This window comes from Peromyscus eremicus, chromosome 8b, assembly GCF_949786415.1.
Source record: "Peromyscus eremicus chromosome 8b, PerEre_H2_v1, whole genome shotgun sequence".
Classification (NCBI taxonomy): domain Eukaryota; kingdom Metazoa; phylum Chordata; class Mammalia; order Rodentia; family Cricetidae; genus Peromyscus; species Peromyscus eremicus.
This window is the reverse complement of record NC_081424.1, coordinates 43,825,160-43,969,338: the sequence shown is the minus strand read 5'-3', so window position 1 is coordinate 43,969,338 and position 144,179 is coordinate 43,825,160. Positions and strand designations below refer to the sequence as shown.

Below are 144,179 nucleotides of genomic sequence, written 5' to 3'. Positions count from 1 at the left end.
AAATCTGTGTTCCCCTCATTTTGTGCAATGTGTACAGAATTGTACACACAATTCTGGAAAGGATTTACTAAACAGAATTTATCATGTAGGGAGCAAAAAAAAAAAAAAAAAAAAAGCAGGGAGAGGGCTTGGGGACACAGGATACCTAACTCCAAATAAATAAAGATGTAATGTATTGTAATGATGCATTAACACATCAGCAGCTATGAGGGCATATTTCAGAGACAGAGGTGGGAATGCAAATGCCCTGCCTGTATCCTGTAGGTTGCTTTCAGACTGCTAGTGCTTACCATGTTCCCACTTCCAATCATTTTCCTTTGCATTGTATTATCACTCAGTTAGCAGAGTATGAAATGCTTCACAAAATTTGATCTTGTAGGTTTTAACCTCTTCAGTGTGATTTAAAACCTCTTTCCAGACAGCAGAACCTCTTATAACAAGTAATCAGGATCTCCACCAAGACAGAGCATGTTTATCCAAAATGTGAATGATAACCATTTTCCTCTGAAAGTTGATCTCAAATAACAAGGCACCCACATTTCCTCAAGAAATTGAAGGATATTAAATAGCAGATACAAAGTTAGATTAAATTAGGAAACTTATCAACATTGAGAATTTGATATTTTCTACAAATGACTGATGTTAGCAAGTTAAAAGCTCTGAAATAACAGATAACAATGAAACTTTTTTGTTTTTTTTTTTTGAAAGTATGCTTCTCTTTAGTTAGAATAAAAGTCTATGACACAAAAAAACTATATGTAAGATATACTTACATCATAAAAAATGTATTTTCTTTTTTGAGACAGGGTCTCACCATGTAGTCCTGGCTGTCTTGGAACTTGCTATATAGACCAGAATAGCCTCAAACTAACAGGGATCCAACTGCATCTTCCTTCTGAGTTCTGGGATTAAAGGTGTACACCACCATGTTCAATCAAATGTATGGATTTTCCATCATTCATTTAGAAATTTTAAATTTACAGAGGACTATATTGACTTGGTAGTCACTACAGAAATATTCCATCAAATCACCTTTACACTTGCATCATAAAAGAAAATAGGAGGAGAATGAAAAGTCCTAAAGAATAAAATGGTCTTTAAAGCAGAGACAATCAATCTGTGGTATTTCCTAAATGCACATCTGTATTCAAAGTGACTGAAAACATATTCATAAATATTCTGTTCCACACAAGGAGGTGTGTCTTTGTAATCAGAGTAATGATCACTGATACTTGGGTTTTAAGTAGTTGATTAAATATTTCATTTCTGCCAACATATCCATTATAAATAACCTCCTATAATGAGATAAATTTATGCTTTTTAGGTTAATTGCAATATATTTTATTCAAATGAAAAGAAACTGAATAACTATTATGCACAGGAGAGAATACACATCAAAGCAATAGAATTCCTTGATTATTTTTTTTCTTTTTTGAGAATAGGGAAATTATCACCTCATACACCCCCTTGTAAAGTATGGAAAACCTTATTTGTTCTAGATATTTGGGCTGAGAAACCATTCTGTTATATTATTTGGCTAAGTTTTTGTACATGAATAATTTCTCTTCAAAGAATCAAAGTATAGGTTAAGAATGTGGCTCCATTTATAGAGTGATTTCCTAGCTATACAGTACCCCAGGTTCAACCTCCACTACTACATATACCAAATATTGTGGTATATGTCTTTAAACCCAACAGATGGGAAATAGAGGCACAAAGGTCAGAAGTTCAAGTCCATTCTTAGGTACATCAAGAGTTTGAGGCCAGCCTGATCTACATGAGTCTTTGTCTTTAAAAACAGCAGGGGGGGGATCAACATATAATGAAATATATGATAGCTATTTTACTTCAAATAAGTAATTTTTAAGATTGAAAAAATTTAGTTACATATATGTGAGGGAGAGTATGTGCACCTATGAGTTCAAGGGCCTGCTTAGTCCAGAAGAAGGCATAGGCCTCCAGGAGCTGGAGTTACAGGTGGTTGTGAGCTACTCAGCCTGGATTCTAGGAACTAGACTCACATCCTCTGCAAGAGCAGTATATACTCTTAACCACTGAGCCATCTCTCCAGCCACTTTAGATCATTTTTTAAATGAGAGCTGTTGAAACTTCTCCAAATATCACTCTGCAGTTCTGGATTTCTTGGGCTATCTACCCATTGGAAATCAAGAGAAGTAAATTCACTTGAGGTGCAGAAGAAAATAATTCTGGAAAATAGATAATTGTCTTCCTTTCATCCCAAGGGTATCAGGCATGGTCCTTTATTATTTCTGTTTCTTGTGTACATTGTCTTTCAGGTGGTCTTGGTCAGATTCATATTGATTGCATAGTTCTTAGAGTGTGGTTCCCCAACTGTGATTCTCTTCTTGGTCCTCATGACTTTCTGTTTTACCAGTTGTCACTGAGGTTTGACATCATCTGAGAATTTCCTAGAATTGTGTATTTTTTGGAATTCATACTCAAGAGATTTTAGAAATAATAGGAAGGGGATACAGCCGCTGGTCTTTTAGGAGACACACCAGCTAATGATGTGTAGCCGACTAGATACATATTCATGTTTACATGTGTGAGTGCACAGGTATTCCCATTTATACTTCTCAATACCATTGAAATATCCCTGTGGGTGTCTCCACAGTTATTTCAAACTTAACATCATGTCAAGAAAACTCAGCTCTCTCTTCCAGATTTCGTTTTTAGCATATGACACTGCCATTGGCCAACTCACCCTAGTTAAAAACTTATGTCATTCTTGACTCCTCCTTCTAGGACAATATCCTGTCAACTTTGCTTCCCAAAAGTATTCTCAATCCTCCCACTTCTCTCCCACCATCTTCGAAATTTCTTTCTAGCTATTTTTCCTTCTTTTCTCCTCTGATTCATTTTTAAAATGACAGTCATAATGATTTTTTAATTCAAATAATATCATTCTCTGATATAAAACATTGTACTATCTTTGGGTTGTTCATGGAATAAAACTCAGTTGTCATTCCATTCCCATGTCAAGCCATGATCTGGCTTCTCCATACTCTTTTTTAATTTACAAGACTATCCCAATCACCACTGTTTTTCCAATATGCCCCAAACTTCTCTCATCTACAATTATTTCTCTTGCAATTTCCTATCTTTAAAATAGTCTGTCCTCTAGTCTTAGTGGTTGGTTTATTCTTATATCTCAATAATTCATTAAAATGATAATTCAAGAAAAACCATTCCCTAACACTCTTCTTAAAATTATTTCACTGCTATTAGAAAGATTCTTTACAAGACAGTTCAGCATGAGGATCATGCTCTGTAACTCCCCTTCCTTCTGTGTTTATGTGCTTGTTGTTATACACATTTAATATATTCTTAGAGATAATTTTTTTGCTTATGTTTATGTGTAGCATGTGTATGATATGCATGTTCACATGTGTATGGATACATGTGTATGTGCATGCATTTGGTTGCCATGGATTGTCATCAAATGTCTTCCCTGACCCCTCTCTATCTTACACAGTGAAATGGGTCTCTCAGTGAAACTGGAGCTTGCTTTTACAACTAGTCTGCCTCAGAGTTGCTTGCTTCAGGGGTTCCCTGTATCTATCTCTCGTGTACTAGGATTACAGTCAGGCTATCATGCCCTCCCAGCTTTTATTTATGTGGGTTCTAAGGATCCAAATTCCAGTCCTTTCGCTTACACTGCAAGCATTTTACTTAGTCAACTATCTTTAAAAGTAACTTTTAAATGAACTAGATGGCAAGAATTTTGGTTTTAGCTCTTCAGTGTAGCATTAAATATATAAATATATTATAATTGACTTGAAACTTTAGGATAAAAGAGATAAATCGTTTTATGTACAAATTTTGCCCAAACAGAGCCAATAAAATATGTGCATTTGTGCATGTATGTATGTGTGTGTGCATATGCATATTGTATATACATATATATGTGGGTCTACATTTATGAGCATAAGAACAACACTAAGTGAACTAGGAAGTTTTTTCCAAAGGAGAAGACCATTTCTCCCATTCCCAGCATTCCTTAGTTGCCTGTAGTTCTTCCCTAGAGAAAGGAAGAGCCTGCTCTATTGGTTGTCTAGTAACGAGCGGTCAGCCCTGAAATCATATACATACCAGTAACTTCATATGTACTGTACTTGTTGTTTTTCACTCTTTGGCTCCTTTGCTCTTTGGGGGCCTACCACCCAGCACCCAAATTATCCACACTCAGTCTTATTCTTTCTTATGAATGCCCAGCCTTAGTTGGCTTGTTTCTTGCCAGCTTTTTTTAACTTAAATTATCCCACCTATCTTTTGCCTCTGGGCTTTTGTCTTTCTCTATATATCTTTCTTTACTTCTTATTCCATGGCTTGCTGTGTAGCTGGGTGGCTGGCCCCTGATATCTTCCTCTCCTTCTCTTTTCACTTGTTCCTTGATTTCCCCTTTCCAGAGTTCTCCTGCTATTTATTACCTCTGCCTGTCAGCCCTATCTATCCTTTCTCCTGCTTTGCTATTGGCCATTCAGGGCTCTATTAGATCAATCAGGTGTTTTAGACAGGCAAAGTAACACAGCTTCATGGAGTTAAACAAATGCAATATAAAAGAATGCAACACACCTTTGTATCATTAAACAAATATTCCACAGCATAAACAAATATAACACATCTTTAACTAATATTCCACAACATTTCCCCCTTTTTGTCTAAATAAAAATGAAAGGTTTTAACTTTAACATAGTAAAACTGTATACAAAAACAGCAGTTATCAAGTAAGAATTACATTTACAATATTCAGTCTATTTGTATTTAGCAAATTCAGAGAAAATATTCCATTGTCTATCTTATCTTAAGGATTCCAAAGTTTTATACCTAATTTACTTTCTATCATAACTAAGGAAAAATTAACTCTAATTATTTAGTCTTTAACTCCATTGAAGACCCCACAGAAGGATGTAATATTACCTAACAACAGAGTCATCTTGCTGCCTAGACAGTCACTCAAAGTTCCCCTGCAACATTAGGGCATTCATCTTCAGCCTACAGGTCTAGAGTTTCTGGCAGACTTTTCAGTGAGGCAGAAAATTTGAAGGACTGTCTGGCCTTGTACTGGCAAAGTTCATCAGTTGCTTTCCTCTGTGTCCTGCAGAACAACTGGCAGACTCTTCTGTAAAGCAAGAATCTCAAAAAAATTGTCCTATCTTGTCTTGACAAAGTTCAACAGTCTTTTTCCTGTGTGTTCTGCATGTCCAGTTTGCACAGCATACTGTCAGGAAGTCCAGACAAGAGCAGTTTCTTGCCCAAATGGCTAGCTTTACCACACTGAAAGCAAACTCCATAAGGAGTTTCTTCAATGTCCATCATCGTCTCTGAAATAAATTGGTGCTGCCAGGAGCAGATGTGTCTCACTGTCCTGAAAAACTCTATGTTAACAAAACATTTTAAATGCCATATTCTATAGGTCTTTGAGGTGTTTGAAAACCATTTATCTATCTAAAATATATCTCTATATGATTTTGAAAACATAACTAACATATCTACAAATTTGATTGTTATAGATGACTTAACTACTAACCTATATTTCTTGTTTATCCTAAATAGTTTATAATAATAGCTTTCAAAAACTAGAATTTTACCCCACATTTTTAAATGAACTGCATAGCCGGGTGGTGGTGGCGCACGCCTTTAATCCCAGCACTCGGGAGGCAGAGGCAGGCGGATCTCTGTGAGTTCGAGGCCAGCCTGGTCTCCAAAGCGAGTTCCAGGAAAGGCGCAAAGCTACACAGAGAAACCCTGTCTCGAAAAACCAAAAAAAAATAAAATAAAATAAATAAAATAAAATAAAATAAATGAACTGCATAGGTATAATACCTTAAACAAGAGTAGAAACATATATACAGTGTAACAAAAAATAACTTTAAATTTTTATCAATACACTGTATTTCTCTAAATGATAACAAACATCTATAACCCGCTAAATAACCAAAGACCACCCACTCTTGGGAATGTGGGTATCGTGTTCTCCAGACTGCTTCCTGTTGTGTAGATGAATTTCTAAATGGCCTTATTAAATAAAAAGCACAGAGCCAAATATAGGGGTGAAAGCCTTAGAGAGATCAGGGAAATAGGGAAAGCTACCAGCCAACCTTACCTCACCAACTCTGCAGCTTCCAAAAAGAACAACGTCCTGTCTACCCAGGCTTATATGCCTTGCTATTCTGCCATCTGATTTGCTCTCTGTCTAGCTATATCACCTCTTCCTGGCCAGCTCTGTCACTTCCTGCCTGTATAGGCCTCCAGAACTCTATGGTTGGTACTGGATTTAAAGGCATGTGTCACCACACTTGGCTCTGTTTCCTAGTATGGCCTTGAACACACAGAGATCCTGCCTGCTAAGTGATAGGATTAAGGGTGCGTACTTAAAATGGCTTGCTATTTCCTCTATAGTTTATCTATGTCTAAAAGATAGAAGTAAAACAAGCAAAGGAAGAGTTTGCTTATTCTCCACATCTTTTTCACCCTCAGAGACATCTTCAGTCTTTCTGTGCCCTGTGCTTTCTCATAAGAGATTGATCATTGTCAATGGCATTTCCAGATGACCACCACCACAGGCCATAACATCAGCCAATAAGAGACAGCAGCCGAAAACAGGAAGTCAGATGATCTCTCAGCCATTCTTTCCCTGATCTTTCCTGCTTGATGCTCTATCACTGGGACATCAGCTGCCTTTGGATATCCAGTTCTTACTCTCTCTGATAATGCCATTTCCTTTCCCTTCTCCTTCAAGGTAGAATTATTCACAGCTTCCCTGGTACTGGTCTTCCAGTAGCTCACTCTCCTATATTAGCTCTCTCAACCCTGTGTATTCCTCTGTAGTGGAGTCTTCACCAAAATCAGTTGAGCCCTGTGAATGACATCCTATTTCACGTCTAAACCCTGATGTCTCTCTGTGTGTTTATATCTTATATAGAACACTAAAATAAATGGTTGAGTGAAAAATGCAAATTGCAGCATAATCATTATGACATGAGCCAATAAAAATTCCACAAGTATTCAAAAGTGCATATTTATATACATACATACGTGTGTGTGTATGTGTGTGTGTGTGTGTGTGTGTATGTGTGTTGGGTGAATAGAAGAAGATTTAGAAAGATATTTTTTCCAACATAGCAACAGGATTTGGAATGGCAAAACACCTCTCAGGAAATGGAATTGGGTTGGCATCCAAGGCAGATTTTATTTTTTGAAAATCTTTGAAAGTAAATACAATATGAACTACTTGCATAATATTTTAATTTTATTGTTTAAACACTACCATTGTGTCTCATGCCTATAAGCCTAGCACCAGAAAGGCTGAGGCAGGAGGATAGCTGTGAGTTCGACCAGCTAGACTTTAGTGTAAGACCTGTGTTTAAAAAAAAAATAGAAGTTAAAAACTATCAAAGAGTTAAAATCGTTTCCACTTATTTAATCCATTGTATTAGTCAAGGTTCTCTAGGGAAACAGAAACAATAAAATAAATGTATATTAAAGGGGGTTATCAGAGTTATCAGACTGGTTTGCACAATGCCCTTTGGGTGGTTCAACAATGTCTGTCTTCCCACTGGAGAAACTGAGGACCAGTAGCTTCTCAGTCCATGAGGCTTCATATCTCCACAGAACTGATCTGGTGCTGAAGGGTGGGAGGATTTCTGGAGAACCACTGGTCTTCAGTTCACATGAGAAGGATGAAGAAGATGGGTCCTGATGTCAGTGGAGGAAGCAGCAGCAGCAACAGCAGCAGCAGCAGTAGAAACGAGAGGGTAAATTAACTCACAAGAAGGGTCAGATGAGAAGTCATGTCGACAGAAAGCAAAAGCTTGTCCCTTGGACATCCTTATAACTGGACCAAGACTGCCAGAAGTTCCACCCATATTCTGGGTGGGTCTTCCCACTTCACTTTATATAATCAAGAAAATACTTCACAGGCATGTCCAGACATTAATCTAATGGAGATAACTCTTTTTCTTTACAGGTGTTCCCAGAGGCTTGTTTCCTGTGTGGTTCTAGTCCTGATCAATATTAGCCATCACACTCATTATTTGTCAGACATATTCAGTCTTCTATCCCTTTCCCCAAAACCACTATTAGTATTTCATATTGTCTAGGAAATGCTATACCAGGACATCTTGCCTTGGAATTTTCTGTTTGCATTTTGTTCCTTGAAATCTTATGGCTCTTTAACACCATTCACGTTTATTCCTTGACCTGTGTACATGTCTGAGGACATTAATTGAAATAGGAAGATCCTTTGACTAAAGGTAGCATTATGCCCTAGGCAAGGGGATCCTGAACTATACAAGAGTGGAGAAAGAGTGTAAGCCTATGTCCATTCATTCATTCCGCTCTGCTTCTTGACTATGGATGCAACTTGAGCTCCTGTTGCTGCTACCTGTAGTGATGGAGTATAATCTGGAAATATAAGGTGAAATAAATTCTCTCTAGCCTAAGTTGCTTTCTATTAATATATTATATCATAGTGATAGAGATGAAAGGAAGACAGAAGCCGATACCAAGAAGTGGCATCATTATGATCAATTTGACCACCTGGCTTTTAGGTCTTTGGAACTGTTTGTAGGAGGAATGTGCAAGGGTGTAAAACTCCGAGCTAGAGAAGCTGTTGAATTCTATTAGCAGAAGCTTAACTGGATACTCTAGCGAGTTACTTGGAGGATAAGAATACTGAGAAAAATAGATGTGGAGGCCTGGCTCATGAGGTTTCAGGGGTAGACAAGGACTGGATCAGAAACTGAGCCAAGGGTCAGTCACATGATGTTTGGGCCAAGAATACAGCTTCCATATCTTTGAGTATCTGAGTGAAATTGAATTTAAAGACAATGAACTGATTTATTTGGCAGAGGAAACTTCAAGGTGGTATGATATCAGGCTGTGCTGAAGAAGCACAATTAAGTAGAGACCAGCACAATTGTAGAGCCACCTTCTACACTACACCGGGGCAGAAGGAAAGGCTCTTGAGGGAAAAGCTCCAACTTTTGTAGGCTCCATATATGGAATCCCAATTAATTTAAAAGAAGAAAGCCTGAGAGTGTGTCTCCAAGATGAACACACAGAACCTGACTCAGCCATGATCAAAGGGGTCCCTGCTTACATCTCAAGCTGGCATCTGGGAATGTTGTGTTTCCTATGTTGCAATGATTTTGAAGACATGTAAGATGCAAGATTGAGGGAGTCATGGAGAGTAGCTAAGACCAAGCACTGAGTGGTAAGGTTGGAATTCCTGCTGAAAAGTTTTGAGATGCCATTGTACGGAACTTTGGAGGTGATGTCTCGGTTGCCGGGGAGATGCCAGCACAATGAGACATCAACCAAGGAAAACTGCACATATTGATGTGTATTCTGACCAAGGGAGAATCTGTGTGTGCTGCAGCTACCCAAGCTTGTCAAGGTCTAGTTGATGACAAGCTCTAGATGCTGGATACGGAGCGTCAGAATTTGATGTTTGCCCTGCTGAATTTTGGCTTTGGGCTTTTGGTTTGATAATTCCTTGCTGTGCCCTTACTCTTCCAGTTTGAAATAGGAGTGTATTCTTTGTATGTTGGAGATGCGTAACTTATTTTTTTGTTTTTGTTTTATAGGACCTCACAGGTAAGAGAATTTGTATGTTTTAAGTTTTGTAGGAATTTTAGTAGATTATGGGGACTATAAAAGTTGAGCTGTATTTTACTTTATAAAATAAGTAAGAGACTTGGGAGTCAAGGGGTATAAAATTATGTCTTAAAATGGTACATATGTCTGTCTAGTTGACAACGTATAGGGTTGTGATGAATAGGTTTTGGGTTTTGCTTTTTGTTTTCATTTTTCAAATTTAACTTTTTATCAATTCTTTGTGGATTTCACATCATGTACCCCGATCCCACTCATCTCCCTGCCCCTTCCCATCAGCCCTCTACCCTTGCAAGCCCTGCCCCAGGATAAAACAAGATAAAATTTAAAAGAAAAAAGAAAAAGAAAGAAAAGAAAAAAACCTCATTGTAGAAGCTACAGTGTGACACAGCAAGTCACATAATCCTTTAGTCTATATATTGTTACTTGCAAACGTTCATTGCCTTGAGTTGTTGGTCTGGTTTGAGGTCTCTAGTTTTTGCTACATCATCAATACTGGGTCCTCATTGAGACCTCTCTTGGTTATCCTGTTGTTGTCCTGTGTTATGGCGATCCTTATGGAGAAACCTTGGGTTTGCAAGACCAACTCCTTCATGTGCTTCAGCAGATCATAGATGTGACGGATGGTGGGATGGGCCAACTCATAGCTATGGTTCTGGGTCTGGGTGGTTGCTGGATTGGTCAGCTTGCCAGCTGTCCTTCATCCTCAACACCAGGATAAGCTCTCCTGTAACTGCATTGGCTAGTTCACCCTTATGTAGTAAGTAGCAAGGGGTGTGCCAATTTGCCTACTCTCATGTCCTCAAGGTCAGCTTGCGTACACCTATACCACCAGAACCAACTCTACTGTGTTGCCTAGTGGAAGTGTAGGGGCCACTCTGCCCAGTGCTGCAACTGGTAGGAGGCAAGGCCAGCTATCTCCCTCTAGTGACCTGAGGGACAACTCTCCTACCTACCACAGGCCTCAAAGGGCATGGGGGGATTGATTGCTTCTCTCCCTTGCCCACACCACCATACAGCAGATGAGGAGTGGGACTCAGTCTCTCACACTCACGTTCTCGGGCCAACTCACCCACATCCCTGTCAACAAAGTCAGCTCCATTGTGCTGCCTAGGCAGGATGCAGGGCCTGTTCTCCCTATTGCTGTAGTTGGTGAGGGGCTAGGTCAGCTTTCTAGCCTGTCACAGGTGGCAAGCAGCAAGGCAGGGGAGGCATCTTTCATTTGCCCTCATCAGTACATGGCAGATCAGGGGAGGAGGGGGACCAGCCTGCCAACACCTCCACCAACAGGGTCAGCTTTGTGATACTGCCCAGGTGATGTGCAGGACGCCCCCACCTCTCTCTCTCTCTCACTGCAGCCAGTGAGAGGTAGAGCCAGTTCTCCCTAGTATTGCAACTAGTAAGGGGTGAATCCCTATCCTCTCGGCCTTCAGTGGTAACAGGAGCCATGGGCACCAACACAGATCATGGCGGCAGCAGGGCCACAGGTGCAGATATGGCCCTTGGCACAACTCAGGCCTGAACACCACCATGGCCCCAAGTGGCAAGTAAGCCACCCGCATCAGCCTGCTTCTCACTGCCTTCACCTCATCTGATCTGCCTCTCTCTATTGGTGAAATTATTAAGGCCACTCCATGTAGTTAAAAGATTTATTTAATGGCATAACTTACAAATTAAGGGATAGGTAGGTCGCGGGGTCTGGGGAAGGTGTATTGCAGTCCAGCGGTGTTCTCTGGAGCTCTGCTTGGCCCACCTCCACCGTCCAGGGTCCCGGAACAAAGAGAGTGCTCGCTCATCCAGATTTCGGGTCTCCAGGTGCCTCCCTTGGCCCTGCCTTGTAGGCGTGACAGTTGCCAAAGTCTCAATGGGGGTTGGAACTTCCAGATCAAAGCTGGAATGGCTACCCACTACATCTCTCCACAGGACATGAATCATTCTATCTCTCTCCCATAGCACACCACATATTTGCTCATCAGAGAGTCCTGGACCAGCGTGTGGATCTTTGTTGCCCATTCAGTCTTACTGGTGCTGTGCAGGTTCCTGTCTTCTCTGTAGGACCACAGTATGCAGCTTCAAACAAAAGTCATTTACCCAGATATCTGTGCTGAGAGATGTCTTTCTGTACTCTGTGAATATGTTTTGCTATGATTGCTTGATAAATAAAGCTGTTTTGGCCTATGGCAAGGCAGCTTAGAGGCAGGTGGGAAATCCAAGGAGAGAGACAGGAAAGAGAAAGGCAGAGTCTGGAGATATGCCAGCCTGCCACCCAAGGAGCAACATGCCAGCAGACCGGTTAAGCCATGGAACACGTGGCAAAACATAGATTAATAGAAATGGGTTAATTTAAGATTTAAGAGCTAGATAACAAGAGGCCTGCCATAGGCCATACAGTTTGTAAATAATATTAAGCCTCTGAGTAATTATTTTATAAGTATTTGCAGGACCACAGAGCTAGGCGGGACCAGAGAAAACTTTTTACTACATATCTGGACTGGTGAGGTGATTCTGATGAAAGAGCATAATGATACCTGACAGCCCAGCCCCAAAGGCACCTGGCAGGCTCATGGGTGAATTCTTCCCATCCCAAGTCTAGGAACCTGGGGTGGAGCTGTGTTGGTCCTCTGGAGCCTGCCAGGCTTAGAAAACCCATGGATACGTTTTGTTTGTTCGTTTGTTTGGGGTATTTTGTTTTTGTTTTGTTTTGTTTTGTTTGAGACAGTGTTTCTCTGTGTAGCTTTGGAGCTTGTCCTGGAACTCACTCTGTAGACCAGGCTCGCCATGAACTCACAGAGATCTGTCTGCCTCTGCCTCCCAAATGCTGGGATCAAAGGTGTGCGGCACCACCGTCCACCTGATGGATAGGTGTTTTTAAAAGTATTTATGTTTAACTGTGTCTGCCTGAGTGCATATCTGTGCACTATGCAGGGGCCCTTGGAGGTGAGAAGCAGCACTGGATTCCCTATAACTGGAGTTACAGATGGTAGTGAGCCACTGTGCAGGTGCTGGGAACTGAACCCAGGCCTTCCACAGAGCAGCCTGTGCTTTTAACTGAAGAGCTGTCACTCCAGGCTCTCTCTGATGTTTAGCTTTCTCAACTCAACACAATCTAAATTGCCTAGAAGAGAGGCTAATCAAAGCACTGCCTAGATCAGGTTGGCTTGTGGCCATGCCTGCAGAGGACTGCCTTGATTACATTAACTGGAGGAGAATGACCCTCTAGTCCTGTAGATGTCACTATTCCCTGAACTCAGTAAAAGTAGAGAAATCAAGCTAAGCACAAGCATGTATGCATTCATTTGTTCTTCTGCTTTTTTGGTACGGATGCAACATGATCAGTGGTCTCAAGCTGCTGTTGCTGTGAGGGTTTATAACCTGGAACTACGTACTAAGGTAAACAACTTCTCTTCTGAGGAACTTTTACTGGGGTATTTTATCACAGCAACAGAAATGAATCTAAGACAGTTGGCTGTGTTAATTGAAATTAAGTGATGGGTAGTGTGGTGGTTTAAATGAGAATAGCTCTCATAGGCTCATGTGTTTGTCTGTTTGATCCTCCGTTAGTGGAACTGTTTGGGAAGAATTAGGAGGCCTGGCTTTGATGCAGGAGGCATATCACTGGGGAAGGAAGGGCTTTAATGTTTCAAAATCCCACACCTTTCTCAATTATCTCCCCCTGCCCCTGGTTTATGCTTGTGGATTAAGATGTAATTTCTTACCTACTGCTCCAGAGGCATGCCTGCTGCCATGCTCCCCACCATGACCATCATGGACTTTCATCCTCTGGAACCATGAGCACCAAATTAAACCCTTTCTTTATAAGTTGCCTTGGTCAATGTCTTTATCACAACAATGGAAAAGTAAGAAGAGCAGTACCTATTTCTTTTCCCCAAAGAGCCTACCATCTACTAAGGAAGGGAATAATAAGTAGCAGCCAATTCCAGCATAGTATTAAGATATCATGATAAGCATCTAGACCAAGTACTTAGACAAAAAGAGGCACATAGTGATTCACACTGAAAAAGTCATAGTATGCTATTCTGAAGCGGTACCTACTTTTTTTTTTTTTGAGTTTGGAAAAATAAATATATGTGAGCTAATTGGATCTGGGAACGCTGAGATGAGACATGTGCTGGTAACCTGAAAAGGAAGAAGTGGTGATGGAGGAGCTGCATGGAGCCCGGATGTTTTCAGTTTAGAATTCAGAAATTATAGTGAGTGTTAAGGAAGGATGGAGAAGAAAAGAGTATGTCAGAAGTCATATTTCGTTCTGTGTTGTTTTGTTATTGAGACAGAGTTTCTCTATGTAGTCCGGACTGACATCAAATTAGTGGTCCTCATCCTGCTTCAGAGTTTTGAGGGCTGCAATAACAAATGTGAGCCACCATGCCCTTCTTCTAAAAACATTTCTTATGCTAAAACTTAGACTTCATTTTGAAAAACATAGGAAGCTATTGTATAGCACCACAAATAACTTAATCAAATGTTATTCAGAAAGATGATATTAACACGTGAGGTGAACCTGGGGCAGTGTGACTATTATTAACCTTTAGCAGTACACTGCTGGGAATATGAACTAGAGCAATATGAGCTATAGTGTAGAAAGTAAGTAGGAAGTCTCATGGTCAGAATTCAGTGATCAATAGGATATCAGGATGAGGTGAATCAAGTGTGGAGAGTGAAACAATGCGAGAAATCAACGAATATTTACAGTGCTCCTTGAACATGTCAGCAAGTGAAGACCCCAGTAAACAAGCTGTTATCAATTTTCTAGGATTGAATCAAAAAATAAAGCAAGGACAAAATACTTGGCAGCTATTTCTGTAGGTTTAGACACCACTCCACATTGTATCAGATTTGTTACACAAATAAATTAATATTAACAATTAGTGACATTTTAATATTCTTCCTGTACTCAACAATTGTCAGTGTGTCCTTTTTAAGATCCAGGTTAACAAAATCTATTTCCAGTTCTTGGAACTGAATTACAATGTTCCAAGTTTTTTCAGTTCTGAATTTATTATGCTTTCCTCTGTCAATATGAAAATTAGCCTTAATAAAAACATCTATTAATGTAATCATCTGAGACTTTTAATAACCTGTCAGTTTTATAAAAACTTCAAGTTGACACACTAACTTATAAAAAAAGATCTACAAATAAGGTCATGTAACACAAGTGAAGCTACATAAAAATTTAACACACTCTACAGATTATTATTGGTATTGGCTGAGATACAGAGAATGATTCATCTCAGTATCTGTCATAAAATTTAGTCAATAAATATGAATCATAAAAATCACACAAAGAAGGCATAAAAAGATTAAATAAACTGATTTCATTTATCAAGTGCATTACCTGACTGAATTCCATCTATTTACTAAAAGTAAGTATGATTTGGATGAATTTTATTTAGGAGAGACATTGCACCAAAAGATCTGAATGTAATATTATACGCAAAGATGGGTGTCTGAAAGTCCATATGTCTTTTACTGGTATTTATGTGCCAAAAAATAAACAAATCTACATAGCTATAAATGCTTAAGATAAGTATGTACTAAATATCTAATGTCTTAAGGTAATTTGATAGATGCCAATGATTCACAGATAGAATACAGGGATGATGGTAATGATGTGTGTGTGTGTGTGTGTGTGTGTGTGTGTGTGTGTATGTGTGTGTGTGCAAATGCATACACCCATGTGGGGCATGTGGCAGCCAGAGGATGACATCTCGTGTCTACCTCTATCACTACCCACCTTATTTCTTTGAAACAGTATTTCTCCCTGAACCTGGAGCTTGCTAGTTTGGGGCTAGGCTATGGCTAGTAAGGCACAGAAATCCTCCTGTCTCTGCTCACTAATAACTCACACACCCACCCTCCCTACTACCCTTAGTGCTGGACTTATAAGAATACATGGCTGCTGCACTCAGTTTGCTTTTACACTGGTCATGAGGGATCTGAATTCAAGTCTTCACACTTAAGAAGGTGCTGCACTCTTACCCACCAAGTCATCACCCCCGCCTACTTTTCTAACAGAAATAAAATTTTGCCCCGGTATCTAGGAAGATTGATTATTGTAATTGTGAAGTCTAATTGGTCTTAATTGCTTGGATTTCCCACCTGGCTCTATCCTGCCCTGCCATAGGCCAAAGCAAGCTTCTTTTGGGAGCAACACATATTCACAGTGTACAGAAAGACATCCCACATTAGATTAGTGTCAAAATTGTGGTGTGAGGCTTGCTGCTGGTGTTACACGGGTAGCTAGTAGGGATGCTCCAAATTGTGTTGCAGTGCCCAGAACAGCTCCTTGCAACCAATTGTTTTACCTTAGATGTCAATAATACTAGGCTGAAAAGTACTGATCAATAGACATAGCATCTTTTTAATTTCTCAGTTGTGAAAAATGTTATGCTTTATGTTATATTGAATGTGTATGCAGTGCACAATACTTTTAGAGTAAGTGTGTATATTATTTTAAAACTGTGGTTAATATAGATGAAAGCATTGCCCAAGGACACACAGCTTGTGTGTGTTGGAAGTATTGGGTTGAAGATTTCAACTTCTGTAGTCTGATTCATTTCACTATCCATTTAAGAAATGTGCCCTTGGCTAGGAAATACCCATCAAGTATTATAGACAGATAACATTTATGTTTTCTCCAATTAAATTTCCAGGTGTTAGACAAGAGGCTGTTTCTATATCCCTTATCCAGGTGCAAGAAAAAAAGAGCCATAATGATGACACTACTGAGGAAATTGCTTTGACTTCTACTACTCCAACTCATTTTCACTTCTTTAGCTCGTTTCTAGCCCCTGCATTTACAGAAACCACAGAGAAAGCAGAGAGGGGAATACAGGAACACAATCTTTTTTTAAAGGTTATTTATTGTTATTGTTATTATTATTATTACTTGGGAAAACAGTGTCACTCTGCCTGACTCCTCCAGAAACCCAGATCCCATCAGTTGTACCAGGCTGCCTCTCTGTGACTGCACCACATGCCCAGTTCAACATAACTTACTGATACCCTTCCTTCTCTGCCACAGTTGAATTCACCAGGAAATGATACTTACTTTCTGGGTTTTTTTTCCTTGACTATGTTCTTTTTCTTTCCTCCAACAGAAATATTGCTTCAAAAATCAGTATTTCTTTCTCTGTTTGATGGATAAAGATGACTTTTAGGTAGTGAGAAACACGTTGACAAATTCATAATTGAAAGAATGATGCAGCTGAGGATGTTTCCTCTGTGGTTTGTTAATAGGTGACAGAGTGGAAAATTCCATAATAGCTCTATTTACAAAAGACCAAAGCTTTAAAGATAATTAATTCAGATGCTTTATGCACTATCATTTCCTAGTAATTTCCATATGAACTTCATCTTTTATGCATTTATGTCTGAACACATTAAAAATAATCTACCTTTGTAGTGAGGGTGGTGATATCATATGACTAGTACAGAATCTCTGTGATGTATTAAAAAGGATATTATTAACCTCGTTTCTGTGAAGAAAAAAGTAATTGTGAGTGTAAATGATTTGTACAAGGTCCTACAGTTAATGAAAACACAGAGCTGGAACTTAAGCTGAGTTCTTCTTGTTGGGGTAATAAAAGAAAGACACTGGGGTCACTGTCACTGTATATGAAGCTGCTGTTTTCCTGTTGTGTTGTTGTGCAAGCTTTGCCAATGTAGAACTCACCAGCACAGCCGCATGTGGAACTCTCTTGCTAACACCCGCTCCACCATCCTGGAAACTAAATCCGTGACTCTTTCACAGTTACAACCAATGGAGCCAGAGGCCACCAGTGTCCAGTAGAGATTCAGTAACCCCTATATTAATGCATTTGTCTTAGGAAATCATTGTGTTATGATACCAAGGATGAAGCCACTCTCTCGTTAGCACTTAACATTGGGCAATAGATGGTGACTGATATTCCTTAGATGTCACTACTACATCTTCTGGTAATTTATTTGAAGAGTTTTTTTTATTGTTTTAAAGAAGATTGTCATTTTTAGGGAAGTTATCAAAGCAGAAACACTTTTTTTTTTAACTTCTTTTAATCAGTCTAGATACTTTGGGCCTTTTAATCAATTCTGAATAATAGCTCAGAATACCAGTTATGGCATAACTTTCTGAGAGTTTGTTTACTATACTTAAAAATATATGCTTATAAAGCATTGTATATGAGCCCCCAGAGGATCATATAATTCAACACTTGGTCCCCAATTGGTGGCACTGTTTGAGGAGGTCATGGAATCTTTAGAAGGTAGAACCCTGCTGAAGGAAACACATCACTATGGATGGACTTTTAGGTTTTATAGCCCTACTTCCTGTTCACTCTCTACTTCATAAGTATGGATGAAATATGATCAGCCAGCTCCTGGACCTGGGCCATGCCTTCCCCACCACAATGGATTCTTGACATCCAGAACCAAACTCTCTGAAGCTGTTTTTGGTCATGTTGTTTCTCACAGCAACAGAAAATTAACTATAGCCTATTTTCTTTTCTATGTATTTTTGTACTGATTTTGGAATGTCAAGGGTATATATTAATTTTAAGGAATGGAGCTTTCATTTATGCCTTGTGGCTATTGGAAATAAAGATATGACTTATACAAGTGTGTTGGTAGGTTTCATAGGACTGTGGCAAAAATGCCTGAGATACATTAGAAAGAAGAATGGTATAGTTTTGACTCACAGTTCCAAAGCTTTTGGCCTGTAGTCTCTAGACCTTGTTGCTTTGGGTTTCTGACACACTACAACACAATAGGACATAGCAGAAGGGGCTGGTGGAAGTGACTTACTACATCACAGTCACCAGAAAGCAAACAGGAAGGAGCTGGGATTCCAAAACCCCTCTCAAGGGCATGTCTCCAATAACCTAACTTCCTTTCAGTAGATCTTACCTTCTGAAACTTCTACCACCTCCTAAGAGCAACAATTGAGGACCAAGCCTTTAACACGCAGGCCTTAGGGAAATATTTAAGATGCAAACCATAGCAACAAGCTTGCTTTTTCAGCCATTCCAGAATCAATTAGAATATAAATAGGTGATTATCTGCCCAAGTGATTCCCAGCATTTGTCTCTGAATTATTTTCAGTAGAGTTACCTTGGATAATTGGATGGTTGATTTATTTTTATTTCATCACTGTCAATCAATAAATAGCAAGGTGGGTATTCAGATGTGCTGGGAAGGAGCTACACTAGCTTCACTGTCTTTCGAGAGGCAGACATCTGCTGCGAAGAATCTATTGAAGTGTGAAGGTAAATCTGTACCCTGTCTGCAAACAGTTCTAGAATCATGATGTGACCACACATGAGTCCTTGTACACATGCATTCAGCTAGCAGTGGGGCACTTCTTCCAATCTTCAGAAATCCCTGATTGGTGCCTCAGATCACTATAATGATGAAGGCTACTACAACAAGGTGACTGTGAATTTTATAGACATTTTATTTTTTAAATGATACATACTTATGGGTGATATTTCCATATGAGCATACATTGTACAATGTTTAAATCAGGTGAACTATCTAGTTCCTCAAACATTTATTATTGCTTTATAGTAAGAACATTCAAACCCCTTTCTTCCAGATCCTTCACATACATAAAACAGTATCATCATCTGCAGATCTGCGGTTGCCTTTCCATGCAATAGCACACCAGAGATTTCTGCCCTTATCTAAAGATAACTTAGTATCCACCAATTCACTGCCTCTCAATCTCACTTTCTCCCATCCTCCCTGGACACGTAAGAAGTGCTGCTTTGCTCTTAGATTCCATGAGATCAACTTTTTATATTCTATTTGACAGGTAAGTGAGATCATGCAATGCTTATCATTCTGTGCCTGACTTAGTTCATTTAACGATGGTCTCTGGTTCTGTCCATGCTGTTACAGATGGCGAGGCCTTTCTTTTTATGCCTGAATATTATTTCAGTGTAATTCTGCTTTGTGTACTCATTGATTCACAGCACCCATGTTATTCCCAACTCTTGACTTCTTTGAATAATGCTTCAATGAACATAGGAGTACAGACGTCTTTTCAACATACTGACTTCATTTCCTTTCAGCACATGGTATATACTGCATAGTATATATACTGTATATATATATATATATATATATATATATATATATATATATATATATATATATACTGCTGGGTCACATGTCTATTAGGTTTTTTAATACTTTTTAAAATATTAACTGAGCTGATTTACATTCTCTTGAATAGGATACAAGTTATTCTTTTTTCGCCACATCCTCAAGAGTACTTACTAAATTTTAAATTTTTAAAAAGTAGTCATTTTGTTACTTATAACCAAATTATCTCACTGAGAGTTTGGTTTTCATTTACTGAAAGATTAGTGATGTTGACCAGTTATTGTTTTTAATTTTTAATTTTTTTTATATATGTGTGTCTGACTGTGGGTTTGTGCATGTGAGTGTCATGCCCACAGACCCCAGAAGCATCAGATCCCTTATGCTAAAGTTCTAGGCAGTTGTGAGCCACTCAGTGTGGGTGCTGGGAACAGAACCAGGGGTCTTCTACAAGAGAAGTTCATGTTTTTAACTGCTGAGTCAGCTCTCCTGCTCCTTGGATATTTTTGTTGTTGTTTTTAATATGATATATTTCATAATATACCGCCTAATCATACAGCTTCATTTGTAAAATGTATCTTTAGACTTAATGCATGTTTGAAAACTGGGTAAGAGTTTTTGCTGTTTTGGTGGTTTCTCTTTTGTCTTGTTTGGTTTTTGTAGGAGGGCCATGAGTTCTAGTCTAGTCTGAGTGCCATGGTGAGAGCATGTCTATTTCTTTTTTAAAGCATTTTTTTAAAGATTTGTTTATTGCACGTGTCTTCAGGTGTGCACGTCACGGCATTTGTGTGACAGTCTGTTAACAATGTGAGGATGTCAGCTCTCTCCTTCTACCATGTGTATTTCCAAGTCAGTTTGTCAGGCTTGGCAGCAAGTGCCTGTACCCACTGAGCCATCTCATCAGCCCTGAGAGCATGACCTAAAAAGAAAAAGGAAGGAAGGAAGGAGGGAGGGAGGGAGGGAGGGAGGGAAGGAGGGAGAGAGAGAGGGAGAAAGAGGGAAAGAGAGGGAGAGAGAGAGAGAAAGAGAAAGAAAAGAAAGGGGACAAACTATGATGAACCTCCTCTACATAGCCATCATCTGGTTTTAACAGTTAATACCACTGTTCAATTTTCCAGTTATCTCCTGAATTTGGGTGGAGTCTTTCAAAATAATTTTTTATGCTTTGAAATTATACCATTAACCCCTTTCATTTCCTCCATCCAACTCCTCCCATTTACCCCTCCTTTCTCCCTTTCAAACTGATGGCCTCTTTTTTCATTAATTGTTGTTACAAAATGTGTGTGTGTGTGTGTGTGTGTGTGTGTGTGTGTGTGTGTGTGTTCCTAAGTATAACCTGCTCAGTCTGTATAAAGCCATTTTATGAATTTTTTTAGGATTGATCATTTGGTATTAGATAAAGAACTGGTGTCCTCTTCCCTGGGGAAGATTCTTTGTCCTCCTCTTAACATTCCTTAGTTACCTATAGTTCTTTGTGTAGTTCGTGACCTTTCCCTCATCCATGTTAGCATGTCTATTCATGTTGTCCTTTTTTAGCTCATGTTTAGGCAGTCACATTGTTAAGACTTATAGATGTAGCGTCTAACATTTCTAGGAGACACAATCTCACAGAAAACTCTTTCTTCCTCTGGGTTTTACAATCTTTTGGCTCCCTCTTCTAAAACGGTTACCGAGCTTTCGGTGAAGGAAGGGGTTGTGTTATATCAGTAGGGACTGGGATCTACAACTCTGTATTTTTATTGGTTATGGTTTTCTCTTGGAATGAGAAGTTTCCTTAATGAGGGATAGAACTACACTTAGCTGTGAGTATAAGGACAAGTATCTATAATGTAGTTAGGGATTATACAGGTTTAGTAAAGTGGCAGTCGCAGGTTCTCCTTTAAGATTCATGACTTCGTTAGCCCTGGGCAGTTGACTAGGTTTCCAGAACCAGGCCTGATTTCCCTCTTGTTGTAGAAGCCGGAAGGGAGTGTCTTATGTCCAATTATAGAGCTATTGATTACCACCAAGGTATGTGTGCCACTATTGGACCCTTGGGATTACTGTGACATGCTGGTCTTTATTGTGGCTCACAGTTGCAGAGCTGGTAAGACTGTGAGTTGCTGCCCTCTTTTGGAATCTTGAATGGCACCTTCTAGCACCATGAAAGTTAGTTTTCGGGAAGGAGGTTTTGGGGTCAGTTTCAGCTCGGGAGCTTCTGGACCCTGTGTCTGAAGTGCATGGTGTCTTCAACAATAGGGACTTACATTCCACCTCTTGGGAGCAACCAAGAGTAACAGCAATAACCTATAAAGTTTTGGGAGTCTCCAGGACAACCTTGACCAACAATTCAAAAGAGGGCTTTTCATGCATGGTGTCAGGGTTTTGTTAGATGGTCTTTGGCTCTTGGAGGGAGTAATGTTAGCCCAGATGAGAAAATTTCATGTAAATTATATATGTATATTTATACAGATTTACATGTCTTCTAAGTATTCTTTAGGTAGATAATAGTATGATTCCTTATGACCTTTTTAGACACCCTTACTGTTATTTTACCCTCCTCTCTCCTTCTTCTCTATTTATCACCCTCGTACTTGATAATTACAGCTACCCCTTTCCCCATTTCCCCTTCCAGATCACATATACCCTGTTATTCCCTTCTCTATAGCTCCCCCTCCCCCAAACAGTCCACTTTTACCCTCCTGGTTTCTACAGTTACTCCAGTATATGTACTCACGTCTGCAGAGTTGGAGTTAGGAGCCACTGATGAGAGAGAACATGTAGCGTGTGTCTTTCCAGGTCCTAGTCACCTCACTCAACGTACGTTCTAGTTCCATTCAATCACCTGCAACATTCATCATTTCATTTTTCTTTACAGATGAATAGTATTCTATACTGTATATGTGCCACATTTTCATTTTCCATTCATCACTTGAAGGACATTTAGGTGGTTTCCATTTCTAGCTACTGTGACTAAAGCAGGAATGAACATGGCTGCACAAGTATCTGTGAAGTGGGATGTTGAGTCTTTTGGGTGTATGCCAAGGAGTGGTATAGCTGGGTCATGTGAGGGGTTCATTTGAAGCTTTTGGAGTGTTCTCTACCCTGATTTCCAAAGCGGCTGCACCATCTGCAATTCCACCAACAGAGAATGAGAGTTCCCTTCTCACCCACAACCTTGCTGACTTTGCCATTTTGACTTGGGTAAGAGGAAATCAAAAGTTGTTCTGATTTGCATTTCTTTAATTGCTAGTGATGGTAAACATTTTTTTTGAGATATTTCTTAGCTAAATCTTTGTTGTTTTATAAATTCTGTTGAGAACTCTCTGTTCAGGTCCCAGGCCCATTATTTTGAATGGGCCATTTTTTTTTGGGGGGGGGTGTCTTCTGGGGGGTTGTTTTGCTTTAACTCCATTTTTTAATTCTTCATATATTCTGGAAGTTAATTCTCTGTCAGATGTATAGTTGGCAAGGATTCTCACCCATGCTGTGGGCATCCTCTTCACTCAAATGGTTGTTTCCTTCGCTGTACAGAAGCTTTTTGTTTGATAAAGTTCCACTTGTTAATTGTTGGCCTTCATTCTTGGCAAATGGAGTTCTATTCAGAAAGTAGTTTCATATATATATGACAGGCCTGTTTTCATCTAGCAATGTCAGTGATTCAGGTTTCATATTTAGGTCTTTGATTAACTTGGCGTTAGTTTTCATGTAAGGTGATGGATCTCAGTCTAAGCTCATTCTTCTATGTGTGCATGTCTAGTTTTCCTGGCAGATGGTTGAAGATGCTTTGTTCATTGTTTGGTTTTTGTTGTTGTTTTTGTTATTTTTATTTCCTTACATATTCTGGGAATTAACCTATTGTCAGAGTCATAGTTGACAATTATTTTTTCCTAGGTTTCTTGCTCTATTGGTTGTTTCATTTTGTTGTGCAGAAATTTTCTAATCTAATGTAATCTCACTGGTCTATTTGTGCTTTTACTTCTTATGTTTTGGGGGTCTTGCTTAGAAAAAAACAACCTTGCCCATTTTAATGTATTGAAGTGCTTCCCCTGTGTTTTCTCCTGGTAGTTTCATAGTTTTTCAATTTTGTTTAAAATCAACCCTCAGGAGCTTAGATCTAAGATGGGGTGTTATGGTATGCAGATGAGCTTAGATCCAAGATGGGTGTTATGGTATGCAGATGAGCTTAGATCCAAGATGGGTGTTATGGTATGCAGATGAGCTTAGATCCAAGATGGGGTGTTATAGCATGCAGATATAATAGGTAATCAAACACTACTGTTGTGTACTCTTTCAGGCTGTTAGGTATTTAATCTGATTTAAGAACCTAGTGAGGAGACCAGAAACTTGGCAGAAGTAAAACAGAGCTAATACTTAATTTTGCTATTGCCTGAGGAACGGACTTAACAGCACACCAATGCTAAAGTCTGCACATACTGCTAGCCAACCAAACGGTAGCTTTGGAAAGGCTCTTCATTTGCTGGCAGGCACCAGTTTCTGATAATACAACCATTACAAAGCTTCTTTGAGGTTTTATATTCACTCTGAAAGTGTTATAACATTACTTTTATAATGATAAATGTCATGCTTGAGACCTTTAGATTAACAATATTTTACTTGTAGCTCTCAAATTGGCATAAGAAATATTATTCGTTCATAGGCATAAAACACTTATCTACAATATTCCTATTGCTTCAAGTTCTGAGATAGTTGGAAGAATATGACGACTTAGAGGGGAAAGTAATGGTTGGACATAGAGGATCAGAGAATTGTGAATGGCTTGGCAGTGCATAGTTCATTTACCTTTGCTGACAAGCACTGAATATAATCCCACTTTCATTACACTCTTTTCTTACATAACAAACTCCCCTTCAATCTTCTCTTTGCTTTTACCTAATCTAAAAGCATTGCTTTGTACACTCAAAACTAATGCAATAAATGATATATTATTCATGTGCCATGAACACGTCCAATGCAGCATTTTACATACAAATTACAAAAATTGCTTTAGAAGTAATGACAAGCCGGGCGGTGGTGGCGCACGCCTTTAATCCCAGCACTCGGGAGGCAGAGCCAGGCGGATCTCTGTGAGTTCGAGGCCAGCCTGGGCTACCAAGTGAGTTCCAGGAAAGGCGCAAAGCTACACAGAGAAACCCTGTCTCGAAAAACCGAAAAAAAAAAAAAAAAAAAAAGAAGTAATGACAAGCAGAAGGAACACACTACTCAAGTTTTAGTTTTCAGGCTCAACTTGCAACAGGAAAGATGGGGGAGGGGCACAGACTTTGAAATAAATGTGACCTACAGATCACCAAGAAAAAAACTAAACCCAAAAGTTAAAATTTAAACCTATGTAGGCTTATCCTGAGGAAAAAATATGTGAAGTTTTGAACATAAAGATTTTGTTCATATACCTCTTGACCCATATTAGAAGTATAGCTGACCCTTGATACCACTGTGATTATTTAATTGACCTACTACCAGTCTTTTTGACAGAGCTGACGACCCCCTGAAGGCACCAATTTTTTAAGAGCGTATTTCCTCATCACACTCTGTTAGTAATATCCACAGTTTTACAGGGGATTTGGGTATTGTGATTCACCCAGAAATAGTGACATTGACCCTAGAACTTTCATTTTATCTGGAGAACAAAAAGCAATTCTAAGACAAGTTGGTAGTGGAAAAATTGGCCACAAGGAGTCATCTTTGGCAACTGTCAATCATGTTGGGCAGCCACCTACTGCACTCCTAGAGAATAAGAAAAGGAAAGAGGGCTGGAGAGATGGCTCAGCGGTTAAGAGCACTGCTTGCTCTTCCAAAGGTCCTGAGTTCAATTCTCAGCAACCACATGGTGGCTCACAGCCATCTGTAATGAGATCTGGTGCCCTCTTCTGGCCTGCAGGGATATGTGCAGACAGAACACTGTATACATAATAAATAAATAAATCTTTAAAAAAAAACGGAAAGAATGTGGAATAAATTTTGCTAACATGTTTTTTCTGTTGAGAAGGAAGAAGAACTGCTCTAGTGTTACTCTTGCTGAAATACACGGCTCAGAGTCATCAAAGAATTACATATCTTGTGCTTGCATTTTGCCTGCACTAACTTACCAGGTTTAATGGATAATTGTTTAACAGTAGTAAACTACATGGTTCAGTAATAAGGCAACAGCTTATGCAGAGTTGTCAAGCATCACTCTAGATTAATGCTTCTCAGCTTGTGGGTTGTGACCCCTTTGGGGTCAAACACCCTTTCACAGGGGTCGCATATTAGCTATCCTGTGTGGGATATTTGTACACTGTGTGAAGATGTATTGTGATTGGTGTAATAAAAAGGTGAATGGCCAATAGCTAGGCAGAAGGTAGAGGCCGGACTTCCAGGCAAAGAGAGAACCCTGGGAAGAATAAAGGCAGAGTCACCAGCCAGACTCAGAGAGTAAACAGGAGGTGCAAGATGGAAGAGAGGTAATGCCATGTGGCAGAATTAATATAAATGGCTTAATTTAAGTTATAAGAGCTGGTTAAGACAAGCCTAAGCTAAAGGCCAAGGTTTCATAATTAACAAGAAGTCTCATGTCATTATTTGAGAGCTGGCTGGCGGAGCAGAGACTCATTACAATCCTGCATGTCAAATATTTACATTACTATTCATAACAGCAGTAAAATTACAGTTATGAAGTAGCAATAAAATACTTTTATGGTTGGGGGTCACCTGAACATAAGGAACTGTATTAAAGGGTCACAGCAGTAGGGAGGTTGAGAACCACTGGTCTAGATCTTCTTTCTCATAGAGCTAAATTATGGAAAATCAGCCAATTACTTTGAATCTCAGATGATTCTTCAGTGCAGTGAAAAGTGAACAATAGTTCATATTACTGGGAACTTCATAGAAAAACCAACATGAAAGATCTTTGCAGAATCAAAAGCCGTACATATATACTTAAGACTATTCTATTCCTGGCCCCAAAGGGAGATAAAATTGTATATACTTACATAACAGCCTTTTAAGGATTCTTACTTTCAAAGATCGAGTCTTTCTCTCTGAGAAGAACTTAAATCATTCATTTGCACAAAAGATGTCCAGAGTTAGGACTACCATGAGAAAAAAAAAACGCCTTAGTGTCCTCAAAAGGAAATGGACTTGTCATTACTTTAGCCACTGAGAAGAAATGAGGGAGCATGTGGTCTGACCGCCTTCACATTCACAGGCATACTTCATCTTACCCCACTATTGTATTTGTTTACAAATGGAAGACTTGTGGCAACCTTGTATTCAGCAAGTCTACTGATGCTGTTTTCCTAACAGTATATTGGCACTTGGTATTCATGTCGAACACAAATATTGGTTATTCTCATGCCATTTCAAACTTTTATGTTATGGTACTCTGTTTAGTAATCTTTTACATTAGTGTGGTAATTGTTTTGAGACACCACACACTATCTCTATACATAAAAGTGACTTTAATAAAAGTATGTGATCTGACTATATCACCAGCCAGACTGTTTCCCCATCTCTCTCCCTCTCCTGAGCCACTTCATTATTTGAAACAACACTCTTGAGATTAGGATGACTAGAAAGCATGTCACATGTCTCGCACTTTCAATTAAAAGCTCAAAATAATTAAGTTTAACTTGTGATAGGCTAAAAGCGAGGCCTCTTGCAACAAGTGATCCATGTAAAGGAAAAAGTCTTGAAGGAAATTAAACGGGTATTTGATGACAAAAATTGCAAAAAATAATTATTTCTGTAAACACAAGAACTCTAAGAAAGAGAAGAAACTTCGTTGCTGATACAGAAATCTGACAGATCAAACCAACCACATTTTCATAAGCCAAACCCTAATGCAGAGCAATGTCCTGACTCACTTCTCATCTATAAAGGCTGAGACATGGAGTTTGAAGTTTGCAGAGCGGTTTGTTCATGAAGCTGAAGGGAAAAAGAGAATCCTTATAACACAAAGGTGCAAATGGAAGTAGCAGATGATGGAGAAGAAACTGTAAAGATTTATCAAGGAAAAAATGTAACTAAGATTATTGATGGGGTGGGAATGCCAAGCAGTGTAGACTAAACAGACTTCTGGTGGAAAACATGCCATCTAGGACTTTCATAGCTAAAGAGAAAAAGTGAGTAGCTTCAAAGTTTAATTACAGGAGACTTTCTTTTCAGGACAATAATTCAGCTGGTGACTTTAGGTTGGAGTTAAATATTCATTCATTGCTCAGTCCTATGGCACTTAAGAATTGTATTAAAAGCCTGGATGGCAGATTATCTGCTTACTAAATATTTATACTGACTATTTTAAGCTTAATATTTTAAGTATATTGTTAAGATATACTGCTCAGAAATGTAAATAATATATATCTATAGATAGATGATCGATCGATTGATCAATAGACAGACAGATAGATAGATACAGTGTGCTGAGATTGATACACTTTTTATGCCTGCCAACACACCATCAGGCTTTCAGCCCACAGAGGAATCATTTTGACTTTTAAATCTTATTATTTAAGAAATACATTGGGGTGCTGGTGTATAATCTGCTCTTGCATAAGACCTGAGTTCAGTTATGAGCACCCATGTCGGGCAGCTCAGAGTTTTGCCTTGTTCTGATGGAGTGGCAGTCTCTTTCTTCGCCACCCTGAATTTATTCCTAATTTTGATAAATTTCTACGGCCACCTCAACCTCTACCAGCCACCAACTTGAGTCAGCAGCCATCAGCTTCAAAGAAAATCCTACATCAGGAAAAAGATGATGTGCTGAAAATTCAGATGGACACTAGCATTTTTCAGCACTAAAATATTTTTAAATTTTGATATTTATATCTCTTCAGACATATTATTGTATACTTACTGAAACCACAGTATAAAGTAAACATAACTTTTTATGTACATAGGGAAAGAAGAAAATTTATGAGACACTATTGCAATATTTACCTTATTGTGAAAGGCTGGATCTAAATGTAGATTAGACATGATACAATATACCTATATTGTTTTAAAACAAGTTAGTTGAGCTATAAGCAAATTAGGGATTCACTGGTAAGATCTGGGTGTGCCAGTAAGTTGATTCTCCTGTGTTTACTCTCATTAGATTACTTACCATCTACTAGGTGTTAGGACTCAGTATTTTCATGAACAGTTGTCCCTCAGCAGGGGACTTCCACAAAGCCAAATAACAAGAGAACCTTTTTTTCCCTCTCCCGGAATTAGCTTTGGTGATTACAAAATTGAAAGAAAAAACAAACAAACAACCTCCCCCCCAAAACAAAACATTACCTTACAGAGAAAATTTTCCAAGGATATACAAAGCACTTGTTAAACACACTACTGAAATATTCAGACGGAAGAATTTTGTGTCTGCTGAATGTAGAATTCTCCCCTCTGAAAAGAGACTGGGAAGGCAGCTTCAGCACGGCACGTATAATTTCTCTTACACTGTGTAAACGTTTAAAGCCTTAGCATTTTTCTTGGCCAGAATAAATTCCACTTGGACCTTATTATTAGCTTACTCTGAGATGCCTCTGGAGACATCTTCTCTGCATTCTGTTTTTGTTTTTTGTTAAATCAAATTCTTTTGATTTAATAGTTTTATCCCTAACTTGTAGATTTGTTCGGGTATTATAACTGCTCAACATGGTGAATTTAGTTTTACATAAGTGTCTGCCTTTTTATTAAAACCACAACTCACTTACACCGTCCCGCCCGCTCTGGGAAGGAGCCCCGCCCCCTCCTTTGGACCTAAACGTAGATTAGACATGATACAATATACCTGGGTTGTTTCAAAACAAGGTAGTTGAGCTATATGCAAACTGGGGATTCACTAGTACAGAGCTGGGCGTGCCAGCAAGTTGATTCTCCTGTGTTTACTCTCATTAGGTTACCCCGCCCATCCTACAATTGCTAAAGCTCCGGGCGGCCCGGGGAAAAGAGATGGGGCCAACCATCGCGAGACTTCAACGGTCTTCTAACGGGGGGGGCTTCAGGGGCGGCGCTTGCGCAGAAGCGCCTTTTGAAGCCAGCGTGGGAGAAAGGGGCGGGGCGTCCCGAGGCGTCCTGCGCATTCGCCGGGACCCGACGCCTGTCAGCTGTGGCGCTGTGGTTTCCGGCCTGGGCGCCCCGGCTCCGCCCAGCGCGGCGCGCGGCGCGTGCGCAGCTCCGTCAGGTGTGTGTGAGTGTGTGTATGTTTGTGTGTGTGTGTGTGTGTGTGGTGTATGTGTGTTCGGCGAATGTCGGCCTGGGGTGGTCCGCAGTGTGTGAGGAAGGCCCGGCCTGGTGACGGGCGCTTGGGTACCGGCTGAGGTAGGCCGTGGTGGCTGTGGAGTCAGAGGTTAGAGGCCGCGGAGGGGAAGTCGGCTCTGGGCCACCAGGAAATCGCCGAGGCTCCGGCGGAGCTCCGGGGTCGGCCCTGCCAGTTCCCCCCGCGGCGACTTAGCTCCCGCCCGGGCCGTGGGCCGCGCCCGGCCCGCGTGGGACCGGGGTGCTTGCCGCCCCCGCCCGCGCGCCGAGGCCCTGTCGCGCGCCGGCCCCGGGAGCTGGGGCAGGGGGATGACTTGAGGGGGGACCCTCCTGTGCCTGTAGGACGTGCCCCGGGGGCTCGTGGCGCCTGGGACTGCAGGTGGCTGAAAGGGAGGCCGAGACGTGGAAGTTAGGCTGGCCGGTCCTCGGTTGCCTTCGGCGACAGGCCGATGGCATTCGCTTTCCAAGCCACCCTGGCTTCGGGGGCGCGTTGTGCGTTTTGGCTCTGCCGTAGCCCTAGGTTTCATGAATGAAGATGTGGATTTATGGTTAAGGGACCCCGTCTGAGGTCCAGTATTGGACATTAAACACTGGCCGTTTAAACTTGGTGCCTTTTAATCCAAATGGCCTGTATTTATCATGCGAAGTCTTTTTTTTTAATCTGTTAATCCATAAAAACATTGTGTGTGTTAGGATTTTTCTCCCATTTTTTTTTCTCTTTAAGAAAGGCATTTCTAAGGGCTTTTAAACTATGTTAGGGTCGATCGAAGTTGAATGCTTTGGGATTGTAAAACACGTTGGAATTATTCAGCAGTGGCCTGAGTTTAAATCAACTGACACATGAGACAGGCTTTTGTTTCCAGCTTTGTGAGAGGTTTGTCTTACTAGTTTTCACCGGCCAAGTGTAGTTTTATAATTTGTTTCCTTTTGTACAATTGATTCTCTTAACTAAATGTTTTCCGCTGAAGATGAGTGAAACTGTTACAGGCTATTTGATACATGAGATCTTGGTTAATGTGTTCCTCGCCTGTTAGTTTTCTCCTTGAGGCAACCAAATACCAGAGAAGGAAAAAACTACGGGGTGTTGAGGGAGCAGTCCATCCTGATGGGGAAGACACAGCGAGGGTGAGAATGTTGCTTGGTGGCCGCAGGGTGGTGAGGTTGCTTCCTCACATCTGGGTAGGTAAGAAAACAGACAGGACAGGAAATGAGGCTGGTCCTCCAGGCTCAGCAACCAACATTGCACTCCCTAGCCTAGGCCCCATCTAAAGTTTCCAGAATCCCCCAAAACAGGGATCCACCAACCAGGGATCAGTTCTAAGTCTGTGGGAGCTTTTACAGCCAAACCATAGCAGCTATTACTTGACTTAAGTTTTTTTTTCAAAATTTACCCTTCCTTTTCTATATATCTTTCTGAAGATTTCACATTATATAACAGATTTCATATTGTGTTTAAGGGCTGCTAAGGAATGTGCTTAATGTCACAGATTATTGTTAAGATAAAGAATTGGATTAGGTCTCAGGAAATGATATTTTCACTGTGAATGGAAGTCATAGTCTTGTTTGTGAGATTCCTAGAAAATACCCAGGAGAGGAGCGAGGCCCTACCCAAGGTGCACATTCGGGCTGCAAGCATGAACATTGCAGTGTTACTGTTTTTGTTTGAAAATATTTCTTTGTAAAAGATACATTATCTCTATGTTGGTAACCTTCATAGCAAATGTATGTTGTTAATTGTGCTGGAATTTGGATTTGCAACAGGTCAGAGGCATTAACCAGACTCCAATGTGTTTGGTGTTCTTTTCCAGTCTTTCTGTCCTGCCTCATGTCCACTGTTCCATTTGTCATTTAGAATTCACATTCACTGACCAAGAAAGTGTAAAGATGAGCAGCCGAAGGAAACGTGCTCCCCCAGTGAAGGTGGATGAGGAAAGGCAGCAGCAGCTTCATTGGAACATGCATGAAGACCTGAGGAATGAACCGCTCCCCTTGACTGTTGAGGAGCAGCCCTGCTCGGGTGCAGACTCCTCTTCTGATTGCATCCTCATAGATGATGACCCTCCTGAAGATGCGGTTCACAGAGATAAGAAGAGGCGGTCAGAGGCTGTGGGCACCTCAGAATCCACTGAAAAAGAGACCCCTTTGTCTGTCAAGTTGAATGTTACCATTTCTCCCTATCATGGCGATCATTCTTGGAAAGCATTGCTGGGAGATTTTGCTCTTCAGCTTCTCCATGAAGAGAGTTCAGTTGAACATTTTTCTGAAAGGAGTTTTACATTGATGAGTTCAGAGTCAAGCAATCAGTTCCTGATCTATGTCCATTCAGAATATAAAGATGAAGAAAAACAAGAAAGTGTGCTTAAAGAATCGGCTGATATTTATGGCAAGGGTCTTAGAGTGGAATCGTCCTTCAGTACCAACATGTTACAGGATTTGGCCTGGCTGCAGAAGAAAAGAGGAATAAAACTTTATCAGAGACCTGAAGGAAATCATACGATCAAGGTACTCAGTTTCTGTAGTGTCTTGTAAGGTTCTACATTGAAGTTAACTTAGAAAATCTCAAGACCCAGCAATAAGCTTCTCATTATTGTCTCAAAGAATACTTTATATGGGGCTTTAAGTAACAGCAAGACTGTGTCTTCCTGCCAATCATTTCTAGCACTTTCCTGAGGGGATTCCCCTGAGTTTTACTTCCTGCCTCTGTGCTCAGTTACTTGCTTTGGTTCTCATACCTTGTATTTTCAAATCTTTGTCTACATTGTTTCAGAAATGGTGTGATAGGAGTTAGTTTCCTGATTGTAGAACTGAAGTGTAGCCTTCCTGCTCTGACATACACCTTTCTGTCGCATGTCCCTGACCCTTCTTACCCTTTGTCACTGTGCTTTTTCCTCTGGCTCCAGAAATTCCGAATTAATTTGTTTTCCACACAGATGCTGTCTTTCTGTCTGTGCTTTTCTCGCTTCCCTCTGCCTAGGTTATTTCTTTCCCCTCCTCTACTAACTATGTCGTTCTCTGGTAGTCTGTTCAGAAAGACTCTCATGCATGGAGAACTTCTCTTAAGCCCCAACCCAGAATACCTGATACATAGTTTGGTTTTGATTTGGTTTGGTTTTTGTTGTTTGTTTTCTTTCTTAATTTCTTTCTTTCTTTTTTTTTCCCTAATTGAATTGCATTTACATCTTAGATCCTTCTTGCTTGCTAAACTGTGAGGTCTTTATCTTTACTGCCTATTTAAAGTGCCTGGTACTTAACATTTGTAATTCATTTCAAGATGTGCATTCAGTAAGTTGTGTAAATATATGAGAATCACTCAAATGTTCTGATATCAACTTTTTTCTATATGAACTGTAAACCATACCCATTCTTTCATGATAGATTTTTCTGAAGTCAGGTGAGATAATGTAAGTAGGTGTACTCTGTAAAGAGATTATATGCCTTTTGCTAAAGGCTGAAAGAAAAATTTAAGATATTGCTTCATCTTTGTGTCACATTTCTTAAATTAAAAGCAATTGTATTGGTAGGTCTAATTATTATTTCTGGAGAGATCTGGTATGTTCAGGGTAGAATGGCCATAGACTTACTTAAAAATAACCTAAAGAATAGAGAACATTTGAAAGCATTATACAGAAGTTAACTTTCCCTGGACAGTGAAACTCATAACCATGTAGTTCCTTGTCTACTCATTTTGAGAACCAGTATTTTGCAGAGTGATAGCAGGAATGTAAGAATTCATGGCTGGTGTGTCTCTATTCTACCCTTAAAATCAAATCTTAATCTCTTCCACTTTCCATGACCTTGATTTTTATAAAAATGTAAATATTTATCTGTCACTACCATGGTAAGCCATCCCCAGGTGAACAAAAGGCAAACGCATGCAGTCCTGAAATGTAACTCACTTGTTACTCTGTGATGTTACTGGATTCTTATATTTCAGCAGAAGACATGAAGGAGTTCAGTTGTTAGGGAGTTTGGCCCCAGGATAGTTGGAGAAATGAAGAAAAAGAATTGTCTGCTGTTACAAACCTTAAAAATTAAACTATTTAGGCTGCTTCATATAGACTTTCCATTTTAAAAAAGGAGAACATTTGAATCTAAACAAAACTTATATTTCCTAAATGTCTTTTAGTCCTGAATATCATTGCCTGTACTCAGATCTGAGTATTTCAGCTCTTAAGATTCATGAGCTGCATTGTTTTACTTAACATTAGTCAAGGTCTGTTTTCTTCCACCTTTTATTTCATATTTGATCTGATGATAAGGATTCCCAAACTTAACCACAAAAGACTGATCACGTGTGTTTAGTTTTCTAGGAAATGCTTCTTTGTAATGAGCTTCACTGATTATTCAAGTGTTCATTAGGTTTAGAAATGGTGACATGGTCGGTTGAATTGAGGTTTTCATAACATTCTCCTGTGTTTTGTCCCTGTTAAGGAAGTCTTTTTGTTTTCGTTTTTCTAATAAATAATGCATCATAGACATTTACAGATTGAATTTATGAAATTAAATCTCGTGCCTATGGTGTAGACATTGTTAAAGCCTTTAAAAATAGTGAATCTAGCAGGGCGGTGGTGGCGCATGCCTTTAATCCCAGCACTTGGGAGGCAGAGGCAGGTGGATCTCTCTGAGTTCGAGGCCAGCCTGGACTACAGAGGGAGATCCAGGAAAGGTGCAAAGCTACACAGAGAAACCCTGTCTCGAAAAACCAAAATAATAATATTAATAACAATAATGAATCTGGGACTGGAGAAATGGTTCAATGGTTAAGAGCACTAGCTGCTCTTGCAGAGGACCCAGGTTTGGTTCCCAGCACCCACATGCCAGCTAACAGCCATCTGTAACTCCTGTCCCCAGGGATTCACTGTCCTCTCTTGGCCTCCAGGGGTACTGTACATGTGGTTCATAAACATACATGCAGACAAAACACCCATATACATTTTTTTAAAAATTTCAAAGTTCTGTTTTTTAGAAATAGTGACTCTAAAGGGTTTTCTTGTTTCCAAATGAAGAATAATATATTCTTAGTAAAACTTTAATTCTTTTTAGGTTGGAATTTATATCTTGGAAGCCGGCCTAGCAAGACTAGACTTTATGAGTGATGCAAGTTCAAGAATGAAAAAGTTCAATCAGCTCATGAAGAGAGTGATGGAAAAGTTACATAATTTTATTATTCCAGGTAATTATTAAAGTGAACTTTAAAATTGCATTTTGGGATTATCAATTTTTCCTCAGCTTGTACACATAACATGTTGTTTGTTCTTTGGTCTTTCTTATGGGGGCCCGCCACCCAGCTCCCTGATAAATTACACACAGAAGCTTATTATTACTTTTGAATGCCTGGCCTTAGCTTGGCTTAGTTTCTAACCAGCTTTCCTTAACTTATCCCATCTACCTTTTGCCTCTAGGCTTTTCCTTTTTCTATTCTTGTATACCTTTCTTTGTTTCTTACTCCATGGCTTGCTGTGTAGCTGAGTGGCTGGCCCCTGGAGACCTCCTCATTCTCTGGCTCCTAAATCTCCTCACTCCTCCCATCTTTTTCTTCCCCCCAATTTTCTCTTTCTATATATCCTCTCGGCCTGCCAGCCCCACCTATTCAGTTTTTTATTAGACCACCAGGTGTTTTAGACAGGCACAGTAATACAGCTTCAGAGTTAAATAAATGCAACATAAACAAAAGTATTACACCTTAAAATAATCTAATACATAACAACTTGAAAAATAGATAATAAATATGAAGGAACTTAAATGATCTTCATACACTACTGTATAACAAAATCTTATCTGGAATGCCTCACTAATACGATTTGTTTTTTCACTGTACTTGCTTAGCATTGTGCCCAGCATTCAAGAAATGTTTGCAAAATCAACATACAAAGTCAAAAGGCAGTCACATCTGAACTAGTTGGATCCCTCCTTTCCTTCCTTCCTTCTCTGCAAAATTCCATAGTAGCCAGAGATTGTTGCTGGCCTTTATCGATCTCACTTTTGCAGTCTGATAGAAAATCTCAGGAGGCAGGTTTCCATAGTAGATGATTCTGTTGTTTGTTGGTGGGACAGGGAATCCTTATTTAGAAGTGCAGCTAAGGACCTGTGAATATCACAGACTGTAGCTCAGTGATAGAGAGAAACAGACGCAGAAAGCACTGCTGGTCCAGTACTGTGCCACTGGTAGACACGGGACTGGCTGGGTGCACCCAGCTGTGCTGCTGGAGAAACAGCTTGGAGTCGCCAAGTTACGGTGGAGAACTTAGTGTGTCTGGTATTTCGGTGCAGTTTTTAGGATATTCTATCTCCCTGTTCCTTTCTTTTGATTTCTTTTTTTCCTTTATGTGCTAGGTGTCAAACCTACAACTGCACACATGCTAAGCAGGTGCTATATTTCTGAGCTGTAGCTCTGGCCCTATAGAACATTTTCATTTTAGACTGTTTTGGAAATCTGGTTTTGAACATAGTGGGTAAATTGAAGCCTTAACTCATTCTTTCAAAACTTCACAATACTAATAGTAGTAAGTTATTTTGCAAGTTAGAGAGTTACAGGGAAGAAAATACCTTGTTTCAGAATTAGAAATGCTATCAAATACATCTAGAATTTTTTTAGTTAAAAGAATTTTAGCCAGCTATGGTGGAATATACCTAAACTACCAGTGCTCGGGAAGGAAAACTTCAAGCTTAGATATCAGTACTTGATTACATTTATTATTTTGTGGTAATGATAGGAAACAAATGCATAACTAAACACTGTGGTTGTGAAAATCCTATATGATATTTTGTATTGAAAATAACTTGTAGATTATTCCATATACTCTTTGTAATTGATCATGTTAGATTATGTTCTATAAAACCATGTAGTTTTATCATGTGCTCTTTGAGAACAATTTGGAAATAAAAGTGGTTCATTTCTTCACATTGAAAGAATAATGCAAGTGTGTTTAGGGTTTTTATTTTGTTCAAGGTACAGTGTGAGTCTTCTTCTGGACAGTTGTGTTCGTCTGGTGAAATGTGACAGCTGGATACACATTAATGGTTTCAGCATATTTCTTCAGTAGCTGCTGCTGCTACCAAAGGCCCACTTTTTCATCTTAGCCTGAAAAATTAATGAGAACCCTTGCTTTAATAAGCATAAAAAATAAGGATTTTTTTATGTTAAGGTATAAAAGTGAAATAAGTTAATTTATAAATCACAGGTGAAAATACTTATAGTTACTAAATACTTATGAGAACAGAGCATGTCAGTTTCTCTGAGGAGCTGTGACAAGTACATATAGGAGATTGAGAAAGGAGATAGATTACAACACGTAGTTAAAGCCAAAGCATGAAATAGCACATGAACACCAAGGACAACACTGATACCATGTATCATTTGAACTATTTTAAAGAAAGTGTAGGTAGATATTTTGGGGGAGGGATTTCTAGTCACAGAACACACAGAGCAGGACTATAGAGATAATGGGTGCTTGGGAGTTTCCTGCAATAAGGACTAATGGTTAGAAGGCCTTGTAACACATGCACCTAAATTCACAGCCCTCAGAAGACTGAGACATGAGGATTTTGGATATGAGGCTAATCCAGAGAGTACTGTGAAATGTTGTCTAAAACAGAGTGGGAGGGGATGGTTTTAAATAGAAAAATATTGCTTGTGGCTTACAATGCAGATCCTGTTATGAGTACTTTTGTTGGATATACAGATGTGCCAGAAGAAGATGAGGATGATTCAGATAGTGAGCCAGAGGGCCAGGACATTGATGAGCTCTATCACTTTGTGAAGCAAACACACCAGCAAGAAACACAGTCAGTCCAAGTGGATGTCCAACATCCTGCACTGATCCCAGTACTGAGACCATACCAGAGGGAGGCAGTCAACTGGATGCTACAACAAGAGCATTTCAGAAGCGTTCCTGCTGGTGGCAAGTATAAGATGTTTAAAGAAGGGCTCGTTGATTGGAGGAAGATGTTGAAGATAGTCAATGGTGGGGCATGTGTTAGGGTAATGGCAAGTAATCATACTGAAAAGAGAATAGTTTTCTAAGAAGTCTTTCGAAATAGAAATCTAGAAAAATATGTGACTTTCCTTATTTGTATAAATTTAAAATGTTTTTTCCTTCAGCCTTAATGGCAATGTATGAAAAGTAGGAAATAAGTTTAAATCATGGTCCCTACATGTAATCTCAGTTTGGGAGGTAGTAGCAAGAAGATGAGAAATTCAAGTCATTCCAGGCCACAATGTGAATTTCAGGCCAGCCATTCTGGGCTGTGTGCCATGCTATCTCAAAAAAAAAAAAAAAAAAAAAAAAGAAGAAGAAGAGGAAAAAAGTCACAACTTGTCAACAAGGGTTACTTTTAGAACTTGACTAGTTATGAGTAAGAATCTTCCTAACTTGACAATAAATGTTAGTAACAGAGCAGATTTGCAAGTGTGACTAATTTTCCTAGTTTATATTTTTTTGGTTGCCCCACAAAAGAAATAAAACCAAGAGATTTATTGGAAGGGTGTGCTCTAGTAATATTTTTGTTTGTTTGCTTTAAGACAGGGTTTTTGTGTAGCCCCTGGCTGTCCTAGAACTCACTGTTTAGACCAGGCTAGCCTTAAACTCTAATGAGAATTCATGTTTCTGCCTCCTGAGCACTGGGCTTAAAAGTGCACACCACCATAGCAACACTGTTTTTAAGTGAGTAGACAGATTTTGAGATTTTTACACAATTCTTTAAAATGAGTTATTAACTAGTTCTACTTCTTCCTGTAGAGATTTACTCAGTTAGTAGCAGATGATATTACTTATTTATCCCAAGTATTCCAGCAACCTAATTTTTGTTTTATGTTTTCATTTTGGACAATATCAGTTGATAGGCAATATTATTTCTCCTTACTCCTGATCCTTTCAAATATCAGTAAATTTGTCTTCTTCCAAAATTACTTTCCTTGTCTCTATTTTCCTGTCTCCTACATTCTCATTCATTCATAGTCTTTAAATCTCCCGTCCTGCCCTGAAACAAACATTGAACTCTGGAGTTGGGTGCTCTTGGTCAAGTTTCATAATCTGTATGTTTCACTGCCCATCTCTCATTCAGTATTTTCCTCTCAGTTATTTGTTTGGGAAATTGTTAGTTCTTTAAAGTCCCACAAAGGTCGTATTTTCTCTAAAATGAAATAATTTTCTTTAGATACATAACTACAGAAAGGTATATTTTATTTATTTATTTTTATTTATTTTTTTTTTTTTGGTTTTTCGAGACAGGGTTTCTCTGTGTAGCTTTGCGCCTTTCCTGGAACTCACTCTGTAGTCCAGGCTGGCCTCGAACTCACAAAGATTCACCTGCCTCTGCCTCCCGAGTGCTGGGATTAAAGGCATGCGCCACCACCGCCCGGCTCAGAAAGGTATAATTTGCACACAACAAAATGCTTTGAAATTAAAGCTTAAATTTGATGCATTTAACAAATCTATATCCTTAGAGTCAACAAACAGTTTTTGTCAGGCCTCTACCACAGCGACAGAGTAGCTGAAAATCATCTCCAGGGTTGAGAGAATCACAGAGTGAGAGGTTTCAGTGCAAGAGTGACTGGCCTCATTGCTTTGGACCTGAGGAGAGATTAGATATTTACAGGGAAGAAAATACCTTGTTTCAGAATTAGAAGAATGCAGTCAAATACGTCTAGAATTTTTTTTAATTATAAGAATTTTAGCCAGTTTTGGTGAAGTATACCTGAGTGGCCAGTGCTTAGAAAGGAAAGCTTCAAGTTTACATACCAATACTTGATTATATAGTTATTGAGTTGTAATGGTACGAAGTAAGTGCACAATTACACACTGTGGTTGTGAAAATCCTGTATGATATTTTGTACTGAAAATATAAATTATTCAGTACAGTCTTAGCCATTGAGCATATTAGGTGTGTTCACAATGTTTGCATCATTACAGTGACATGTGGCTGAAGAGCTCTTCATCTCTTTGTAGCCTGGAAGCAAAGGACATGCTATGAAGGGACCAGGACTAGATACATTCCCCAAGGACAGTCCCTCCCAGTCAGGACCGACTGACTCCCTTTAACTGGGTCTTATCACTAAAGTTTCTGCTAGTTCCAAGTAAGCCCTCAAATTAATGAACCTACTAATAAACTAGTCCATTTATGAAGCTAGCGCTATGATATCCAGTCACTTCCCCTAGGCCCCCACCTCCAAGCATTGCTTCAGTGGCAACAATAAGAGTGTTCAACATAAGAGTCATAGGAGAACAAATCAGATCCAAACCATAACACCGTATAACAGAACTAGACCCATGCCAAAGTAAGTACTCGCTCCATCTGGTTCTTGAGAGTTGAAAAATTGAAATTTGCTGTGAGTTTACAATACACACTGGATTTCATGTAGTACTGTAAAAAGGAAACAATGTAAAACCCTTTAATTTTTATATTGGTTACATATTAAATAATATTTTAGTTATTAGGGTAAAGTAGACTGTTAAAATTATTTCACTTGTTTCTTATTTTATGATAAGAACTGCAAATTAAAGGTTATATATGGGACTCATTATATTTTGTACAGTAGTACTGATGTAGAAAATTCCACTACCTTAAGACATTTGCTTATGGCCCAGCCAGCTCTGGTTCTAACCCTTCAAGAGGCAGCCATTGCCACCATCACTTGGCCTGTTTGGGAAAAATGAGCCATTTACATATGCACACAATTTGAGCAAAGATTTCATTTCTTTTTATATGACATTTTTGAGGTGTGTCTATACTTTGCATATCAGGAACTCATTTTTTTAATCTATAGACAAGATTTTCTAAATTAAATCTCCATGTGACACGTAGCCATGTCTCTGCTCTGTGTGGTTTTCTCTGAATTGCATTTTTCCATTTATAAATACTGTATGTTTTCCTATGTCATCTTTACTTCCTGAGAATTTAGTTTCATTTCATTGATGGATAGAGACTGATTTCCTATTTGGTAAATTAAAAGATTAAAGAGAAAGACCAAAGAAGGTTGAGATAAATGCATTACTTAAATATTGCAGTTTGAGCTTTCTTTTTTCTAAGTGAAGTGAATTTTTCTTTTCACTCTCTGCTCCATATGGCAGGTTGGTTACAGTTAAGATAAATCTTGGAGCTAAGTAGCATAGGTCTGTTGAGTTATTTTAAAGTTGCCTGTGATCCTCCTGCTTCCACTTCCTGTAGCAAATCTGACTGGCATGAACCACCACAATCATGCTAAATGATGAGCCACCCAACATGGGACTTGAACCCCATGACCCTGAGATTAAGAGTCACGTGTTCTTCCAACTGAGCTAGCTGGGCTTCCCTAGCCCAGAATCTTTCTGAATTGTGCAAATGAAAAATTAGTTTTCTCCAGCAGTGTCTCACTAGGTATACAAACCATTCTTACTGGCAAGCCCCATGCCTAGCAGTAGGTGATAAATACAAAATGAACTCTGACATTTTTGGAGGTTCTTTGTGTCATCATGCTGCTGTCAAGCTTCCCTCCCCCCATTACAGGTCCTTTTCATATATATATTATGGTTTCTGGTTTTGTGCTTTTATGGAGTTTCTGTGTGTACAAGGTGCAAGCATGTGTATGTGTGTCTAAATGTGCTTATTGTACTTTTTCTTTGGCTCTTTTTCTTCTGTTTGTTTTTATCTAATTTTTGTTATTATTTTTTTTAGATGTTTGTATTATAATGAGAGAAAGAAAGGGTGTAGATCTGGGTAGGTGGGAAAGAGCTGGAAGGAGTTTGGGGAGGGGAAATCTAAATCAATATATTGTATGAGAAAAAAAATTTATTGTCAGCAAGAAAGAAAGAAAGAAGTTGCCCACTTCTTAGGTGCTTTGTTAAAGGTAACCAACCCTTGAGGTTGAGTTGGTGCTGTGTGCTAGTTTTCCTAGTGACCCTCAGCAGTTTGTTGTGCTTCCCTTTTCTGTGTTATTACTTGCTTATGTGGGTGTGTACCAAAGCAAAGAGTAGTAGAAGAATATTTTTTAAAAAGAACTGGAGAGAACCCTATGTGCTAAGTGAGAGGCAAATATGTAGCTTTTCCTGAGTGAGCTTTTCAAGGACATGGGTCTCCTGAGTCAGCATCCCATACCATTCTGTTTGTTTTATTTTAGTATCAGTATATGACAGAAAACAAAACAAAACAAAACCTCTTATGTGGTTATACTTTATTTTAGACAACTCCCTGCACTTCTTGTGGCGAGAAATTGTTACACCTGATGGTTTGAAACTCTACTATAATCCATATACAGGCTGGTAAGGCAAATCTTATATGCTGATTTTTAAAATATATGCAGTAAAATCTATGAGATATTTAACACATATTCACGGTCTTGAGGAATGCTAAATTACTGTGTATTTCTGTAGCTAGGATAGACTCAGAAATAAAAGCCCTTGTCATTTTTCATGATAGACAAAAGCTGCTGAGTTATCAAGACTGACAAAATCTTGTCATGGCTGGACATGGTGAGCCATGTGCTTTAATCCCAGCACCTGGGGAGGCATGGGCAGGCAAATCTTTGAGTTTAGAGGCCAGTTTGGTCTACATAGAGAGTTCCAGGCCAGCCAGGGCAATATAGTGAAACCCTATCTCCGAGAGGGAAAGAATAAAGGAGAGAGGAGATTTATATCTCAGGTACTAATGTTATTTTGTTTATAAAAGGCCAACTTTTACAATTTTCATTAAATTTATCAGTTTATAGATTAAAGAAATATAAGATTCTTTAATCGTAATAAATAAATCAATATTTATTGTCTTCTATATTTTTTAATCATGTGTCCATAAGGACCTAAAAGGAAAAAGTGCTTCCTTCTAAAATGTATAAAATGACATATATTTATTTGTTCTGTAGCCAGGGAAGGAGAGGTGCTATGGCGTACCTGTGAAGGAAGAGGACAGCTTGCAGGAGACTCTTCTCTCCTTTCATGTTTGTCGTGAGGCTTGGTGGCAAGCACCTTCTCCTGCTGAGCCATGTTGCCAGCCTGCATAACATTTCTCTTTAATTATAGAATAGACAAGATGTTCATTATGTACTACACCATTCTTATTTCTGCACTTAGTTGTCTGCTAGATTATTGTTATTATTTCACTCCTGTTACCCATGATTCGTAATTTGAATTGTTGTCTCCTAAATGAAGTTTCAATAAACTTTAAGTTTTATGCACTTCTTCTGTTCTCTTTGGGAATACTAATAAAGGACAGCATAACTTTTATTTAAATTCTTGGACTGTCTTTTCTCTTAGCATCATTCGTGATTTCCCACATGCTGGACCACAGTTGCTTGGTGGAATCTTAGCAGATGAGATGGGTCTCGGAAAGACAGTGGAAGTTCTGGCTCTGATTCTGACGCATACTCGACAAGACGTCAAACAAGATGGTCTCACTCTTCCTGAGGTACAAAGAAATACTGCAGTGCTTCAGAGGACGGGAACATGGGGTGTCAAGAGACCTTACAGTGAACATTGACGATTGACTTGGCCCTCAAGTCAACCCCTTCTGTGCATTGTATGGCAATGGCTTGTGTTCATGTTTGATTACCTTCACGTGACTACAGAGAATGGGACGTTGGCTTCCTAGCAGGTTTTTCTTGAGTGATGTAGACCAATTAACAATATGAAGAATTGAATATGAATATGAATATGAAGTAAGTTGCCAGTCTCGCAACTAGTTAGCAAAGAACTGTTTTATAATACATCCTACTGGTACTTCAGATATCTTGTCAACACTATAAGGTCCATATTGCCACTGAATATTTTAAGAACTGTCTATTTAATTACAAACCTCAGATTCTGATAAGTAGAAATTATTGGTTGACTGATGGAATAGATTTTATATAAATATATGAATTTTAGAGTTTACAAAAAATTACTTCCTATATCTCCCAGTAGTGAAACCTGAAGCCAGCACATTAAGCCCTGCTAACTTTAGCCCACTAATCAAAGGTAGAACCACTTAAGAACCTTCAGGAACCACAGGCTCACAATCTTAGTATGTATGTAATCTGTTGGAAAGTCCACATATACAAAATAAACCTTAGAGATTTCAATAGTAAATAGAAAAGAAAAATTTATATTTATAAATATATTTTTATAAATTTAAATATATATATATATATTTACATATATATGATGGGGGCAGGTCTGGAGAGATGACTCAGCAGTTAGGAACTCTGAGCTCTGGCTGTTCTTCTAGAGGACCTAGATTGGATTTCCAGCACCCACAACTGAGCAACTAAGCAACCATCTATAGCTCTAGCTCCAGGTGATGCCGCTCCCTCTTCTGGCCTTTGCGGACACTGCATGTGTGTCGTACACAGACATATATACAAGCAAAATACCATTACACATAAAACAAAAACAAGTCTTTAAAAAAGACACTGTGAAGTATTAATAACTTCTTTCTGAGATGTTAAGCTCATTACATATTTTATTTCCAAATTAATGTTTATTATTATAAATATGCCAATTCTATTTTAAAATGTATCTTTAAGTTTCTTTCAGAAATTCCCTATGTTTAGTTAATTTAAATAGTATACACAAATTTAAAAAAGGCTAGTTGCAAGCTCCAAAGTAAAAAAAAAAAAGTTTATATAATGAATGACATTTACTTATCTCCTTTTATAGTTGTATATGACTATTTTCCATTTCTTTAATAGAAGAAGAGTTAATTATAATACTCAAAATATTGAATACCAAATATTTCAACTACCAAATGTCATGTATTTCAGGGGAAAGTGGTGAATTATTTCATCCCATCTCACTGTCCCAAAGGAAAAGTAAAAAATAGAGAAATCCAAGATACAGAACATGAACCAAAAGAAAAAGTGCACTGCCCCCGTAAGTGTGGTTTCTTCAAGTAGCGTCTTTCAAATGATTTTTACTGCACTTTGTACTGTCCTCAGAAAGGTTTAATCATCATGACTGGTTTTTACTTAAATTGTTTGTATTTAACATAAAAGCATGGTTACAAGTTACATTAACAAAAATAAAGAGTTGCTCCCAGTACTACTAGTTCAGTCTATTATACTTAAGTTTCTTCAATTTTGTTTATTTTCAAGTGTAGCTACTACGATTTCTATTAACAGATTAATTTTTCTTAGCAATGGTAGCATAGACTATACTAGGACATTCAGGAGATTTTGCTTTGTAATTTGAATGATTGTTGTTTTGTCAAACAAATTAGCCTGAATAACTATTTGCTAAATTATTTCTATTACAGTAATTTTTTTCTTAATTCAAGGTCAATTTTTATTACATATTCTTTGGAATGGTACTAGAGTGTGTTACATCTTTTATTTATTTTCTTAACCTAGTCCCTAATGCAGATTGACATTTTATTTTAGTTATTTTGAGTAATTAGCATATCCTTTTGTTTATCCCCTTGTACATTTAGCTACACGTGTGATGATCCTAACAGCTGTGAAAGAAATGAATGGGAAAAAAGGAGTTTCTATTCTTTCTATCTATAAGTATGTCAGCTCCATATACAAATACGATGTTCAGCGGAACCGGAGTCTTTTGAAGCGGATGCTAAAATGTTTAATCTTTGAAGGTCTTGTGAAACAGATCAAAGGCCATGGTTTCTCTGGGACTTTTACACTGGGGAAGAATTACAAGGAAGAAGATATATGTGATAAAACAAAGAAGCAGGTAACAGCATTTATTAAGTAAATATACTTGTAAAAGAATTTTTCTTTGGGCCACCAGCTCACAAAAAATGACGTAGAGACTTATTATTAATTATGAAAGCTCAGCATATAGCTTAGGCTTTCCCCACTATTTCTTATAACTTAAATTAACCCATTTCTATTCATCTATTTGTTGCCACATGACTCGTGGCTTTTACCTCTCCTCCTGCATATCTGATCCCTCTGCATCTGGCTGGCGACTCCTTTCTTCTTCCCAGAGCTCTCTCTGTCCAGAAGCCCTGCCTATACCTCCTGCCTAGCTGTTGGCTTTTAAGCTTTATTTTAAAACCAATCACAGTGACACATCTTTAACACAGTGTAAAGGAATATTCCACAACATTTCTCCCTTTTTGTCTAAATAAAAAAGAAAGATTTTAACTCTAACACACTAAAACTATATACATTAACAATTAGCAGGTAAGAATTACATTTACAATGTTCGATCTGTTTGTATTTGGCAAATTTAGAGAAAATATTTCATTATCTATCCTCTCTTGATGAGTCCAAAGTGTTATACGTAAACCATTTTCTATCATAACTTGTATTACAATCTTAAAACTATCTTTTTAGACCTCAAAACATTTTTTACATAAACAGTTTAAGCTTTATGGGTCTCTCAAACTTACAAACTTTACATCTTTTATGTAAGTTTCTTTTCTGAATTTGGTAACAAGGAAAACTGTAAAACTATAACAATCTAGTCTTCAATCTCCATCAGAGACCCAAGAAGGATAAAATATTACCTGAGTAAACAGGAAGTGCAAAGTAAACAACTTCTAAAACTAAGAAATGATAGACATCAGGCTCTCTGGACAGTCACCCCAACGTTCCTCCGTAACATTGAAGCATCCATCTTCAGCCTGTGGGCCTAAAATATCTGACATTTTCTGTGAAGCAGGATCTTTGAAGGACTGTCCTACCATGTCTTGGCAAACCTTGGCAATCACTTTCTTTTGTGTCCTGCTTCTCCAATTTGGCCAACATACTGTCAGCAGTCAAGGCAAGAGCAGTTTCTTGCCCAAATGGCTGGCTTTTGCCACAAGAAAAGAAAGCAAACTCCATATGGAGGTTCTTTGCCCATCATCTCTTTTTTGAAGTAAATTGGTACTGCCAGCAGCAGACAGGTCTCACTGTCATGAAAAGCCTATGTTATTAAAACACTCTACCATATTTAGATCTTTGAAGTGTTTGAAGATCACCTCTCTATCTAAAATGTATCTCTGTATGTCTTGAAAACATACCTAACATGACTATAAGTTTGATAGTTTTAGATGACCAACCATTAACCTGTATTTCTTTATTATCCTAAATAGCTTTCATGGACTAAAACTTTATATTTTTAAATGAGTTGTGTAGGTATAATACCTTAAACAAAAATAGAAACATATATACAGTATAATAAAAATAGCTTTAAATTTGTATCAGTATACTAAAATCCATACCAATACAAAATATTTGAGACTAGTGGTTGTTTAAACGACTCAACAGTCCACCCTTTTATACCATCATTTCTATACTATATCCCCCTCTTTCTCTTCAGAAAGAGATCCCTAAATCTAACTTCCTTTGTTTAGTTTTATTGTTTTGACCATGACCAATAACAACTTGTAACCAACTCCCCTAAATGAAGTCAAACACCCATAACCCACCGAATAACCAAAAACCACCCACCCCACCTCTTACCATACAGAATAAATAGGTAGATCATACCTTGACACTAAAGCTTTCAAAGTTTGCAGACAAAAATCAAAAACAAGTAAGGAAAAAGATTATCCCAGTGACTTATGTTTTCTACTTTCTGAATGTAAATATCACAAAAGTAGTAACTATTTTAGTTACATTTGAATCCAGAGGAATGTGGTTTACTCATTAAAAATACTCAATGGGGTGAACTCTAAAATTAGTTGTTTTCATATGCCTTAGAGTTGAAGATAACTTGTCTATTGTTATGATACTGTCTGCAATTACAAACTTGGCTCCCAGCTTTAGCAATGTTAATGCCTCAAATTTATATATACCTATTTATATATATTTCAAGTCTCTTTATATAAAATTATAGTGTTCCCAATGCCATCATCCTATAAAACTTTTTATATTTTGTTATAAAACTGTTTTCATTGGGCCAGTAATTTCAATTTGCTTTTAGAAATATAATCACAATACATGTAAACATTATCAAGGAACGACTACTGACAACGAATCAAATTATGAAAGCCTTTTTTTTTGGAGACACACACACACTCCCTCTTCATCTTTTGGAACAGGTAATGTCCACCTTGTGCCCAAGCAACATGAAAGACTGCAGTGAGCTGTGCTTTTGTAATCCCTCTGCCACACGGGGAAATCTCCAACCAGTGCCATTTTTTCTGTGGTAATAGCCTGGCTCTTCTATTTGCTGTTAGGTCTGACACCTTTTTCCCAGAGCTGTTCCTATCACCTACCTGTTTGTCACACCCCATTTGTGTTCCGTGCCCTTTGTAGGCATTTCTATAGCTCACTTTTGCTTTGACTATTCAGAGAGCTGTTGAGACAGATACCAAATGTACTTCTTTTTTATACCCTAGTATCTAAAACAATGCCTGGCCCAGAACTGACATTCAAACCATGATGGTAGGAGGCACACATGGAAAGGGCAAAGACAGGAGTTTGTTTACTGATTGCAGTAAATAGTAGATTAACTTACACGGTTTTTGTACTTGATGACTTGGTATTGTATGTACTCTAAATTTCTGTTATTTGATTGATTTAAGCAGACTTTAAATCATAAATCATTAAGAACAATGGGGTAATCTCCCTTTATCTTTCTGATCTGTATCTCAAAACAAAACTCTACAGGGATGAAGTAGAGCCTTTGCTTTTCTGAGGATTACGGAGAGAGGTCTTTCAGAGAGTAAATTAGAGAACATTTGTCAGGAACAATTCTCTTTGGGTAAAGACTGTTGAATTTGTAAATATATAAAGTTTAGAGTTTAGTTTCCAAGTTACAACTTTATTGACACATGTTAATTAAACAATTCTTTTTCATAGGTGGTGGGGAGTCCAAGGAAAATTCAGAAGGAGTTAAGGAAATCAGTGAACAAGGACACAGACTCTGAATACCTGCCATCAAACACTTCTGATGATGATGATGATCCTTATTATTATTACTATAAGGCCAGAAAAAGCCGTAGTAAATTGAAGAAAAAACCTGTGTTACTCACTAAGAAGGAAAAGAGACAACCTATCAATCCAGATTCCCAGATTCACTCTCCAGCTGTTGGTGGCTCTGCAAGTGCTGATGCTAATGTCTCAGAAAGTGCACCTGCCTCTGAGGACAAGAGAGACCAAGGAGCAGAAGACCTTGCTGGCTCTCTAAAGCCCGCTGATGAGGAGTTGGCACATTCTAACACTGTGAGTCCCTGTGAGACCTCTGATTACCGCTTTGAGTGCATATGTGGTGAATTTGACCAGATTGGCCGAAAGCCGAGAGTTCAGTGTCTGAAGTGTCACCTGTGGCAACATGCGAAGTGTGTGAATTACGAGGAGAAGAATCTGAAGGTTAAGCCTTTTTACTGCCCCCACTGCCTGGTTGCAATGGAGCCAGTGTCAACAAGAGCAACGCTGATCATCTCTCCGAGTTCCATTTGCCATCAGTGGGTGGATGAAATCAACCGGCATGTGAGATCATCATCTCTTCGAGTTTTGGTAGGCACTGAGCTAAAGAGGGATAGAAACATGTAAATGTGTGCTTCTTCATCATAGTTTTCATTGTGCTTTTAATTTGTTTGCATTTATTTTTAATATTGTTTATTATTTTATTTATTTGGAGGGAGAGTTGGGGCAGTATTTCACATAGCCCAGGATAGCTTCAAGGATGACATTGAACTCTGATCCTCTACCTCTCAAGTGCTAGTATTACAGGCATGTGTACCTAATTTTGATTATGTATTATTTTACTTTTCTGTATGCTTTTATTTTCCAGAGTTCTTTGTCAGTGTTTTTATACTTTTTTCAATAAATTGAACCCAAGACCTTACACATGTTAGACAAGCACTCTAGCACTGAGCCACATCACCATCATGTTTGTATATTTCTAAAATTATTTGTTATGATACTAATACCAGCTGTACCAGAGCTTGAAGAGAATATTGAAAGAAGAAACAGAGCAGTAGACTATGTTCTTTTCTGACTTCTGAATTTTAGAAGTTGAGAATATGTTGATATGAAGGCGTTTTTAAAATTCTTGATTATCAAGATGAAAATGAGTTGTTACAATTTGTGATTTTAGAGAGAGAGTCAGTTCCCAGGATAGCATAGTGTAGTTGCAGATGCTCATTTCAACCTGTCACCTTGTAGATCCATAATCTCTCTGGAGCCTCAATTACCTCATTAGTAAAATTAAAAAAAAAAAAATACTCATTCAGCAGATATTTATTTGGTACATATCCTTTCCAGGAACTATACTGAATTCTGAAAACAGCCTCACACAGGCTTGCTGTGTAGATGAAATTAGTAAAGTACTGGCCCATAGTCATTGGGTGTTACTGTTGGCCACATTTCTTTTCTTCTTCCTCCCATGCAAATAGTGTAGATTTTCCATAGTCAGCCATTGTCATGGACATGGGGACTGTAACAAAAAATAAAGCATGATTTTTGCCACTAAGAAGTTCTATTCTGTGTGGATGGGACTTTCAGTCTTGGCTCCTTCAGTTTTAAGCAGGTCGTTGTTTCCTCTTTGGGGGAAAGGAGTAATACCTAACAGTATTGATGTTGAAGTTTGGAGACAATGTTTCACACAGTATCTAAAACAGGAACGATACTTCATGAATAATAGCTGTGATTGCTCTACTTTCCCAACCACTGTATTCTCATACCTGTATCAAATCTGTCGGCCTTGCCCACATTCTTTCCTCTTTTTCCACTATATGCTCACACCCCTATTGAGTCCATTTAACAACCTGCCTACATTCTTTCCTCTTTTTTTCTATTTGAAAGAAATATAAGCATTGCTTCAAAAAGTAACTGAAACATTAGCTCCTCTGAGTTCACTGTCAATTGCACAATTGGTCTTTTCACTAATGTTGCCACAGTTGCTTTGTGATATTTCCATTCAAGTTGTTTATGTCACTTGGCTCCCACATTAGAACATAACATTTCTCTAGACAGTTTACAATCTGTCTATAATGTGTGTGTCCAAATACAAATTTAGAAAGGGCTCAGTTTAGTAGGGATATAATAAGTGAATATTTCTATGGCCTTTGTCCAGGTTTTCTATAATAACTGTTGGTTCTGATTATTTCCCAGGTATATCAAGGAGTGAAGAAAGATGGCTTCTTACAGCCTCATTTTTTGGCAGAACAAGATATAGTTATCATTACCTATGATGTCCTTCGTTCAGAACTAAACTATGTTGATATCCCACATAGCAATAGCGAGGATGGGCGTCGCCTGAGGAACCAGAAGCGCTATATGGCTATTCCCAGCCCCCTGGTAGCGGTGGAGTGGTGGAGAATCTGTCTTGATGAAGCTCAGATGGTTGAATGTCCTACAGTAAAAGTAAGAATCTCCACAACATCCTTTGAGTGCTGATGAAGGAAGAACGTGAATAGTTCAGTAGTTGAAATTTAGTTAACCCACACTAGTGATATTGTTTCAACATTTTTTGCTAAACATTCTTATGTTAAGCACTACATAATCCTTTGAAATTAACTCTAATTCTCTGAATGATACTTCTGTATGGAATACTTGGAGACTTGGTTGTCAATGTGTGTATGACACAGTTCAAAGCAAACTATGTTTAGGGACTTCTAAATCATTTAAGCTAACCTGAAGGCTTATCGTATGTTCTTAGTAGCCTTAATCTAAGGTTGAATTTGGCAGATGGCTTCAGAAAATAAACTTTATGGTATAGAATTTTATTACATCTATCCCTGTGTGTATGTGTATCTTAGGTCTTCTTCTGTGACTCTCTACACTATTGTTTAAGATGGTCTCTCTAGACCTAGAACTTGCTGATTTAGCTAGACTGGCTGGCCTGCCAGCCCCAGGGATCCTCCTGCCCTTTTTCCTGATGCTCGGATTCAACCGCTATGCACATTGCTTCCTTCTTCAGTGCTGGGGATCCAACCTAAGGTCCTAGATTGTAGCAAGTACTTTACTGACTGAGCTATCTCCCCAGTGCCATATTATTTATCTTTATTCTGTCTCCAGTGACCTGTCTATAACCTGAACTGAATTGATGAATCATATCTCATCATACAGAAGCTTACCTCTATAGGAAGGAGTGGTGAAGGGGGTGTATTCATTCAGGATACCTTTTCCTTCTGTGCATTCTTGAACTATCCCTACATCTCGGTGGCTCGCAGTGAGCTCCTACTAATGAGAACCACTGTGTTGGGTACTGGCTTATTAAGTATGACATTCAGCAGTGAGTGTGATAACTATTAAATAAAAGCAGATGTATTTTAATGGAAATGCAGCTGTTAGTGGCTGTTTTCATGAGGAAATGTATGACTGATTTCTGTGTTTTATTCAATACTTTTCTTTTTTTAGGCTGCAGAAATGGCCCAGCGTTTGAGCGGGATTAATCGGTGGTGCATCAGTGGCACTCCAGTGCAGAGAGGATTGGAGGGTAATACAGACTTTCCACAGTCACCAGACTTAAAGAGCTTACTTGTTTGGGGGGCAAATACAGCAATGCTTAATTTTTGTCAAAATATTTATTTATTTAAGTATATGTGTACTTAAAGTTTGCTCCTAATAATTTAAAGCATTTGTCTTTGTAAGTGGAATTTGGGTGATATCTTCAGATACATGAGGACAAATACATAGTGAGCATTCCCATTGCTTTACATTGGCCAAATATTGTACCCCTTCCACAGTATAGCTACAGGTCTCAAGTCAACCTGAATTCCAAAGAAGAAGATTTAGAACCTGAGAAGAAAGGAAAGCATGAGACAGAAAATCAAACTTCATAGGAAGGGATGCTGAGGAGAATGATGGCCAAGTTGAGATTTGCAGTGCTGTGAAGTGACTAGGAGAGGAAAGGAGTCTCTGTAATAGAGGAACCAGGCAGTTGAAGGTGATGTGGCGGCAGGAGCCCTCAAAAGAGTGTCAGTATGACAGAAGTACAGAGAAACCATGTGCATGCCGGGACTGAATAGACAGGTATAGAGAAAGCCAAAAGGGACCTTTTAGACCACAGTACAGTATTTTTGTTATTCTCTTAGGAAAACTTGGGAGCTCTCAGAAGAATTTAGACAAAATGATTTATGCTCATCTTGTAGATTAATTTATATTTCAAAAGATGACTCATTGTAACATGGGAAGTGATTTAGCAGAGAACAGAGTATATACTAGGATATCAGCTGATTGGCTCCAAGGATTGATGGAGGCAAGCGATGTGAGCATTATGGATCTGGACTAGGGTTATCTTAGAAAAACAGAAAAGTGGATGAGGAAAGTTAACAAGATGTGTTGGGTTGATACGTTGCTAACTCATACATTTCTCTGTAAATAATACTAGAGGAAAAACATCTTTGGGTAAGAAGATTGTTAATTTGTCTTAGGCAGATATAAATTTGAGGTTTTTAAAACCTCAGTGAAGTAGAGCATAAACAGTTGGACTGATGTGATCTGAACTATAAATCGGTGATTCCTACAGATAAGCATATGTTACTAATGCCCATGTGCTATCAGAGTCACTTAATTCAGCTACATAGCAAGGCCCTGTCCAAAAAATAAGTAATTTCAACCTAAAATGTCAGTCATCTTCAAAGGATGTTCTAGATAGTTGTGGTTTTTACATTTTTATTAGTTCCTTTTAGTCTTATAACCATGTGTCTTGATCATATTCGAATACCCGCCTCCCCGAATTCTTCCCCAGTTCACTCACCAGACCAGTTTGTGCTGCCCAAATATTTTGGGATGTGTGGTCTTCCACTAGAGAGTGGCTGACTTACAAGTAGCTATACTCTTAAAGAAAACTCTCTCCTTTTCCCAGCACCTAACAGTTGCCAATATTAGGGTGGAACTTCCCTCTCCATGTTGGGAACTTCATCTGGCTTAGAATTATGGAATTTTAAAAATAATTCTTACTCCTTTTGAAGAGACGAGATACTGTATTTTTTTTTTCAACTAATGATACATAAAAGCATAAAGAAAGTTATACTCAGAGCTGAAGAAATGGCTCAGTGGTTAAGAGTAGTGATTCACTAAATAAGTTTTATGTCTAATTTCATTATTGTCTTAGGCTAGTTCCCTAGAAATTTAATTAGTAGATCATTAGGAATGTTAGGTCAGAGTATATTCTCTGCATCGCATGAGATTATATCATACTTTTTCTTCATATTTTTCTCAAAGTCTTGCTTTGATATATGCATCTTAGCAAATCTACTAAAGAAGTTTTCACTGCTAGGCTTTTGGGTTAAGTGTAAGCTTTGTGTGGTAGTGTTACATTTTAAGTATCTCAGGAATTAGAGCAGAGCCTGGAGCACAGTAGATTCTCAGTGTAAATTGATCTGGAATTAAATGTTCAGATTCAAGAGGCTACAAGATGCATTCTACTTTCTGACGAGTTCTGTGTGTGCTTTGTGGGTCTGTGGGTGATCTTATGCAGAAGAGCAATAAAGAAATCCAGAAACAATTGTCCCTGGTGTCCTGTGGCTTTCCCTTTGCAGATCTTTTTGGGCTGGTGGTCTTTCTTGGGATTGAACCTTACTGTGTCAAACACTGGTGGATTCGACTTCTCTATCGCCCATACTGCAAGAAGAATCCTCAGCATCTCTACAGTTTTATTGCCAAGATACTGTGGAGGTCTGCAAAGAAAGATGTCATTGACCAAGTCAGTGTGCCAACCTTTTGCTTACTAAGGATATTACAAGGAAACAAGCTGGGGTGAAAAGTTAAAATTTGTTCTGTTTCCAACTTCCCATTACAGATCCAGATTCCACCTCAGACTGAGGAAATGCACTGGCTCCACTTTTCCCCTGTGGAGAGACATTTCTATCACCGCCAACATGAGGTGTGCTGCCAGGATGCCGTGGTAAAGCTCAGGAAGATCTCCGACTGGGCCCTGAAACTGAGCAGCTTGGACAGAAGGACTGTCACCTCCATCCTGTATCCTCTGCTGCGGCTCAGACAGGCCTGCTGCCATCCACAGGCTGTTCGTGGGGAGTTCTTGCCACTCCAGAAGAGGTTTTACCCTCAGTTTCCTTCCCTCTGGGGTTTATATTTCAGTAGTATTTAAGCACTTTTGACTCCCAGTTTTTTTGTTTTTTGTTTTTTGTTTTTGTTTTTGTTTTTTCGAGACAGGGTTTCTCTGTGTAGCTTTGCGCCTTTCCTGGAACTCACTTGGTAGACCAGGCTGGCCTTGAACTCACAGAGATCCGCCTGGCTCTGCCTCCCGAGTGCTGGGATTAAAGGCGTGCGCCACCACCGCCCGGCCTTGACTCCCAGTTTTATTCAGGGACTTTGGCTAGGTATCAGAGAATTTTTTGTTTTGTTTTGTTTTTGGTTTCATGATTTTCTCTGTATTGAGCCTCATTTGTGAGTCATAACAAAAGGTTTTTTCATGGTTTTGAACATTTCTTTTAAAATTTGAATAATTATAACAGGTTTTTGTGGTTGCATTTTTGGTTTGGAGAGATTTTATTTGTCTGTACTTTTGTCTGTCCCACTACTCAATACCCAACTCCCACCCCCAACCCTTTGTGTGTGCTTTTCAAGACAAGGTTTCTCTCTGCAGCCCTAGCTGGCCTAGAACTCACTCTGTAGACCAGACTGGCCTGGAACTCAGGAATTTTCCCATCTCTGCCTCCTAAAAACTTGGATTAAAGGCATGCACCACCACACCTGGCTAAATTTTTTGTTCTTAATATACTTCTAGTTCCCTACATGAGGGAGCAGCTAGATTACCACGAAGTGTTTTCTTTATAATTGTGCTAGTTATGTCCTTCGATATGTTTTGTTTTTCCAGAATTCTTTTTGCAGATTGGACTGCATCTCAAAAACTGTTCTATTCTTAGTACCTGATATTATAATAAACTCTCTTAGCTGTCCAAGAGCTATAAAGAGGATTATATTTGGGGTTTACCTTTGAGTGGATTATAGGCAGCTAGAAATAGCAAAGATGATAAATTCATACAATATTAGCTGAACTGATAAGTTTTAAAAATTACAGATTGCTATGGAAACAGTTTCTATTTAAATAGCAGTTTATGACATCCTTCTAATGGAAATGACATTTGACCCTTGTAGCATCTCTTACTTTTTATTTTTTAAACTGAAAATTAAATTTACAGTAAAGCATAAGTTTAATTTGTAGTGATGGGATTGATTCAGACCCAGTCTTACATTGTGATCCCTGTACTATTTCAAATGGATTGTATTGTAGTTTGTACTTAGGAGAGATTTTTCTAGTTCCTTTGTCTTTTGAATGAAATGTGAAAACTTAAAGAAGGCAGACCAGGTACAATATTTGCTGGATTAGTAACAAGTAAAAGCAGAAACTGTAAAACTGAAGGTGAAGGGACCGGAAATAGTTCAGCAGTTCAAAGTTCTTGCAAATCCTCCAAAGGACTGAGTGTGGTTCTCATTACCCATGTCAGGCGGCTCACAACAGCCTGGAACTCCAGTTTCAGGTGGCCCCTCTTCTGGCCTCAGTGGGCACACACACACACACACACACACACACGTACACACGTACACACGTACACACGTACACACATACATCATACCCAGACAGACACACACGTATACTCAGAAGTAAAAAAAAAAAAATTGGTGAAAACTGCTGAAGATTTGTGCAGTTTTCTGTAAAACACTGTAAGAGTCCTGTACCCTTCACCACGCACAGTGTGACTTTCCTGCTGTGATAGTACTTGGAGGTTGCATTCTGGTTTTGAAAGATGTCTCTTCTTTTAGCACCATGACAATGGAAGAGCTGCTCACATCTTTGCAGAAGAAATGTGGAACTGAATGTGAAGAGGCCCATCGGCAACTAGTTTGTGCCCTCAACGGCTTAGCAGGCATCCATATCATTAAAGGTAGAAGGTGATTACTTTGTTATATCTGTAAAAAAGATTCTTACAGTTCTTTTTAAGGAAGGTTAATTACAGAGTGATGTTCTCGCACACTATTGATATGAGTTAAATAGGTTGGATTACACAGAGAACTCTTACACAGAACATGTCAAGAACAGTTAGTGTACATGGACCTTAAGCAAACACTTCAGGAAGCTTTAGAGATTAGAAAATTTTAAGAAATTACAATATGAAAAAAGATTTTATCATATTTATTTTAGTCTTTTATAGTGAAAAATCAGAACATTTAGAAATAGAAAAATGATTAAATTTTAACACATTCCTGGAAATATTGTTCAATGATTTTTTTTTAAATAATGGTACTATAAGTTCATTTTTTTTTTATATCATGGTATATGCCAGGATGATGTAGAAAGGAAGATACAAAATAAAATCTAGGATCTTGCATATACAACTAAAACCACTGTTTCCAAATAAATACAACAAAAATTGATAGACCTGTTATGAGAGTAGACAGATCTGTAATTGTAGTAGGAAGTGTCAGTACCCTCTCAGTTATAGAACAAGCAGATAACACTGTGTCAACACTTAGCCACTAGAACAGCCACTAGACTTGACCGAAGTGACCTGGTGGGCACTTACTGAACACTGTAGCCAGCCACAGAGGAATGTATACTCTGTTCAAGTACACATCTATGGTATAAAGCAAGTCAGTAAACACAAAAATTCAAGTCTTCCACAGTGGAATTGAATTTGCTATCAAGGGCTGATGAGGGGCCTCAGTGGGTAAAGGTACCTACTGCCAAGTTTGATGACCTGAGTTCAATTCCTGGGACCCACATTTTGAAAGAAAAGAACCCATAAGTTGTTCTCTACCTCCAAGTGTGCACTGTGGCGTGCATCCCCTCCTGACTCATAAATACATAATTAAAAAATAGATATCAATAAAAAATAACTAGAAATAATTAAGATATTTTAGGGGGAAGTAACACTAAGTATAAAGGAGATTCAAAAAAGAAGCTGGGAAGTGTTTATGAGAACAAAATACCAAGATGTGTGAGGTGCAGCACATCAATAATTACAGGGAAATTTGAGGCACAAAATATTCAAAAATGTATTTATAGTTGTTCTATTACATTAATCTCTTTTATACATTAAACTTTACCATAGGAATATGTGCCTAAGAAAAAACTGTATAAACAGGGCTCTGTACTGTACACTATCAAACATTTACTGGGGGTGTCTTGGTATATAGCCCCTGCTGATGAGGGGAGATCTGCTTCATAGTGTTAGAGGTAGGTAGGGAACCATCTCCTGATAAATAGCATTTCCTTCAGTCCTCCACGGTAACCCTCTTCTGCACCATCAAGTACCATGTTGGTTACTAGTATACTAATGCTCTGCATTGGTGCACGGTCATGAGGAGATTTTACAGCTGTTCTCATTTACTGGTAACAACTTAAAACATCACTTAAAAGGGGGCTTGAGTGGTAGCTAGGTGAAGCTCCTTGCCTTGCAAGCATGAAGATCTGAGTTTGATTCTCTAGAACACGTGTTTAAAAGAACCAGTCTGGCACACTCTTGTAATCCAGCACTGGAGAGACAGACAGGCCATCCAGCCTAGCCATGAAGAGACCTTGTCTCCAAAAGCAAAGTAGACAGTACCTGAGCAGGAGCAGCCACTCCATATTGTCTTTGGCCTCCACACACATTTGCACACACATGCATGTGCATCCCACACGCACATTTAGCTGCACACATACATACACCAAAAGAAAATTATTTATTTAGAGAAATAAGTACTTTCTGGAGAGTACAAAATAAGTGTTCTGAGCCTTGAATTAGGTTGCTTTATCTGTTCTTTGGCACTGCAGAGTCATACTAGGAAGTGTCTCTTCCTTTCCCATATAAGCTGGGTAGAAGTAGTTCACTCAGAACATCTGTGTCACAGTCCGTTAGATCACAGTACAGAGTAACCCTTGCTTGCCTCCCCAAGAAAGTGTCGTTCTTGTATGAGGCAGAGAAACACTGAAAACTTGGGAACCAGATCTTCCTTGTGTTACAGGTTATAGTATGAAATTAAACCAGATTCTTAGTAATTTCACCTTGTTTACAATGTAAATTTTATTGGCAATAATTAATAATAGGGCAAAAATTTTAGGTTATGTCTGATAAATTTTCCAAATATGGCACCTACAGCTTTGAGAAAAATCCTTATTTTGGAACATTGCTAGTCTTTTTTAGCTAGTAGTATTTATGAATTTATATTTCATCTATTTTTAAGCATCATAGCATCATTTTGCTAAGCATGTCCTGACTGTAGTAGTCCAGGAATCAGTCTAAACTCTAAAATACCTGGGCCTTACAGTCCATAAAGATAATACTAAATAGATGAACACTATATTGAACTTTGTTTTATACCAGCTTGGACAGAAAAGGGAGAATTGGGAAAATATATATCATCTAATAGCAGCTTTTTACAGTGCCAACTTAATTGAATAGAGTAATTGTGATTAGAGTTTGTAGATTACTTGACTATTATAAGTGAAAAATATTAATGCTTGACCTTGAAAATGTATGAATAATGAATGTAATATTTAAAATACTTTGGGGTCATTGAAATATAGCATCCTATCTGAGAAATGGTCATCCTCCAACCCGTAAAATAGGTTGCTGTATAATTAATTCAAGCAGGTGGCTGTGTGGCCTTGGCTTAGCTCAAACTTTGTATTCCTCTTTCCTCAGTCTCCTGAAGCAAGTTGGGGCTGCAGCTAGAAATGATCTTTTTTTCTTCTTTTTTTCCTTTTTTTGAGACAGGGTTTCTCTGTGTAGCAGCCCTGGCTACTTTGTATCAGTCCTAGAACTCACTTTGTAGACCAGGCTGGCCTGGAACTCACAGAGATCCACCTGGCTCTGCCTCCCGAGTGCTGAGATTAAATGCATTCAGCATCACACCTAGTTTGAAATGATCTTTTTCTAAATACGTTTTATATTATACATAATAGTTTCTTTTCTATATACTATTTTATTCACATAATTGCTTGGTGGTTGGGGTATTACCCATTTTGCTTAAGGAAACACATTCCTATGGGTTTAGTTGCTTTCTCAAGATCATGCTAATGCCTGACATGGTGCACATGCCTGTTACCCTACCTAGCACTTTGGAGTCAAAAGCAAGATATCTGCCACAAATTTGAGACTGGACTAGTTTACATGGTGTTTTCTAGTTCTGGGTTACAGACATGTACCATCCCACCTGGCTCTCTTCATTTTATGTTGTTATAACAAGTTTAGATGATGAGTCGATTTCCCTCTTTTAACTTTTATTCTGTGTCCCTCTCTGATTGTGTCCTTTCCCTGCCCTGATGTTAGGATTGGGGTAAAACATCTCATCCGCTCGTTCTCAAGCAGCCTTGCTTTGGCAGAGTGGATGTGTATAGGCTCCTATATGAGTCCAGTGCTGCTACCAGACAAGCTGCACACCTACTCTTTGCAGGTGGTTTTCACTGCATCCCTACTGTAGTTTCTTGTCTGTAGGCAGAATTACGGTAGCTAATGCTGTTTAGACTCTGATTATATAGAGATCAGTCAGTAAAGATTGAACTTTTAAAAGAAATCTACACTTTCAAATTCTAGAAATACTCGTTGATATTATGGAAATGTGTGATATGTAATAAATACTTTCAGATCCTTGGTGACTATGGTATTAAACACATAGTATTACGAATTTAAACAACATGCTTCCTACACATAGATACTCTTTGGAAAAAATGAGCTTGGAATCATTCAGTCCAGTACAGTAACTTAGAAATATTTTTGCCATCAAGTGGCTGAGAGTGTGTATTTCCAAGTTTGGCTTTGTCTTAAATTTGTAAAACTTGTTGAATATACATATTTTGTGTTTTCCTTAGATACGTATTTCTAATAAACATGAACCAGGTACTATAATGAAACATTTTTAATCAGCTGCTTAGATTATGTTCTAAGTCACGATACTTCCATAAATGGGAACTTATTAGATGATTTTCCCTTATAAATGGTAGTATAGATACTAATTGTGTCCATATACCAATTGAGTGGCATTTCAATCTCAGCACTAGGAAGGCTGAAGCAGGATAATTGGGAGTTCAAAGTCAATTGAGGCTATATAGGGAGATCCTACTTCAAAAAGAAAAAAACTTAAAGAATTCTCTGCATGAAGAAAATTGAATATTACTCCTCATTAAATCAGGTGATCGTGTTTTTATGAAAATAATCTCCTTTATACTGAATAGAAATTAGCTGAGTCCTCAGTATTATGAAAGAGTGTGTTTACAATGCTTTATATTATGTATATGTGTATGTATATGGGCATGTGTGTATATGCATGCATACATATACATGGACATATACATGAGTTTAAAAAGGGGGAAAGGAGGGAGAACAAAATCAAATTTAAGGAGTGTGCATAACTATATAGAAAATTTATTGTGGTTACAAATATAGCCCTAAGTTATTAATAAAACTACTTTAAAGTTTTTATTTTCAGGAAAGAGTAACATGCTTTCTTGGCAAAGAAACAGCAGCATCTTTACACTGCTTTTGTATTGTTTTCTGGCATTCAATTAAATTTAATTTGTAATTTACTAGTTTTGAGATTTTCCTCAGGCAACAAATAAAAGTAGATGCTATTATTTAAGCCACTAAACTTGACTCTTCTCGCCTTTGCTTCGGCGTCTTCACCCTGCTGTAATAAGCCAGAGAGGACCATGTAGGCTGTGTGAGACATCCACTCAGCCCTGCTTCTGTAGCACACAGGCAGCTGTGGACAGTGCAGGAGTGAGCAGAGCTGGGCTCCAATGAGACTGTGGCCATTGTAGCTTTCATGTCATGAAGCACTGTCTTGAAGGTCTTTCACTGTTCCAATGTAGAATTGGGCTCGGCATGGAGCTCAGTGGCACTTTGTTCACTTGCTTGACATACACAGAGCCTGACTTTGATCCCAGCACCACAGAAAATAAAAATATATAGCCATTCTTCACTGAGAAATTATAGAAAAATGCAGGTCAGACTTAACCCAGTCCATTGTTGGTCAAGCTGTGCTTCAGTAGATGCTTTCTGAAGTGCTTCCTGTGAAGAAGCTGCTAATTATAAACAGAGAAAACAGCATAAGCACAAACTGATGGTGATGTGTGTGACCAGAAGTGGAAGGATTGCTGAGACTGTCTTTGGCTTCTGCACATTTTCTCTTGTTTTGTCCTTGAGACAGGTTTTATTCTAGTCCAGGTGGCCTTGAGCTTGCTGTGAGGTGTAGTAGAACTTGCTGTGTGGTGTAGTAGAACTTGCTGTGAGGTGTAGTAGAACTTGCTGTGTGGTGTAGTAGAACTTGCTGTGAGGTGTAGTAGAACTTGCTGTGAGGTGTAGTACAGCTTGCTGTGAGGTGTAGTAGAGTTTGCTGTGTGGTGTAGTAGAACTTGCTGTGAAGTGTAGTAGGGTTTGTTGTGTGGTGTAGTACAGCTTGCTGTGAGGTGTAGTAGAGTTTGCTGTGTGGTATACAGCTTGCTGTGAGGTATAGTAGAACTTGCTGTGAGGTGTAGTAGAACTTGCTATGAGGTGTGGTACAGCTTGTTGTGAGGTGTAGTAGAACTTGCTGTGAGGTGTGGTACAGCTTGTTGTGAGGTGTAGTAGAACTTGCTGTGTGGTGTAGTACAGCTTGCTGTGAGGTGTAGTAGAAATTGCTGTGAGGTGTAGTACAGCTTGCTCTGTGGTGTAGTAGAGTTTGCTGTGTGGTGCAGACTGGCCTCAAAGGCCCCATCCTCTTCCCTCATAGTGCTAACATTACAGATAGCTCTTGGTTTTTGAAGTGTTGTTTTAATTATTTTTCTCATTTTTGAGATTATTACATAATTACACCATTTCCCCCTCCCTTTAAGCCCACCCATGTATATTCCTTCTAGCTTACTTTCAAAGTCATGGTCTCGTTGTTACATGCATATATATGTTTATATACAAATATATTCTTAAATATAACATAGTCTGTGTATAATGTTACTTGTATGTAATACATGTTTTCAGGGCTGACAATCTGGTACTGGGTAACCAATTGGTGTGTTCTTCCCTGGGGAGGACTTTCTCCCACTCTCAACATTATACTTAGTTGCCTGTAGTTCTTTGTGTAGGGATAAAGCCTCCTAGTCTTTCCTCCCCCCGTCTAATTTGGTATGTCTATTGTTATTGTTCCTGTTCAGCTCATGTTTTTAATTGAAAATTATGTATACTTTATACTAGGAATGAGTAGTAATATATATCAAGAAAACTTTGGTTTTTTTCTGAGAATTAGGTAGATTGGTCAGAATGTTATGAATACTTATTTATCACTACTGATGTCCCAAGTTTGTCTTTAATTTTAAACTATAGTGAACACTAATTGGCAACCTTTACCCCTAATAAGAGGAATTATTATTTTATATACTTAATCATTTTGCAGTATAATTTTAAGGCATTATAAATATATTTTATTTTAAATATATCTCAATACAATTTGAAACAATAAAATACCCTGTGGAGTAAAGGAATGATAATCACCTTAAAAAAAAAAGCTGGAATAATCCTAATTCAAGGTCAGATTCTTTAACCTACAAAAAGATGAGTTACAGGCTTGGGATGCTAGCTTGGTAGTAGGGCAGTTGTCCAGCATGTACAAAACCCCGAGTTCATCCACAACACTGGAAAATCAATAATAATAACCATAATAAGAGTTAGGATTGTTCTTTTTCTGGTACAGCTTTTTAGATTAAAGATAACTGGATAACACTGAGAGTGATGTGACTTGTGTCCTTTCAATGCATTTTAATTTCTCAGGTGAGTATGCCTTGGCAGCAGAGCTATACAGAGAAGTACTACGCTCCTCTGAGGAGCACAAAGGAAAACTCAAAACGGATTCACTTCAAGTAAGTGCAGTCTGAAAAGTGTCAAGTATGCATTCAAATTATTTCAAATAATGACTTTTTAAAATGTTAAAATAAAGGGTATCAGTAAACTAAGTCATAATAATTAGAGATAAAATCTGGGATTCCTTCTTTTTAATATGTACCTGGAATGATTTGTGTATATGATAAAGTTTGAGAATCACCATTGTTCTCTATGCAAGCCTACACTGAAAGATAGTTTTAATTATTTGTAATTCAGAGAGTTGGCTAATTTTATAATTTTCCCCTTGCACATCAACATGTTTATTCAAATAGTTTTCATCAAAAAGAAAATGAGCTAAACTAAGAGAGTGAAGCTGAGTAAAATAAACGTGACCCATGTCTTATACTTTCGACTTTTAGAGATCTTTTAGGAGGATTTGCATATTTGAATTATAACACTAACTGCTCTTTCCCAGCAAATCATAGATAAGATTCTAGCTAAGTGAGAAGTAAAGACGCATTTATTAATTTTAGCAAGCTTGGGTTTGATACCTAGGTAAGTTGACTTTGTCATTCACAATAAAGACTTTAGAACTTATGTATTCATGTGATACAGTGGACATTTGGAAAAGTGTATAAGAGGGGGCAGGGATGAGGCAAAGGTCAACCAAAGATGTACTTATATTCTGCAAAGAATAACAAGGCAGGACATGGACCTTAAACACGTGTGTACCTCTTGGGGAAAGATGTGTTTTTCTTCAAGAAAGGAAATAAAAATAGAAGAGGTGCAAGAAGACAGTTTGAGTTCCAAATTTCTGAATTCAAAATTAAAAGATAAGCGATCAGCTTGGTTCTTGTTTTTCCTTAGTTTATGTCTGCTGACGGGCGGTGTTGCTCCCTGAATCCTTACTCTGTCCAGTCAGGACACCAATGCTGTTGTGCTTGGACAAATGCTACACCTGTCTTCCCTTCTAACTCTTGCACAAAAACTAATAGGTCATTTTCCACAGCACACGCAGAGAAGATAAAACACGTATCTCTAGTTCATTTGCACCTGTTTGCTATTAAATCTGCTAGTACTACTCACTGTGTGGCTTAAGAAGCCATGTTGAAAAGACCTAAGTTATTTGAGGTAACGTAGGCTCCACAGAGACTTATGCTATAGCTGGTAACCTATGCCCAGATAAAGTGAAACCTGAAAATCTCATTTCACTGGCACCAAATCGTATTACCAGAACTCTATCCTAATCATCTTTTAGCCTAGCATCTGCCCAGGTAAAGTGGTAATTTAGCAGTTAACCACTGTGGTCTCACTTTAGTTCTGCTCATTGCCTCTAACCTCTAGCCAGTTGCTGACTCAGTATCAAGGTGGGAAGTAAATTATACATAATACCGAAATCCTTCCTCTAATTTCTTCAACCTCAATTTTTTCCCCCTTTTCATTCTTTACGCTCAGTGTGTTCAGATACCAACTGTTTTCATTATCTTTGTTTTTTGTCATAATACTGTTTGACTCATTCAGACTCATTTTCTAGAAAAATAATCAATACAGTCAACCTTTTTGCATTACTGTGTGGCTTTGAATTTCCTTCAATTACCTGAGTATACTATTGCATGTACAATAGAAATAGTATGGCCGGGCAGCAGTGGCTCACATCTTTGATCCCAGCACTTGGGAGGCAGAGCCAGGCGGATCTCTGAGATCGAGGCCAGCCTGGTCTACAGAGCAAGATCCATGACAGGCACCAAAACTACATAGAGAAACTCTGTCTCAAAAAAACAAAAACAAAAAGAAATAGGATACCTCTGTACTCTGCTGAGTACATAGCCATACTGCAGGAAAATGTATGTTATTAATTGAAGATTCAGGTCATTATGATTTAAGACCTTTGCCATTCACTTTCCTCTGGGGGACAAAAAAAGTTACTCCAACATTTTCAGAGGAAAAGTATTCAGCAATAGAAACTCGGAGTTCATGGTCCACGTGCCACACAGTAGATGATGTGGTGTCCACTGCATTGCATCATCGCTTCACCTTTTGTGTGTTTATAGAGACTTCATGCCACACATAACTTAATGGAGCTGTTGGCAGCCAAACATCCAGGGATCCCTCCCACCTTAAGAGATGGCAGACTTGAAGAAGAGGTAATTGTTATTCTTTTCATTCTATTTATAAAAGTTTACTTTTTAAACTTTATACTTTATTTAGTTGTTACTTATGGTGTATAACATTTAAGTAAATGTAACCAGTCATATTTTCCTGTTATTTTGATGTTCTAATCTTTGCACTGGTGACTTGGAGTGGCAGAGTATTGGATTCCATATTATTTTGATTGTCTGGTGATCTATTTACCAATATGTTACAAGGCTTGTATATACTGTGTTAATGATTAACCAATGAAAAGATTCTGATTTCATGATAGGACTATAAAGAGTGTAGTTCAGTAAACAGAAAAGTTACAGACATTCTCTTTCTATGTTTTAAGAGAGCACATGAACTCAAAATTTCAGCAGCGTTTCGCTCTAGAGCAGTGGTTCTCAAGTTTCCCAGTGCTGTGACTCTTTAATACAGTTCTTCATGTTGTGACTCCCACCATAAAATTATTTTCATTGATACCTCATAACTAAATTTGCAACTGTTATGAATTATAATGTAAATATTTGTTTTCTGGTGGACTTAGGCAACTCCTATGAAAGTGTCCTTTGGCTCCCCTCCATGGGTCATGACCTACAGGTTGAGAACTACAGCTCTAAAAGGTTCCTTTTATTGAAAGGAATGATACTGTAAGTTATTTTACTAGAAATTCTGAATAATTTGCTATACTAATTCTCCCAAGGACTTTTGCCTTTTTTAAGATCAAAGAGGAAGAACATGACTAAAATCAAGAGTAGAGATAGTTGAAATATATTGAACTTCAAAGTAGAGTTTTTTGTTTTTTGGGGTTTTTTTTTGTTTGTTTTTTTGTTTGTTTTTTTTGTTTTGTTTTTTTTTTTTTTCGAGGCAGGGTTTCTCTGTGTAGCTTTGCGCCTTTCCTGGGACTCACTTGGTAGCCCAGGCTGGCCTCGAACTCACAGAGATCCGCCTGCCTCTGCCTCCCGAGTGCTGGGATTAAAGGCGTGCGCCACCATCGCCTGGCCAAAGTAGAGTTTTTATAGGTATCAGCAAGATAGAAAATTGGAATTTTATAAGTACATTTATCCCTTTTATATTTGTTAAAAATGAGTATTTTTACTGACAAAATTGCATAGATTTATAGTATACAAAGTGGTGTCTTGATATATGCAGATATTGCAGAGTGTCTCATTCAACATAAATAATCTATCACCATTACTTCATATACTTAACTTTTATAGTGAAAATATTTAAAATCTACTCTCAATAGTATAGTGTGGCTATAGTCACTGCTGTATAGTCCTTTGACCAGTATTCCCTTCAATCTTCAGCCCCTAGCAACCACCATTCTCTCCATTTGTGAGAGTTTTACTTTTTAAATCCCACATCAAAGTGAAGTTATGCAGCATTTATCTTTCAATGCATTGGTTGTTTTATTTAGTGTAATGTTTGTGTTTATCTTTGTTGTTACAAATAACAGGAAATTTTCTTTTTGAAAGCTAAAGAATATAGCATTGTGTGTATGTGTTTATCACTTTTCTTTTCATCTGTATATGTGTGTGGTGTGCATGTATGTGTATGCATGCTCTCATTTGTGGGTACATGTGTGTGCATGAAGACCTAAGATTGAAGTTAGGAGTCATTCTTGACTGCTCTTCTGTCTGGTTCTTTGAGGCAGAGTCAGTCAGTCAAACACAGAGATCACTAGTAGAACTAGTAGTGCCAGCCATCTTGCCCAGGAGATCCCTCCTGTCCCCCTTCCAAGGCTGGAAGTAAAGGCAAGCTGCCATGCCCACCTGGCATGTGTGTGGGTTCTGGGGATCTGAGCTCTGGTCTTCTTGCTTGTGAGGCATGCACTGTAACCACTGAGCCATCTCTCTGGCTTCATATATCATATTTGTTTATTAATTCTTTGATCACTATTCTTTAAAAAGGTGGGAGAGTAGTAAGAATAATTTTATTCCTGGTAGTATTAGTCCACTAGGATTTTCATAACAGAAAGTTATGAAACACACTGGAGGCTTAAAGAGTAAATATTTCTTACAGTTCTAGAGTTTGAAGTCCAGAATCAAGGTGTATGTCCTCAAAGCTATGGGTTTAATTTCTCCTTCAGCTCCTCTCTTTGATTTAGATACTGCTGTCTTCTTATGTGGCCTTCGTTTCATGCTTGTACATCCCTGGTGTTTCTGTTCTCATAAGGACTCCACTAAGGCATTACCCATATGGCCTTTAACCTTAGTTACCTTCTTACAGGCCCCATCTCCAAGAGCGGTCACACTAAGGGTCAGGACTTCTACATACAGATTTTACAGGAACAGGTTCAGTTTCTAACATCTTGAGAGTTATTTTTAAACTACAGCAGTTCTTAAAGGCATTGCAACAACTAAATCAGAGAAGTAATTCTATTAGGTATCTCTTGCCTCACTTGTGAAATATTAATGTCTTTTTCTATCCTATAAGGGACAAATCTTGAGGATTTTAAAATTTTTGTGGCTTGGACATATTAATTTTGTTCTTTTCATTGTGTATCTTAGAAATTTCTAGAATGACTATATATTTTACACTATGGAATTTTATGTTTAAGTCAAGGAACTTTATATGTATGGAGTGACCACGTTGATACTAAAACATGATACTAAATTATGTTCAAACCCTCAAGTAAAAGTTTATATTGACTTTCTGTTTCAACATAGGCCAAGCAGCTTCGAGAGCACTATATGAGCAAGTGTAACACAGAAGTGGCTGAAGCCCAGCAAGCCTTGCAGCCTGTGCAGCAGTCCATACGTGAGCTCCAGAGGAAGGTACCTGATGTGTGAGCTTTCTTGTGCTTGTCCCCAGGTAACAGTTGGGATCGATTTTGCTTGGGGGAAATCTTGAACTTTTTTTTCCCTTTTGAATTCTTAGCACCTGTTGAGTGCCTATATCATAACACAGATGTCTTCATTACTTTTCTACAGTTTCTCAAAACACCATGACCAAGGCAACTTATGGGGAAAAAAAACTGTTTAATTGGGCTTATGGTTTCAGAGGTTAAGCAGTCCGTGATGGCAAAGCAAAGGCCAAAACAGCTGAGAGCTCATGTCTTGATCCACAAGCATAAGGTAGAGAGAGAGAGTATACTGGAAATGGAGCAAGTCCTTTGAAACTCAGAGTCTTCCCCTTGTGATGTACCTCCTCCAACAAAGCCACACCTCCTAGTCCTTAACAAACACTTCTACCAACTGGGAACAAGAATTCAAACATAATAGCCTGTGGGGGCATTCTCATTAAAACCACTACAATAAGTTTATTTACAATTAGTAGTGTCTGTTGTGGAGTGGACAGGTAGGTAGTTGAGTCAACTATGTTGAGGTTCAGTTTTATTTCTTTTAAACTGTAGTAGATTCCTTTTGATGTTGGGTAAATAATAGTTTGTCCTTTGGAGAAAGTATAAAGACTTCTATAATCACCTTTTGATATTCGCTATGTCTCTCCCCACATTTAGAAGCACAGGTTTTATCCTTACAGACTAGATGCCATTTGTCCTTTCTAAGTTTCTTTTTTATGACTCCAGAGCAAAATCTAAGACGAGGCAACACAAATACATTGTCTTTTACTTAGAATTTTTATTAGTTGTTCCATGTGTTACACTTCCTAATTCATTAATTGTTTAGTATCTATAAATTTTGTTTTTATTCAGTGGAATCCAGTTCGATATTCATTGATTAGATCTACTTTCTTGAGTGTTGCCCTTTACAGTTAGACAGAACTGAGTTTTCTTTTTGCTAAAATACATTTTAATGCAGCTTTCATACACAAGTTTTATATAAAGTCTCATTCATCCAGAGTATTCCAAAGAGCAACTCTCCTGTTGTGAATACAAAAGAGATATTTGCCCAATATATACAGAGGTTGTGTGTCTTTCTGTGTGATGTAGATAATGTAAATACAGTATACACACATTTATATGTTATTATCCTTTGAGAACAGAACTTATCAATATTTTTCAATTTTTCACATCACCTTTCTCAGTGAGTGCTAAATATATTTACTAATTGATTATATTTGGCCTTTTTCCCAGATTCATTCTAATTCTCCTTGGTGGCTGAATGTCATCCACAGAGCAATGGAGTTTTCTGTTGATGAGGAACTTGTTCAGCGGGTGCGAAATGAAATAAGCAGTAACTACAAGCAGCAAACTGACAAGCTTTCTATGTCAGAGAAGTAAGAAAATAGCACAGCACAGAATCACTGTGTAATTACCAATGTCTAGATCATTTGGTATCAGGAGGTGCAGGTCAGTGTCCCAACATATACTTAGGAACGTGTAGGTTTTCAAATTTTGTTGAGTATTTCTTTTTGGTTTTTCGAGACAGGGTTTCTCTGTGTAGCTTTGGAGCCTGTCCTGTAACTCACTCTGTAGACCAGGCTGGCCTCGAACTCACAGAGATCCGCCTGGCTCTGCCTCCTGAGTGCTGGGATTAAAGGTGTGCAACACCACCGCCCAGCTTTGTTGAGTATTTCAAACAAAAATATTAGATATTAAATCTAAAACAGAGACCTTTTTTTCCTTAGAGTAACCATTTGAAGCATTCTTTTCTGTTAGAGCCTTTAGGTCTGTTCTTGGTTGCTGTTGTTGTTTCATACTTATTCTTTTTGAAGGTTTGAGACAGAGCCTCTCTAAGTAGCCCTGCCCCGAACTCATTATATTAGTCTCTCCAACTCGAAGATCCACCTGCCTCTGCTTACCTGTGCTGGGATTAAAAGCTTGTACCACTACACCTGGCTTAATTACATTTTTATAAATATGCATCCATTTTTCTTCTCAATTTTGTTTTCTTCTCAGTTTTGTTTTAATCTGTAGTCTACATTCTCCTAATAGGAAAAGACTGTCAGAAGATAAAGTCTATAGTGATTCAGCCTTTAAAAGTTAGAATGCATTAGTCCTGATCCTTGAAAGATACTGTATGCTCTTTTTCAGTTCCCAAGAATAGAATTGTTAAACTCTTTGGCATCTTTTTGTAATAGGCAATACATTGTATTAAATCTTGAGTACTGGTAGGTACCATTGGGTACTCTGAAAGGAAGTCTCAGTGAGTGTATTAATTTGACAGTTTAACAATATAATTGACAAACATTTTCTTGTTACTTTCTTTGTCTGGTGTGCTGTGCTGGTGATGGGAATAAGGTTCCGTGACTGCAGAGGTCTCCAGTTCTTACTTACAACACAAATGGAAGAGCTCACTAAGGTCCAGAAGTTAGTGAGAGAGGCTGTGAAGAAGCTGGAGAGACCTCCGTCCCGTGATGTGATTGAGTCTGCAACAGTCTGCCACCTGCGACCAGCGAGACTCCCTCTGCACTGGTGGGTGGCAGGGAAGTCGGGCAGGGTACACTGTTTTCCAGGAAGACACGTTTGATCTGATCTGAGGCAAGAAATAGTTGTTCATAAGTTAACCATTTTCTCTTAATTCAGACAGATGTAGAAATGTATTTTTAAAATAAAGCAAATCAAGGATTATATGCTTGACAACCATGTTATTTTTATTTTTTTCTTAAGTTCTCATTTGTTAGAAAAATAAAAGACAATATGCTAAGCTTTTTTTTTTTAGAGATTATCTTATTGCTTCTTATTGCTGTTAATTTGTGAATATTTCTCTTTCAGCTGCGTCTTTTGTAAAGCTGATGAATTGTTCACAGAGTATGAATCAAAGCTGTTTTCCAACACGTAAGTTCACTGATTATTACCCATGAGAAAAAAAAACATTTCAAAGGATTGAATGATTATGTGACTCTATTTTCTGTTATGACCTTTGTTATATTTTTTCCTGTATTAAATCAATTTAATGACTGTTTGGCTTCTAACGTGCCCCATTTTTTCATTAGAAGTTACCCCTAAATGTTCATGAGGGACAGTCTGTAATTATGGTAATGAAGAGCAGTTGAGAGTGGTTGTAAGATCCCAGGCTCAATAGTCTGATGGATTTGAACTCAAATCCCTGTCCACTGACAAGGGCAAATCGCCTCTCTGACCCCATGAAGTGAAGGTGACAAGTTACCCTACATTTTCTTAAGTACTAAATAAGAAAGTACATATAAACTATTTAGCAAAGTGCTGAGTGCATAGTAAGTACCCAGTAAGAAAACAGCAGCACTTGTTATTGTCTTCATCAGAGACCTTATCTGTGTGTTGAGATTGCTGTACTTAGGGCATGTAGACATGGCTGTGTTTGGATTGTGGCCTATGTTCTGTGCCACTTTGTCTTTTCTTCTGTTTTTTTAATGACTGGTAATGGTTGTGGCTCAGCATTCTCAGAATGTGATTTAGAATGAGTTAAGAGATTTATTTATTTTTGTTGTTGGGTGTTTTTTTTTGTGTGTGTGTTTGTTTTGTTTTTGTTGTTGTTATCCTGAATTGTGCTCATGAAACACTAGGCAAAAGACATACACCTGTAATCTTAACCTTTGAAAGTTAAAGGAAGGGCATTCAGGAGTTCAAGGCCAGCCTCTGCTATGTAGTGAATGTGAGGCTCGTCTGAACTACAAGAGACCTGGTCTCGAAAATATAAAACAAAACAAAAAAGCACAAGACAATTTTCAGAATTGCTGTTGTTTTTTCAGAGACCTACAAGTATTACCTTATTGATGTGAAAATTGCCACAGAGCTACTGAACTTGCTTCTCTTTTGTCCTGATGGCATCCCTCTGCTAGTTACTGGCAGCAGTTCGAATTGCTTGGTTCTGGTATCTTTTCAGAGTCAAAGGCCAGACTGCAATCTTTGAAGAAATGATAGAAGATGAAGAAGGGCTTGTGGATGATAGAGTACCTACTACTACCCGGGGCCTGTGGGCAATAAGTGAGACAGAACGGTCTATGAAAGCAATATTGTCATTTGCAAGATCACATAGGTTCGATGTTGAATATGTAGATGAAGGAAGTGTTTCAATGGATCTCTTCGAGGCATGGAAGAAGGAGTATAAGGTACAGTTATTATAATAAAGGATAATGATACTTGGCAAATTCTTTTTATTAAATTAGTAAACAAAAATTATTGAACTGACACTTGGAGTTAATATTCATAAACCTTTGTTTAATTGTGTGTTTTATTCTATTATTAGCTGGATCTTAACAGCTGTTTTTTTTTTTTAATTTATATACATTTTCTTTCTTTTTTTTAATTTATTTTATATGCATTGATGTGAAGGTGTCAGATCTTATGGAACTGGAGTTACAGACAGTTGTGAGCTGCCATGTGGGTGCTGGGAATTGAACTCAGGTCTTCTGGAAGAGCAGCTAGTGCTCTTAACTCCTGAGACATCTCTCCAGCCCCCTTAACAGCTGTTTTATGAAGCAAACATGGCTTTATTTCATTTTTGCATGGGGAATAACAACCAAACATCAGTATTAACTTTGAATATTAGGGAAGAGAGTAGGTACTTTTCAAGATGGAAATATGGAAACCATTGCAATGGATACAGCGTAAGTTGGTCTTTAGTTTTATACTTTACTGATTCCATTGCTCTATAACTATATGAGATGTGCTTCTGGGATTTTTTGATTATTAAATAATTTTTCATATTAAATTGTTATCTTTGATCTTTGCATGTGAGATGGGTAAGGGGAGAGAAAGTATTTTTTAATTATATGTTATGTTTCCATGTTACTACTTTTGTAATATTTTAAGGCAAAATAAAAAATTTTGTGTCAAATAAGAGAAGATATATTGTCTAAAATGTCAGTTCATACATTTGATAAATTGAGGAATGATACTTTTATAAAGTTGAAATCATTAGTTCATCATATTTGCTATTATAAATGTAAAGCACATGAACACAAGCCATTACAGTATACCATGGAGGGAAACATTGTTCTTACAGTGACCTGTCATTCTTGTATTGTTTTCTGTAGCATAGTCTTGTCACCATGTGCTCTGTGTCTAGATGACTGCTTATCATGCCTCTCTCCATCTTTGTACATTTTTCCTTTATAAATGAAAAACGAATGAGCTACTGCTAGATCCATCAGCTAGTATCTACTTCAAAATGTTAGTAAAGAAAGCTTATCAAAATATTTATAATGCTTGATAACATTTTTATAAATTTTGGAGAAGTTGTATAAGTATAGTATTTTTCTAATGAAAGGTGGGATTAATACTAATTGCTGATAATTAATAAATAGTAATGAATAGTGATAAATAATAGTAATTAATAATAGAAATTGTTTCTTTGGCTTTGAAGGCGGAAATATAAGGAGATAATGATACTATTAAGACTTTCTAAGGAATTTGTCTGATTAACTCGAGTTTGATGGTGTAATGGTGTGTACTCAGTCATTTACTTCAGTAATCTCATTACCACATGTACAAATTTTTTTGAATATGTGAATATAATATAAAAATATTTTAAGACAAACAGTGGTGATCACATAAATCTAGTATCAGTTTATGTAGAGCTTTATCTCACCACAAAATCTTTAGGTATTCTGTTCCTGAAAAACTGCAGCAGCAGCATCCTACAGGGTTATTTTCTCTTATGTCCTCATCCTGAATTAGCCTAAGGAATTACATTTCCTTGAACATTTAGTGCAGAAATGTAGGCCTCATCAAAGCCTTTTGCTCAAGGTACATCTTGGTGATTTTGAACAATTTGAATTCTGTGCCACTGTCTTTCTCTTTCCCTTCAGTTACTTCATGAATACTGGATGACTCTGAGAAATCGTGTGTCAGCTGTTGACGAACTTGCCATGGCTACAGAGCGACTAAGAGTGCGCCATCCCAAGGAACCAAAGCCAAACCCACCTGTCCATCACATCATTGAACCACATGAGGTAGTTGAGAGTAGATCACAAGAAAGGCCACAGCAAAATCGAAGATGCACAGGAGACATAAAGTCAAAGCAGTGATGTCTTCTAGAAATAGTTACTGCTATAAGTATGAGCCATATGAAACAGTTTTTATAGGTCAGAAATGAGCAGTTTCGTTCATATGTGATACATGCTTAGTGTGTCCACTGTTGGGGTACGTTTTGTTTGCACATTCATCTGTTTTTTAACACTTTCTATGCCTCAAATCTAATATATTCTTGGCCACTTTTAAAAGTTTTTTTTTTATTTCTTTTGATTTTTGATTTGTGTAGCCCTGGCTGTCCTGGAACTCACTCTGAGACCAGGCTGGCCTCAAATGCAGAGATCCTCCAGCCTCTGCCTCCCAAGTGCTGGGATTAAAGGTGTATACCACCACTGCCTGGCTTAGAGATGGAGAGAAGTATTTTATACAGCTTCAGTTTTACCAGAATTGGAAAACATGTTTTTCAAAAGACACCAGAAGTTTTTATTCTGTAGATTCTTCCTCTTTCTAATAGAAGGTGTTTACAATGTGAACTCTGATAATCCCCATTTGTATCAGGATTCAGTCAGAACTCTACCACTCTTTCCTGTTCCATAACAAAAATTTTATTTTTATCCTCTAGGAGAGTTTAATACTTTACATGGATCTCTTTTTGTAAAGCATTTAGACTAATTTTGAAAAAGTTTAAGATAATTTATTATGTTTTATGCTGTTAAGTATGAATTCTCAGTGATGTTTTTCTTCTAATGTGTGTTTCAGGCTAAATTTACAGTACTACAAATGAAATAAACAATAAGGAAAATCCCTCTCATTTAATTCTCTTTTCTTTCTGGTGTTCTCCAGAAGGGGAAGAAGAAAAGTCAGGGATAGTCTTCCTGGATGTCATAAAACCACTTTCAACAAACAGTGTATCATGTCATTATTATCATTCCATACATGAATTATTGAGAAGTGGCACAGAAATAGAATTCAGATTGATTTTTATCCAATTTTCCTATACGTCATGATGCTTCCATTTAAAGAACTTTATGGAATTCTTTCGTCTGTAAAACAAAGAAGTCCTTTCAGTGTTTTCAGTAGTAATCTTGTAAAATTGAATTTTAATGTATAAATGGATTTTTATAAGAGAAGATGTGACTTTACATTCAGAATTATACATGTTTAATATAGTTGAGAGAGAGAATGAGCTTTTTGTTTGTTTGCTTCTAGGTTGAGCAGAACCGTATAAAACTTGTCAATGATAAAGCTGTTGCTACATCACAGCTTCAGAAAAAACTTGGACAGCTTCTTTACTTGACAAATTTGGAGAAGGTATTGTTTTTCTTAATGTCCTTTCCCCATATTATATTTCAAGAACCACTTTAGTGATAGTTTCCACTTAAAGTATCAGTCCTGTGGGGCTGGAGAGATGGCTCAGAGGTTAAGAGCACTGGCTGTTCTTCCAGAGGTCCTGAGTTAAATTCCCAGCACCCACATGGTGGCTCACAACCATCTATAATGAGATCTGATGCCTTCTGGCCTGCAGACATACATGCAGGCAGATCACTGTATACATAATGAATAAATAAATATTTCTAAAAAAAAAAAATTAAAAATTTTTTTTAAAAAAGTATCAGTCGCCGGGCGGTGGTGGCGCACGCCTTTAATCCCAGCACTCGGGAGGCAGAGCCAGGTGGATCTTTGTGAGTTCGAGGCCAACCTGGTCTACCAAGTGAGATCCAGGAAAGGCGCAAAGCTACACAGAGAAACCCTGTCTCAAAAAAAAAAAAAAAAAAAAAAAAAGTATCAGTCCTGTTATGAATAGTACAGACATTTTGCTTGTGTTATTCTGAGTCAAAAGTAGTTCTGTCTACAATGACTCTACAGACCCTCTGCCCCATCTTCTGCCTAGCTAGTCATGAACTGTTGTGTCTCCAGGAGCATCCTGTCCCTATCAGTCCAGCCCATCCCAGAAAATACCCAGGTGACCTGTAGAATTGTGAGAAATATATGGTGAATTACTTTAAGCCACCATGTTGTAGGTGATCTGTTTTATGTGATCAGAAACAGATCAATATTAAGATTAAATAATTTACTCAACTCTTTTAAATGCCTGTATAAACTAATTTTTGGGTCTTTACAGTTACTGAGTTTAAGTACAGTTCAGAGTTTTATTTTATTTTTCTATTACCACTTAGATGTTAAAGGTTTTTGTTTTGTTTTGCTTTTAATGTTTGAATATTTGGTTAGTGAAACCAGAAAGAAAATTTTTAGTGATCTTCTATTCACTTTACCATTATATTGTCTTAGCTTTAAAGCTTGTCCATCTGGCTTTCTGAAACTTGAAAATTTTATGAGAATTTTAAGGAGGTGTTTAAAATCTTTTACAGTTTGATAGGATTTTTAGGCACAGAGGTCTCAAGTCAAGTATTTACTGCTCTCCAGTTATTTGCTTAGTGAGACCAAGCAGAGATGCTTAGAAGCAACAATATTAATACAGAACTGTGCTAAATCACAGCCTCTTCCCACACCTGTCTTTGTATTATATATACATTATAGTATACACTTCTACATATGCATTATAGGTGCACACTTCTACATATACATTATAGTACACACTTCTACATGTGCATCATAGTGTACACTTCTACATGTGCATTATAAGTACACGCTTCTACATATACATTATAGCACACACACTTCTACATATGCATTATAACTGCATTCTACATGCATTATAGTGCACACTTCTACATGTGCATTATGAGTGTACACTTCTGTGACATTTAAGGAGCCTTTTATTTAAGATGAGAAATAGATGGTCTTATGTAACCAGAGCTCCATCACGATACCTTGAACACCTGATTCAATTGCTTCTGTTTCCCAAGTGCTAGGATTAAAGTTGTATGTCACCATAGCAGTTAATAATTCATATTTCTTTATGATAAAATGTAGTCTGAGAATAAAATTACAAAGATTTAGCTGTTTGTATTTTGATTTTAATTTTGCTTTCAATTGTAATCACAAATATAGTACCATAATACTTTAAGGTATGGTTAAAAAAAAAAATGGTTTCCTTTCTTTAATTGTGTCCTGAATAAATTATAGAAATAATAGTATTAAGCAATACATAAAATATTAGCTCATCTCACTAATTAGATAATTCAGATTGAAATTACCAACACATACTTGTACAAATGAATTTCAAAGCATGCATCAAGTTCTAAATATAACGACATGGCTAACATGTTTTGGGATTCTTCCTTTTTCCCATAGTCTCAAGACAAAACATCAGGAGGTATTAATCCAGAGCCTTGTCCAATCTGTGCTCGACAGCTGGGAAAACAGGTAAAATTATATTAAGTATCACATGTGGTCATAAAACACCCCACAGTTTATAAGGCTTCTACATCTAGTCAGCCTTTCTGTTTTCTCATGCACGTGCACATACACATGTGCTTTCTCATAATTGAAAGAGAAGTATTTAGTTCTCATCTCAGAGATAGGGCCAGGGCTTAGTTGACAAGCTTAAGGCTATGGATGCTTAAACCATCTTTTTCCTAATTGAAAACTTAACCCTAGAACAACCTTATCTTTTCCATTAAAGATTCATAGTTGGGAATGTATTTCCAGATAAGACATTGTTTCTAAGTAACTTAATTTTGCCACATTCGTGTATTTGGTAATTGAACAAAGTATAAATAATATAACACAAGTTTAGTGGGAAAGGTAGTACAGAGGCATAGTGGTATAGCTTTTAACAGTAGTCAAGTCTCAGGTCAATCCCAGCTTTAAAGGATGGAGATACCTTCTCCTAGCAGAATTTTCATGTGGGTTTCTTCTTTGTTGTTAAAGGATGGTTAGCTTCTCCTAGCAGAATTTACATGTGTGTTTTGTTGTTGTTTTGGTTTTTTGTTTATTTGTTTGTTTGGGTCTTTTAAGATGCTTTGGAGGAATTAAGCACAGTCACTTGTGCATGTTTGTGTAAAAATGCCTACAGACATGACAGCACCATTTTTGTTCTCCAAGAATTCATATTTCTGTCCTACTACTGACTTATTCCTGCTTTGTAAATCAGCATAAACAGTATCAGAATTTGAGTTACTTTGGAACATTTGAAAGATAAGCCTACTCTTAAACAATAGATTTTTCTCTGTGGAAATAATTGTAGTTAAATGTATCATTTCTATGTTCTGATCAACAATAAATTGAGAATAAAGAACCTTTTAATCCAACATTTACAGAGAAAATTTCTCAAAAGACACTTTGTAAATGAAAACAATATGTTCTTAAGTGAGGGGTCAGGCCTTGGAGGTTGTTTAATGATAGTAAGTGTGCCTACCATGCAGTTGGCTCTGGGTTCAAGTTTTCACACCAAAAGAAGCAGAAAGGTGGAGTTGGAGTGGGTCAGAATAGTGTCATTAAATTTTAGCTTTAGTGAAATTCAGTTGTCTCTGAAATTTTATTTTGTCTTCTGACAGTTTTTAAGTTTTTTCATATACATTATTTTATCCAATTCTAGTATTACCATGGTTTCCTGAACTTAAAATTGAATTACGAAAATAGTGATGAAACTCTAACCCCGTGCTGGAGGGACTCTGTGTCCCACATCTCTGCTGATACTGTTAGAGATGTTACCATTTGTTCTCAGATCCAATATAGTGACTGTCCTGTTATTCCTACTCTGCTCAGGTGACTCAGTGATTTCTTCCTGTTACGAAAGAAGGTGGACCTATCTTGCTCTGTACCTTATCAGTTGAATCTCTGTGAGTCACAAAAGTCCTATCTGTCTTATAAATATCCTAAATTTCCAGTGTCACTTGAGGTCCACAAGGTACTGAATAGTGCTGCAGTGGGAAGCAAGCCTGTATGAGACAGGTCTGAGGATTCTGGGTTAAGCCCTTGAGAGCATAGATGAAACTAGGGAGATAGAAATGTGTTACCCAACTGAAACAAAATGAACTTCTTTCTCAGGAACTACTTTAAAACCCTGCTATTTATCCCAATTTGTTCTTCCCCTGGCATGAATTGCTTTCCAAGGAGATTCCTGGACCCCTTTCAAAGTACTGTCTGGCCCTATCAGTACAAATACAGACATGTCCAAATCCTGGACAAACCAACACAGCTAACTGAGAGCCTAAGACCCCGTTGCCATACAGCAGTGAGTGTCCCACAAAAGTTCCAGTTCCTGTGTCATTCAAAACAAGTCTGAAGCATTAACCCATCTCATTTTTTATATAAATGTGTTAGCAACTCAATCTAAATAAATTGAGTGGCAGTGAGTGTATTATCTCCAAATCGATGTTGCTCTCAGTTCTTCATTATCTGCTGTTAGAGTGCTAACAGGGTAATCTGAAATGAGAAGGCTAGCTTCTTATAATGGTTGACTAGTTAAGGTAAGTGAAGCTGAGAATTATGAAAATGTATTTTCTTAGAGTAAAATTCATCTGAAAGCATATTTTACATGAAATACTGGGGAATTGTAGTTGTAAGCCATCTCCCCTGTTTATGTGTTTGTGGAGAGGAAGGCCTCATCGACCACCTTCTCACCAAGACTTGTCATGTGTGTTTTCTTCTCAGTGGGCAGTGCTGACCTGTGGACACTGCTTCTGTAATGAATGCACGTCTATTATAATTGAACAGTACAGTGTGGGGTCTCATCGAAGCTCCATCAAGTGTGCTATCTGCCGCCAGACCACATCTCACAAAGACGTCTCCTATGTCTTTACCTCAGAGAAAGCAAACCAAGAAGATGACATCCCTGTGAAGGTAAAGTAGGTCAGACACACACACAGTCAAAGCAGTGCCACAGCGGTTAGGATCTGATGAAGGAAAGCATTAAATAACCTTGACACAGTGAGTGTAGAAACCACTGTTCACTGTACACACTGCCGGGAGGCTGCAGCTTTATCACCAGCTTTCCCCATGTGGGAGAGCTCAGCACACACTAACCAACATGACTAACTGCAGTCATGCCCACTAAGAGCTAAAGAATGCACTTCCCTGTCATTTATGTGATTTCTCTTCATTATGAAGTTTTTTTTTTTAAAGCTTTCTTCTTATTTAGTCCAAACTAAAAGAAAGTGGATGGGCTCCTGGCATTAGTTGATTATTATAGGATGACACAGTATGCTATAAAACACTGTGGACTGATATTTCAGAATACAGCTGAACTTGAGTTTATATTCCTAACTTTCCCAGGTTTTATTAAGAATCTTAAAAAATTACTAATTCAGTGTACAAACAAGATCCACTGGACTTTCTACCTAAAGTGTGTTCATTTATTAAAAAACACTTATTAGGTGTTTCTGTTACTTATTTTTCTTACGTGTGCTTTTTGAATTTTTTTTCTAATAGACTTGGTCAAAAGGCAAATCAGTCTGTAAACGTGGTAGACATTGGGGGCCGGCTGAGCAGAGTAGACAGTAGTGGGGCTGATGCTTAAGCAGGAAGCTGCCGACTCCTCAGCAATTCCTTCTTCTGAGTTCTTGATGCTTATTTTTTAGGAATGTGTTTTTGAGTAGAATTGGAGGCAAGTTAAAGTTACTGACAGAATTAGGTGTTCCATAGAGTGTTCTGTTCCTCCCAGGAAACCTGCAGTTCAATTAAAGAATTGGTCCTTCCTTTTTCCCCTCTGATATTTGAGTAAAGTTTAAAGTGTCAATCTTATTGCTCTCTGGTGTGTTCAGTTGGAACAAATTTCCATTCATTCTTTCCATGCATATTTGTTAGATATATCCTGTGCCCCAGGCAGTATTCTAGACCTTGGAGGTGCAATACACAGTCAACATGTGGTTTCTATTCTCATGAGTTTTACAGTTTGGTGGTGGGAATGTGGAGAAGGAATTTGAGTTACAGCAAGAAGTACAGACATTAAACAAAAGATTTTTTTTATAATTATGATAAATACTACAAAATAAAAGCCAACCTGAGCTTTTCTGAAGGAATGACTATTAAGCAGTCAGGATCTAAATGATGAGGGGATTAACCAACATGGGAAAAGAATGGAACTGATCTGTGGAGAGGAGATTCCCAGACAGAAAAAGAACACCCAGTATGTGAAAAAACCAAGACAGAAATGACTCAGACGAAAGTGAGTGGCTGCAGAGCAGTGGGCGAAACTGAACATACAATAGAAGGGCTGGTGGGATGGGCCCTCAGGCTTTAAAGATTCACAATCTTTCTTGCTACAGTCTAGAAAAATCAGTTAGCAGGGATAGAAAAGAATAAAAGAAAAAATTTAGATGAGTTTAGGAGGCCACAGCAGTTGTCTACTTTAGAAACTTTAGGTTGATGGCAGCGGAGATGGGAAGAGGTGGGTATATTCCAATACAACAGAATGTTGGAGATACAGCAGTGGAGATCCCCCAGATTAGGTATCATTGCTGCTACAGAGGAGAGGTATGAAAGGGAGTACATTTCAATATTTATTTGGTATATTTAATGCAAAGTTAGAGATACGAAATTCAGTCACTATTATAAACGATCTTTGAAGCCACAGGCTGAATAGGACAACCTAAGGAAGAAATCAGAGGTTATGTTCAGGTCAAGCCTTATATCCATAACTTTTAAATGATGACTGAAGGGACGGTGAAGGCTGGAAGAGGAGACTGAGGAGGAACTAAAGACATGGCAGTCTGGGAGAACACACTGTCAGCCAAGGCCACTGGGACAATTCTTCAGCAAGGAATGCTTTCCCGGCTGTGGCTAGTGGAGATGGCTTCAGAAGGAACTCCTTCAGTGCAGTGAGTGCAAAGGAAATAGCAGAATAGGAAATCAAGGAGTGCATAGGAACTGAATAAACAAAGAGTAAAAATGACCAACTGTTGGTAAACTTAGAAATAGAAAACCAAGAATTGTAACCAGACACAAGTGTAGAAAGTCAATTCTTTGTGTTCAAAATAAGATTTTTAAGCATGTTTAAGATCCAGTAAAAGGATACACAGGAGTCAGTGAGACAGCTTCCAAATGTGACAACTCAGTTCTACGCTGAGACTCACAAGGTAGAAGGAAAGCAGATTCCCCAAGTTGTCCTCTGACCACATGTACACTGTGGCGTGCATGTGTGCATGTGAACACTCACAAAATAAAAAGGATAGACTGAAAATACAGAGAAGAAAGCTAATCTGTAGTATTAGACCCTTGAAAAGATAGAGTAATAGTTTATAAAAAGTAGAGATCTCATTGAATTCAAATAGCTACAGGTTGGGCTGTTGAGCAAACAAACTGTAAAAGTGTATGTCTTTATCTGGAGTGATATAAGTGAGGAAAAATAATGCTAAAAGAGGTAAGACTTGAATATTTACATATAATGTCTAAATCTGAGGTATATAGCAATTGTAAATTATATACCCGTGTTTAACAAATAAAAGATAGTGTTTAGTAAATGATAACAAAGAATAGAATTAGAGGGTAACTGAGTTTCCTGAGGATCATGAAAATGCAAATTTATTTGTATTAGGGACCAAAGAGAGGAATACTGATGCTCAAATGCAGAGCACAGAAAAATAAGCATTTTCTATTTAAAAGGGTCAAAAGACAAAAGAACAATGTTTCCACAAATCTAAAAATTTAATATATCTGTGTGTGTGTGTGTGTGTGTGTGTGTGTGTGTGTGTGTCTTTATGGTGGTGATGATGATGATGGTGATGGTCTTAAAGTACTTATTCTGCCAGTAAAACAACCAAGAGTATAAGCAGGTAACTGGAAGGGTGAATACACAGTGCAGTTTGAGAAGGATAAATGAGGAGAGAGTCATCGTGACCTAAGGATCCTCTAGTCTATCTCTGAATCCTTTGGATGAATGTGTTTTTAAAGCATGGGTCCAGAGGTTGTAAAATGAAGTAGGTAATTGGAGCATTCCAGTGGCCAGCCCTGAGGCTTTGGTGGCCACTGACCTACTCCTAAATTATTGTCTTTCCCTGTCCCTCCTACTCTCTCCATGCTCCTTTATTTCTCTCTCCTCCTCCTAAAGAGGGTACTGTTTTCGCTTCTTTTTCTTCTTTTAGCTGCAGGTATGCCAACAGCCACAAGTGGCATTGCTGGGTAAGAGGAGGCAGCTCATCTTTACACAGAGAAAACATTAATCACAGCACCAGGAACCAGCGTGAGGCAGAACTGCTATCCTGCTTTGTACAGGAGGTTTAGGAAGAGGTTGGTCTAGCGACCAGTAAACTGCACAGCTGTGGCACTGAGTCACTGAACCCATCAGACCCAACACCTGTTCATGGATGGCAGCTTTCCTACACCCAGGACAGTTACGTTTGTTGCCCTGTTAGGAAAGGGATGTCAGTGTTGAAATACTACTATGTACTCTTGCTGCTGCTTGTCTTTCATGGACATTGGTGAACACATGAGTTAAACTATCTTATTTAGAAAAGAAAAGACTAGAGACTTTAGTAAAGGCAGTTTCTTCCTGCCATTGACACAGATATGCTTACATTTCTTTTCTCACTAAACATGACTAAATATTTTACATATTACATAAACCAATCTCATCCCTCTTGCACTTTCTCACTTTACTTCTTACCACATTTGTGCTTGTTTCTCTCTGCTTTTTCTGTCACCATTTGTGTCTGCCACATCTGCCTTCTGTTACTTGTCACCTCTTTGACTCTGTCCCATTTATACCCTATTGTGTCTGTCACTTGCTCTTTCAAGCATCTGTGCCATGTGTTTTCAGAGTCTGCCTTCCTCTCTTACTTGGTTCATACGACTTCCAGACCCAGAAGTTCTTGTCTTTTATATTACTGTCAAGTTTTTGGTACTTAATAAACATCATAAATAGGTTAATTTCTATAACCTTAAGGTTTTTGTTTATTTCGATCTAAGTATTCATGATAAGACGTTTGTATAACAGCATACATAGTGCTTAATCATATAACTTGAGATCATATAAAAGATATTCAGAGAATGCAAAAATAGTAATATATAGTCTTTGGCATTTTGTTTCTAATGGTATCTTCGGAAATTGGAGATTTCAAAGTATAAGGTATCCTGTGGGTTAAACATAGAAATAAGATATTGAGATTACCAGTATCCCTTTGGTGTATGCACTTAAATAAAAACTGTATCATCCATAGCAACAGTGTGACAGTATTCCTAAGTAACCTTGGAACCTACTGGGCATTTCACAGAGTAAACAAAATTCCCCTTGCAAGTTCTGACAACTGCAAGGCATTTTGGATGTGATGAAGTAGGCCTCCTGGCAGAACATAGCCCCATGTGACTTGTTCCCCATGTCCTGTGTTTGGCTAGGTTTCATACAAAGCACTTTTGCTGGTATAAACCCAGTCCCTATACTGATTAGGATTCTTAGTTCATAAGTTTCTATTCACTGCAAAACATTATGCAAAGATATAACCACAGTAAAACGACTTCCGTCCCAGCTACACACTATTACTTCATCATCTTTGTTCAGCCAGAGTGCCTTTAGTAATAGGCTGTTCGGGCTCTGTCTCAATGAGTTTATATTTACTACAGACAGGATATGATCCAGGATCTTTGGTTTTAACAAGTACATCTACTAACTTTAGAGGTGTCTTATGGAACTTTATAGAGAAAATACTGCATTTACATTCTAATTCCAAGATAGTCAGTACAGCAATAAGATGCATTTATTAATAAGCAATAAGATGTATATAAATTCTAGTGTTTGTTTTGTTTTGTTTTGCTTTTCCAGTTATCAAAAGTTTGGCTTGACCATACTTTCCCAAATGTAATTAAATATCTGTGTAGAAAAGCTAATTATATAATTCTGAGTAAGTTTAAAATAAGCATACAATACTTGGTAAATAAAACCTACACATAACTGTATTTATGTATATTTCTCAAAATCCATATATGAGCTATCAAATATGTTATATATCAGTGTTAACTGATAAAATGAAAATGGTATGGATGTTTTTGTTAAAAATGAGCATAAGTAGATATAATTTTAATTGACAAAATAGAAAAGAGTTTCTATTCAGTGGCTCCATTAACAATTATAGTTCTGAATTGTTAATCATGCTGAAAGTCAGCCATGCCATATGATATATTGAACACACAACAGAGACTTTGAAGACATAAAGTGTAAATTATCTTTATCTCTGAAAAACAGTCCTTTTTGGCTATGTTTTTCATTAACTCCATTAGAATGAGTTGAGATATGTGATTCTCTACCTAATCATCTAGCATGATACCTGGCATGCAATAGGCACTCAATAAATGTCTAGATGGATTGTTGTAAAATATCCCTTTGATCCAAACATGATTTTTAACTTTTTTACAGTTAGTAATTTGGGTCTGGAATAATTCTGCAAATTATCTTAAAAAATGGAGAATAATTTTGAGGCCTAATGTATATATAAGATTGCCCACAGCCTAGAGAAAGTTTCTATTGTGCTTTGTACAGTAACACATGAATAGTGAAGAACCCAGCACTCATTCCTGGCACATGCTTGAGAAGCATTCCTGCTTCGTGAGGTCAGTCAGACAAGCTTCACAATTGGACTGTGCTGTGCGTGTCGCAGCAGCATGGGGTTCTACCTTGGTGAACGGGTGCGAATGGAAACAACATGACAACTTGGCACCAGGAAAGAGCTAGCCTTATTCCAAATGGAAAAGGACAGGATGAAAGTCAGAAAATACCAAAATAGTAACTGACTTTCTACTGGATAATCGCAGGAGCGTTTGAACATTCTTATATAATTACAAGCCTCCAAGGAAACCTGTAGAAAAATCTGTTACCACCCAGTACCATTCCAGTTGTTCATACTGCTCACTAGAGAACACCCCTTTCTTTATTAGAAGCAGAGTAAACTAAGCTGAGTGACTGTGTCATCTTTGAAATTACATTTCTCAGAGGAAATTTTCAAAAAGAAAATCACAGTCTTATGACATTCAATTCTCATAGTATGTGTACAAGTTTTAAAAAGTTACTCCAAGTAATGAATACAAGAATAAAGTGTTACTGTGCAGTTTCAGATGTGTCTGTCCCACATCTGGCGTGGATGAACTTATCTTCTGTGGCAGGTGCAGGTTGGGCATCCATGGGCAGTAGGTACAGTAGCCTGTAGCAGGGGATGGTGATACAATCCAGAGGCAGCTCATTTGGTAAATGAACACCTGATTATATCACTGGGGTAATGAATGAAAAGTCCTAGAATTATAGACCTCCCACTTCTTCCCTTAAGACTCAGTTTAGAGGTGATAAAAATAGGAGATAGAAAATGGTTCTTATAATATTTAGTAGAAGTAATTAATAAAATAAAGGAAAAATACGTAATTTCAAAATATCACACAGTGAAAACTGATGTTTACCTCCATTCTCTTTTTACTCTATTACTGTGAATGGTTTCAGATTTTAGTTCTATGGATAGCCTGTATGATTTCCAATACATATAAATTTTTCTTTAGTACTAGCAGTGGTCAAAATCCCCTGGCCATTCTTTGTAAAATATGAAGAAATTAGTGCAGCTATACCTCCTCCCTCCTTCCTCTTTAGTATGTTTGATTTTTATTGTATGACTATATCATAATATATATGGTAACCGTACTTTATTTTGCAATTATAAACACACCTATATCCAGAAGAAGAAAAAAGCCAGTAGCATGTGTAGTATTATAATGTAATTTTTTTAACCATAGAATCAAGTAGAATAATTAAAGTTATACAGCAAAGAGTATCTTCCTAATCATCTGTCACTGAGCTTTGTGCTTCAGATAAGTTCTTTTAGCTATTTGTTTGTTTGATTAATTGGTTTTAGTTTTGGTTTATTTTGTTTCTTGGTTTTTTGAAACAGGGTTTCTCAGTGTAGGCCTAATGGTTCTGGAACTCGCTCTGTAGACCAGGCTGACCTTGAACTCACAGAGATCGCCTGCCTCTGCCTCCTGAGTGCTGGGATTAAAGGCGTGCGCCACCACCACCCAGCCAGTTCAGTTAGATTTTATTAAGATGTATTAAGTGTATAATGAGATTCATCACAACATTTTTCATAGGAATATATAACACATTTTGATCACAATCAACCCCAATTCCCTCGTCTTACTCCTATTCATCCCCTTGCAATGAATTTTCTAAGCACCCAAAGCTGTTTTTTTCCTAATCATCTTCCTTTTTTTCTAAAGCAACTTGGTATTTATTTATCCCTAAAACCCTTATTAAGATCCTTCATTCTCTGTGTTAGACAGCTTCAAGAAATTTTGCTGAAAAATATGAATGACCAGTTTAGAGTTCCCAGTGCTTCTTACCATGAGTTCATTTTGTATTTACTCTTGAGTGATGAGTAGTATTTCCCCTACTATAGAACTTGACTGGATATATTTCATGTATACTACACTGTTAATTTCTTTCACATGCATAAAATATACATTAATGTATAATAGATATAAAAATCTCTGAAAATATGGCTTATTTATTTATGTAGGTAGTCTAAACATAAATGTCCTTTCTTCTGTTTGTTAGCAATTAGACCAGGTTGGCTTTCTCTGGTGTGCTATAGGACTTTAACCTATAATTCTGCAAGTGGAACCATTGGAATCCCCAGGGAAAAGAATGAACAGAACACACACACACACTCTCCCTGACTCTCCGTCTACTGGTGTTGTGAACAGAAATAGGCTGGATACAAAGGGACATAATAGGCAGTGTGCTCCCTGTTTAGCATCATGGATTGGTATACCTTGCTTCCATCTATGACCCCCCCACATTATTTACTTTTATTACAAGTTATTAAAAATACAAGGCAAGCTGGGTGGTGGTGGCGCACGCCTTTAATCCCAGCACTCGGGAGGCAGAGGCAGGTGGATCTTTGTGAGTTCAAGGCCAGTCTAGTCTACAGAGCGAGATCCAGGAAAAGGCGCAAAGCTACACAGAGAAACCCTGTCTCAAAAAACAAAAAAAAAAAAAAAAAAAAAAATACAAGGCAATGGTATTTTTCTGGTAGAGTAATTTTATTTATTCAAATGAAGTCAAGTAGTCTATTGCTACTGCAGCAGGGAGATCTTATATATCTCCTACTTGCTGTCTCTCTTTCAATAAGGGATCTCAGCAGATAGGAACAGATATGAAGGAAAGAGTTAAGCCAACTATGATGTGTCTGTCTGTCTCCTGCATAAAGATTTGTACTATCCTTGCACTCTCTTCTCCACAGACCACATTATCCCAGAATTGCATTAATATAGCAGTTTTATTCTAGATGGGCAAGGATAGCCAAATTTCTAAGTCAGATACTCCATGTTTGCTTTATTATAATAATTCTTTTAGTCCACTAAACATATGGCAAGAGACTCTGTTCTTTCCATCCTTTCAGCACAGTGAAAATGTTTAACTCAGAATTTAAATTTTGTAGTTTTTGCAGCAAGAGCACATCACCACTCTATCTTAATCTGATGAAAATAAATTAGTCACACCTATTAGAGTGAGAATCCACCTGGCATTTCTGATTTTGCTTTATGCTACTGCATGACATCTAGGCCAAATTTCATAAGAAATACCCTTTGTTGGCCTTTGTTGCTGATATATTTCTACTATTTTTTTAAGTGTTGACTTCCAAAAATCTAGTTTATTCTATATTGTACTCAAGAGAAAGGTTTGAGTTCATTTCTTTATTAACTGTTTTAGTAATTGCCTGCTGACTTCATCTCTTGGGTGGGAAAACAGTAGAAACAGTAGCTATGAGCAGTGTTAAAATTTTTGTCTCTTGTCCCAGTTCCTTGAAGCATTATTCATTCACAGTAGTCAAGACATAGAATTAACCCAAGTATCCACAAACTCACGACTGGATTAAGAAAATTTGGTATCCAGTCCTGGGGACTTGGCTCAGTGGTTCAGTGCATATCACATGAGGACCATGGCTAGAACCCTAGAACATACATATATGTCAGGTGGGCATGGCAGCTTGTCTCTAATTCCAGCTTTAGAAGGTGGAGAAAGGAATCCCCTGAGCAAGCTGGCTGGCAACACTAGCTTTATCAGTGAGCCTGAGTCTGACTGAGAGACTTGCATACACTCTTGCAGAGATCATGTGTTCCTACTTTTTCACTTCAGTAATTCTTTGTTGTCTAGAGCATTTTCTTTTCACTTAACAAATGATGGCTTTTTATCAAGATAGGTTCACAGAGGCAATGAATTTTTAACATAGCATCTTATAGTCTGAGGCAAAGGGCTTAGCAGTGTGGCTTATAAGTAGAGTGTGGTTAGCAAGCACATGCCCTTGGTTTAGTCCCCAGCAGTACTGTGAAAGCAGCAGTTGCTCTAGAGCCAAAGATTCCAGTCCTAGTTGTGTTGACTAAGACAATGGAAAGCATGTACCCATTAGAGTACCATTATAATTCATAAGTGAGCCCTATGTTTTGTTTTGAGAGCCACCAAAATTTGATACCAGGAAAATGTGCTGATCTTTCCTTCTGGACTTAGCACCCTATTTGGAATGTTACTTATAAAGGATTCTGTTTTCTCTTGAACTTTTAGTAAGAAACAGCTCAGTAGATTGAAGGGCTCATATTTATCCTGTACTTCACTGGAATATATTTCTTGTGTGTGTTGACATGAATGTGCATGTGGAGGTTAAGAGGACACTTGTAGGGTTTGGTTCTCTCCTTCTACCATGGAGGCTCGAAGAATAGAACTCAGGTTATCGGGCTTGGCAGCAGGGACTGAACCATTATCAAGTGAAATGGTTTCAAAAGTAGCACATTGCAGGGAATAGGAGTGGTTCTATCTAAAGGCCCAAATTACCACTTTGTGTTCATTTCCTGTTTTTATTTCTCTTTGTTATTTTAAATCGGTAGACTGAGATAGGATGGTTCTTTTACATTTTTTAACCTTGTATGTATAATTGAGAGTATATATCTAAAGAAGTAAATATAAGTTCCTTATTTTAGTGGGAAGATTTTTAAACTTTTTTTCATAATCTTGTCTTGACATTAAATTAGGGTAACTTCTTTGTTTATTTGGTTCCCTTTCTATCCTTTCATGTGCAAATAAATGAATTGAGAGCATCGAGGGGAGAGGACTAATGCTGCTGTGGAAATACTGTTGCATTTTGGTTTGTCAGGCCCCTTCCCCACACGTTAATTTAGGGCATTATGATGTTCATATTTAAGGTCTGAAAAAACCAGTTACTGATTGTTTATTTACCACACTGATTACGGGTTCATCATTTGTTTATTCTTCAGGTTTTAAACCACTTTTCCATTTCCATATTCCTTTGATAGAATAGTTCTGAAAGATGAAAAAAAAAAAAAAAACACTCTTGTAAAGTGAGTCTACCTGTGTGTTAGATGACATTATTTGTGTGTCTGTCATTGTCCATGGCCGTGCCATTACAAGAAGTCTTATTCATTGGTTGAATACATCATTTTGCAAAGTGCCTTGAGTTTTGGCTCTTTGTATTCTTGCATTTCTATATGAAAGAAATGAGAGTAATGAGGAAGGTTATTGAATACATATTCTGCTTCTTTGCTGTAACAAAATTTAATAACTAAAAAATCCAAGTAAAATATGTTTAGTATCATTACCTTATGACTTTCTAGTATGCCTTTCTGTTCTATTAACTATCTGTAAATTCTTTTAGGAAATGCTTTTTCTTACATTTGGAGGACAGGGAGCGTGTGAATGACATGGCACATTGTGTGCAGTCAGAGGACATGTAAATGTTGGCTTTCTCTACCATATGAGCTCTGGGAATCAAATTCAGATCATCAGGCTCATACCAAAGATGCTTACCCACTGAGCTGTCTCTTACACATCTTGGATATAAACTCATTTAGTTGTGCAATTAGAGACTAAAGAAAATTCTCAGCAAACACAAAATAAAAAGACTAAGCACATAAATACTTGTTAAGTGTCTCTGTTATATATATTTGAATGAGGTGTTTTATACTGATTTCTTTCCATTCTTAACCAGGTTTTATTTGATATTAATGCATTTTCCCCTTTGTGTTCAAAGGGTAGCCATTCTACAAAAGTGGAAGCTGTGGTCAGAACTCTGATGAAAATACAGCTTAGAGATCCAGGGGCCAAAGCACTCGTTTTCTCAACGGTATAATCAAGACTTTCTGCTTCATTCCAGCTGGTTTTCTGCCTCTACTTAGTATTTATCTGAGAACTATTTTTAAATGCTTGCTGAAATATAGTTAAGATTCATGATGCTTTCGGCTTTTTTTTTTCTGTGTCCTTATATTTATGGTTAGAGGAATGCGATGATACTTTATAAAAGCAGTTCCTGTAACATTTTATATTGATTTCAATAAGAGATTTTATTTCAGTACTTAAAAATTGCAATCTGTAACCTTGAAAGACTCATTCACAAATGAATTTGACTATTAAGGGAAAAGTTAATGAACTACAAAGTATTATTTATAATATAAATATAGTAAAAACCTTAGTTTTGCATTTAGAAAGATAAGAAACTATATCTATTAAATATGCCATTGTTTTTACATTATGGATTTTAAATATTTTCAGTGATGCTTATATTTTATTATGCTACCTTTCAGCCAGTATTTGATGGGGAAAAATGGTGTTTCCCAACAGAGCTAACTAGTGTTGTAGGTACTCTATCTGAGGGTTTGGATTTGATTTTGTTCATTTAACTGTTAGTGTGGTTTAGTTATTATTTCTTCCCTTCTCAAATCCTCTTTGGTCAAAAGCTGTTTGTAAACACTATATTTCTCACTTTTATGTTCTAGTGGCAAGATGTATTAGATATTATTTCAAAAGCTCTCACCGACAACAACATGGAATTTACACAAATCAGTCGCATTAAGACATTCCAGGTATGTCAAGTTTTCCTTGTGTTTTTAACAGATCAGTTGCTAACTGAAACTGCTGTTCACTAGCTGACTTGGTTTATCTTCTGTTCTGTACCCTGAAGGAGGGTTTGAGTTCTTGATTATCTATGAAATTAACATTTTAAAGCAAAGTAGAAAAATGTAGGTATTTTTGATCTATTCAATTATACCTAAAAAGAAAGTCTTAAAAAAAAATGTTTCTGACTTGAGATCCTTTTCCTTATCTAGAAAAAATAGCCTTGCAGTATCTCTTTTGAAGGGGTCCCTGTACCCTGGGATTGTATTCTACACACACACACACACACACACACACACACACACACACACACGCACACGCACACACATAATCAGGAAAAAGTACATATGGTTGAATTTTCCTTTATATCACATTCAGTACTGTGGAGTAATCCTCTTGTGCACTGTAAAGGTTTGTCACTTGAATTGGTTTAATAAAACACTGACTGGCCTGTAGCTGGGCAGGAAGTTAGGTGGGAAAGCCAAACTGAGAATGCTGGAAAGGAGGTGGAGTCAGCCAGACACAGAGGAAGCAAGATGAGAAAGCCGTGTTGAGAGAAGGTACCAAGCCACGTGGCTAAACATAAATAAGAATTATGGGTTAATTTAAGTGTAAGAGCTAGTTGGTAATAAGCCTGAGCCACCGGCTGAGCACTTATAAGTAATATTAAGCCTCGGAGTCAATTACGTAAGAAGTGGCTGCTGGGGATTTGGGAACAGGCAGGTAGGAGAGAAACTTCCAACTACAGTCACACCCTCATCATCTGAGACGCACTGCACATGAGAACAACTAAATGTAGTAGATTCCTGTCTTACCTCACGTTAACTCTGACATAGTTTTTCTTCCTCTCATTTTCCTCTACATTCATATAGTTCAGTTTTCATGTATCCCATATCTCTGATATGATTTTTACTATATGCTATAAAAGCAAAAGTGTTTGTATGATTCTCTTCTTCAGAATCAAGGAAAACAACATTCTAGTTTCAAAATTGGTGGATTAGCATTTAATTTCCACTACCATATTCAACTTGAACTGTAACAAACTGCTCTTATTTTAATCAATCCTGCTAATATTAAAATGTATCTTTCTTTTTTAGGAGAATCTTTCAGCTTTTAAACATGATCCTCAAGTCAATATTTTGCTGCTGCCCCTGCACACGGGCTCTAATGGACTAACTATCATCGAAGCCACTCACGTCCTCTTGGTGGAGCCTATACTGAACCCTGCCCATGAGCTTCAGGCCATTGGGAGGGTGCACCGGATCGGACAGACAAAGTAAGGACTAAAATTAGCATCAACCACATACTAACTCAGCACTTAAATTCTTTATTTATGTTCATCATGGCCTGTTTGTTTTTAAGTACAGGTTCTATCTCCCTCACCTGAAATGATTTAGATTAGAGTTTGTTTTGTTTTGCCTTCAGATTCTAGAGTATATACATATCTTTAATGAGATACCTTGAGGAAAAGGTCTTAGTCTAACTGTGAAATTGATTTATGTTTCACTTTATACATAGTCTAACCCCTCACATGAAGTCAGATGTGAAATTTCCACTTTGTCACATACCTGCATGGGCTCCCTGGCACTTGAATGCACGTGCACACATACAGTGAATGAACCAGTAAGTCAGTGTAAATAAAAGATAATTAGATTTAGTACAGTACCTGAACCAAACGTAATAGTGATTATTATGTGATAAGTACTTCCTTTATTCAAATGATAGATTATATGGGTATCTGTAACACAACTTCCTAGTTGTATTAACTCATGGATGTTAGAGACCTTGGATGTTTGAAGACATACACATACACTTACTAAGCACACACTAAGTACTCATTTAGTAAGTATTACTGAGCACCTAAAGAAGGTCAGGCATTATGCTACACACTGAAGAGTCTAATCATATAAGACATAATCCATTCCCATCTAGCAACATACATAGAAAGCTACTATGTAGCACAAGAAAAAGATGATTTAAAGTTATATGAACAAAAATGGTATGCTTTGTGCCTGAAGAATAAAGGAAGACAGTAGGCTGAAGGACTGATTATTTTAAAGTTGGACTAGAAAGCAGTCATGGAGAGTTGCATATGTAGAAATAAGTAGGAGATATACTGACATTTCTGAGGATTGTGAGGCGTTTGGAACTGCTGTCGTAAAGCATGAGAAAAGGAGTAGTAAATGAACTTGGCATGTGAGAATCAGAAATACAGATTGTTGCATAAGCTGCAGCTTTGAGAGCTTTGATACCTTTAATTTTAAGTGGGAAAGAGATAGGCTCTGTTTTTAATTGCTTTTCTCATTGCTGTGTCAAACACCAAACAAAAGCAGCTAAGGTAAGGAAGGATTTGTTTGGGCTCACAGTTTTGTTAGTAGAGTGGGAAATTCAAAGTAGCAGAAAAAGGACATGGCTGGTCACACTGCAACCACAGTTAGGGAATACTGGCAGATGAGTGCTGATTCTTAGCTTACTTTGTCCTCATTCAGTCTTGATCCCATGGGATGTTGCTGCCCTTATTCATGGTGGGTCTCTTTTCTTTACATAAGTCTTAAGCCTTTTTGGAAGTACCCATACAGATGCACTGAGAGTTGTGTTTCCATGGTAATTCTTTTTTGTTGTTGTTGGGTTTTTTTTGGTTTTTTTTTGTTTTTTTTGAGACAGGGTTTCTCTGTGTAGCTTTGCGCCTTTCCTGGAACTCACTTGGTAGCCCAGGCTGGCCTCGAACTCACAGAGATCCGCCTGGCTCTGCCTCCCGAGTGCTGGGATTAAAGGCGTGCGCCACCACCGCCCGGCCTCCATGGTAATTCTAAATCTCATCAAATGGATGATCAAGATAAGCCTTTGTTCTCTTAAAAAAAAAAAAAAAAACTTAACAAAATATAGCAAAGTAGTAGAACCATGATGCACAGTTGTTTCAAAGTACTTCCAAATGCCATTTAGAGTACAGTTAAATTTAGTGTATGTGAAAGTACAGGTGTCCACATACCATGTTGTGCATTTGGAGGTCAAAGGACAACTTCCAGAAGTCAATTCCTGCCTTCCATTTCGATTTTGTTGAGGTGATCTTACTTGCTTTTCTGCTGGTTCGCATACTTTCTAGGCTAACTGGCCTATGCACACAGCATCTAACTTTTTTAAGAAATGGGAGTTCTAGGGATCAAACTCAGGTTCTTCAGCTTACCAAGTACTTTTACTAAGTTAAAGCCATTTTGCCAGCCCTAAACACTGACTTCTTGTTATACCAGCATTTTTCTAAAACATCGATAGGACTTGTCTCTGATTTAAAAGCCTAAGTCCATTAAGGCCATTGCTTCCCATTAAATAGATTTTTCTCCTTCAAGAGACTACCTGAACCTTTGTATCCTCCTTCCCAGTGACAGTCTTGCCTCATAGAGTTTGAAGTTTTTATCTTTCTTTCTGTTATCTACGTAAGCAGTTGGTGTTCATCACTCTCCACACACTTCTTTCAGTAGACTTCTGCTGAGCACTTTCTATGTGCCATGCATAATTTTAGCATTTGAGATGTCCTCGTGCAACTTGTAAGCAGGTTGGTCTAGCAACAGTTATTATGCAACAGATGTAAGTAAAGGATATGTCATGTTAGGATCTGGAAATGTCGAATAGGGTGGGGAAGATAAAAGAACACAAATGACTTGGAATCCAACCTTACTGAGAGGTAACATCTGGGCAAAGCTTGAAAGAGATTGGGTAGTTAGTCATGCTGATATCTTAAGAATGAATGATTAGGCAGACAATAAAATCAGTGTGACATCTGTAAGTCAGGAGTGTTCCTGGTTTTGCAAAAAATAAAAATTAAAAAATAGCAAGGAACTACAGTTTCTCGACTGAAACAGGTAGGAAATGAAGTCAGGGATCATCTTGAGGATCATATTAGACCCTAATTGGGAAGCTGCAAGCAGAGGAAGGACTCAGTCTAACTTCAGCTTTGAAACAGTCATTCCGAGAACTGTGTTCAGTCCTGGGAGTAAGGGGAGCATAGGAGGCCATGTGGTCTTGATGACAGTGGAAGGTAGCTTGACTGCTGGTAGTTCGCCTGCAAGTAGTGGTCAGGTTCTGGATTGTTCTGGAAGTAGAACTGACAGTGTCTGTAGGCATAATGGAGATTGGGTATGGGCCATGGGCTTTAGCCTAGACAGCTAAGAGGATAAAAAATCTTTAACTGAGTAGAGGAAGACTATTAGAACAGATTGAGTAGGAAGAACAAAAATCTACTTTAGATATGTTTGAGATTTTATTAGCTATCTAAGATATGTAAGTTCAGAGACTGGGAGAGAAGCCAGGCCTAGAAGCACAAACTTAGATATCAGTAGCATGTGATGTGTTTTATAAACCATGGGCATGAATGGAATTATTAAAGCAGAGAAAGATAAGTGATGGGCCACAAACTAAACTCTGGCACACCTAAATTAAAAGGCTCTGGGAAAGGATAGGACACCTACATGGTTAACTGTCATTCGCTGCAAAATGTAAGGAAAGGAATCTTACTATTGGAGTTTTGACCATTAATTTTACTTAGCAGCATGTTCAAAAGCAGTTTAAATGGAGCAGTGTAAGCAACTGTTTTAAGATTTTCTTGCTCAGCTCTAGTCCAGCCATCCCAAACAGAAGGATTGTGTAGCTTGTATGGTGACACAGCAAGGAAAACAGTGCAGGTGCACCTGCTGCCTCCTTGGCCCAGGCTTTAACCACGGCTCACTCTGTTACTGTGCAGCTCATAGGAGGAGGGTTTGGAGAGATCTTGTGCAGAGTAAAAGAAGAGAATAGAATTAAAAATTATGTCCTTTTCCTTTCAATGAACAATGAAGTACAGAATGATTCATTAGAAATAGGAAAACAAGATGGATAGAACACTGGATGTTTTCCATGATTGGGCAAGATGGTATAGGACCTAATACTGATTGGTTTCAGGTGAGAGTGTGGCTCAGGTAATGATCAGGAAGGCATAGTGTTTGCCCCTTATTAAAGTGGAAGATGTGTCCTTTTTTCACCCCATTTGTCCTAAATCCTACCTCTTCTCCTATTCTCAGGAGCCTTCCTCTTGTAATACATCACATAAATATGTCTGAATGTCATCATTTTTAAACTGACACTCCTTTACAGTCTGCCTCTACCTCCTTGATCTCCCATTCTGTCAGCCTTTCTATTTTGGTAGCTGCCCCGTGGATAATACTACTGAAATGAGGCTTAGAGTGTAATTGGTGGCCTACTTCTTGCCAGTGGTCCAGTGGCCCTTTTTAATCTACTCTCTCTAATTCACCCAGTGCCATAGTATTAAGTAGAATGTATAGGTGGGTGAGCTTCACATGTATATCCCTCAACCCAGAAATAACTAGCTTTATAGATTTAGTCAATATCTGAACATGTATCTAGGAACTTCACAGCTCTCCCAGGATATAGACTAGGTAAAACAAACTGCATTCTTACTACTCTCAGCTAGCCCAAGCTTTCCTCATATTTTAATGTGACTCTTATTATCTATACTTGCTCAGACAAATCTAGGATTCTCCTGTATATCTCTTTTTAATGTCTTATATTCAAATTATTTCAGTCTTGACTCCTGTATCTCAAAGATATTCCTCATCTTCTGACTACTTCTTACCCACTGACACAAAGCACAATCCACCTCCTCTTGCCGAGAGGACTACAAATTTCATCTCTTCTCTGCCTCCACAATAGCCAGAGGCATTTCCAAAGTACAGTGTGAATCAAATTATACATAACCACTGGAACATATTCCTTTATAATAACTACAAAATCCAGTTCCTGATCGAGCCCTGCAAAACCACAATGTATGGTCTGAACCCTGCCCACCTCTAACCTTGTGTTCATCTGTTTCGCTAGTCAACACACTTGTGTTATTTTGTTGACCCCTGAAACATTTCTAGCTTTTCCCGTGTGTGCTCATCCCAGTAATGTTCATAAACATGCTTTGTCTTCTGTTTGCCTGCTCTTCCCGCTGCTTCTGTGCTTAGTAACTAGTTCCCATCTCTCATTTCAACTCCTTATGGCATTTTCTGTACATAGGCCTGGTTTTCCTGTGTGTTTACTCTCTGTCTCCCTCATGAGAGTATTAATTAGTTCATGAAAATCACATTGGCAGTATTCACTTCTGGTCTGTCTCTCAGCATTCTTATGTACCAGCCACAGGTGGGCACCCATGGACTAATGAATGCAGCATGTGTATGTAAAGTCAGTTTCTACTCATTTGTCTTAAGATGATTTTTAAGCTTAGAATTCTGATTTATCTTCTAGACCTACTATTGTCCATAGATTCTTAATTAAAGCAACCATAGAAGAGCGAATGCAGGCAATGCTGAAAACTGCTGAGAGGAGGTAGGTAACAGTCCCTATCATTGGAGTTTTAGATCGCCTTCACTTGGATGACAGCAAATGATATAAACACTAGTACTTTTTATAAAGCAGAAAATAGCCTTTCATCCAAAGCAGTTCCCAAATAATGCTTTGTACAGTCTATATTGGATTTAAGGTAATTTACTAGGTTGTAATATGCAAAATTAGCTGACTTTTCTTTGCCACATGACATTTATTTTTAAATGTGTTGCTCTCTCTTACTTAGGCCTTTGTCCAGTGTGTGTGAAACTAAACATGCACTGCTGTTAAGAGTTGACCCTTGCCCATCACAGATTGATCGGAATGTCTGAATTTGCAGTCTGGGCTGGGGAATTGTGTCAAATTCACAAGCATCAGAGGAGCAAAACGGTCAAAACAGTCTGACCTTTTAAACACGTCCTTGCAGTCATCAAACTTCCTAATATATGCACAGTAATTTTCCTTTATGGTCATCTTAAAATAAACTAGTACCTCTGGACCTGCCTGTGAGATGGGATGTGTTGGAAGTTGCCCATGGAAGACTTGATAGCTTTTTAGAAGGGGTTGCATCTCCAGGGGTACTTGGAGTAACACAGAAACCTTTTCAAATCTGAGATTCCCATACTTTGCTGATGTACAAGGAAAGATGCCAGCCATCCCACGGGCTTTACATCTGCAGACTTCAGTGATTCTTATTTCAGTTACTTAAAATACTAAAAGAGCCACTGACCCTCTCAGTAAGTGGAAAAAAGTAAATGGTGAATTTAGATCCTTCTTGGCAACAATGGTCAGATGTCTTTTGCTGGTTTTTGTTTGTTTTGAGTTTTTATTAATTGTTCATAGAAAACATTTTCTGACAAAGCCTCAGAAGTATTTCAGCATTTTCACTGATTTTCACGAGATGTAACATTCATTATCTACTTCCGAGGAGAAGTTCCCCGTGGCTCAGTTACAACAGTATAGGAGCAGATTTGTGTTCTCCGTGTGGTGTTGTATATGCAGTCACTAGCTCCTGGCCTTCCTTTCTCACTGTGTTTCTTGAAATCTTGCAGTCATACAAGCTCACCTGGGAAGCACTCTGAAGCCTCTGTGTTGACTGTGGCTGACCTAGCAGACCTGTTTACCAAAGAAACGGAGGAGCTTGAATGAAGTGTTTGAAATCATCCCACAGACTTTAATATAGGACTTAACTTTCAAAGTTGTAAAGAAAAAAGCTGTTAATTAAAAACAAAAGATCAGTAAATATTAGTAAATACTATTTCAAATTGGATGAATTTTTTTTGTTACACACTAGCCTAGTAATAATTGGCAGTTGGTTCCTTTTCAGTATACTAATTTCAAAACATGTACAATGAATTTTAATTTTACATTCCTACTGAAACACTTTTTGCTCCAATGAATATCTGTAACTAATAAGGCAGGGGAATTAAGAAAGATATTGAAGACTTTTCTTGTAATGGATAGATATTTGTAATAACAAGTCAAAATATATAAGAGAGAAAGTAAACTAGTCTAGTTTTGTATGAGTTAATATATCCAATCAATGTAGATCACATTTTTGAAAGGGCCTTCATCATCTTTAGCATATGATTCACCATTATCTTCTCAGTAATATTTTAAGAAAGTACTGAACTATAATAACTAGTTATTTGCATGAGTTTAAACTGTAGCACTGTCATTGGAACTTAAAAGTAAGTAGTTCAACTCCTAATGCTAAATCATTAGGCAGTTATTTTGCTTTTTATGTTTTGCTACTAAAAGTTAAAGTACAGAAAAATTCATTTTTCTATTATGTGTTAAAGTGGTATTGTTAGTGTGGTTTTACGTGTTATTAATATTTACAATGATCTGTTTAATTCTCTTAGTAAGTTTTTTAAATGTGTTTGAAGATGGATGCATCTGTAAATACTGAAATTTTATGATTTGGGGTCTTACTATAGCATAGGAACATGGCTTTTTTTTTTTTTTTAATCATCATTGTACTGATGTGTTAGATGGTATTCCCTTCCTATGTTCATATAACTAGTCATTTTAGCTACTGGTATCTAAATTTACAATAGAGTTTATTCATTTCAGTTACTCCGCCCTTAGCGACTAGTAAGTGTTTGACCTTACTGCAGGAGAGTGCTGTGTTCACACATGCATATAACTGTAAGTGATGAAACTGTCCCTTCTTCTGTGAAGAATTAATAGGTGACCTTGAAATCACAAAATAAGAAGTAGCTTGTTTCCCAGCCCTGTGATGGACTATAAATGTTCTTGTTTTCTTTCTTTTAAGCTTTCGGAATTTTGAGTGACCCTCAGGATTCATTAGCTCCTACCTAACTGCCCAGAAACCTGTCCCTGGGTCTCCTTCATCAGTGAGCCTTGGTGCTTGGCTAAGGTGCATTCCTACTCCAGGTTTACAGTGACAGTTCAACTGAAGAAGACATTGTGGGTGCTTAGTCTTCAGTTGAAGGGAGATATGCATTGATTCTTTTATATGAAATGAAACTATTTTTACAGCTCTTTTACATATCATGAAGAGCTTTTATGTGTATTCATGTACTTAATATTCCCAACAGTCCTGTGAAGTAGATATAACTAATGTCGTTCCTATTTTGAAGGTAAAGAACTAATGCTTAGAAATACTAAGAAACTTGCCTATGACATGGAGCAATTGGACAATGGAGCCCAGGCCCTCTGGCTTCACATCTGCTGTTCTTCCACCAAATCCTATGCCATGCTGAGATTCAGGAGACGTGTGGCTATAACCTAATAGTGAGATTGGTTAAGTACTTATTTTTGTTTCCAATATTACTTTATGTTCTAGGAAAAACAATTTGATGTGTTTCAATTAAAAAATGATATATTGATAACTATACTTACCAGTATTAGAGGAAAACTACTCTTATTTATTTCAGTAAGATACCTCAAATAAATATTTTAGTGGAAAATGAAATTGTATATTGTTTCTTTTTTCTTCTTTTTTTTTTTTTTTTTTTTTTTTTTGGCTTTTTGAGACAGGGTTTCTCTGTGTAGTTTTGGTACCTGTCCTGGAACTCGATCTATAGACCAGGCTGGCCTCGAACTCACAGAAATCCGCCTGGCTCTGTCTCCCAAGTGCTGGGATTAAAGGCATGCACCACCACCGCCTGGTGATTGTTTCATTTCTAAGCTATAGATCATATGAACTTTGGTTTTTAGTGACTTAACAAATAATATCAAATTGCCAATTATACAGTATTCCATATTTCATTTGTTTTTTTATTAAAAACTATTGTGGTAATCCTCTAAGTGGTTCAGAACTCACTAGTACACATATAATCCCCATATATTGGCTGCAAACCAAAGAAAGTTTAATTTCCCTTTTCAGTCATTTTATGTTTTCTGAAATACTTTCACTTTTTCCAGTATGGGCACTGTACTAGCAAACTGCTGATAAAAAGTGGAATTGCCCAATCCTTACATTTTAAATGCATTTATATCTAGGGAATTGTTTTTCAAGTAATTCCAGATAAATTTACTAGGACTGAAGATTTATCTATGTAAATTGTAAATATCATGTTATCTAATTCCACAGACTTGGCTTCAAACCCAAATAGCTTTACTGTGTTTATTACAACATCAACTTTCTCTTTGTATGTAATCTTAAGGTAATGAACTATGCATTTATTTTTAGAAATTGCTCCTTTTGGGAAGTATAACTCAGTCATGTTATATGTTGAATATGCACAAATCTCTGCATTTTGAGATACCTCCCCCCACAAAAAAAATCCCTTTAACATCATTAATAACATTAAAAATCTTAACAATAATTCACCATGGAACTACTAACATTTAATAAGCAATATTAGTGTATAACAAGAACAACTCCTTATCAAAATATTTAACAGGACTTGGCTTATCATTGGCTTAAGACCTCTTGAAGGGGACACAAGCCAAAATGCCTTTCAACTCTTCTGCTCTCAGTTGCTAACCCTCCCAAAATTAGTATGATTGAGTCGCACATGTTTATTAACATAGGATAACTTCTTGGAAATGCAGAAACTACCTGTGTTAACAGATGACCAAAATGCTATTTAATAGAAGACATTTTCAGTTTGTGTAGAATTTAGTCAAACAAAATCCCACAATAATATGCCATTTTGTATGTGTAATTACTGTGCTGTGTCTGGGCAGTTTTCTTATAGTAATCCACTGCCTCTGACTTTTTTTTTTTTTTTTTTTTTTGGTTTTTCGACTCTTACATTCTTTTCACCCCCACTTCCTGGATCCCTGAACATTAAGGGGGGCAGTGAAAAATGTCCTATTTAGGGCTGAGCATTCTGCAGTCTCTTGTTCTCTGGACCTTGACCAGTTGTGAGTCTTTGTGTTAATCATCCCCTGCTGTAAAAAGAAAGTTCTCTGATAAGAGTTGAGATGCATTAATCGATGAAGTCATTAGGTGTTGGTTTAATATCATGTTCATGTAGTAGAATAGTAGTAGTAGGTTCTTTTCCTAGGTGACAGTTCTGTGAGACACCACAGACTAACAACAAGCCCAATACCAGGAATTGGTTATCTCTCTTGGAGTTTTGGCCCTTAGAGAGCCTACATATACACCCTAACATTACAGGCCATTGCCAGTGCTCCTGGTTACCCTGTAGAACTTGACAGTGAGACACTATTGCTGAAGACACTGCATGCTTGAGTCATAAAATGTGGTGAGATCAAGCTGCCACTGACCTGGAAGCTTTACCCTACTGTGATGGAAGGGCAGTGCACGCCACCAAATGAGGGAAGTAATTGTCAATGTCCCAGCTGTGAACCTGTGATCGTCAACCTTTTTAATTTATTTATTAAAACCTAATTACATTATTTCCCCTCCTCTCCTCCATCCTACCCTTTATGTTCAAATCTCCTCCCAGATTGATGGCCTCCTCTTCTTTAACCATAAATGAATAAACATGAATATAACCTGCTGAATGCATTCATGTTCCCCTCCTGACTGCGTGGTTTGGTATAACCATTTAGGGGCTTGTCTCTCAGGAAGATTAATTCTTCCTCTTAGCAGTTCTTCATCGCTTGTAGCTCTTCATCTAAGGGTGAAACCCCATGAAATTTCCCCCATCTAAGGTGGGGTGTTAACTCTAGTTGGAATTGTTCAGGTTTTGTTTTCTATTACAATCTTACCATTTGCTCTCTTGGATCAAAGTTGTACAAGAAAAATGTAGACAAGTTGTGCTGAATAAAATATTTCTTCCCTGTATTATTAGATGATAAGTTCATTCCAAAAGTGCTTGAAGTAACTAATTTATTCCTAATGGATGATTTATTCCCTTATAGTTTTTCTGATAGGCTTCTCAAGATGACTCTTATAACACAAGGGGAGGGAATCTGACAAGAAATACTGCATTTTTAGAAACTCAGTTTTGTGCTCTCCCTTTCTGTTAAGCTAATTCTATCAGGAAGACAACTGCCTCCTCAGTGTGTCCTCTCAAGATGTCTCTGTGCTTACTCGCCTCTGGTGTTCTTTTATATGGACCAGTCATGTTGTATAGGGGCCCCTTAGGTTATAGGTTATCCTCTTTTTAACTTAATCATTTAACACCTTCTCTCTAGGGCTGGGATATAGCTCAATTGGTAAAGTGCTTGCCCAGATGCGCAAAGCCCTGGGTTAATCCCCAACACATAAACCTGCCATGGTTACCCATGTTTATAACCCAAGCACTCAGGAGGTGGAGGCAGAAGGATCAGAAGTTCAAGGTCATCCTCAGCCATGTAGTGAGTTAGAAACCACCCTGGCATATATAACACTCTGTCTCAAAACAAGGTCTCTCTAAATAAAAAGCTGTCTCTAAATTGGGAATTATAAACTCAACACATGTTCAGAGAATTGATAAAATACATTTCAGTTACAATAGTACTCAAGAAAAAAGAAAATACATACTTCCAGTAGAATATTTGAACATTAAGAACTAATACTGCAAAATGAAAAACCTTGAAAACATGCTTGGTGAAATTTCACAAGAGACTGTACTTCTATTTACATGAAATGACTAGGCAAATATTTAGCAATAGTAGTATGTCACTGTTGCTAGTTGCCTGAGTCTAGGAGAGGAACAGCATGACTGCTGATAGATGCAGGGTTTCATTATGGAGTGAGGAAGATGTTCCAAACTCAAGTTGCACTAGTAGTTACACATCTCTGAATATACTAAAAATCTTTAATTTATACACTTTAAATAGCTAGATTCTTATGTGTCAATTATAACTCAATAATTTTTTGAAATATTTCAATATTGTATAGGTTTGTTCGCTTCCTTGCTTGCTTTTTACAAAAATCATTAGGCATGTAAACATTTTGGCACAACTTGTTGGAGATGAAAATAAGACAAATGGTCATCAGAATTTGAGGCACCTGTTGTAGAGAATATTGTACCTGAGGACTCTCAGTTGATAACTGGCAGCCATGGTTATTTATGCTACTATGTCTAGAATTGCTAATGGTCATAGTCAGTTCGATTAAATAGCATGTCGTATAGCTAAAATGACCAGGCAATGCTCAAATGAAATTCTTAGACATGAGATAAATCAGACAATTAACTTTTAAGCACTCTCATTAACTCTCTAGATATGTGGCACTTGTCAGTTTCTAAAGAAAGAATTGAACAGCCTTCCAAATCCAGGAGTGGTGAACAACAAAGCGTACATCCTCAGAGGGACTTTGTCTTATCCCAGAAATTCAACCCTACAGTGCTGATCTTCCTTCAGCGTGCCAATATTGAGTTGATGGGCAAATTGTAAGGTTCCAGTGGAGAACATATTGTGGAATGTGCATTGGGTTAGATAATCCCTGTGCACTGTTGTACATGATTATAAAATGTTGAGCAGTACCCAGGGTCTCTTTCCACTAGATTTCACTTGTAATTACCATGCCCAGTTCACACCAAATAAAAATGTTCCCTGATATCTCTGAGCAAAAGCAGGCAGGATTGAGAGCCAGATTTTTCATCACTGATAATGAAATATTCAGAATACTATGTAAAAGCAGTTTAGTTGATCATAACAAGTTTAAGTGACTTATGGCTTGAATGTAAACTGCCCCCAACTCCCAGGCTCATGTGTTTGAACAGTTGGTTCTCAGATGGTAACAATAATTTGGGACATTGTAGACCATTAGAACCATGGCCCAGTATCACAAATGGACCACTGAGGGCAGGCTTTTGAAAGTGATATCTGCTTCTGGCCATGATGGACTGTTCACTCTGAACTGAGCCAGAACAAACACTTCCTCCTTAGGTTACTGCCATCTGGTATTTGGTCACAGCAGCAAGGAAAGGAACTAGTACAATGACCATTTGGAAGATTTTAAGTTTGGCTTTAAAGTTTGAACCCAATACTGAAATTACAGCTTGGAGCTGTAGACACAATGGTTGGTGTTCTATTTCAAACTTGCACTGTTCACTTGTAAATGAAAAACTTTCAAAGGATGAAAGCATGACTTTAGAACTAGTTTTGCCTGTGTAAAAGATTTGCTAAAACAAGCTATGAAGTGATGGATGTGTTGATTAGTTTGTGGAAATTATTTCATAATGTATATGTATGTATATCAAACCATTACCCTGAACTTTTTAGATATCATTTATCAGGTAGGGGTGTGTGTGTGTGTGTGTGTGTGTGTGTGTGTGTGTGTGTGTGTGTGTGAGAGAGAGAGAGAGAGAGAGAGAGAGAGAGAGAGAGAGAGAGAGAGAGAGAGATATTAATTTGCTTTCCATTGACAGAGTTAGCTAGGGAATCTTTATTGCCCAGACTGGTCACAAATGTTTATGTTCAGTTTTTATGCCCCAGCAGCTGCACAAGTAGCTGAGACTACACATCCATGGTACTGTACACTAACAGTTTTAAAGTTCAATTTTCAGTGACCTTCAGATTAAGGACACCAGCCAGCATAACAAAATCCTATTATTCTTTAGCATATCAGCCAAATCCTCCTAAGAATAAAAATGTCAGTGTTCTGTCCCTGTGTACTTCAAGGGCTCTACATGTGAATTTAATGCATTCTGAAACTGGAGATGACATCCACAAGCACAATAGGACATGTAGTAACACTAAAATATGCCTTTACAGAATTAATATTGTAGCACTGGAAGGTCTCCATCTTCATCAAGAGGACCAAGTAGTCCTTACATCTCTGTCTTCTAAGGCTAGCGTTAAGTGGTTGTAAACTTCTTTTTTCTTTCTCTCCCTTCTCTTCCTCTCCTTTCCTCCTTCATCCTTTAACAAGCATTGAGACAGTAAAGCTGACATCTTCCACACACATACCATTCACAACATGCTGCCAGAGAGCATGGCATGCTTCCCTCTCCTAGAATGAGGAACAAAAAGCTTTACCAAGCAATCTCTCCGGAGTTCATGTCTACATTATTCACTACAGATGCTATTAAAGTGGTATAAAATCATAAGCAATAAAGTTTTCCCTCTGAGCTTTTAGTAAATAAAATGGACTTGTTTATCAGTTGTATTAGTTACTAGTATTAGAATAAAATACCTGGCTGTATTATGTATCTTAGTAAATGTCACCACATTCTTCCCTTATTCAAGCCCATAACTCTGGAATTGTCCTGATAACTTTTTCTTCTCTCATCCTTCACACCCCTCTATCAGTCAAGTTAGCCTTCAAACTACAACTGTACCCCAAATAATTGTCATCATCTTCCCAACTACTATTGTCCTTGACACCATAATTGTTCAGTGGGTTGTGATACCCTCCTATAGTCTTTCCAGAACAGTCATCAGTGATCCTTTTAAGACACATGACAGATAATCAGATAATGTCATACCTCTGTACAAAATTCTCCCACTCACTAAAGAGAACCCTAAACTCTTGTAAGAGCTACAAGGCCCTACATGCTCCATCCCTCCATTGCCTGATTCTACTTGTCTTCTCCCACATATCCCCTTGTATGCTCCATCCTCGGAATGTATGTTACTGTGCCACACACATGCCCAGTGTACTTCCTCAGGGCCTTTTAACTGGATGTTCCCTCTGCCTGTAACTCTCCCCAGCACATGCTGTGCCTGTTGCCCACCTTCCTTCAGGTCTCTGTACATCATCAGCTTAGTAAGGCCATTTCAGTCATACTGCACAAAACTGAACTCGTGATCCTCCTACTGTCACCCTAAAGCCTCTTAGTAGTTTGTTTTAATTCTACTGCAGTCTGATACACTCTTTTTATAAATCCTTCCCATTTCTTACAGAAATTCTGAAAGCTAGAATCTTGGCCTCTGCTATAGTGCATCACAGAGTGCACCGTAGAGGCTCCACAGATAAATGTTGGGCAATATTATGGTTGGAGGGAGGATTACTAATGACCCAAAGACTTTCCATAGATACTTACTGCTCAAATATCCTTTATATTAAAACATAATATCTCATTTTTCTATATATTTTATGCACTTATTAAGTCAAGTTACTTATACAAGTTTCTAATTAAGGCTTTGTGTATAATCAAGACTTCAGCTTCTGCTATGACTTACAATGCAGCTCATTGTCATCTACCTCTTATTTTTCCTGCCCCAAACTTAGACCTTAATTTCTAATGCTTTTGAATATATCCAGCAACACCTGTTTACATTAAGAACACCTGAGCTCTGACTTTATTAGCAATCTAGGTCTTGTTGAACAGGTCACTTGTGTCTCTTGACCTCCTCATACGTAAATAAGAGGTTACATGAGCAACTCAACAAACTATTATCATGCTTAAATCATTGTTCAAATTAGACAAGAACTATGCTTAACCAAAGCCTATTCCGTACTCTCAACAGACTTCAGAAGAACTGAGGAAGGTAACGTGAGAAAGAAGGAAGATTTGAATTTAAATAATAATTTTTTAACAGACACTTATGGATACAATTAGAATTCATGTAAGGATGAGAAATAATGAGTTTCATAAAAAGCCTGAATTGTGGATGAAAGGGAAGGTCAGAAGACCCTGTCATTTTTCCCCCAACCTTGGGCATAACCAATAGCTACTCCATTTGCTTTTCCATGTATTGGGGGCAGGGACGGTGTTCTTATTGTTTGTTTACTTTTGACATTTTATGGTGCTGCACATTAAAACTGCATATATATATGTATATATATATATAAAGATATATATATATATATATACACATATACAGCTTTTTACCAGATCATTATTTTTACTACCCCAAGCAGAAGCCCTGAGTTTTGACATAGCAAATAATTCCATATAGTTCAGTAATTATTTATTATGGGTCCTAAATGTTTACTAATTTAATTCTGGCTTTTTAAGTCTTAGGTGTCTGATTATGTAAGTAATAGAATGTCATTATGTAGAAGGTAAAAAAATAATGCTTGTGCACACAGATAAGCACTGGAGAAGCCAGGAAAGTTAAACTCACAGGCGTCCTTCAAAGGAAAGAGTTTTTAAACCTCTCCTCCTCCTGGAATGCTGGGAATGGATATAGTTTACAACCTAGTGATATTTTGCTGTCTGATAAGCCAGGCTCTGCCCATATCCTCCAGAATTTATGTTTTATGTATCATAGACCTTTTTCCCCCTAAAACTTCGAGCATTACTTCTAGACTATAAAACTCATCCTTGTGAGAGATATCATTTGTACTTTACAAGACCCAAATGACTTCTGTGTTATCATAGGAGCAAGCCAATCCTGACTCCCACAGGGATTATGTTTACCTCAGTCATTCTCCCTAGACCCTTAATCTTGAGCGTTGTTTCTAAGTCAACAAAAAAACCCCATCTTCTGAATGAAACCATATTTACTTTCTAAAGAGCTTCAATATAAATATGTCAAGCTCATGGGGCTGAGGTAATTGTTACCTGAAACTTTTTTCCAAAATGGTACTATGCATAAATATGGCAAAAATATACAAGCTGATGTCAGACTGTAGAAGTCTTGGCCCAACACTCGTACCTAAAAAATTGGGCTGAACTGAGTTAGTCATTTCTAATAGTTGTACAGGTGTTACTGATGCTGCTAGTCCAGAGAACATTTGTGTGTGTGTGTGTGTGTGTGTGTGTGTGTGTGTGTGTGTGTGTACGTACCTGTCTGTTATGTGTGTTCATGCAAGTGGAGGCCAGAGACTGAGGTCAGAGTTTGATGTCTTCCTCTATCACTCTCAGCCTTAGTTTTTGGACAAGGACTTTTATTGAACCTGGAGCTCATCAACTTAGCAAGCCACTGGGATCCTCCTGTCTCTAGCTCCGCAGAACTCAATCTCTGATATGTACCATTTTGCCTGGCTATTTCTTGAGTTCTGGGGCTCTGACCTCAGGTTTTCGTGGTTGTGTGACAAGAAGTAAGTACTTTTACTAACTGAAACTTCCCAGCCCTCGGAGGACACACTGAGAATTCCTGTTCTGTAAATAAAACTCTATAATGGTTTGTTTACTCTTAGTTGTGAGTGCCCGAGGTAGGGCAGAAATGTGATATGTCCACATTGTAGTACTCAGCGAGGTTATATGACGTTGAAATAAACACGAAAGTTACATTTGCTTGCCAAGCATTTTAAAGGATCAGTACATTCGTTCATCTTTCATTGCCATCAAAATAAATACAACTTCAAAGTGTGCAAGTACTCAGCTTCAAACAGGGCATAATAGAGGACAGACAGTAAGATCAACAACAAAGGCAAACATGCTTTCAAGTCAAGCAAAAGTTTCCCTGAGAAATCTGGGTTAGTCTGCTTACAGAGCTTAATTCAAATTCCCTCACAGCCCAGTGTTTTAAAAATAGTTAAAAGAAGCAATTTAGTTATAACCTCCCATGGACAGACCCTGAACCAACAGGATGGCTGTGCTTATGAAAAGAGGTCAGGGCGCAGACAGGTACAGAGGGAAGACCATGCGAAGGCTCACAGAGAGGCTAGCCATCTACAAACTAGAGAGAAACCATAAACAAAACCAATGTGGCTGACCTTGATCTAGAGCTACTAGCCTCTGATATGTAAGTCAATTCTGTGGCTTAGCCACAGAGTTTGCAACACTCCATAATGGAGGCACAAGTAATCTTACACATTTGGCAAAGTTATCCTTTTATTTTTAGAAAGCAGAAGCAGCTTTTCTATGGAATGACCTATATTTGATTGTTGTGTCTGCTGTAACAAATGATCATGGAAGGAGTTGGCTTCAAGTAATAGCAGTTGACTGTATCATGTTCTCAAAGCCAGAATTCTGATGTTTCACTTGGGTCACAACAAGGTGCTAGCAGGCCTCCAGTTCTCCTATAAGTTCTGTAGGAAAGTCTCTTCCTTTGTCTCCCCCAGAGTCTTGTGCTACTGAAATTCTTAGCTTTGAGCCATATCACACCAACCAGTGTCTGTTTTCACAGTGCCTTTTCCTATTTATGTCTGATCTCCCTCCATTGCCCTGTAACAGTGGCATTTGTGCGTGCATTCAGGTCAGGGTCTCCCAAATTCATCCCAAGATACCTTTTCATCTCCATCTTTCACTTAATCTCTTTTATATGACCCTCTATATATAACAATCTATAGGTCCCAAGATTAAAACCTTATAATAGTTTATGTCTGCCATGTGTTAAAGGCTAAATTTCGGGCTTGGTTCATTTGGAAGGTAATAAAGCCTTTGACCTAGTAGGGGGTCTTGGGTCCCTAGGATCTTGCACTTGAAGGAGCTAGTAGAATATAGTTCCTCCTCTTCCCATACATTGCCTGACACCCATGAGTTGTACATTTTGCTCTACCATGGTCCTACCATGATCTAACTCTTTGCCACATGCCCAAAAGTAACAGGCCAGCCATGGACTGAAGGCTCCAAATCTGTGAACTAAATAAACCTTTCCCCCTTATAGATTGATTTATCTCAAATATTTGTTAGAATCATGGAAATCTAGTTGTATTACTTTTTTGTCACTATGGAAAAAAACTGAGAAGCAATTTATGAGAAGACACATTTAATTTGGCTCTCTGTCCAGAGAGAACATTCCACTATGGCAGAGAAGGCATGGCTGCTGGAGTGGGTGAGCACAGGACAGAAGGGTTCATAGCAGCAGCTTTGATATGGTACCAAATAACAGAGAGCCAGGGCCAAAGCAGGGCCAAGTTGAAACCCTCAAAGGCCCTTCTCCAGTAGCATACCTCAAGGCTAGCCATACCTTCAACCCCAAAGGTTCTGCTACCACCTAGAATTGTACCTCTGCCCCCAATCTGGAGACAAGTATTCATACACTTGGGCCTGAGGGATTACATTTCATATTCAAGTTATAACACAGCCTGATATCTCTGGGGTTATACATCCCACTACACTGTGATGAGTGATGATTTCAGATATGGTTGCTGAAACACTTTGATTTAGCAATGTTTTATGTTGAGTGTACCTGTTCATTTTAACAGTAGGGAAAGACAAAGAGTAGAAAAGTAAAGCTAAGCATGTGGCCCGAAAAGCCACCACAGAGTATTGTACAATGACCTCAATTTGGAATTTTAGCTTCCTGTTTTTTAAAGTTGGGTTTTATATTTGGGAACTGAAATAAGTGTTTTGACCCTAAAAAGTAGAATACAGGTTTGATTAATCAGAGTAGGTAGTTGAAGTGCTTTAACAAATGGTGATATTCTCTGTAAGATTTTACACCCTAGAAATGCTACTCTCTACCTGCCTCTTTCTATCTTCTTACCTTAGCCAGCACAAAGGCTAAGCCCAAGTGGCAAGTTGATTGTGTGTTAGACAAGCTAATGTTTGTGTGGAGAAAGCACCTTTGATCTCTAAATCCCTGGTGGCACAGGGCCTACAAAGAAAGAGGCAACTTCTGGAGTCTCCTTTAGCCTTTCTCTTCTACAAGAGGCCTCCTCCCTGGAATCAAAAACCAGGGCCCAGTGTTCATGTCCCCATTTGCCCAGCATGTGACTTCTGTACCTTTGGCTCTTCAAAAATGTTACCTAAAGTGAACCCTTTAGCCATTTTGAAGTGAGGTCAGAGGTTGTGGTCCTGTGTTATCAGTAAGGTTTGATAGTAATTAGAATAACTCCAAGTAGTCTAGTATTTTATAATAAAAGCACCATGATACATAATTCTCTCAATGTATTAAGAACACAAAAGTAAATAAGACAGTCCTTAAGTATGAGCCCTATTGACTATGGCTCATGTAATCTTTAAAGTATAGGGAGGAAATAAGATGAAGGAATTGTTGTTATCCCCATGTCTGATTGAGGAAGTTAAGTGTTAAAAGATAATATTCAGAAAAAGTGTAAAAACATGGCATTAAAAATGAACACATGACAAAGATTTTGTTTCTCGGGAAACATGCCAAGAAGTATAGATGCTCAAATATATATGGTGTAAAGGAATGTTGATGTTAATGGGAAGTGGAAGTAGTTCCCCACAGCTTAGAAGAAGTCAAAGAGCCTACAGCAGAGAAGACACAATCAATCGTCATCGGTGGATACAAGTCAGTGCAAGTCAGTGTAATACAGCTGTCGGGCAATCAGATAACCTGAGGAAGGATGTGTAAACAACACTGTAGTAGAATGTTATTTTAAGGTGTATTACTTTTGTTTATGTTGCATTTGTTTAGCTCTGTGAAGCTGTGTTACTGTGCCTGTCTAAAACACCTGATGGTTTAATAAAGAACTGAACGGCCAATGAAGAGGCAGGAGAAAGGATAGGCGGGGCTAGCAGAGAGAAGATATAGAAAGAAAAAAAAGAGATGGAGGAGTGAAGAAAGAAGTAGCCAGAGAGGGAGAAGGACTTCAGGTGCCAGCCACCCAGTTACACAGCAAGCCATGGAGTGAGAGTAAGATTTACAGAAGTAAGAGAATGGGAAAAACTCAGAGACAAAAGATAGATGAGATAATTTAAGAAAAGCTGGCAAGAAACTAAGTCAAGCTAAGGTTAGGCATTTATAAGTAATAATAAGCCTCCATGTGTGGATTTATTTAGGAGCTGGGTGGTGGGCCCCCCCAAAAAAGGCCAAAAGAGCAAAACCAAACAACTACACAGCACAATCTGGCACCCAATTGTCCAACTCCATCATATTCAATGACACAGCTTCTGAATAAAGCTTTCTTATCTCCTTGATCATATCAAATAGAGTTGAAAAAAAAAGAAAAGCATAAACAGAAAGCAGAAGTGTGCAGCTACCCACAGAAAGTTCTTTTTGCCTTGTCTTGAAATGCTTACTGAGGCTGATAGAAAATGCTTAAGCTAAGCCCAGCTCTGAAGTCACTCCTCAGACCTGTACTCACACTGAGGCCCAACTCCTGAAATGACCTAGCCTCAGATCTGGTTCGGATGCACCTGGCTTCTCGCTGCTTTTGGAATGGCAGTTTGGATTAGGGTAAACCTCTGATTTTACAGCGATTGCATTAGTAGGTAGCTAATCACAATGGCACTTAGCTCCAGCTGTCACAGCATGTACCACAGACTGGAAGGCTTTATTTATAGGAATGTATTTGTCATAGTTCTAGAGGCTGGAAGTTCAAGATCAGGGTCTAGCAGAGTTGAGTTCTAGAGAATACCAATACTGTTTCACCTCATGTGACCCCCCACTATGGGAAGGAGAAAATGAAAGTACTTTATATCTCTTCTGAGGCACTGAACCTGTCAGAAGGCTCTGCCTTCACCACCTGTTCAAAACCAGTTTGCCACCCAAAGAACCCTGTCTCAAAGACCTTGATACCATGAATGAAAGGCTTCAATGTGTGAGTTGTAAGGGCCCATAACTCATTCCACAGCACCGCCAATATATGAACCCAATCAAGAGAGAACACCAGGAGCCTGAGATGGCCACAGCTTTGGGGAAGAAAATAATCAAGCCAGAAAATTAATGTTGTAAACTATAGCAGTTTATAAACTTGTGACAGTTTGTGATCCTGGATGTTCTGCACTAGAAATAAAGATACTAGTCTCATATGATCTATGTTTTAAGTTTTATTTTATGGGTTAGATTTACTGGCTGAATAAAGGACATTAATAGTATGATAACATTAACAAATTTATCTACGGCTAGTGACCTACAAATGTGACAGCTCAAAATAAATAATTGTTTCAGTGTAGGGTGTCCCAAAAATCTAGGTCATCATCCAGTCTTGAGTCTCTTAGGCTTTTTACTTGGAAAGAATAATATGTGGGGGGGGGGGGGGTAAATCTTGACATTATTCTCAAAACAATTTCAAATCCTGCTAATGAGCTGTATCATTCTTAAACTGAGTGACTTACAAAACTACTCTCTTCTTTGCACTAGTCACCAAGAAGTGAAGTACACTTTTTATTCAGAATCTTTTTTCAATGGGCTTGACCCAAATATACCTGGGACTTATTAGATAACAAATGTCCCTAAAGAATAAATGTGAAGATCCCAAAATTAAGGCCTAAAGCAAATAAAGGGGAAAAAATGAGGTGAGACCACAGATGATAATCCGAAAGGGCTTATCTAGAGTTGTAGTACACAGGAAGGTAAAAAGAGATTGTCCCAGAGTACAAAATACTCTGACAAAAGCAACTTACAGGAGAAAGGCTATGTCTTAGCTCACGGTTTAAGGCACATCCTACCATGACCAGGAAATGAAGGCAAGAAGCTGGACACACTGTACTAGGCCAAAAAGCAGGTGCATGCAAACTGCTTAGTTTCCTTTCTCCTTTTATACAGTTCAAGACCACCTGCCCAGGGAAATGACCCACTTGCAATTAAGATGCATCTTCCCACAGCGAGTAACAAGAGAATTCTCCACAGGCATGCCCAGCAACCTATCTCTCTGGTGATTGTAGATCCTGTCATGTTTACAGTTAACACTGAACATCACAGAAGTGACCTAATTTGTCAACAAAATGAAAGAATGACTCATGCACATAAAGACACATAAATAAGTCTCAACATAAATAGCACCTTGTCTCTCTACCTGTTTTCTTACAGTCATTTATCCTTTGGTTACAGCACTTACAAAGGTCAAGTTCTTTCAAGCTGGATAAAGATTTGCATCTTAATAGCTCAGCACTAACATAAAGCATCATACATTGTTGTTGTCAATATCTAAACTGCAAGTCAATGAAACTCTACATTACGTGAGAGCTTGCTGTTTTTCATCCAATTATTCTTTCATCTAACATTATGTAAGCAACTTCTGTATGCCAGACTTCAGGAAAATAGACACCAAAACAGAACAGTGTCTGCCTAGTGATGAGATTTAGGAAAAGGGAACAATCTTATAACTTAGTTTTTCAGTCTTATACAGATAATGTCACTTCCCATTTAAAAAAAAAAAAGTTTAGAGAAAGAAGCACCTTCATATGTTTGGAGCACAGTTTGATGACTGAAACACAAAAGTTTGTGTTGTATTGATCATTATTGATCATTATCAATAGTACCAAGTAACTGGCAAAATACCTGCAAATAAGCACACATAATTTTTGTTGTTGTTTCTTTTTGGTTTTGGTTGTTTGAGACAGTGTCTCTATGTAGCCTTGGCTGTCCTAGAACTCCCTTTGTAGACCAGGCTAGTCTCAAACTCAGAGATCTGCCTGACTCAGCCTCCCAAGTCCTAGGATTAAAGGTGTGTGCCAACACCACCTGGCAAGTATACATATTTTTAGTGTGTGTGTGTGTGTGTGTGTGTGTGTGTATTGTGTACCCACTAAACCATCATCACATCATAAAATTATTAATTCCTCCAAAGTTTCTGTCTTTTTTTTTTTTTTTTTTTTTTTTTGGTTTTTCAAGACAGGGTTTCTCTGTGTAGCTTTGCGCCTTCCCTGGAACTCACTTGGTAGCCCAGGCTAGCCTCGAACTCACAGAGATCTGCCTAGCTCTGCCTCCCGAGTGCTGGGATTAAAGGCGTGTGCCACTACCGCCCAGCTAGTTCCTGTCTTTTTTAGTTTTTTTTTTTTTTGTTTTATTTCTCTCATTTTTGTTAGTCATTGAGAATTTCATGCAATGTAGTTTTCCTAAATCTATAAATACAACCTGCTTAGTCTGTATAATATTTTGTATGCCTGTTTTTTCAGGGATGACCATTTAATATTGGATAGCCACTGGTGTGCTCTTCCCCAGGGAAGACTACCCCTCCCACTCAGCATTTCTAGTTGCTTGTAGTTGGCTATAGTTAAGGCTCTGTGAGCTTTTCCCCTTGCAGGTTAGCATGTCTGCTGATGTCATCCTTGTTTGAGGACAATGTATTTTGACCATATTCACTTTTCCTTACCCAATTGTTCCCACACCCTACCCTACCCACCCAACATTATGCCTTCTGTATTTATTTTTAAGCCAATCAAGTCCAATTTGTATTTCTCATATATTCTGGGTTTTGTCGTCATCCACTGACACTCGGTCAACCTATCAGGGGTGACACTCTTAAAGGAAGACTGACTCCCTCTTCCAGCAGCTCTCATTAGCCAATACCCCCTCAGCTAGGAGTGGGACTTTGTGCCCACCACCCTCCTCCATGATGAAATTGTTTTTCTAGACTGAGTTTACATGGGTCTTCTGCATGCTGTCACAACTGTTGCGAGTTTATATGTGCAACTGCCCTGCTGTGTCCAGAAAACACTGTTTCATTATACTCATCCACCATCTCTGGCTCTTCGGGTCTTTCTGCCCCCTCTTCCCCCAATGAACCCTCAGATAGAGTATGATCAATTGTTGGCTTAGTAGCCTCCAGATTCTTCCATATTATTACAAATGGTAAGATTCATTGCATTCATATACTTGTATAATATTCTATTATATAAACAAGTTCCTTCACTCATCCAAGAAACACTTAAATTATTTTCATATCTACAATGAACCAAGGAGTACAGATCTCTCTTTAATACACTTGAGTCCCTCTGCCTTTATACCCAGATGTAGAACTGTTGGGCCAAAGAGTAATTTTACTTTTAATTTTTTGAGGAAACTTCGCATTGTTTGCCCTAGTGGCTTCACCAATTCATATTCCCACCATTGGAGCATATCCTCACTAAAACTCAGATTTTTTTTAGTGTCCCTGGTCATTTTTATGGTACTCATCCTATTTGGAATGAGGCAATAACTCATTATAATTTTGATTTGTCTTTCCCTAATAACTAGTAATGTGTTAACTACTTTTAAGTCTTTGGAGAAATACCTATCCCTGTCATGTGTCTATTTTTAATCAGGCTATTTGTTTTAAAGTTTTGTTACTTAATTGTATCTATCCTTATTTTTTATATTAATTCCTCAATACCAACCATTTTATGGGCTATCTTTTCATTTTGTTACAATTTATATGCAGCAAATTTAAATTGTACAGAATCCCACCCATCTATTGTCTTAATTTTTTTTCTTTTTAATGTTTATGTGGGAGAAAGGGATGTATATTTGTATGTATGTAGTTGAATGCACTTTTGTGTATGTGTGTGCATGCACGTGTGTGTGTGTGTGTGTGTGTGTGTGTGTGTGTGTGTGTGTGTGTGTAGGCCTGAGATTGCTTTCAGGAATCTTCCTCAATGGCTCATCCACCCTATTTTTTAAAGTAAGTTCTTCCCATCAAACCCAGAGCTCGCCAATACAGTTCATCTTTCTAGCCAGCTTGCTCCAGGAATCTCAGTCTCTTCACAGGCTGGAAGTGCAGTTGAGCAGTCATGCCTATCAAGCATTTACATGGGTTCTGGGGATCGAGTCTTCTCGCTTGCCTGACAAGCACTTGAACCACCCAGCCATCTCCCTGGTCCTATATTCTGGATTCCTTTCATTTTGCAGTGAGGGGAGGGGTTGTCCATACTTGCGATGTCATAGCTAAGAAATTATGGCCCAGACCAATGTTATGGAGCCCCTCTGCCATATTTTCCTCTAGCCATTTAACAGTTGCCCATACTTAAGTCTTTACTAGGTTTTGAATTTTGTACACCGTATAAAATAGTGACCTGGTTTCATTCTTTTGCATGTGGATATTCCATCTTCCTAGCATTATTTATTGAATAGATGATTTTTTTCCCCTCACAGTGTGCTCTGGGAACTCTTGCTGAAGATAAATTGACCATGTATATATGGATTTATTTTCAGACTTTCTATCCTTTATCATTGGTCTATATCAGTATTATGACAGTAGTGAATTGTTTTGATTACTATCTTGAAGTCATGAAGTTTACCCTCTCAATCATTTCTCTTTGCTCATAATTGCATTGGTATTTAGAATATTTTGCGAGTTCCCTCCAAATTTTAGATTTTTTTCTATATTTGAAAAATGTCATTGGGATTTTGACAGGTGTTATATTGAATCTGTAAGTCACATTGGGAAGTATGAATATTTGAATAATATTAATTCTTTTAATACATGAACATGGGAAGTCCTTTCATTTACTTTCATCTTCTAAAATTTCGTTCATAAGCACTTTATTTTTAAGTACTTTAGTCTTTTTGATACTATGATAAGTGGAATTTTCAAGCCAGACATGGTAGTGCACACCTTTAATCTCAGCACTTAGGAGATAAGTGCAAGGGATCTCTGAGTCTGAGGACAGTGAGGATTACACAGCAAGACCCTGTTTCAAAACAAAACAAAACAACAAACAAAATAGGTAAAAGTTTCTTAACTTCCTTTTGAGATAGGTCATTGCTAGTGTATAGAAATGCACCTAACTTTTAGATGTTAGGGTCATGTAAGGAGAGATGGGTTTACTTAATCGTTTTCAACTTGGATGTCACTTAGTTGTGTTTCTTTCCTAATCACTCCAGGTAAGACTTCTCCTACCAGGGGGCTGGAGAGATGGCTCAGAGGTTAAGAGCACTGACTGCTCTTCCAGAGGTCCTGAGTTCAATTCCCAGCAACCACATGGTGGCTCACAACCATCTGTAGTGAGATCTGGTGCCCTCTTCTGGCCTGCAGTCATACATGCAGACAGAACACTGTATACTTAATAAATAATCTTTAAAAAAAAAAAAAAAAAAAAAAAAAAAAAAAAGACTTCTCCTACCACGCTGAATAGAAGTGGTACATGTGGGCATCCTCACCCTTCTCATGTTTTTACCACCAAGTATAATGCTAATGTTGGGAAGTATACCTTTAGTATGCTAATCATAAATTCATGTTTCAGAGGTAATATCAGAAGAATAGATAGCTATAGTCACACAGAATTTAAATTTCATTTATAAAAGGATGGTTATTGTTTAAAGATTAACACTGGTTACACAAAAAGCTACTTAGCTGAGCTGATAACCACTAGCTCCTGTGGGAGGCCAGCTGGGAGACTGGCTCCCACATTTTACCCCAGGGTACTCTTGAGGAGTGAGGAATAAGAGATTAAGATAGAAGGATAAAAGAGAGAGAAACAGAAATACGGGATAACCTTGGGAGGGCCCAGATCCTTATCACAAGCCCTGTTTGTCTCTTCTAAAGAGCTATTTATAGGAATGCCAAGGGGTGGAGCAAAAGACCTCCCCTTAGCTTAACCAAGTACAGACCCTTTCCAATCACCTGGTAACCACACAAGCAATCCTCTAACGCAGCTCTGCTGGGTAAAGCAAACTCAGATCTCACTAGGAAACCTTTGTGGGCCTCCACAAGCTCCAAGGCCTTCAGAAGCCCTGATGACTCCCATCTGAAGCCTAGGCATGGCCTCCTAATGGTTATCTCTTCCTAATGCAGACCTGTTCTCTGATCAGTCTTTGTGCCAGATCCTCCTGGTTAGGCCAGTATTTCTCTACTTAGAGTCTCTGAGGCTGTTCCTACTTAATCCTTCTCCCTTGTCTGGTCTCCTTTCACAGGGAGAGACCTGAATCATAGTCTGTGCCTTTCTCCTTATTCTCATTCCCTTCCATTACTTTTTTTGGTTCTGTTTTGTTTTGTTTTTCTTTTCTTTCACTGACATTAGTCCCAATATACGTATTCTATTGTGGTGCCTTTTCCTTGGAGTACCTGAACTGAGGAAATTACACACATATTTAGAAACAGGAATCAGGCCCATGTAAGCATAGGACTTATCTCCACTCTGTCTCCATTCACCATTAGACAGAAACAATATACTAAATATAAATGTATTTTGTCTACTATTTTCCATTTATTTTTAGTAAAAGCATTTGTTTTACATGGAACTATTTTCTGGAAACAGAGGTAAACTCAGTTACTGCCAACTCTTCTCTCTGACCCCACTAACACCAAAAAGTAAGATACATGCTAGGTTATGCTCCATTATGATAACAAGCAAAGTAGGACTGTCTAGTTCCATGCTAATGAGAACAACCAGGGCTTTTGTTTTGCAAAAATGGAAAGAATAAAGGGAAACCCACATAAATATGAGAAATATTTGTGATTCTGTCTTGTAATATATGCTTTCACTTAACGAAACACAGATTTGGATGAGGAAAACTATTCTGGAATTGGTCTTTAAGAAGAAAGTTATATGAATTATTTATGCTTGGGTTCAACTTAAGAATAAATCTAATTTCATCTTCCAATGCAATTTTCTCTAAAATTCTTTTGCTAGTTATAGGCACAACACAAGAATTCTGGTATTTAAAGTTTGACTTCAGTTAGAGCTAATCAATCCATGGAAGCTTGAGTTTTACTTAGTATTAAACCATAACACTCTGAAGGCATTATAAGCTGTATAAGGCTAACTGAGATTCTTTCCATATGTTAAAATAAGTAAGACTTCACTAGCACTGGAGAATTAAGTTTCCAGTGCCAAGCACTGTTTCCCTCTTGTTGAATGGGTCTCAAGTTCAATTAGAGCGATGTTGATTACCAACAAGGTGTGCATGCCATTACTGCTCCCTTAGGGTTAATATGCCACGCTGGGCATTGGCGCGGCTCGTACCTTTCTTTGTTTCTTACTCCGTGGCTTGCTTTGTAGCTGGGTAGCTGACCCCTGGTCCTCCTCCTTCTCTGGCTACTCCTTTTTCCCTCCCAGATTTCTCCTTCTATTTATTCACTCTGCCTGCCAGCCCCACCTATCTCTCTCTCCTGCCTTGCTATTGGCCGTTCAGTTCTTTATTAGACTAAGTAACACAGCCTCACAAAGTTAAACAAATGCAACATAAACAAAATAACACACTGCTGTGGAATGTCTTTCTGTATACTGTGAATATATGTATTGCTCCCATTGGCTAATAAATAAAGCAGCTTTGGCCTATGGCAAGGTAGATTAGAGGCAGGCAGGAAATCCAAGCAGAGATAAAGAGAGAAGAAGGGCAGAGTGGGGGGAGATGCCAGCCTGCCATCCAAGGAGCAGCAAGGACACAGATAGAGCCACAGAACACGTGGTGATACATAGATTAATAAGACGGGTTGAGTTAAGTTATAAGAGTTAGCTAGCAAGAAGCTTGAGCCATAACCCATATAGTTTGTAATTAATATTAAGCCTCTGAATGATTATTTTATAAGTGGCTATGGGACTGCAGATAGAGATTCCTCTGGACTGTGGGGCTGGGAAGGACCAGAGAAACCTCTGGCTACAACACACCTTAAAATAATATTCTACAACATGTTAGACCTTCTCTTTTGTATATTTAGAGAGCGTTATTAAGCCACTATCAATACTGATTTCATTGTTTTAAACCTATTCCTACTAAGGAATTAATTGAGAGGGAAAAAACCCACTATCCAAATTGTGCACCAGTTAACTCTAAATTACACCATTTTTAGAAGTAATATTCCTGCTCTAAGAACAGGCATTAATCATGGTTATCTTTCTAATCACTGAAAAGTTATGGGTAAGTACTATCCAGCTGTAAGCCTTGTTGATGGTAAACTAAGCAAATGTAACTCAGAGACAGACAGGGAACACATAATGCATCACAGGTGACCCAAATCAAGAGATGAAAGATCAAAAGCAAAAAAGGGGGACTGGGGAAAGGCATCAGGAACCTGTGTGCTCAACCCACCTCTGCTACCTTGGAGGAGTTCCTTGTGTCTCTGGACCTCATTTTGTCTATGCCTGTTGTGAGAGGAAAATCCTTGAGGGTGTCCACAACCCTTTCCTGAACTAACAAAGCCTTCCCTGTGTCGTTAGAGCCAGAGATGGTGATAAATCCTTCAACGGTGCAAAGTGGCAGCATAAAGAGAAACCACATGGATGAGGCATGGAACTTGCCTTGTTGCTACACACTACAGTCCATGGTAGAGAGAAGCTGAACAAACACAGGATTTGTGCCCTTTAATTTGACCCTTAACGTACTGGCTTTAGGGCTTCCACCAAAGGGTCATCAAAGACTTGAAAGTTACAATAGCTTTTACTAAGAAGATTCTTAATTTTATCCATTATGCTTTTATACATGTTGGCCAAATACATTTAATGTATGTGACTTGTCAAAACTTTTGTTTTTGGAATTATTATTTTAAACACGTAAGATAGAAAATTTCAAATCCTAAAGTCATATAATCTAGTGTCCTCTTTTTAATCTGGAAAACATGTTACTTTTATGGTTGATATGGCATCTGCTCAGGTATGTTCCTAAACTTCAAGATAAATCTGTGTTCAAGTCATAACACACGAAGGAAGTGAAGATATAAAATTCTGAGGATATAGAATGTTATATCTTTTGAGAGAACCAAGACCAATTTTCCCTTGTAGTCCCATGTGATGCCTAGAATAACCCAATCTGACAAGTGTTGTGTCATCTCTCTCGTGATGCCAGGTTTAATGTGCTGTGTGAAGCCACGCCAGTGAGTGCGAGGTGGTAAGGCAACATGGCATGTGAAATTCTGTGACAAGAGGAAGTGTCACATCTAGGCGCATGTGATTAAGATAGCAGAATATGAGCTGGAACCCTGACAAGGAGCCAGAATTAGATGTCAGGAGACAAGGGACACTAGATCAGAGGGAAGAACCTTTGAAAAGCTCCCAGAGGCAAGAAAGATCAAATAATATGTAAGGTTAAGTGTAAAGTTTGGGGTGAATGAGAACAAATAATTGAGGAAGGCATAGTTTGCCAGGTGAGTGGAACCATATCATGAGGTAAAGACACATCCATTGAACCTTAATTTCCAAACACTTTCCACATATATTCCAAACCTTCCATTTTTATCTCCACAGATAATATCCTATCTAGTTATATGTCACCTTGACACAAGCTAGAGTCACCAGAAAGGTGGGAGGTTCAATTGAGAAAATGCTTCCAAAGGGTCAGGCTGTAGACAAACCTGTAGGGCATTTTATTAAAGTGATTGATGGAAGAGCAGCCCATTGTGGGTGGGGACATCCTTTGGCTAGTGGTCCTAGGTTCTATAAGAAAGCAGGCTGAGCAAGCCAGTAAGCAGCACTCCTCCATGGCCTTGGCATCAGCTCCTGCTTCCTAGTTCCTGCCCTGTTTTGAGTTCCTGTCTTGATTTACTTCAGTAATGAAAAGTAATATGGAAGCCTAGGCCAAATAAATGCTTTCTTCCCCAACTTGCTTTTGGTCATAGTATAGTAATCCTAACTAAGACAGATGTGTGCCCATAGGCAACTGATACTCTCAGCCTTAATTAGAGAAGCTGCTCTTTGCAATTAACTGTGGTGAATGCAGAGATTCACAGTTGTTTAAGGTGCTGAGAATAAATGACAGTTAAGTATTCGGTCCTAAACAGAATGTTACTATCAAGGAACTGAGGGAAAAGGAGTGAAGAGATAGAAAAGAGAGCTGCAAAATACCATTTTCTGGGCATGATACAATCATTGCAATAATGATCTCACAGCAGCGTGGTTATCTGCCTTGGGCCTGCACAAGATGACCTGAGAAGTCAATCACAGAAAATGGAGGGTATCACAGGCAGGCCACTATCCTTCACCTGAACAATGGCTATTGGTAGGTTCTGGAAGTAGGGAAATTGATGCTTTCTGTTGTTTGAGCTCACCAGGCTCTAATGAATAGTTCCAAACCCATGTTTACATAGATGGCCCTGGTTAAACTCAGTGGGTCACAAAAACAAAACCAAAAGACATGAGTGTATAAGGCCTTGTGGAGAGGAGGCAAAGGTGTGAGGTGTGAGAGAGGATGGGGAGGTGAGAGGAATCACAATGGATTGTATACATGTATGGCATCATCAAAGAACAAATTCAGTAAGTTATAAAAAAAAAACATGTTAGAAGCATATTGTCATTTTTGTGAAAAGGAAACAGAGGATTATGATAAAGGGATTTGCTAGTATTTTTTAATTGTGCTCTGTCTCTGTTCTTAAGACTGTCCCCTTAGGGCTAAAGTGCTTTGGTGGTTGGCAAGCAATGGGCAGCAAGACAACTCACAAGCTGCTCCTAAACCACAGATTTCCACGCCCTTCTGCATAACCCATTAGGAAATTCATCTGTGGCTCTTATAGGATTTAAGCCTTCGCCTTGTTCCCCAGGGGTCGCTGGCAAAAATAAGAAGTGACTCATTTGACAGAATTAGGATCCTGGGATTTTTGCTTCTATTTTTAAAGATATTAGATCCAGAGAATTTAAGTTATTAATGACAAACTTCTGGGTACGTTAACCAAGTAAGAATGCCAAACCACAGTTTCTCTGGAATAAATTGCACAAAGCTTGGCCAGGTTAGGAGCAAAGTGTATGTCACAGTTCAGTAAGGTTAGTGGCCTATCCAACCTCTCCACAGAGGAGACTGGGCATGCACTATGGCATGTGCTAAGTTAACTCTAAATTAAAAAAGCTTTTAAGTAACATAAATCAATGTTGTACTTTAATGCTTTGTCAAAGGAGCCTTGTTACAGATAGATGAAAGTGTGCTTTGGACCCTGTATGTGGTGACCTTGGGAGCCTACCCAAGTTTTGATCAGATAAAGTCAATGATAAATTCTTTCTTGCCACCTTTGTGTTGGGAAACATACCTGCTTCTGAAAATAATGAGGGAGAAGACAAATCTATAAAACAAAGCAGACACTCAGCCGTGTTGATCTCCTGTAGTGATCAAAACTCCATGGTATGGTTCAAACGTATCACTGTTCTGCTACTGACAAACTGGTAAGCTTCCCATCTAGGAATAAAGTTGAGGTTGAGGTGCAGAAGGAAATAGAATTATACTCTACCTTAGGACAAAGAAGACTGTGTGGTAGTGCATTTCAGTGTAATGGGAACAGGCATTTTAGAACTTTCTCAAAGCAAGTCTCAAAATCTCTTAAGTCAACTTAAGCAAACACATATATAAATGAGGGAGTGTATCACCCTAAATACCCAGTGTGTAGGGGCCAGCAGGAACTGATGGAAGACAACATGCACTGTCATTAAGCCCTTATCTCTATGTCCTGGCCTGCTGGTCCTTGCCTGCTCTTCATGATATTTTTCTCTAGGTGCCTTTGCCTTATAGTTGCAGATTTCAGGAAGAGCAAGGACCTTCTCTTTCTTTCCCATCTCTCCACCACATATTTGTTCATCATAGTGGCACCTGCCATCCCGGGCCATGGGGTTGGGGTGGGCACTTGGGTGGCTTCTGGCTACCCTGGGCCACAGGGGTGGGGTATGTGCTTAGTAAGCATGAGTTTAAATAGATAGATAGATAGATAGATAGATAGATAGATAGATAGATAGATAGATAGACAATTAGAGATATCTTCATAGGAAAATAAAAAAATTAAAAAAGTCTTTTTGACAGTCTTTAAAATATTTTTCCCAAGAGGCTATCCACTTGAGAGTGGGGAAGAACGGGAGGGGTTTGATGGAGAGTAGCCGGGAGCAGCTGGAAGGAGGAAAGGGAGAGTGAGAAATGATGTGATTCTATTCCAGTTAGACACCTAAAACTAAATTTAAAAGACAAGGTGATAAAATAAGGTGGAGAGCAATAAAGGAAGACACTCATTGTTAACCTCTGACCACTACATGCACAATCACACATGTGAGCATGAGCATGAAAGCAAGGAAAAAGCATGTGTGCATGCATACACACACACACACACACACACACACACACACATGCACACACACAGAACACTTTTTCAATCCCTAATATTCAGCTCTAAAATCATGTATATACAAGCAACAGTAAATAGGCTCAATAAGTTTTGTGTGTGTATATGTGTGTGAATATGTGTGTAACAATAATAATTATGCCAAAAGAGGTCATCAATGAGAGTAGTTGGAAAGAAAGGAATAGAAATAATATAAATGCAGTAAAATCACTTATGAAATTCTCAAAATAATTTTTACATGCTAAAAAATAATTTCAATACTTTCACACATTTGAGGAATGCAATATAATGCTATTAGAAGGAAATGGCTTATTTGTCTCTTTTCTACCAAAAAAAAAGAGAGAGAGAGATTGTTTTAAAATCATACAAGATTTTCTCTGCAACCATAAGTAGTAAAGTACATTTCTAGTGAGTTTTCTCTAAACACAAGTGACTATGGGTTAACGTAGGAGCTGTAGGAACAGAAGCGTTTACTAAGCTTAGCTGACTAACACAGCTCCCAAAGATAATAATAATCAGCAAGAGACAGACTAACATTGTGAACTAACTCAATTAAAAAGCAGATTCCTGTTCTTTAATGAAAATTATATGACCCCAAACTCTTGGGTTTATTGCTGAAAATTCCTAGACTCTTTCAAAACTTTCTGCTTAACAGATATTTTTAACAAAGTGCTGAAAAACATGTCCTTATATCCAACACAGAGGATGATAGAATTATCTCATTATCATTAAATAAACAGATGTTTGATCTGTTTTTCTTGTAGCTGACTGTGAGAGCACAAGCCAGGAAAAAGCAGGAGATGGAGGAGTGAACAGAGGCTATTGAGATGGGAACAGCCAGTATTTCATGTCAGGACTTTCAAAAAAAAAATGGAAAGGAATTCATGGAAGCTGGCACAGTATCAGGCTATAAACAAAACGCTTTCCCAAGCAGATTATATAAAAGGCAGCTTGCAAGTTAAACACTCCCCTAGTCCTAATGAAAGAGAGCAAAGACTGAGAAAGGAAACAATCCCTCTCGTTTCCCTTGTTTCTCCACTGGTAACAAAGATTCCCAACACCTCCCAGTAGCCTCTCTTCCACTGGCCCCATTACTTCTGGATGGAGATATACCATTGACTTCTGAGGAAATTAAAGCAATTTTTTAAAACACACCTTGATGTTGACTGAATTTCTGCAGGGAGCTCTCTCCTTACACAAAGGAATTTCCTGGGGCTGGACACGGGACAGGTGCTTGGAGAGAAGCTAACTCCTTCATGGTGGGTTTCCCCACCACCCTCCCCTGTGCAGACATAACTGTGCTGAAGTGTTGCTTCCTCTATTTGAATTTATTTCACTAAAGACTACCTCCTGGATCAGAAATCCAGCCTGGCCTGTGCATGCCACTACTTCCTCCTGAGGTATGCTGCATAGGTAGGCTTTGATAGTACATTTTTGTCTTTATCTTATGAACAAAAGACAGATACTTAGATGTAAAACAGCACAGGACCCTTTTACTCAGAGAGCCACTTATGAGAAATTTAGGCTAACAGTAGAGGAAGAAGTGTCTAGTAAGTAGGTATCTGTCTATTACAGTTGCTGTGGTAATTATTAAGTGTGTTTCTTTTCACTTGCAGTACTAGTGAAGATGATGAAATATCTGAGCACTCTATAAATAACCTCTGTTTCTACAGATACCATTGCATACACACAAAAGAAAAGATCAACATAACGGCAACTTATTGAAAGTATGAAAACTATTAAATAATTGATGAACTGATAATCCATTGTCTTTTAGGCAACGATTTATACCAACCAGTGGACCTGGAAAAATATCAGCTACTAGGAAGGAACTCAGGTTTTGGTAAATGTAAATAGTGATGGATGAGAAGAGGTAAAAGAGAACCAGAAGCTGTCTTTGCAGACTCTACTGCCCGTGGGAGGGGGAGTTAAAGCATTTGAACCGTTTCATGCCATCTAAGAGGTAAAACTACCTGACATTATGCCAATGACGTCACCACCAATGACGTCACACCAAAATCAGTTTTCCTTCTACTTCTGCTCTTCCTGGGGTAGACCAGTAACTTCAGGGTAGGAGTGTAGACAAAGTTCCTGGGACACAAGAGATGCCTTATTTTAGTAATAAATGAAAATGATTCTTATATGCAATGGTTTGAATATGTTTTACTTCTAAAATTCACACTGAAACTTAACCCTCAAGGTGATAGTGACATTTGACCAAGTATCTGGGCGGTGTAGATTAGCATGAAACTAATCATCACAGTCAATGTTAACAGTACAATGTTACATTAGTCTTGTTTCTACCTTTGAAAATTAACAATACTGAGAGGCCAGGAAATACTTGACCTTAGGAAAAATACATTTGTAATGTAAATCAAAGCAAAACACCTGTGAAGTGTTAACTGAAACTTGTAGGGCACAGTAGGGTTCTGTCCTAAAATATTAGAAAGTAATTAAATGCTGTAAATTAATTTCCCCAGGTTCCCTGGTCTATGCTGTTGAGGATATCACTTCATACCCACTCCTTCCTTGAAAGGAAGCCCTAAAACGATGAGGTGGAGACATGTAATGTAGGCAAAGATTCCACAAACTAACTCAAACTTGCTGATCCTGACTTAAATAAGAAAATATGCGGTTTATGTCTTTCAGAAAATAGTCATTGGAATTTGAAAATGTAACTTCTTTAAAAATCGTACTTGAATGAATGGGGAATATGTTTCCCCTCTAGAATCAACTTTCTATTTTTGTATGAAGGTGAGTGCCCAATGATCAGTGATGCACCTCAGAAGGTGGCCTGGGAGTCGGATGGACACCGGACAGCAACTATCCAAAGAGAATCTAGGGCTTGGCATGTTGGAACCCCAGATAGAAACTCTTGCTCTGGCATATAGTTTGACAGGTAACAGAATATTTTGCGTAGCAAATTAAAATCTACTTTCCCAGAAAACCTTCCCAGATTTTATTTCTCCACCAAAGGCATTTCCAGGTGTGTCAGGACATTTACAATGTTAAAAAAAAAATCTTATATACATTCTGTACCCTTTTCATTGCAATACTCTGCACTAGACTGAATATTCTTTACAAAAGGAATAAATCTGGTTTCTAGAATGAGAACAAAATGCCATTGTGATACGTTGTTTCTACTTATACTTCAATCCTGGGGACAAATAATTACCTCTATACATTTTGTCTCTTAAGCTTTACATCAATAAAATACATGGTGTAATTATTTAATAGTTGTTTCATCTTGCTATCCTGAAAAATGTTCTCTAAATAAAGAACAGTGACGTTTTTTATTCCTTCCATATTCTGAAAACTATGTACTACTTTGTAGGATATACGGCACAGTTGAAGAGGAAGAAGACAGAGCTTCTAACTCCAGGACTTCCTGTCCCAGGAAGGGAAGAGGATAGTCCTATTTCCTACCCTCAAACTCATGTGGAAATGTAATCTCAATGTTAACACATTTTTAAGAGTTCATTAGGTAGTGACTGAGTCATGAGGACTCTACCCTCACTGGTGGAAAGAGTTAGTTTCCCCTTTTAAATGGGCTTGATTCTACAGAGCTGCAGCAGATTGCCCAAAAAGTGACAGACTAAGGACGTGCCACCCCATGCTTCGTGATCAACCATTCTCCATTTGACAGTTTATGAAACAGTGTCATCTATTTTTTAATTGTAGGTATTATTCACACCCTACTGCACAGTTAGAAATAATTTGGGGCCGGGCGGTGGTGGCGCACGCCTTTAATCCCAGCACTCAGGAGGCAGAGCCAGGCGGATCTCTGTGAGTTCAAGGCCAGCCTGATCTCCAAAGCGAGTTCCAGGAAAGGCGCAAAGCTACACAGAGAAACCCTGTCTTGAAAACACCAAAAAAAAAAAAGAAGGAAAGAAAGAAAGAAAGAAAGAAAGAAAGAAAGAAAGAAAGAAAGAAAGAAAGAAAGAACGAACGAACTTGGGAATAATTTCTTAATTCTATGTGTACAACATAATCATTGAAAGAATCTGTAGGCAGTGAGTAGATAATTGACCTGGTTGTATGCAAGTGAGCATTGAGTTTAGTTCAATTTCCACTACTGATCAAAGTCTTAAAGAGAGACAAAGAAGGAAAGGAAGGAAGAGAGGGAAGAAAACAGGAATGAGGAACAGAAGGACAGAGGAACAAGATGAATTCATGTCAGGTTGAAAGAAATAAATTCAGAAATCTTTTTTTTTTCTTCTTTTTGAGCAAATCCCAAAGAATATATTGTAAGGATATTTCCTCACATCATTAAGGGTGATGGGATAATTGATGGTTATACAAAGGATACAGATAGAGTGTATGTATATTTAAGGGGGATATGGACTCTGAATGAAAGCTAAAAGCAAATTTCTGATTTTGGAAAGGTCTTTCCATAGGGAGATGCATAATGACAATGGATCCCACTTATTATAGGTTGGTTTTCTCTTATTTAGGATGACAGATGTTTGCATTTATTATTGTTTTTCAGATTTTGGAATATTTACACATATGTAGTAAGGTATCTTGGGGATGGAACCCAAGTTTAAACATGATGTGTTTCATCTATACCTTATATAAATAACCTGAGGTATTCTGGTTTCTGAGTCAGCATCTTGCTATGCAGCCCTGGTTAGAACCAGGCTTGCTTTCATTTCTTATCACTCCTCCTGCCTCTGCATCCCAAGTGCTGGGATTATGGTGTGTGCTAGCAAGCACAGCTTGAGGATAACTTTATGCAATACTTTCAGCCTGCCTGTGCTTTGATTCTGCTCAATCACATGAAATAAGGTGAGGAATTTTCCTCTTATGGCATCATGTCACACCCAAAAGTTTTGAATTTAGAGCATTTTTGTGTTTGAGGTTAGAGACTCTCAACCTACTCTATGTACATGATGCCACTGCCTCCAGGCTTTACACTTACTTTCTGCAACAGCATGGTGAGGTGGATGCTATTATCTGTCATCCTAAATAAGAGAAAACCAACCTATAATAAGTAGGATCCATTGTCATTATGTATCTCCCTATGGAAAGACCTTTCCAGAATCAGAAATTTGCTTTTAGCTTCCATTCAGAATAAATATCCCCCTTAAATATACATACACATAAGCTCTATTATTGGTATAGTCTTCCCAAGAGGAAGATTAATTCTCATCTTTACAAGATACCTAGGATGGCACAGGGAGAGATGGAGGAACTTGGTCTACTTATAAACCAAGAAGATCATCGCTTCTCAGCCTTTTGGCTAAGATCAAGTGTAGTATAAACCAAGAAGATCTCAAGCTGTCTGACCTCAAACTATGTTCTTTTCACTGCACCTACTCAGGAAGGGGCTTTCTGCTTATTTGATAGAGACCTCGGAGTGATCCGCATGATGTCCCCTGTCTCAGGCATTTGAATATTCGGTCTCCAGTTGTTGGCACTGTTTGGGGAGCTGAGGAGGTGTGGCTTTGCTGGAGGAAGTTTCTTCCTGGGGACAGGCTTTAAGGTTTCAAAAGCCAAACACCAATCTCTGAATTCTCTCAACTTCTTGCTTGTGGTCAAGAAGCGAGCTTTCAGCTTCTCCTCCTGCCGCCATGCCGTTGCTCTGCCATCATGGGCTCTCACCCTCCGGAACCATAAATCCATTGAGCCCTTCTTCTGTAGGTTACTTCAGTCATGGTGTTTTATCACAGCAATAGAAAAGTAATTAGTATAGACAGAGAGATAAAAACAATGTGGACAATGCTAACCACCGAGTTTCTAAATCTCTAGTTCAATTAATTGCCTGAGTGCAACATTTGACTCACCCAAGAGAACAAAAATTTGAATTTGATATTCCTGACAAATGTCTATAAAACTGGCATTCAAAATAATGCTCAAATGGTTAAATATGTGAGGCCTGTAACAGGCAACAGTGATTTTCTTTAAGTAAAAATTGAAGGCAGGTATAGTCTTCCCAAGAGGAAGATTCATTCTCATCTTTACAGTCTAGGAGATGATGAGGACTGGGGCCAAAACTCTGTGAAGGGAGTCATGTTACACTTGAGGTTCTGCACAACAAAGCTTAAAATCAGCATATCTCAGTAAGGACCTGCAAGTACAGACATCCAAGCTGCACCCACATAGAAAAAGGAAGTGAATTTATCTTACCTCTGAAGAAGAGGATAAACATCTAAAACAGTGGTTCTCAACCTGTGGGTCCAGACCCCTTTGGGAGCCCATAGCAGGTATCCTACATATCAGATATTTTTACATTATGATTTATGTAACAATAGCATAATTTTATGGTTAGGGGTCACCACAACATAAGCAACTGTATTAAAGTGTCGCAGCATTAGGAAGGTTGAGAACCACTGCTCTAAAGCATCAGAAAGGCAACATCAGTGTTGGTTCTCAAGAACCAATAATACCAAGACCTTGAGTATGCCAGATCTCTTTCTCATTTTTTCCCTTTACTTGCTGTCTCTGCTCGGGACCAACTTTTTCTCAAACTAAGCCAGGATCTTTCCATGTGGCAGGAATATGATGACTGACAGCTGTCAAGATTCACGTCTCAATTTCATCAGGGGAAGACTGCCCCTTCACTACACCCTTCTCAAATCAATGAACAGCCCAGGCAACACTTCCAGGGACAATGATCAGAACAACTTGCCTGTTAATCCTGGAGTACTCCGTATTTCCCACAGACAGAGAATACATGGATAGAGGAACAGTTTCCAGGGAAACAGGTTTCCTTCCTCAGAATAGAGGAAGAAGTAGTTGGGGAACAAACAGTAACTATTCTCCACAATGCTAATTTTTCCTCAGTGTCTTTCAAAGCCAGAAATGACAACAGTTAAAGTTTATACACAATGGAGTTAACATTTTGCTAATTGACTAATAAAAATAATATTTATTACATCTGATGGAAAAATTCCCTTCAGATAATTAAAAGGATTTATAAAGCACACCAACAAGCTATCAAAAAAGTGCCAACAGATCATTCACTACAGATTACGTCAGAGCAGAGAAACAAAGCACATGGTAAAAACTAGCACAGAAATGAACTCAATGAAAAGTGCAAGATCACATCACAACTTGAGTTAAAGTTTTACTCTGTGCAGGACAACAGAATGTGGGTAAACGTAATTCATGGTATCCATAAAAATAAAAACAAGCCGGGCAGCGGTGGCGCATGCCTTTCATCCCAGCACTCCGGAGGCAGATATCTGTGAGTTCGAGGCCAGCCTAGTCTACAGAGCGAGATCCAGGACAGACACCAAAACTACACAGAGAAACTCTGTCTCGAAAAAGCAATAAATAAATAAATAAATGCCAGTGTCTCAAGTAATTCTATTTTTTGTAAACTAGCATCAGAAGAAAAAGGTTGACACACTTCAGAAAGATAAGGGAATACTTTGTGATTGCATATGATTTTAGATAAGTCATTCCCTGTCTCAAAACTGCAGTGACCTCATGAGAAAAACAGAAAAATAGAGATGACTAGTCTGTGCAATAAGTTGTCTAGAATGTCATTTAAAATATGATAAATTAAAATTTCAAGAATGAGAAATATTTCATTATAGCGTTTGTTGCTTAAATAAAAATATCAATAGCCATCATCCTCAGTGGCTGCTAATATTCCCCAAAGTCTAATTATCAGACATTATGGCCTCTAGCTGAGGAAACCTATGGAATATTTTTGCTAATAAGTAATTTTCATTAAGTCTCTAGGACTAATTCCCAATTTTCAGCAAATATATGCATGATAGGTATTGGAGCCCATTTTTAGGTTTCCTAGTGGCTTTACCCAGCAGGTCTGCATAAAGAGAATGACTGGACCACAGGCCTGAGTGCAGGTGTCTGAGATGGTCTGCACTTGCCTGTGCAGACCTCCTCTTTTGCGACACGCCTTGGCATTCCTTTAAATACCCTAGGGCAGAGATAGTCAGAGCCCGATGGATTAGGACCCAGGCCCTCTTGAGGCTATCCTGCATTTTCTATCTTTTTCTCTCTCCTCTGTGCTTGTAACTAATATTTCCTGCTGCTTCTTCTACTCAAGAGTACTCTGGGGAAATGTGGCGGTGAGAGATGCCCCCCCACAGATAGGCAACCAGCAATCTCTACATTAAGGGAGACTCTGTTAGACTAACAACCTAGTTCTATGTTCATTTATATGTGTGTGCATACAGTGTGTCTGCAAGATCTTTACTGAGCCGGCAGTCACGTTAGCACAGTTGGATTATTTTAATAAAATTTTTAAAGGGTTTAAAAAGAAAAAAGGGAGAAGAGGAATCTACAGATTTGTAGAAACTTAGAAACACATCAACAAATTGCAATGTGTGCTATGCAATTTGGTTTCTTCAATAAACATATTTTAAGGAATTCTTTTAAAAAAGAAAACCTAGAGATTAAATTGAACTTCATCAAAACTAAAAACTTTAGCTTCTCATAAATCATTATTAAGAAGATGAAAAACTAACTATAGACTAAAAGTAAAATTTCAAAACACATCTAATGAATGCCTTTCATCCAGAATATATGAATCTCAAAACTGACCCACAAAAAATGAGGAAGCTAAAAATGAAATGACTTCACCAAAAAAAGATACGAACACCAAATAAGAACATGCAATAACTCATTATTACTTATTAATATAATTTGAATTAAAATCAAATTGAGATAGCATTATCCCCACATTATGATGTTTAATGTCAAAAAAAAAAGAAACATCTAACAGTGTCTAATCATGGCAGTGGAGAATTACTGACATTTTCATGTTTCTGTGAGAAGACAAAATAGTACATTATAGAATCATACTTTAGTTGCTTCTGATAATGCTGAACACACACTTGCCATGTAATCCAGAAATCATGTCATTGGATACTTCCTTCCCTCTATGAGAAAATATATAAAGAAAAAAACAATTCTGAAAGAGGCAAGGCAAACGTGGAAATTCATGGCACCTGAGGAGTTTGTCAAGTTGCAGGAGAATTTGGGCCAATCTGTGGGCCCCTTGGCTGGGAATTCATCCTCACACTCCAGACACTGACCACTCAGCTGCTTCTCACCTGGTAGTATGGTGTCCTGACAACTGAGTCATATTATTAGCTCGAGTTCACTAAAGAATCAAATGCTAACCTTAAAAAGGGAGTTTGCTAAAAACTTTGATATACCTTTCATTTCTTTCCCCTTACGTTTGATATTAATGTCTAGCATATGAATTTTTCATTAAACATTTTGTGTGTATTTTGCCTGGGTTTATTTATGTGCACAGTGTGTGTGCCTGGTGCCTATGGAGGTCAGAAGAGGGCATTAGATTCCCTGGAACTGGATTTATAGTTGTCATGTAGAAGAGCAGCAAGTGTTCTTAACTGCTGATCCTTCTCTCCGGTTTCCAGTATGTGAATTTTATTTCATGCACTCTTGCTTCAAATTTTGGAAAATACAATTGTATCCAAATTGGAAACTAGTATATATCTATTTATGATCTTTTCTTTAGAGGACTTACTTATCTTATGCTCCAATTATTTTTTTTAACTTCTCCAAATGAGTTCCTTTTAATTATTATTTTGCTTGTTTGTTTTGAGACAGGGCTTCAGACTGTAACCCAGGCTGGCCTAGAAATTACTTTGTAAGGCAGCCTAGCTTTAATGACCCAACAGTTCCCCTGCTTTCGGAGTATTAGAATTACAGGCATGAGAACCACCATATGCAGCCAGCAGGCCTTCAGAGCCTTTCAGCATGCCTCTCTTCCTCACTGACAGGAAGGACAAGAGGCTGGGTGAGTGAGAGAGAGCAGGGCTGTGAGACAGAGGCTCACAACTGATGAAGTGGACCAGGGCCAGCCTGGCTCAGACCAGTGCAGGAGGCAGCCAGCAGTAACCATGCCCAAAGGAGCTGGGCCAAGAACACAGGTCACACAGCCAGAGGCAAACAGGTTGGGGGAGGTCAGAGCAATGTGTGGTGTCTACAGTCAGCACAAGACTGTGTGATCCCCTGTGACAGTGCGTTCTCAAACTGCTTGTTTTCCAGTGGCTGACTCCAACTGCATTGCGTGTTCATTCCCCAGTGCTTCTGCATTACAGTAGAATCCACAGCTTTTTGTCTCATCAGCAGGTCATTATGGCGAATGTTTAATATTAACGAAGTGTTAATGAATATTCATTAGGGAAAATTAGAGCACATTATCCGTAAAAATCATATACTGATGGACTCTTGTAGTAAACAAGGAAAATGTTTTAAAGCTTAAATGGGATTTTAATATTTAATATTCTCAGGGACTTTCTGTGGTGGCAAACAGTATGTTTATTTGTTACGAGGTTTGTTAGAACTCTATTGTAGCATGGTTTGTTACTTAAATGAACTTGTGTATCAAATGGCACAAATAAGGTCTTCATCCCCTAAGTCACAAATTCAGCAAAATACTATCAAAATACAAGTAACTCTTAAAAAGATTATTCTTAATGATGTGTGTAGGTGTGTTCTGTTGGGTGGTGTGGGGGTTATGCATGTAAATGAAGTGACAGAGAAGGCCAGGAGAGGATCTTGAAATCCCTGGAGTTGGGGTTAAGAGCTGCCTTATGATGACAGTTAGGGTGTTTGGACCTATGCTGAGTCACTTTGCTCAGCCTTGGTGCAGGGAGGAGGGGATTGGCCCTGCTTCAACTGAATCTACCAGGCTGGGCTGACTCCCCAGGGGAGACCTTGCCTTGGAGGAGGTGGGAATGTGGGGGGTGGATTGGGGAGGAAGGTTGGGGGTGGGAGGAGGGAGGACAGGGGAATTTGTGGCTGATATGTAAAACGACTAGAAAATCTCTCTTTTTTTTTTTAAAGATTTATTTATTTATTATGTACACAGAAGAGGGTGCCAGATCTCATTACAGATGGTTGTGAACCACCATGTGGGTGCTGGAAATTGAACTCAGGACCTCTGGAAGAACAGTCGGTGCTCTTAACCACTGAGCCATCTCTCCAGCCCCCTAGGAAATCTCTTATATAAAATTTAAAAAAAAAAAAAAAAAAGAGCTGCCTTATGTGGGCACTGGGTCTTCTGAAAGTAGACAAAGGGCTCTTAATGGCTGAACTATCTCTCTGGACCCACAGATGACTTTCAGAGGTAACTGTCCATAACATTAAAAACTGTCTTTCTAGGCTACCAATCAGCACCACTGTAAACGGGAAGACAGTGTCTTTGTTTCTGTCTCCTCATCTAGGATCTGTTTGTCCCCACCATCAACACTGGTGTCCCTCCGATTCCACAAAACATAAGTATCATGTGGGCTTCCTAGAATGACAACTTGCTTCATAAAAATGACAAAGGGGGAAAAAGTCAGTCTTTTGAATCAAGGGGGTACTGACCTTTGACATATCCTATTGGTAAGATTACAATGTGCAAATTACAGGGCCTAGAGATATCAAGGTGACGTTAGACAGATATGTAACTACTAGGAAGCACGGGTCACAGCAGTCTTAGAGTCTGTCATACAGAAGGGAATTTCCCAAGGGACTGAGGGCTAATTAACAAGTCAGCCATTCAGCACAGGAAATCCATTTTAGAGGAAAGTGACACTCCAGTGGTTTAAGAACCAGGCTATTCCTAGAAATTAGTACAAACTTCTATTTTATTATCTTTTGTACGGCTCACTAAAAAGATGTAGCTTTTTTGTGGTGACTGATTCCCTTCCGCCCCCAGCCATGCACACATGGGGTTTTTGAAAATTCAAAAGCATCATATGGCTTTCTTGGAATTAGCTGGATTTTCAGAATCAGAAGACAAGGAGCTACTATTTCCTCTACTGTCATGTGCAGTGGAGGCTGACGAGAACAACTTGGTAACAGGGCTTGTCTGCTGCCAGCAGCTCTGAGTTCACTTGTCACACCACAGCACTAGCTGGTGGCATCTGTCTTTGCTACCACTCCAACCGAGGACAGGAGGGCTGAAAATTGAATCGAGTTCACTTATGGGTTGTTAAAATTGGCTTCTCCTAGCTACTTAATGTATACCATTTTTTTCTAAGTGGAAAATGTATACTCAGCAATTAAATACTACTTCCCTACCAAGCACTGATAGTGTAAAGTTACACAGATATTTTAGATGGATGAGAAAAAGAATGCCTTTATCATTTCCATTTGAGTCCACCTGTTTATATCCTTATCCTCCCCCACCCCAGACACTGAGTACCACCAAATGCTAGCCACCTGACATGCAACACGTTGCAGGCTCAGCTTTGGGGAGAGGGCAGAGCAATTCATTTATTGAATAAATATATAGTCTGTATACTAGGCACTGTATTAATAAGTATAATCTTACTAACTCAAAACATTGAGCATTGAGATACACATGTTTATTTTTACAATATGGTTTAAGAGATCTGTGGTACATATGGATTAAAACCTGAGTCTTCTATTTGCCAACATTTCAGGTGGATTTAAATTCCTTTGATTACGTATTTAAAGCTTGTAGCTATAAAGTTTGTCCTTGGGAGGTTTCTTCTAAATTATCATACAATTCAATGCTATCCTATTTTTTGTATTTCAGCTGAATCTGTATTGGAGATATAATTGCAGCTGTTAAATTTTAGATACTGGTATTAGGTGATTCAAACTGGCTTGTGAAGAATGGCATTTCCTACCACAGTCCCAGTTGGTAATTCCGATTGTCTCATGACTTCACAGCTGCAAATCTGCCCCTACCCACTCACACTTGTCTCTGGCCAATGATGCTTTCCTTAATTAGCACATGACCTAAACTTTAGTCTTGACTTTTGAATTGCTTTGGCCGTGGGCTACCCAAATCCAGGCTGGTGGTCTAACTGGGCAAGGAAACCTGTTTAAATTTCGGTGCTATTAGCCTTGACACTGAACAATTTGTCAGGATTTGTTTGGCCAACTCAATTTCCTCTGAAAACTTCTCTTACAATTTAGCCTTGTGTGCAGGCTTTATGACTGTGGCGTTAGTATAGCTAGTTTTTGTGTAGGTGTGTGGAGCCAAGGGTCAACCTTGGGTGCCACTCCTCAGGAACCATCTACCTTATTTTTTGAGTGGGCCTCTCACCACTTGTGAGCTACCCACCCAGCGCTGGAATTAAACACTCATGCCACTTAGACCTGACTTTTTACATGGGTGCTGGGAATGAAAGGCAGATTCTCCTGCTTGCTCAGGAAAACTTTACCGAGTTACCTTCCCGGTCCCCTAGTTTTCATCATTTTTATCGCATGAGAACGACCTCTAGAAAAATAGGATATGTCCTTTTCTTAAGTTGATGTGAGTGTAACTGAAGAATGGGGAAAGGCTCCTCTCTTAAAGAGTGTAGACAGGTGAAACCTGCTACTGCTTATTTTTTTTTCTTTCTTTTTTTTTTTTATTGCTTTAAATTTTAAAGTACCCATTGCTTCCCTGGGTGGCTAAGCCACATAAATGGTAGCTTTGCTCCACAAGTCTAGACCAAACTCCATGTATACTACAGAGGGCAGATTTGAAGAAATGTGGGTTTTTGGAGGAAATTTGAGTCTCTGGTTACCACTTAGGGAAGGGCAGAGCTTCCTGACTTGCACTGACTCCCACTCAGCTTGAGGCTGGAAGACGGTGACCTAGTGTCAACTAGGGGATTTAGGAAAGCAGAAAGCCTCAAAGTACAATTAATACAACGGAATTACCTGCTGCAGCCCCCTTATTTTATAGAAGGGGATGTAATGGAAGGGGGTGTGACTCAATTGTGACCATGTGCAGAGTAGAAACAAGTCTTTCTCCATTTCACCTGCCCGCTTCACTTTTCTAACCCTGGCCCCTTTGATTCTCACACTTTGGGCTGAGGACAAGGGCCTGCCTATAGCCAAACCATACAGAAAAGAAAGAAAAAAGGGGGGGGGGCAATACACAATTTCCTATGCACCCCACACAAACGCACTGAACGTTCCAAAAAACCTAAATTTCATTAAAAAAAAAAAAAAAGGACCTTTACAGTGTGATTAGTCCAAGTTCCCCAGTTTTGTGTTGCTGTTGTTATGTGTGTGGAAAGGTCTGAGAGTCCGGTTGGTGAATCCTGTGAGCCATCGATTCCAGCAGCTGGGGTAAAAATGCTGTCAGCAGAAGGGCCACACAACAGGGTTTTCTCGCCTCTGCCCCGCCCCCATTTCCTTCCAGATGGTTTTGAGACGCGAGTGGGCAAGAGGCCTGCAGACGGGGTGGGCGTGGGTGACATCACTGTCCCTCCGCCTCCCACCCGGGCCTGGCGGTAGTAACGGGGACGCCCACAGACGCCGTGTGTAGCCCAGGGTGCCCGCGCTTTTCGTCCCCGAGGCATTTCCCAGAAGCCGTGCCGCGCCCTCTGCAGGCGGCGTGGGTCGCCCACGGAAGCCGTCCTCCGCGGGCCGACGGGACAGCAGAGCCCTTACAAGGGGAAACGGGTCACAGCGCCGAGCGGTCACCGAGTCACAGGGCTCGGGCACGTGAGGTGGTGGCCGTTACCCTAGACAACCGGGAGCTGACCTATTTATTTCCTGCCGAGTGCTGCGAGCCGCGCGGGGCGAGCGAGGAGGAGGAGGACCAGGGAGGACGGGTCGCGCTCCTCGGGAGCCTGCGCGCTGCACAGTGCCACCGGTCCTCGGGGATCCCTTCCAGAAAAGCAAGGTCCGAAAGCCGAGCCGGGCTGGGAGCACAGTGGGAGCCGTGCTGCGGGAGCACCGCCGGGAGAGGCGGGGACGCGCGCCTCACCACGACGCTCCATCCACCGCCAGTTCTCCGGGTCCGCCCTCCCCGGGTCGCGCGCGGTCCCCCGCAGAGGGCAGCGTGCGCGCGCCCCGCGGGCCGTGCGTGCGCGGCCCCGCCCGCCCGCTCGCCTGCCCGCGGCCCGGCCGGGGTGGGCGGGGCTCCGTGGGGGCGGGGCTCCGTGGGGGCGGGGCGGGGCGCGCGAGGAGGGCGGTGGCGGTTGGAGGCCGAGGAGAAAAGGCGGCGGTCCGGCCCCGGCGGCAGCGGCAGCGGCAGCGGCGGCGGCGGCGGCGGCGCGGAGGAATCGGACAGGCGGATCTCCGTGCTCGGTTCGGTTCGGAGACGGTGCCGAGCCGCCGGGCGCGACGGCCAGGGCAGCCGGGGCCTGAGCGGCGCTGCGGGCGCGCGGGCCGGTGAGTGTAGCGAGGGCCGCGGGAGGCTGGCACGCGGGGACGCGGGCGAACGGGGCTAGTCGCGCCGGGTCAGCGGCCCGGGCGGCGCGGGCTCGAGGGGGCGGCGGGCCCGGTGGAGTCGGCACCGCCCTGGGCCTGTCGTGCTCGGCCGGGGACGCGGGACCGGCGCGCCCGGGGCCGCCTGTGTGTGTGTGTGTGTGTGTGTGTGTGTGTGTGTGTGGCCCTCCCTTGTGGCGTCCGGCCCATGGCGCCCCGACCCCCGGGGGACGCAGACCCGGGTGAGGTCCCCTGCACTGTGTGCGCGGAGGTCCCCGGGAAGCCAGGCTCGCCCCCTCTCGGGCTTGTAGGAAGTGAACTTGGGTGGTTTGGGCACCCACGGGTTAAAAGGACTGCGAGGCATCTCCAAACTGTCTCCACGGGATGAGCGAAGTTGGTAACTTTTCCATTCATGGAAGTGAGAGGCGCCGAGGCTTGCTTAGCCTTGGCCCTTGTTAAAGGGAAACTTAGGGATCCCCCCCCCCCCCAAGTTATTGGGTCCTGTTCACGGAGTCCCAGATGGGAAGCAGGACATGGAACGCACGGTGGATGCAGAGTCACCCGGGAATACTTTTTTACCTCGATGGCGGCCCGTGTTTACTGTGGTTCTCCTGCGGTAAATCCCGGATAAAAGATGCTTGGGAAGGAGTTGACCTTTTCTCCCATGATTGCTTTGTTGACTCTGATCCAAGATGAAGTTATTTATGGGCATTCTGGTATCAATGAGGGTTAAAATTCTCACTACGAAGTCTCAAAAGGTCTCTGGAGTTTTCATTTGCTGGTTGCTAAATTTCAGACACAGTAAGTTACATTAGCACGCTTTGCACGTTTTTGTACCAAAGTTTTCCAAAACAATCCTGTGTTGGCTGGCAAAAAGAAAAGAATAGCATGAAGTGTTCCCGTTGGGTTTTTCTAAAGCGTACACGCTCCCAGTACAGTTTCGTTGAATCACACTTCTTTATGCTTAGTCACTGTTTTTTTGCTGTAGGAGTTTAGTTGGGGACAACATGGTGTTTAGCTAACTTCTTAGATTGCCAGTTTGTACCTGATACTTAATATAGTGACATAAGCTTTTGTGTGTATGTGATTCTAGAAATAGTAGGTGTTTTATGAATGGTATAAGAAACTGAAGTTTGCCTATGTAGTATCCGTTTAATTTCAGTCCAGTGTTTTTGAATGTTTTGATTCAGGTTTGGAGTTTTTTTTGTATATTTTTTTGTTTTAAAATATAAATAAAATATGCTTTAAAAAATAATACTGCATAAAAGAATTGTTGACCCTTCGTATATGGTTGGAAAGGTACTTTAAGGTCACTCAAACCGGCTTTAGTTAATGTGTTTATTATTTGATATAGCATGTTTCTAAAGTGTGACTTAGATAATCTTGTAAATAAGTTCCTAAGACTGTTTACTTTTATAAAAGGAATTATTCTTGCTGGGCATGGTCTTGGAGAATGTCATTGTGTTTATACATTATATTTATTGGTAAAACTTTTAAGTTAAAAGGACTGAGTAAATATTAAATTTCATATTCATTGTGATGGCTAGGAGAGATTCAAGTTGAAGTAGTTGCTTGTATATTGTTTGTGCATACTGAAAGCATTAAACATAAATATACCTCAGTTACAGAATATACCTCAATTAAAACTTAGTTGTTGGTTTTTTTTAATCAAAAAGATGTCTTTTTTTCTGTTTTAAAGAATAGTTAATGTTAGCACTGGGTAGAGTCATAGAGCTGCATTTAGTAAGCTTTATAAATTTAAGTAATATTTAAAAGTAGTTGAATATAAATCTGGCAGTTGTGTAAAGCAGAGTACAGCCATTTGGGGTAACTATGTTTATATACTCTTAGGCACAGAAATAACTGTAATCAGCCTTTCAGAAGTTCTGGATTGTTTCAAAGTAGAGTAATTGCCTCAGGCTGGAAAGCTGAGGCTCCATAGAAGCCCACTCTCTCTTGCTGTCTTAGACTCAGTCCTGCTGTTTGGGTAGACCTGTTTTTATCATGTATTAACTCAAATAGGTTCTGGTCTGAGTGTTAAATGTTTTCTAACATTTTGATTTCTGATATAAGTCTATGATTATTTCATTTGTTTATTTAGTGGAGAAAATTGTGAGTAGTTAGAACTTTTATTTAAAAATTTTTAACCATGACCAGGTTGGAAATGACAGATAAATGTTTTGATTATAGTACATCTGGAGGGATGGGTAAGAACATGAAAATAAATATTTATATCATTAGTTCATTTTTCTGTAAAGCCAGAAGTAAAGTTTAATGAAATAAATAGAAAATGTAACTCATTTATCCATTTGCCTTGGTTAGTCTCAGTTGTGAACTTGACAAACCCTAGAGTTAGCTGAGAGAAGCCTCAATTGAGGGATTACCTAGCCCACTCTGGCCTGGGAGGATGTTGTGCTGGATTGTCTTTATTATTAATTGATGTGGGAGGGTCCAGCCCTCTGTGAGCACTACCAATCCCTAGGCTGATAGGTGGTCCTGGACTATATAAGAAAGCCAGCTGAGCATCAGACAGTGAGCAAGCCAAAAAGCAGCATTCCACCATGGTTTCTGCTTGAGTTCCTGCCCTGACTTCATCGGATAAACCGTGACCCCGCAGTGTGAGCTGAAACAACCCTATTCCTCCCTGTTGTTGCTTTTGACCCAGGTGCTTTATGTGTTAC

The 144,179-nt window shown here is 38.6% G+C and overlaps 2 protein-coding genes across 3 annotated transcripts in view; both read left to right on the top strand.

Annotated features, from left to right (window-relative positions):
- Positions 1–29,884: 29,884 nt before the first annotated feature.
- Positions 29,885–101,532, top strand: Shprh (SNF2 histone linker PHD RING helicase). The gene is made up of 30 exons (XM_059272746.1): positions 29,885–30,015; positions 31,805–32,454; positions 34,996–35,125; positions 37,635–37,853; positions 42,110–42,188; positions 43,176–43,326; positions 44,660–44,768; positions 45,325–45,581; positions 48,647–49,303; positions 50,903–51,154; positions 52,151–52,229; positions 54,277–54,440; positions 54,537–54,793; positions 56,522–56,643; positions 63,481–63,569; positions 65,583–65,675; positions 68,337–68,444; positions 69,704–69,846; positions 70,811–70,984; positions 71,285–71,347; positions 72,375–72,600; positions 74,302–74,445; positions 75,674–75,775; positions 77,720–77,791; positions 80,024–80,212; positions 91,378–91,470; positions 92,120–92,206; positions 93,335–93,513; positions 98,514–98,594; positions 99,644–101,532. Exons 2-30 carry the CDS (start codon positions 31,837–31,839, stop codon positions 99,738–99,740), a joined length of 5,034 nt encoding a protein of 1,677 aa, XP_059128729.1. The 5' UTR covers positions 29,885–30,015; positions 31,805–31,836; the 3' UTR covers positions 99,741–101,532.
- Positions 101,533–141,342: 39,810 nt separating this feature from the next.
- The window catches only part of Fbxo30 (F-box protein 30), a 16,404-nt gene continuing 13,567 nt past the window's right edge, over positions 141,343–144,179 (top strand). The window contains exon 1 of one of the 2 annotated variants that reach the window (XM_059272745.1): positions 141,343–141,462. The gene's annotated coding sequence lies outside the window, so the exon portion shown is untranslated. Of the gene's footprint in view, positions 141,463–141,550; positions 141,741–144,179 lie in introns of those variants that run through there. The other variant, XM_059272743.1, reaches the window with a different exon arrangement.

Coding starts and splice junctions, on each gene's coding strand:
- Shprh (XM_059272746.1), top strand. CDS start 31,837: ATGAGCAGCCGAAGGAAACGTGCTCCCCCAGTGAAGGTGGATGAGGAA. Junction 68,445..69,703: donor TACGTGAGCTCCAGAGGAAG/GTACCTGATGTG, acceptor CCTTTTTCCCAG/ATTCATTCTAATTCTCCTTG. Junction 98,595..99,643: donor CTGAAAACTGCTGAGAGGAG/GTAGGTAACAGT, acceptor GAAATCTTGCAG/TCATACAAGCTCACCTGGGA.